At 45.8% G+C, this 108,212-nt stretch overlaps 6 protein-coding genes across 7 annotated transcripts; 4 read left to right on the top strand and 2 right to left on the bottom strand.

The window, feature by feature from the left end:
• The first annotated feature begins 8,208 nt into the window (after positions 1 to 8,208).
• Positions 8,209 to 22,963, top strand: CCDC9 (coiled-coil domain containing 9). Its single transcript, XM_031961652.1, is given in 13 exon segments — positions 8,209 to 8,270; positions 8,537 to 8,597; positions 9,024 to 9,128; positions 9,212 to 9,313; positions 9,404 to 9,682; positions 10,469 to 10,548; positions 10,654 to 10,811; positions 10,965 to 11,106; positions 21,908 to 21,954; positions 22,066 to 22,198; positions 22,368 to 22,455; positions 22,576 to 22,818; positions 22,820 to 22,963. Coding segments are annotated over 12 exon segments (1,524 nt in total). The 5' UTR covers positions 8,209 to 8,270; positions 8,537 to 8,594.
• A 523-nt stretch (positions 22,964 to 23,486) lies between these two features.
• LOC116422664 (basic proline-rich protein-like) lies at positions 23,487 to 24,792 on the bottom strand. The gene is made up of 2 exons (XM_031961650.1): positions 24,670 to 24,792; positions 23,487 to 24,158 (listed from the first exon to the last, which is right to left on the bottom strand). Exons 1-2 carry the CDS (start codon positions 24,790 to 24,792, stop codon positions 23,487 to 23,489), a joined length of 795 nt encoding a protein of 264 aa, XP_031817510.1.
• A 23,655-nt stretch (positions 24,793 to 48,447) lies between these two features.
• C5AR1 (complement C5a receptor 1) lies at positions 48,448 to 50,384 on the top strand. Its single transcript, XM_031963885.1, has one exon. It carries the CDS (start codon positions 48,584 to 48,586, stop codon positions 49,700 to 49,702), a length of 1,119 nt encoding a protein of 372 aa, XP_031819745.1. The 5' UTR covers positions 48,448 to 48,583; the 3' UTR covers positions 49,703 to 50,384.
• Positions 50,385 to 57,326: 6,942 nt separating this feature from the next.
• Positions 57,327 to 62,737, top strand: C5AR2 (complement component 5a receptor 2). Of its 2 annotated transcripts, none has more exons than XM_031963888.1 (2): positions 57,327 to 57,940; positions 60,629 to 62,737. In XM_031963888.1, exon 2 carries the CDS (start codon positions 60,650 to 60,652, stop codon positions 61,682 to 61,684), a length of 1,035 nt encoding a protein of 344 aa, XP_031819748.1. In that variant the 5' UTR covers positions 57,327 to 57,940; positions 60,629 to 60,649; the 3' UTR covers positions 61,685 to 62,737. The 2 variants fall into 2 exon arrangements, with proteins under 2 accessions (XP_031819748.1, XP_031819749.1); XM_031963889.1 differs by lacking the exon at positions 57,327 to 57,940 and adding an exon at positions 58,160 to 58,359.
• A 10,106-nt stretch (positions 62,738 to 72,843) lies between these two features.
• On the top strand, positions 72,844 to 88,853 carry DHX34 (DExH-box helicase 34). Its single transcript, XM_031961649.1, is given in 18 exon segments — positions 72,844 to 72,899; positions 74,622 to 75,354; positions 75,356 to 75,493; positions 77,082 to 77,393; positions 77,663 to 77,870; positions 78,335 to 78,421; positions 78,969 to 79,186; positions 80,672 to 80,846; positions 81,343 to 81,536; positions 81,727 to 81,828; positions 82,471 to 82,716; positions 82,863 to 83,036; positions 83,410 to 83,521; positions 83,762 to 83,868; positions 84,065 to 84,343; positions 84,580 to 84,756; positions 85,049 to 85,187; positions 85,351 to 88,853. Coding segments are annotated over 17 exon segments (3,324 nt in total). The 5' UTR covers positions 72,844 to 72,899; positions 74,622 to 74,832; the 3' UTR covers positions 85,485 to 88,853.
• A 7,837-nt stretch (positions 88,854 to 96,690) lies between these two features.
• SELENOW (selenoprotein W) lies at positions 96,691 to 98,581 on the bottom strand. Its single transcript, XM_031963905.1, has 6 exons — positions 98,464 to 98,581; positions 98,141 to 98,165; positions 97,972 to 98,025; positions 97,550 to 97,624; positions 97,275 to 97,367; positions 96,691 to 97,121 (listed from the first exon to the last, which is right to left on the bottom strand). Exons 1-5 carry the CDS (start codon positions 98,490 to 98,492, stop codon positions 97,293 to 97,295), a joined length of 258 nt encoding a protein of 85 aa, XP_031819765.1. The 5' UTR covers positions 98,493 to 98,581; the 3' UTR covers positions 96,691 to 97,121; positions 97,275 to 97,292.
• Positions 98,582 to 108,212: the final 9,631 nt, after the last annotated feature.

The following is a 108,212-nucleotide window of genomic DNA, read 5'->3' as shown; positions in this document are numbered from 1 at the left end:
ATGCTGAAAAATTACCCATGCATATATCTTGTAAATAAAAAGCTATTTAAAAAGAAAGAAATTATTTAGCCAAACCTGCTCACTTCACAGATAAGAAATCTGATTGTAGTGATTTATGCAAGAAGGAATAAGTTACAACTCAACACCTTGTTCCCAGTCCAAAACTCTTCTCTTTCATTATTCTTTCTATTTTAATATATCTATCACTATAATTAAGTGTTCAAAAATAGTCTAGATTAAAAAAACAAAAAAAATAAAATGAGTCAGTTTTTTTCTTTTTGATCTGATTTTTCTTGTGCAGTAACATAACTATGAATATGCATACATATATTGGATGTAACATATATTTTAACATATTTAACATGTATTGGACTACCTGCCATCTAGGGGAGAGGGAGTAGGGGGAAGGAGGGGAAAATTTGTAACACAAAAATTTTTCAAGGGTCAATGTCAACAAATTTTCCATGCATATGTTTTGTAAATAAAAAGCTTTAATAAAAAATAAAATAAAAGGGGAAAAAAAAGATGTCACTGTATACTGGCTCTGCTAACTGGTTGATAAAGCTGGGTCTAAAAGTCTCCGGGTTTCATTGACAAAGTCAAGGAGATGACTTCTTCCCTCAGGGTACCAGCTGAGGGGTTGGGATTGTGTGTTTTCTTTAATACAATTGATTTGAGTCAGAGATTTGCTGGCAAATGTTTAACAACCAGTTTTCAGAAGAAAAATATATACTTTTTTTTTTTTTGGCTTTTTATTTTCAAAGTATATGCATAAGCCCTCTTTGTAGTGGCCAGAAACTGGAAACTGAGTAGATGCCCATCAATTGGAGAATGGCTGAATAAATTGTGGTATATGAATATTATGGAATATTCAGTAAGAAATGACTAGCAGGATGATTTCAGAAAGGCCTGGAGAGACTGACAGGAACTGATGCTGAGTGAAATGAACAGGACCAGGAGATCATTATACTCTTCAACAACAATACTATATGATCAATTCTGATGGACGTGGCCATCCTCAGCAATGAGATGAACCAAATCAGTTCCAATAGAACAGTAATGAATTGAACCAGCTACACCCAGTGAAAGAACTCTGGGAGATGAGCATGAAACATTCCCAATCCCTCTATTTTTGTCCACCTGCATTTTTTATTTCCTTCTCAGGCTAATTGTATACTATTTCAAAGTCTGACTCATTTTATACAGCAAAATAACTGTTTTGACATGTATATATATAGTATTTAATTTATACTTTAACATATTTAACATGTATTGGTCAACCTGCCATCTGGGGGAGGGGGGAGGGAGAAGGAGAGAAAAAGTTGGAACAAAAGGATTTGCAACTGTCAATGCTGAAAAATTACCCTTGCATATATCTTGTAAATAAAAAGCTATAAAATAAAAATAAAATAAAAACCCCAAAATATATGCATAAATAATTTTCAACTTTGCAAATTGCAAAACCTTGTTCCAATTTTTTCTTGTGTTCCAAATTTTTACTCCCTCCCTTTCTCCTCCTCCCTCCCCTAGACAGTAAGTAATCCAATATCTTTTTTAAACATGAATAATTTTTTAAAATTATTGTTGTTTTTCATTTTATTTTTTAAACTTTTTATTTTCAAAACATACACATGGATAATTTTCAGCATTCACGCTTCCAAAACCTTGTATTCCAATTTTTTCCCCTCCCTTTCCCCTATCCCTTCCCCTAGATGGCAAGTAATTCAATATATGTTAAATATGTGCAATTCTTCTATGAGCATTCCCACATTTATCATGCTGTGCAAGAAAAATCAGATCAAAAAAAGGAAAACAATAAGAAAAAAACGAGCAAGCAAATAAAAAAACAACAAAAAAGGTACCATTGGAACTGGCCAGAACCACGGCATTGTTGAAAAGAACCGCATCCATCAGAATTCATGATCGTATAATCTTGTTGCTGTAATGATCTCCTGGTTCTGCTCATTTCATTCAGCATCAGTTCGTGTAAGTCTCTCCAGCCCTCTCCTAAATCATCAGGCTGATCATTTTTTATATAACTATAATATCCTATAACATTCATAAAACATAACTTAGCCATTCTCCAACTGATGGGCATCCATTCAGTTTTCAGTTCTTGCCACTACAAAAAGGGCTGCCACAAACATTTTTGCATGTGGGTCCTTTTCCCTAAAAAAGTCACATTTTAAAGTGTGATCCGCAGTAACATTTTCTCCATTATTTTCTTAAGTCTAGACAATCAGCAAAATGAAAAGTCAAATCCTGATTTACAGATTTCTGAGTCATACATGCTCGTCTGAAAATTTAATAATCGGTTCTCATCAGCTTGAGCCCACACCCAGTGCTGTTCCCCCAATTGTGAGGTCCTAGCTCCTTTTAGCTATTTCACATGAATTAATTTTTAGAAAGGGGATATTTATTTTTCAAGGACAAGCATATAAGCTCTTATCCTAATACCTTAGGAGCACACTTTCCCCTATACAAGATGGAAAATACCTTCCCCGGGAGGAAAAAGATCAAAGGCAAAGGCCAAGGCCTGAGGCCTGTTTCTTTCCCGGTCTCTAAGAGAGCAGTCTTTCAGACCAACAGTAGAAGGCTTTGCTAAGGGGAGAAGGAAACTAAAAGACTTGAGACTGCTTCAAGGAAAAAACACCCTCTTAATGATGTGGATTACTCACCCGAATCTTCCACCTAAAAAACCAAACCCAAACTCAAGGAACTTCCCATTCCAAGTCATCACTACTCCAGCCTCCAGTCTGCCCAAGTGGACAGAGGTCATTCCAAATGTTCTGTAGGTAGGATAGACTGTCCCTTATACAGATCTTCCCCCCCCCCCTTTTTTTTTTTAAACTTCCCATTTCTCATGGGAAATATTCCATGACAGCACTTTTTTTTTTAGTTCATAAGACAAAGAAAATAAGAGATAGTAGGAAAAATATTGCTATTTGAAAATAAAATTATAATAAAATTTTTGCAGTAACTAATGCCATTGGTCTTTCTAGGGCTAGCACTTTTGGAGTGCTAGACACTGTACTAAGCCCTGAGAATGATAACGTTCCATTGTTGTTGTTCAATTGTGTCCAATTATTCATGACCCAATTTGGAATTTTCTTGGCAAAGATAGTGAAGTGCTTTGTCATTTCCTTCTCAGTTCATTTACATATGAAGAAAATGAGGTAAACATGGGTGAGTGAGTTGTCTACAGAGAAAGTGTCCGAGGCCTGATTTGAACTTAAATGGTTCTGACTTCAGTCTCAGTGCTCTCTATTCACTTTACCCCTTAGATTTCCCATCATCCATTTTACTCCTATAAAATCCCTTTCCCCCATGAAGAAGGGAAGTTCTATCATGCCTTGGCCTGCGAGGCAGAGTGTGTGGACCCTGGAAGAAAAGAGATAAGGGCAAGAGAGAGGGGACACGCAAAATGGAAGCAAGACAAATCCATCTGATCAAGCCTCATTTTAATGGGTGCAATAGTATATATAGCAGTAGGAAAGAAGGCAGGGTTGTACAAACACAATACAGGGTGGGGGTCCTAGACAAAGGGTTGGTATCCCGCCCAAGGATGAGTTGCTCAGGTGTTTCTAGTGGTAGGAAGCTCTATGATATGATTAGGGGATGCCTAGATATCTGCCTGTTCAAAGTTAGGGCAGTGCTTGGATGTGATTAGGAGATTCCTATTCAAGGTTATGAATGTGGCCTTATGTGGCTGTAGATTAGTGCCGGCTCCCACACTATCATAGTACAGATATTACAGATCCCATAGGACACATTTAGCTAATTTTATGGACATGGACCATGTCCATTTTTTTGGAAATTGCTTTCTAGAATAGTCGGATTCCCATCTCCACAAACAGAACATTATTAAGCTTGTTTTACTAAAGCTCCTTCAATGTAGATCTTTCTTTTTATTAAAATCTTTTTTTTTTGTTCTTTTGATAAGTGTGAGGTAGAATCTCAAAGATGTTTTAATTTCCATTATTTCTCCAATCATGAATGATTTAGAATATTTTTCATATGGATGTTGATAGTTTTGGGAACCATCTATTTAGATTTTTTGACCCCTTATCTATTGAAAATGCCTCTTATTCAAATAAATCTGAATCAGATGACTAAATAGCTTGGATACCAGACTTCTATCAGAGAAATCTGTTGCAAAGATTTTAACGTAGTTCCCCATTTCCCTCCTAATTTTAATTGTATTGATTTTATTTGTATGAACACTTTTACATTTTATAGTCAAAATTGTCCCATTTTCTTTTCTGTGAACTCTCTGTCCTTTGCTTTTCCAAGACATCTTTGTATGTTCAGACACCTTGTCAGACAATTTCTTCCTTACTTCTCAAAAAAGCCACCTATTATGTCTAAGTCATTGCCAGTTTGGAGTTTATTTTGATATATAATACGAGATATTAGTTTATCCTTCATTTCTGCCAGACTATCCTGCTATTTTCCCAGCAGATTTTGTCATAATAATGATAGCCAACCATAGATAAAGCATTGATTAAACTCTTAGTATGTGCTAGCATTGTAGGATACCAACACAAGTACATAGGATCTCCATCCTCAAGGAGATCCCATTCTTTTTTTTTCCTTTTATATAATTTTTTAAGCACACATTGCTTTATGAATCATGTTGGAACAGAAAAATCAGAACAAAAAGGAAAGACCATAGAAGAGGAAAAAAAAAGAAGTAAATATAGCATGTGCTGATTTACATTCAATCTCCACAGTTCCTTCTCTGGATGCAGATGGTGTTTTCTATCCAAAGTTTACTGGGATTGCTTTGGAACACTGAACCACTCAGAACAATCAAGTCTTTCATAGTTGATCATCATACAATCTTGCTGTTACTGCGTACACTGTATTCCTGATTCTGCTTGTTTCACTCAGCATCAGTACATGTAAATTTTTCCAGGCCCTTCGAAAATAACTTTTGTCCATTTTTTTTTTTTATAGAACAATAATATTCCATTACATTCTTATACCACAACATGTTCAGCCATTCCCTAACTGATGGGCATCCACTCAGTTTCCAATTCTTTGCTGCTACAAACTTTTTTGCACATTTGAGGAGATTCCATTTTAATGGCAGAAGGCAGTTTAAACAGCGTGAGAAGGTAGGATAAGGCATCAGAGGAGACGGGGTAGAAACATCATTTAGAAAGTCAGAAGCTGAGCCAGACTTGAAGTAAGCCTGAATATTGGGGGCTGAGGGTGGGGGTGGAAGAGCCGTTGCTTCCTCAGATAAAAATTCTGGGAAGTAACTCATCAATTAGAGGAGGCAACCTTAGGGATGGAAACATGGCTAGTGTGAAAAGACTTCTAGGAAAGTGATGGGGAAGATGTCTAGAAAGACCGGGGGCTATTCAGAATTTAAATTCAGCCTCAGATACTTCCTAGCTGTGGCTAGCTACTTAACCGTGTTTGCCTGAGTTCCTCATCTGTAAATTGGGAGAAGGAAATGTCAAACCAAGAATCTTTGCAAAGAAAACCCCACATGGGTACATAATTGAAATGACTCAACAACTCTAAATCCTTTGGATGACTATTTCTGTGTGGTGTGGTTTCAGATTTGGTCTTGTCAGGGTCTTCTTCCTTCCCATTTTTTTTCCCCAGTAAATTTATTTATTTTTAATACACATTACTTTCTGAATCATGTTGGGAGAGAAAAATCAGAACAAAAGGGAAAAACCACAGAAGAGGAAAACAAACAAAAAAAAGAAGTGAACATAGCATGTGTTGATTGACATTGTCTTCTTAGTACTTTTTTTCTGGATGCAGATGGCAGTTTCTATCCAAATTCTATTGGGATTACTTTGGCTCACTGAGCCGCTGAGAGGAACCAAGTCTTTCCTAGTTTATCAATGCACATTCTTGCTGTTATTGTGTACAACCTATTCCTGGTTCTGTTTATTTCGCTCAGCTTCAGTTTGTGTAAATCCTTCCAGGCCTTTCTAAAATCTTATTTTTTTTTTTTTATATGATTCTCCTTGAGATTTTTTATTTCTTGTTTCTCTGGGTGAATTTTATTGTGATTATTTTACCTCTATAAAATATTCTTTTAGGGCAGCTGGGTGGTGCAGTGGATAGAATGCTAGACCTAGAATAAGGAAGATGAGTCTTCCTGAATTTAAATTTGTTTGAAATTAAATTTGTCCATTGGGGAGCAATCTGGAACTATGGCCAAAGAGCTATAAAGCTATGCATCCCCCTTGACCCAGCAGTGCCATAACTTGGGTCTGTACCCCAAGGAAATCATGAAGGAGGGAAAAGGACCCAATGTGCAAAAATGTTTGTAGTAGCTCTTATTGTGATAGCAAAGAATTGGAAAGTGAGTAGATACCCGTCAACTGGGAAATGGCTGAACAAGTTGTGGTACATGAAGGTAATTAAATATTATTGTTCCATAAAAAATGATGAACAAGCTGATTTTAGAAAGACCTGGAAAGATTTAATGAGCTTATTGGAGCGGAAAAAAGAGAACTAGGAATAATTGTAAAGTAACAGAAGAATGTTATGACCAACTATGAGAGACTTGTTTTTTCTCAGTGATTCAGTGATCTAAAACAATCCCAATAGATTTTGGACAGAAAATGCCATCTGCATCCAGAAAGAGAACTGTGGGTATTGAATATAAATCAACACATGTTATTTTTTTACACTTCTTTTTCTGTTTTTTTTTTCTTCTCCTTTGGGTTTTCCCTTTTGCTCTGATTTTTCTCTCCCAACATGATTCATAATGCAATGTGTATTAAGAATAAATAAAATTTTTAAAAAAGAAAAAAAGAAAACCCCAAATGGAGACATAGAAAGTGGTTCAGGACCGAATAATAAATATAAAATATTGTTTCGGAATATCTTTTATTGATATGGCACCAAAAATTTGTAGTATCATTTTTTTTTTTTTATTAAATTGGCTTAGCCTCTCCAAAAGCAATTAGTTTCTCTCCACTCTTTAAGGCTCTATTTGTATATGTCATGTTTTGATTGTTCAGTTAGATGTTCTTTGGTGAGTCTTGATAAATAGACTGGCAAATATTTAATAAATTCTGTTGTTATTTTGGATGAAATTTATTAAAAGTTTAACAAAAACTTAAAAAAATTCCACAAACCAATCAAAGATTCCCTAGATTAAAACAAAAAACCAAAATAAAACCAGAAGAAATTTTATCCAACCTTCAACTTTGTTCAACTGTCAATAAATGCTTATTGAAGTTAGAAAGGATTCCCAGAAAGAAAAAGAGAACCGAATTAAGGGATCCCGGGAACAGGACTTTGGAAGGGGCAAAAGGAAGAAAGGGATTTGGTAGACCTTGGGGGAACCGCAAACCAAAACCAACCGGAAAGAAACCCCTTAGAACCAAAATTCAAGGGCCAACCTTTGGAAAGGGAACCGGGACCGGGACAAACCACAACAGGGGGGCAACCTGGAACCCAGAAACAACAGGGGTAGGGCCGGAGGGGTCCAGGGGCCAGGGGCAACCTGTTCGTAACCAAACCGGGAACGACCCAGAAATTATTAGGATAAACCGAACCGGGGTGTAACCGATAACCCAGAAACCAGGGGGAACCCAGGCGGGAAAACCCAGAACCGGAAAAGCCCAGAACAGGGCAACCAGGGGTAACCCAGAACCAGGGGTTGGGACCGATCCCCCGAACAGGGACCGATAACCCCAGGGGAAATAGGGGCCCGGATACCCAGAACAAATTGGGCCGAACCCGAACCGGGGGCCCACCGAAACCCCAGAACCCAATTGTACTGGAGGGCCCCAGAACAGGGGGGTATTGGAGGGCCCCGAACGGGGGGGCCAGGGCCGGAGGGCCCAGAACAGGGGGGCCAGGGCCGGAGGGGCCCGAACGGGGGGCCAGGGGCCGGGAGGGCCCAGGAACAAATAGGGGCCGAAGGGCCCAGAACAGGGGGCATCAGAATGAGAATAAGACCCCGCCGGGCCCCCAGGACACCGGAGTGCCAGAGCGCGGAGGGCTTTCGTAGCCACGGGACAGGACCCATTAGAAGTAACTTTACACGCCGAGGTTCACAAAGTTGAAGGCACTTTTTAGGTTGCAGCAGCAACCCAAAGAGGGTGCGGCCCCTTTAAGATTACTTCCCTCCACCAGAAGGCAAGACCGGAAGTGCTCTTTTCCCCGCCCCTTTCTGGATCCACGTGGTTCTGGGAGGAAGTGACGCGAGGGGAATCCCGGCAGAGAGAAGGCGACAGGAGAGCCGCCGGAGGAGCCGCCGGAGGAGCCGCGAGCTTTCCCCGCCGGTGAGCGGGGAGCGGCGGGACCCCCGAGGCCGTACCGGGGGGCGTCGGGGGGGGCCGGAAGGGGACCGGGGGGGGGTACCCCAATGGTTAGGAGGGGGCGTGCCACGAGGGGCGGGCCTTCGGAAGCGGGCCCCGCGTGGGGCGGCCTTGCCGGGGGCGTGGTCCGCGGGGGCGTGGACGCGGGCCCCGGTGGACGCCGCAGTTTCTCTGTGGCCGGGGCTGGCGGGGCTGAGTCACCACCGACCCCGGCCTGCCTTTTCCCGCAGAGACCCTCGAGCCAGCGCAGCCGCGCAGGCGGCCCGATCCCTCCGCCGGGCCAGAGGCATGGGGGACCCCTGGAGAAGGGCGCCCCTGGGGGGGGCGGAAAGACCGGGGGGGGGCCCCGGAGGCAAGGGCCTGGGGAACCCCTGAGAGGGGGCCCCGAGAACAGGTGGGAGGGGGATGGGACATGGGGGGGGCATGAAAGAGACCTGGAGAGCAGGTGCCCAGGGGAGGGGGGAGACACTGAGAGGGGACCCCCGTGTACGGGTCTGGGGGGAAGGGAACCCCAGAGGGCTCCCCGAGTGTAGGCGCCGGTGGTGGGGTCTAACCTGGAATGCAGGCGTCAGGATTTGGGGGCCGCACTGAGGAGCGCTGGGGACCTTGGTGCACGGCGCCCCGACAGGTGCCCAGCTTTATGGGGAGCCCCTCCGGAGGGGGTTGGAGACCCGGAGTGCAGAACCCCCGTCCTCCAGCCCCCCGTCCTCCCCACAGGCCACCACACTGGACCTGAAGTCCAAGGAAGAGAAGGATGCCGAGCTGGACAAGCGGATCGAGGCCCTGCGCAAGAAGAACGCTGCCCTGATCCGGCGTTACCAGGTGGGCGCCGCTGGCCTTCCTCCGCCCCGCGGCTCCCAGGGCTGAGTCTCCGGGGCTAGCGCCTGTCTGTCTGTCTCTCCCAGGAGATCGAGGAGGACCGCAAGAAGGCGGAGTCGGAGGGCGTGGCCGTGACAGCGCCCAGGAAGGGGCGCCCCGCCGAGAAGGAGAATGTTGCTGTGGATACGGTGATGGGGCCCCCCATGGTGGGGGGGGGTGGGAAGTCCAGGAGCTCTCAGCGCCGGGCTCTGACCACTTCCCTTATGTGTCCCCCGCAGGAGAGGAGCGTGGGCTCCGGCCGCCGACCGGCTGCCCCCTCCCGGGCCCAGGGGAGCACTGGGAAGGGGGGCCGCAATGCCCCCCAGCGCGGAAGCAGGGCTGGATCGGGTAGAGGGTCCAGGTTCTGGGAAGAAGAAGTGGTGATCCACGTGGAGCCACCACCAACTCGAAGCGGAGGAGGCTGGGGCCGTCGAGGCCGGGGCCGAGGAGGGGGAGCCTACCCTGGAGGGAACGGCCTGGCGGCGGGGGACGCCCCGGTCCCCGACAGGAGATCCAAGGTAGTGAGTTGGGACAGGACCCCCCCCCCCTCCCAGGTCTGTCTCCCTGGCCAAGGAGACCCTTTTGCCTTTGCCACTGTCATCCGCAGCCCATTGCCCCTCGGCCACCCCCACACTTGCGCTCTGTTCCCACGTCCAGCCCCTGTCCGTCTGCTCCTCCTCGGGGCCCATGCCCCTTGTCCCGTGGCTCCCAGTCCCTCCACGAAGTGAATGGGACCCAGGTCATCCCTTTCTCCTTCACACGATTCCTTTGCCGAGGTTCCCACCATATTTCTCTGCCCATTTCTTGGGAGCAGATGCACAATCCCGCTTTGAAGGCCCTTCCTCCTTCCCTGGCCTCCATCCTTGCTTGTGTCCCTGCCCGCCGTTCTGGGCCCGCGATGGCTCCGGCCCCTGTGACCCATGGGCCCTGTCCCTCGTCCCAGCGGCAGGCACTTTCTCTGGGGGGGACGCCCCCTTCCCACCTCGTTTCCTCCTGCTGCCTATGCCAGCTTCCCTCAGGCCCCACCTTCTAGGAGCTGCCTTCCCAGTTCCCCTTGGTCTTTGTGCCTCCCCTCCGAGACCTCACTGCCCTGGAAAGTCTGTCCCTCCGGTGCTCCTGGTGTCTGTCCCTGTCAGATCGTGAGCTTCTTGGGGGCAGGGGTCGTGTTCTCAGGGCTTGGCGTCTGAGGGACGCCTAAGAAATGACCCCTTCACCGTCAATCTGCCCCCATTCTCCTCTCCTTGTCTTGGGCCTCCTGCCTCTTCCTCTGGGCTGCTTTTCTTCTCTGTCTCTGGACTTTCCAGGAGTGGGAGGAGCGACGTCGCCAGAATATAGAAAAGATGAACGAAGAGATGGAAAAGATAAAAGAATTGAGAAACAGCGGGTAAATTGCGGGGCCGGTGCGGTGGGGGGGGGCCCTGCCGGGCCTGCTGGGCCCCTGCCTCCCCCTGCTTCCCCACCCTTAGGACGGGGGCTGCCGGGAAAAAAGAATCCCCTTGTCCCGGAACTTCCTTGGAATGATCCTCGCCGAGGGGCCTCTGCAGGAGGCCGAGCGCCACCGGGCTTTAGGGCAGCCGGGCGCCTGGGCGGAAACCTGGGGGTGGTTCCGGGACTTTGAGCGGGCCCAGCGGGCTGGGCCAGCCGCAGGTGGGTGCGAAACCGAATGGGGAGCAGGGCCTGGGAGGGCCACAGGGAAGAGCGAGGCCCTGGGCCAAGGGTGCCAGGGACAAGGGGCCGGACAGGGGCCGGGCTGAAAAGGGACCGCCAGGCTGACTCCCTGGGTTTGGGGGAGACTGGCAGGGGACAGGGGTCTGGGAGGGTCCCGAATCCAGGGTGCTCAGCAGGAGGGCATGGCACCGGGACAGGGGGTGCTGGGCTCCTTAGACACGCGGCTCCAGCGATGCTGTTTGTTGGAGAGAGCAGGGTCGTCGGGCAGGACCAGGTGGGGACATGGCCCTGTCCGGGCGGGCGGGGGGCCCGGGTCCTGGATGGAAGCAGGGGCGGGGAGCATAACCAGGAGGGTTCGGGCACGGAAGCCCCACAGCCGGGTGGGCGGGGGTGGGTTAGAAGACAGGGGCATTGGGTTTGTCCCCAAGGGGCTTAGTCCCTTCTGCCCCCTGTCCTTTTCTTCCATTTTCATCTGGCTCTTTTCTCATTTCCTGGTCGCTTTTTTAGTTAACTTTTTTCAATCAATGAAAATCTTGCTTCTTTTTCCTCCTTATTCCCAACTCTTCCCATAGAGAAAGAAAGAAAAACAAAACCCTTGTTATGAGTATAATCGTTTAATACAAATTCCTGAATTGGGCATGGCCAAAAACCCCACCCCCGAGGCTGGCAGCTCTAGCAGGAGGCATCCTGGGGGTCCAGGCTGGCCTTCACACTGAGCCTGCTCCAAGGCTTTCTAAGTCACTCATCTTTATGGTGTTGTGACGATACAGACTGGCCTCTTGCTTCTCACTTTGCTCTGCTTCTTCATCCAAGTCTTCCCGGGCTGCTCCAGAGTCGTCCCCTTCATCATTTCTCACAGTACAGTAGCATCCAGGTACCACGGCTTGTTCAGCCGTTCCCAGGTGAGGGTCACCCCCCCAGTGTCCAGTTCTTTGACAGTATGAAAAGAACAGTTGTGAGTGTTTTTGTACAGAACGGTCCCTTTTTCTTCAGTCACTTTGGGATATAGACCTAGGATTGGGTGTATTACTGGGTCAAAAGACACACAGAAAATATACCTTTGGAGGCGTCATTCCAATGCTCTCCAGTACGGCTGAACCCATTCAGCTCCACCAACAATGTATCAATAGACCAGTTATCTCATAGCCTCTCTAGCATTTGCTACTTTTTCTTTCTTTTTTTTTTACTCTCAATTTTGGTATAAGGTAGAACCTCAAAGTTATCTTAATTTCACTTTAATTATTAATGATTTGGAGCATTTTTTCAGCTGGCTATTTGTAATGTTCTTAGTTCGGTTTTCTGGAGGTCTCTGAGGCAGCCTGCTTTCTCTTCAGTAGCTTAATCACTGCAAGAATAGCCAGAGGTTAAAGTCCAAATCCTTTATTATCTCTTTCAAAATCTCGTCTCCTTGCTTGGGGCCCCATTAGCTTTCTTAGAGGCCTTTCAGTGTCTTGGTTTCAGTGGAGAAGTGCAGGAAGCCAGACCAGCCACCATAAGGCTGATGAAGATGGAATTGAATCTCTCTCTTCTCCCCTCCACCCCCCTTGTTTCAGGGTTCTGGCCCATAACAGCTATTGATAGCTTGCATTTCTTCTTTTGAAAATTGTTGGTGCGTATTCTTTGACCTTTTGTCATTTTGGCAAAAAAACATTTTTTCCCCAGCTACCTGTTTGTTTTATCATTTTAGCAGTATTTGTGAAAATTTGTGAAAAACCTTCAGAATTGTATTTCATCAGAATTGTTCATCTTATTTTCTGTGATTCTCTCCTTGTTTTATCGTGAATTCTTCCTCTAACCATGTATCTAACTGCCAATTTCTTCCTTGCTCTTCCAATTTGTTTGTGGTGTCACCTTTTATGTCTAAATCATGTGTCCATTTGGAACTGGGTATATGCTATGAGATGCTGACCTGTGCTTCATTTCCGCTAGGAGGCTTTCCAGTTTTCCCAGCAATTTTTGACAATTAGTGAGTTCTTATCCTAATACTTAGGATCTGTCAAACACCAGACCTACTGTGGTTTTTTTTTTCTGTGAATTGTGTACCACATTTATACTTAATTGAGCTTTTTTGTTTCTTACCCCAGGACCAAATTGTTTTGGTGATTGTCGTATTGTGGTTTGCTTTGAGAGCTGGTATGTTTAGGCCTTCTTCCTTTTTTTCCTTCTGTCCCATGAGCTTCTTACCTTTTGTTCTTCCATATGTACTTTATTTTTATTACTTTCTTTCTCTACAAAGGAATCTTTTGGTAGTTTAATGAATTTATCACTGAACAAATAAGTCAGTTTAGATAGTGTTGTGATTTTTATTATATTTGCTTGTTTCATCTATGAACAATATTTTTCCAATCTCAAATTCTAAATCTAAGTCATCTAAGTAAGATGACTTCATTTGTGTAAAGATGTTTTATAATTCTATGTCTATGGTCCCTGGATGTGTCTTGTCATAGGTAGACTCCCAAGTATTTTTAACTATAGTTACTATAAATGAAATTTCTCTCTTACTATCTTTTGGAAGTAACATGCAGAAATGCAGATGTTTGATGTGGATTTATTTAGTTTTGGATTTATCTAATTTTGCAGATGTGGTTAATTTTTTATTAATTTTTTAATTGCCTCAATTCATCTAAGTAAATCTATAAAAAGGGTTAATTTTGTTTCTTCTTTGTGCTTAGTTTTTCACTTTTTTAATTTTACTGTTAGAATTTCTTGCTCTATAGCAAATAGTAATAGTGATAATTGATATTTTTAGTTTACCCTGATCTTGTTTAAAGAGTCTCTAGTTTTGTTATCTCCATTACATATAATGGCTCTTGGTTTTAGATAGACATTACTTGTATTAAGGAAAGATTCATTTGATTTTGTTGCCTGCTATTTTCAGATAGGAATGGGTGTCTAGTCAGAAGCTTTTGCTGAGTCTTTTAACGTAACCATGTTTTTTGTTGTTTTTGTTATTAATATGGTTACTTATATTTATAGTTTTCCCCATATTGAACCAAATCTGTCTTTATAGTATAAATCCAAACTGCTCATAGTGTTTAACCTTTGTGATGTGTTGTTGTGTTGTTCTTGTTCTAATACATTTTAAAAAAAATTTTTGTTATCAATATTCATTAGAGATATTAGTTTTTGTTTTGACTCTTCCTGGTTTAGTTATCAAGACCATTTTTTCTGTCATAGAAGGAATTTGGTAGAATCTCTTTTCCTACTTTTTCAATTAGCCTTTGTAATAATTGGAATTAATTGTTGTATAAAGGTGTGATTGAATTCATTTGTGAATCCATCTGTTTTGCAGAGATTTTTCATTAGGAACTCATTTTTTATAGCTTGATTTCTTTTTTCTGAAATGTGTTGGTAATCTGAACATTTTGACATTTTTGTAAAGATTCACCCATTCCATTAGATGGTGAGGGGTTTTTTTTGTTTTTGTTTTTGTTTTTTACTATATTATTGGGTTTCCAATTTCCTTTCTTTCTCATGAATTCACTATTTTCATTTTTGATAATGGTAATTTGTTTTTCTTTATTTTTTAAAATCAAATTGCTTCATGGTTTGTCTATTTTATTAGTTTTATCCCCCCCAAACAGCTTCTAGTTTTATTTAAAATAATAATTCATTGGAGGTTTTTTCTTTCAATTTTGTTAACCTCTCTCTTTTTTTCAGAATTTCCATTATGGTAGTTTTTTAGTTTGTCAGTTTAAAAATATTTTTTAATTATATGTCCAGTTTGTTGACTTCTTTCTTTTATTGATAAAAATATTGAGATATAAATCTATCTCTAAGGAGTGCTTTAGCTATATCCCCAAAATTTTGGTATGTAATTTCATTATCATTAACTTTAGTGAAATTATTGTTTTTGTGATATTATTCTTTGATCCATTCATTCTTTTTTTTTTTCCTTTGGCAAGGCATTCAGGACTAAGTGACTTGCCCAGGTCACACAACTAATAAGTGTCAAGTGTCTGAGACCTGATTTGAACTCGGGTCCTCTATGTTTTTTTTTTTTTCCCTTTTTTTTTTTTTTTTTTTTTTTTTTTTTTTTTTTAATTTAATAGCCTTTAATTTACAGGATATATACATGGGTAACTTTACAGCATTAACAATTGCCAAATCGGGTCCTCTATGTTACCTAACCTGTTCTTGACCCATTCATTCTTTAGGATAATTGTTTAATCTCTAATTAATTTTTAATAGTTTCTCCAGGGGCCCTTTCTTGAATAGAATTTTATTGCATTGAAGCTTTTTAACAATACAGGTTATTTTCCATTTGCTCTCAGTCTGTATTTTAAATCTGTGAGAACTTAAAAGTATATTTAGAAAGAAAGTGTATTTCTTGGTGGACTCAGCTTCTATCTTTTTGCATTTTATGGGTAAATTTATTATCCCATTTATCTTCACAGTTATGATCATTGTTTATTTCTCTGTATCCTGTTCTTTTATACTTTTCCTTCTCTTTGTCCTCCTCCCACCTTTATGAAGAGGAAGATGGTAAGAGAGATGTGGTCTAGGCTGGGTGAAATTGACCCTTCTTTCTGCTCTGTCTGGTCTACAACCCAGTCACAGATTCTTATCCTTTCTTTTCTTTTAAAAACCCCATTCTTTATAATTAGGGTTTGTTTTGCTTATGTTTATTTGTTTTTATTGTGTGTGTGTGTGTGTGTTCTCTTTTTTCTTCCTTTCCTTTCTTTTTTTTTAAGGTCATCAGAATATCACAAACACTCCTAGATCCTTTGAACCTTTTTATCAGAAGTCATGTAAGACAGAGTACTTCTTTTCCATATTAGAATGCAAACATTGTTTTCATTTAGTATATTATGGTTATCTTAATTCCTTTGTTTGTTATTCACTTGGAAGCCCTTTATTTCCTTAAAGGATAATTATGATTGTTCCTATTCATATTTTTATCTTTTTCTTTACTCCTCTGTTTTAACTTAAAAGGTTTTTGTTTTTTTTTTTTCATCAGACATGCTTTCCCTACTTTTTATAGTGATGGCTGTTAAATCTTGTGTGGTCCTGACTGGTTGCTTTGTACATGAATTCTGTCTGGCTGCTTGTAGTATATTTTTTAAATCTAATAGAAATTGTTCCATTTTACTGGATAAGTTACCCTTGGTTGTAAATCTATATTTTTGCCTTCTATAACATCTTAATTCAAATTTTCCATTTCTTTATAGTAGTATCTGCTAAATCTTATATAATCCTATCTCTGTGTCCTTAGTATTTGAATTCTTTCTTTTTGGCTGTTTGTAAAATTTTTACTTTCTCCAGAAAGATACAAATTTTGAATGCAGTTTTCCTTTTGGAAAACTTTTTTATTTTGGAGTCCCTCTCCTCCCATTAAAAAAAGATTTTTTTTTTCATTTGGCAGAATCTATTCTCTTCCCTTGAAATTGAGAAGAAAAACCTTCTGTTATAATCATGTATAGTTAAGCAAAACAAATTCCCAAGTTGACTATGTCAAAAAGAAAAAAATCTAATTATGTTTTGTGAGCCCTTTACCTCTCTGTCAGAAGGTGAGTAGCATTTTTCACCATGAATCTTCTGGATTATGACAATTAGAAATCTTTCCAAGTCTTTCGCTGTTCTTTGTCTTTTAAATGTTGTTGTGCCTGTAGAAATTGTTCTGTTTTCCTTACTTTAGTACTTTAGTACATTTATTCTAATTTTCTATTCAGGTTTCTCTGAAATTGTTCTCTTCAACATTTCTTCTAGCAGAATAGTATTCATCCAGATTTATATATCATATCTTGTTTAGCTTAGCCATTTCCAAGTTGATGGAAATTTCCATTTCTTTACCACTGGAGCTACTATTAATATTTTTTATATATCCTTTGAGTTTGATTTGCTTAGAATTAAGGATTAATCTTTTTCAGATCTTCCTCTTACTCTTCCTTTCTGCCCTTTTCTCCTGTTTCCCTGTTGAATGAAATGTATTTCTATTAATAGTTGTGCATATGTATGTATCTTCTTCTGTGTGATCATATGATCAGGTGTCACTCATTTACCCCCACTTCTTCCTCTTCATTTGTAGAGACTTCTACTTGTATACCCTAATTACATATTTTTCCTAATGTTCTTCTCCTTTCTCTCCCCATTTCCCCTATTTCTTTTTCTTTCTTTCGAGCTGTCCTCTTTTAAGATCATTCAGCTATAACAGAACCACTCCCAGGCTAATTAGACTCCTTCAGTGATCTCTGATGATAATAGGGTTCAGAGGGGACATTATCCTAATCTAGAATGTACATTCTAATTAGAGTTACATTAATTAGGATATAAGCGGTTTATCTTTATTGTTCCTATTTATATTTTTATCTTTTTCTTTACTCCTGTGTTTTAACTCAAAGTTTCTATATAGCTGTTGTTTTTTTTCATCAGACATGCCCTTTCTACTCTTTATAGTGATAGCTGTTAAATCTTATGTGATTCTATGTTTGCTTGGTACATTAATTATCTATACCTTATAGTACTGCTTGTATCTGACTGCTTGTAATATATTTTTAAATGTAGAAAGAAGCTCTTGGATTTTGGCTGTGATGTTTCTGAGAGGTTTCATTTTTTTTTTTTTTAATATAAAACTTTTTATTTTCAAAACACATGCATAGTTTTCAACATTCACCCTTGCAAAACCTTGTGTTCCAAATTCTTCTCCTTCTCTTTCCTCTATCCCCTTCTCTAGATGACAAATAATCCAATATATGTTAAATATACAATTCTTTTATTTGTATTTCCATGATTGTTATGCTACACAAGAAAAATCAGATCAAAAAGAAAAAGAGAATGAGAAAAAAACAAAATACAAGCAAATAACAAAAAAGTGAAAGTACTATGTTGTGATTCACATTCAGTCTCCACAGTCCTCTCTGGGTGCAGATGGCTCTCTTCATCTGATGTCTTTTAGGAAGTAACAGGTAGATTCTATTTTCTCTTTATCTTCTCATCCTAAGAGATCTTAGCAGTTTTCTTTTATGAGTTCCAGAATTTTGGAGGTTTTTTTTTTTTTTAATTTTTGGCAAGTCAGATAGTCCATTGATTCTTGTATCTTTCCTTGGCTGTTTTCCATATCAGATATTTTTGTTATGAAATAAGTTAGATTCCCTTTTTCATTCTTTTGACTTGAATATTTCTTGTGTTCTCATGGAGTAGTTGGCTTCTGTTTGGTTCATTCTTGTTTTGGGGAAGTTTGTTTTCTGGGCAAAGCTTTGTACCTTGTGTCAAGCTCTTAATTCCACTTCCAATTCATTCTTCCACAACTCCCTTATCTCTTTTGAATTTTTCCCCTCTGTAGTCCTTTCATTGACAAAAACATTTAAAATCTTTTTCTAAATTCTTGCTTACTATTGTCTAGTCAAATCTGTGCCCAACTTTATTTTTTTTTTTCTTTCCTTTTAGATATTTTAGAATCTTTGTCTTATGGTTTTATGTCTTGAACCTCCCAATCACCATAATAGCTCATTATGATGAGATTCCTTTCTGTCTGCTTCATTCTTCCAGCACACTTGCTTGATCTCAGACTGTATGTCGGGGCCAGGCTGTCTGGACTTCTGGAGGAAAAATCTGAGCTGGTCCTGCTGTTGGTCTCTTAGGAGTTTTGAGTGTTGTGTTATCCTAGGTTCTGAGAGAAGGTTCAAGCCCAGAACCTGTAAGCTTTCAAAGCCTACAAAGTGGTCTGAGGAGTCTCCTGGTCTCAGTTCTGCATGTTCCCGGATCTGGATCTGAGTTAGCGGTCTGTGGGCTTTCTGTACTCATCTTCTCTTAAGTCTTCAGGAATTCCCTGCTGGTTCTGAGTGACAGAACTGGTAGCTTCCCTTTGGTGTTTGATTCCTCAGCTGACTCCGAATGGGCTGGTGGCTGGAACTGAGGTCCTTCTCTTCCAGGATCTGAGCACACAGCTCCTGCTTGTTCAGTATCAGTCCAGGCCCTGCAGATGTTCCTTACCTTGGAATGCTACCCATGGGCACAGTTCCTCCCTGCAGTCTGCCCTGGATCTGTGACTGTAAGGTGAGAGGGCTTCCTGGTGGCATCTGCTCTAAGTTTAGACTCCTCTGAACCATATCTGGGATCTCTTCTTGCCTCAGTGCACAACCTCTGCAGCATCTTGCCTGGCCAGGCTCCATGCCCCGTGTCTGCGGATCTCTTAATTTCTCCATGCCTACAGGAACTGGAAAGATAACTGTCTGTGATTTTTTTCCCTTTGGATTTCTGGATCAGGATTTGTCCCACTACGTCTTCTAAACCTGTTTAAAGGTATTAGGACAGGGAGAAGTTTATGGTTTTCCTTTCTGCCACTTTGCCATCTGGGCTCCATCTCCCTCCTCCTTTTCCAGTAGTCTGCTGATTTTTTTAAAGTAAGTTTTTATTGACACATTTTGGTTTGTTTGTTTTTACAACAATCTGGTGCTCCCTAGTGTCGCTCCTCCTCTTCCACATAATAAATGGTAGACAAAGAAGAATAAAGAGAAAAGATAAAAGAGGAGAAAAGCAATCAGTCTCACTTGGGTACTTGGGAAAGTCTAAAGATGTTTCTAAGACACTTGTGGACTTCCTCACTTCTGAAAAAGGGTGGAATGGGGAAGCAATCTTCTTTCTCTTCTCTAGGGTCATGCTTTTTCTTGAAAGTTTTTTGGTAAATGGTTCTTTCTATTGACAGTTTTGTAATCATTGTGTAATTGTTTTCTTACTTCTTTTCTTTACATTGGTTCCTGGAGAACTTTCCATGTTTCTTTGCATTCCTCTCATTTATCATTTCTTCCAATATACTTATATTCCATTACATTCAAATACCACAGGTTTGTTGGTTTTTATTTTTTCCAAGCCATTCCCTCATCAATGGGGGCATCAACTTTGTTTCTAGTTCTTTGCTATTTCAAAAAGTAGTGTAATCAGTATTTTTGTATGGGGATTTTTTTTTTTTTTTTTAATTAATGGCCACTTTGGGGTAGTGGAACCTCTGGATCAGAGTACGGACATTTTTAGTCTAAAAGAAATTTAGACATTTCTTTTAAAAATGATTATCAATTCGCAGCTTCACCAACAATGTATTAATGTTCCTCTTTTCCCACATCCTCTCTGAAATTAACTATTTCCACCATTATTTGTCATTACTGACTTACAGGGCTTGATGTAAAACCTCAAGAATGTTTTCATTTGTAGTTTTTTTAATTACTTGGAATATCCTTTCATGTAATTTTTAATATTTTGTAACTCTTCTGAGAAATATTTCTTCTTATCTTTTGACCTATTATCCATTGGGAAATGGTTACTTGAGAAGATTGTAGGGGGGAAGTATGTGTGCATGTATACAAACCCTTATCAGGGAAAATATGTACAAAGATTTTTTTCTCCTTTCTACTACTTCCTTTCTTGTCCTAGATACAACAATTTGTTTGTGCTTTTCAGTTTCATGTAAAACAAAGTTTCTTTTGTAATTGCCTCTGTCCTTTGGTTATAAATACATTTCCTAATCTTACCTGTGGGAGAGATGTTATTTCTCTTCTAAATGTTTTTTATATTATGATCTTTTAATAGCACGGTCATGTATCCATTTAGAATGGAGTGTACAATATGGCATACTGTCCTTATCTAAGCCTAATTTCTACCAGACTGCTTTCTGGTTTTTCTAACAATTATTTTTTTAAATCAAATATAGAGTTATTACTTGAGTAATTTGTTTTCCTGTTTATCATAGTCCATTGATTTAAAAATTATTAATCTTTTCTGACTCAAGTTCATTGATTTTTAGTTCTCTTCTTAAACTATTTTTTAATTGTTTTTCATATGAAATACCTTAGTCTTTTTTTTTTTCCTTCAGTCTTTTAACTTTTTTAATATATCTTATGTCTCATGAAGTAAATTCTATTTGGACTTAGTTTTCAAGGATTTTGTTCTTTGGGTAAAGTTTTGAATCTCTTTTGCCCCTGTTATTTTTCCAATTGTTTCTTCCATAATTCTAATCTTCCCCCTCTCCCTTATCCCCCCCCTCCAGTGTTCTTAAATCTTTTCTAGTTCTTTTCTTTATGATTCTCATTTAATTTATAAAATAATTTCAGTCCTTTCTACACTCTTGATTACTATCTTGCAGAAATTCTTGTTGAGCTTGTGCCCAGTCTCTGTTTTTCTTGGAGACTTGTTTGTAGATGTTTTAGTCATTTTCTTCTGGGTTTGTGTCTTGAGCACCTTCATAACCACCATACCTCTTGATATTTCTTTCTTTTTTTTTTTTTTTTTGATTGCTTATTCTTCCAGTCTTTCTGGCTTAGGCTCCCTGTTAGGGCGAGGCACTGTGAATTTCTGGAAGTATCATCTTAGTTCTGCTTATTTTGTATTCTTCAGGGTCTTGTCTCAGGGTATTGCGTTTGGGGCAGCTCAGCCGGAGGACCTGCAGTCTGTCGGTGGGCTCACAGTGGTCTGTTCTAGGGCAAAGTTTGAGCTCTACTCCTTTTCTCGGCTCTGCAGATTCCTTACCTAGATTTGCTTCTGAACTTGCCCCTGCTTAGAGCTCCAGTAGACTGGTTCAGATCTAATCAGCCCTCTCCAGGTTCATAGTGGCAGAGTACAGGCTCCCCTTTGGTGTGGGCTCCCTCCCTCAGACTGGCCTGGGGACTGGGTCTGAGACCCCACTCCTGGCTCAGTGATTCTAGGCCTTGGTCCTCTTATCCTCATGCACATCCGTAGCTTTGGATTTCTGGCCCACCTGGTCGCCATCATCTTGGTCTGCCTTGATCTACTGCCCTGGGCTGGAAAAATGACCCATCTGGTGTTGGTCTGTCTTTTATCCAGACCTTTTGGGAGTAGTTGGGGGCAAACTGGGCTGTACTTGTGCTGTTCCACCATCTTGGTGGGTCTTTTGCTCTTCTCCTCTCACCTCCCTGCCTGCCCCTTGATTTTCTCACCTCCATCCCTTTTCTCCTCACTTTCCCTCTCATTGTCTCCTCCTCCTCCTCTCCCCTTTCTCTGCTTGCTTCCCTGCTCTGTCTTCACCACCTTACTCCTGGCGCGTTTTCTACCATCTCCCACGTTCTTTTCCTCCGTCCTACCTTACCCCCCAATCTTGTCTTATTGAGCGGGACCGTCTTCCACAGGTTCAAAGATGGCCCTGGCTCTGTCCCAGAAACACCCTCGCATCATGGTGAGACCTGGGATGGCGGCAGAGGGATGGCTGAGGGAGAGAAAGGAGGGGGAACATGCTAATGGGGAAGGCAAAGGTGAAGTCCTGTCTACCAGCACCTTCTTCCCACAGATGAAGGCAGTAGCCGACCCCCCAAACCCCCAACCTTTGGAGACTTTTTGTCCCAGCACAAGACTGTATCTGGCAACCGAAGGAGAAGGAAGACCAGCCGGCCCCGGGCCAAAGGCCCACCTCGGGATTACAGGTGGGAGTCTTCGTCCTGTTGGGGGTTTCTCCCCCCGGGAACTGGCTAGTCCTTGGGCTGTGGCAGTGCCCAGCCAGGCTGGGGGGAGGGGTAAGGCTGACACAGACCCCTTCCTTGGTGTGTGTTTCCATCTCCCTCTCCCCTCTCTCCATGACTCTCCCGATTCCAGCCACCATGATGACCGGTGGGAGCCCAAGGAACAGAAGGAGCAATTGCCTGCCACGGACCAGGAGAAGCCCCCAGACTCAGAGCCACAGGTAGGGAGGAGAGCACCCCGGGTTTCCAGATGCTGCCGGTCTGGGGGAGAGGCAGGGCCGGGCCAGGAGTCAGGAGCAGAGGAGGGAGACCCAGGCCTGTTGTGCTCTTCCACCTCCCAGACTCAGACCCCCAGTGCAGCCCCAGAGCCCCCGGCTCCAGAGGCAACCCCGTCCACTGCTGATGAGGATGAGGACCAGTGGGAGGATGTGAGTGGGGAGGAGGAGGAGGAGGAGGAAGAAGAGGAAGAGGATGGAGACTCTGGGGAGGAGGAGGAAGAGGAAGAGGAGGAGGAGGAGGAAGAGGATCAACCACAAGCAGGTGCTGGTGGCTCAGGGCAGACCCCAGGACCCCAGGGCAGCTCCGCCCCAGCCCAGGCACCCGGCATCTCAAACGCCCTTCCCCCCTCCAGGCCATCAGCCCCGGTCCGGCTGGGGGAGGAATGGGCAACTCCCCGGCTCGCTCCCGATGTGGTTCCCCCGGGCCCCCTCTTCCGGGGCTGGGAAGTGACTGGCCAGAAAGGATGCATGACCTCGACGGAGAGCTCCAGCTCCCCTTCATACTGACCTTGACCCATTCCCAGCTGCAGAGTTGGAGGCTGGAAGGTTTCTGTGGGCCGGTTAGGCCCTTGTCCAAGATAGGTGGGCGGGAGGGATTGCTCCTGCAGATCATTCCGTCCTGCTCCCTCCCCGCGGCCCCCCGGGGTCACTCAGCCCGGTCACCGGCGGGGAAGTCGGGGCAGAGTGGGGGAGGGGTGGGGGTGGTGAACTCATCCCTTCCCGGTGCCGGTCACTTTTCCTAATGCTTGGATCCCCCGCCCCTGTGGTTCGGGAGGGAGCGGTCTCATCCCTGTCCTTCTTCCTGTGTTCCTCCCCTTCGAACCTTAATAAAGGAGCCGATTGTAAATAAACTTGGGTCCTTCCTCCTTGCTTTGGGGGGCTTCGCGCCCCCGATTCTGTGCTAGGTAGTGGGAGGCTTGGGCCCTCTTTGCCTTCTCTGATCCTTCATTCACTGTGGCCGGTTTCCCCTCTTGTCAGACTGAGGGATGGAGCCCGAGGTTGGAGGCCGGGGGAAAGGTTGGGGGGCTCGGTTTCGGGGCCCCGGGGCTGGACTGGGGACCGAGGGGCCTGGAACCGAGGGGGCGGGGCTCCAGTAGGAGGGAGGGAGGGCGGTCGGGCTCGGGGTGAAGGCCGGGTTTGGGGGGGCGGGGGGGCTGGCGCCCGCTTCGTGGGGCAGGGGTTGGACCTGGGCTCGGGTGAAGGCCGGCGGAGGGGCGGGGAGGGGCGGGGCTGGAGGCGGTTTCGGCGGGGGGCGGGGTCAGGCGTTGGGCTCGGGCGGGGGCGGGGGCTCGGGGAGGGCTGCGGGCGCGGGGCCGCGGGATCGGGATCCGGATCGGGCCGGGGCGTGGGGCACGTTCGGCTCCCCGCAGGGATGCGGCGGCGGCCCGAGCGGCGGCGGCGGCGGCCTGCGGCGGCGGGGCCTCAGGCCCGAGCCGGGGTTCGGGCGGTGGGGGCAGGGCCCCGCTGGCGCTGGCTGCGCCTGGCCCGTGTGCCCTGCGGGCGGTTCTGGCCGCGGCCCTGCTGGCCGCCTCTGGGGCTCTGGGCCCCGCGGCGCCCACCCGCCTCGCCGCCGCCCTGCGCCCCGGCGCCTCCTCCCCCCGCGTAGGCCCTCCTGCAGCCCGCGCCCCCGCCCTCGCCCGCCCCAGCTGCGGGCCAGGCGTCAGGCCCCCCCCCCCGGCTGCCCCCGGGATCCCGCCCGGGCCGCCCGCCGCCGCCCTGGACCGCCGCGGTGCCCGGCCCGGTAGATGCAACGGCCGCCCGGGGGCCAACCCCGCCCCGCCTGTCCCGCCACCGCCGGGTCCTGGGCCTCGGAACCGCCGGACGTGCGCCCTGGACTTCCCCCGTGTCCCTCCCGCCCGGGCTTCGGACGGGATCCTACCCGGCGCTCGGGGCCTCCCTCCCGTCCCCAGCGGTCCCCGGACCCCCCAGATGCGCCCCACCCCGACACCCCTCCCAGATGCGCCCCACCCCTCCCAAACGTCTCCCTCCCCCCCGACCTCCCCCGGGAATGGGCCGCTCCAGCGGCTCCTTCCCTCCCCCCAGGCCTCCCTTGATGTGCCCTTCTCCCCCCCCCCTCCAGTGTCAGGCCCCGAAATGGGGATAGAAAGGAGGGGGGCCCCCCCCCAAGCCCTTGGGCCCTGGGTCTGCGTCCCCCACCTGGGGACTCTCCTCGGCTACCCAGGGCACCTGGAGCCTAGTCGCTGACCAGCCTCGACCTCCCTGAAGGGGGCCGCAAACCTCTGGAAGAGTACCTCCCCCGGTGACCCTGCCTCCCGCCATCCCGTCTCAGGGGGGTTCCGTGTGTGTTGTCGTGTCGTGTTTCCTTTGAAATTCATCCATTCCCAAGTCCTGTGGAGGCTGGCTCGTTCTGCGCCGCGGTGGGGCTCGCGGGGGGCTGGGAGGTCCCCCCCATCTCCAGTGGGCGCCCCTTTCCGGGAAGGGTGCCATTTCTGGCCTTTGCCTTTGGGGCCCTTGGGGCCCTTCCCCCTCAGCCCCTCCTCCCTCCCTTTGGGGAGGGGGCTGCCCAGGAAAGCGAGGTGCAGGGCCCGCCCAGATCCGGGAAGGGCGGACTGCACCAATGGCCACGGCGGGGGGTGCTGACGGCTCGCCGGCCAGGGGGCGGGCGACGGGCAAACTTCTGTTTTCCTGGGTGGGGAGATGGGCCAAACGGGGCCCCCAGGGCCTCGGGCTCCCGGGCGCTGCCTTCCCGCCTTCACCGCGGACCGTCGGGGGCCGTAGTGAGGATCTCCCCAGGGGGAAATCTCCCTGCTCACCCTGGGCCCCTTTCACCTTTGGGTTGGACGGCCAAAAGCGGCTCTCAGCTGGTGGGAAAAGGGCACTGGCCGGCTCCCGGGGAAGGTGCAAGGAAGGCTTCCTGGAGGAAGAGGAGGCTGGAAGCTCTCGGATGTCTGCCCTTCCCCTTCCCCCCATTCTCCCTTTTCTCTCTCTCTCTCTCTCTCTCTCTCTCTCTCTCTCTCTCTTCTTCTCTCTGTCTGTCTCTTCTCTCTCTCTCTCCCACACACAGAATCTAGACTTGTATCATCACAAGATCTTTCACAAGCTCAAGGTTCTTCCCCCCAGGAAAGGGCACATCAGTGGTTTTCAGGGGGAGGGGAGGGGGACAGGAGGTGACCTTTGGCCTGGCTGTTGGTTCCCCTCATCCGATGAAAAATCCCGATCCCGTTTTGGCTTGGGAACTTGCCCTTGCCCCTCTGGTCCCTCTGCCCCCCCCCCCCACTGTGTGCAGTCTCTGGAGGCTCCCTCCCAGCCCCAGATACCCGTCCCTAACGTTGGTGTAAGGGGTACATGCCAATGACTACCCGCTGGGCCCCAAAGGGAATTCCATTTTTTTATTTCTTTAAGATGAACATTTGTTGAAGATTCAATCATAAAGAAGTTGCCTTTTATCCCTCAAACTAAACAGAAACACTTTAATATCCTATTTTTTTGATTTAAACAATTTTTAACATTTGCCCGTTGATTCTCTCCTTCTTCCCATCCCCCTCCCCCTCCAAAAGCCATTAAAAAACGTTTTAAAAAGTATTTTAAATAAATTTATTTAAAACCAAACTTAAAATTTGCTCCCCTCAGGAAAGTATTAGGGTGACCTGGATTTTCTAAGTTTTGAGGAACGAAAGGTTTTCTCCAGGACAGATAAAGCTGTTTCCCCCACGCACTTTTTGTCAAATGGACACTGGTTTTGATCCCCGGTTAGGGCATCCCTTCAACCTCCCCTTCTGAAACCCTTTTTTGGTGCTCCCCTTTAAATCTGGAGCCAGATTCTTTTTCGAGTCCTGGATGGACTCTATCCCATGGGAAGGTAAAGATGGTTTGGTCCAATTCCGGGTCCCTCCCCTGCCTCGGGACGGGGGTCTCTCACCCTTTGCAGGGAGGGGAACTCCCGACTCCGGGTTGGGCGATTCAGGGGAACTGGGGGGAAGCCAGTGTTCCTCTTCCCCCTCCCCGGTCCTCCCTCACATAAGCCGGAACAGTTGATGCGGGGAAAAGGAAGGGGGTTTGGCCGGAGGATAGGATGGAATGGGTGGGGTTTTTCCCTCTTGCCCCTACTCCCTCCCTTTTCTCGGTTTTGTTGGTCTTGTCTCTCTTTTGGCCCTTTTGTTTTCTCCTCCCCCCCCCCTTTTTGGCTTTCTTCGTCTCCTCTTTCTTTGTTCCCATGAATTTTTTTTCCTTTTTTCCAATCTTTTCCCCTTTTTTTCTTTGTCCTTTCGACCCCCTTTTATTCCCACCTCCTTCCCCTCTGTATTTCCCCGTCTCTGTCTCCTTTTTCCCCCAATCTCCCCTTTTTTTGGGTTTTTCCATTTCTGGTCCCCCCCCCTTTCTCTGTTGCCCCTTTGTCTTTTCCCCAATTTTGATCTTTTTTGGTTTTTTCTTCCCCTCTATTTTCTTCTTTGTTTCCCCTTGCCTTGGCTTTTCCCCGATCTTCCGTCCCGGTTTCCCCCTCCCCTGTCCTGGCCTCTTTTTCCCCTTGCCTTCCCTCTTTCCTTCTTTTCTTATCCCCTTCCTTTTCCCTTTTGGCCTGGCTTTTCCATTTTAAGCCCTCCATCTCCATCCTCTTCTCCCTCATCGTTCCCCCTCCCCCCTTTCTCCATCCCTTTAAATCGGTCTGTCTTCCTCCTCCCACCTCCTGGTCTTCCTTTGCTCCTTCCTCAGACCCTTCTAATCCTGCTTGTTGGTCTCTGGCTCCCAGTCTCCCTCCCTCGGGGTGCCCCATGTTCTCTCCCCTCCTCATCACCCTTCCTTCTTTTCCCACTTTGGTGCTTCTTTCTCTCTGTCTCTCCCTTTTAAAAAAAATTTTTAATTTCTCTGGACAATTAGATTTTCAAATTTAAACAAAAAAAGTGGTCCCTTTATGGTTGAGGAAGTCCTAAACCCATTTTGGGTTCCTAAACTCCCGGTTCCCGGGTTACCAGGAGGGGACTAAACCCATGGGAAATTTTCCCCCAGCCCTGATTCCAAATTAACCTATTGAAAATTGGGTTTTTTAAATAAATAAGACAAAATAACCTTGGAGAAAACCAAGCAATAGATATGGTATGTGGTTGTGGAAAGGGAAAAAAGGGAGTATAGGGGGCTGGTGAGGAGGGGAAAGGGTAGGGGGAAGGAGAGAGTTATGCAAAAAACCATCATTTCATCAGCATCCTCTTCCCCCTTCCTGCAAAGGATCTGAGACTTTATGGAGAAGGCTCACCCCTTTTCCCTTCAAACAGAGGACCCATTAAAACCGTCTTCACTCCAACCCAAGCCAGCCCTTTCTCTAGGCTGGCAGGTTTTCCCTCATAACCTTTATTCAACCTTTGGCCACTTCCCCCAAAATTCATATTGAATTTCTTGGCCCCCATCACCTGCTTCGTCCTTTCTTTCCCATTTCATCGTTGGTGAAAAAAAATCTTATAAAAGAAAAAAATAGAATAGAATGGACTGAAAAAAAAGACTCAGGATGTCAAATGATCAGTAACGTTCAGGGTAATTTTCCTCTAAAAGTTTCTTTCCTCTTTATTGCGTAGCTTTATGCAGAAACTTTTTATGTAATCAAACTCAACTTTTGGCTCTGATGTTGTTTTGTTTTTTTTCCTAATTTTCATCAGTTAGGAACTTGTTTGGAAACTTCCTCCCCTTTTTTAGATCAGCCACTGATATTCAAATAATCTTAAAATTTCTTTATTACCTAACTTCCCTTTTGCACATGGCGTGTGTCTAGATGGAAACTGGTCGTGTGGATTCACCTTTGTAAGGTTTGTCCAGCCCCCTTCTCCTTCACCCCCAGTCCAGCTCTCCCCCTCAGCCTGGACCCTGCTGGCTGTGGGAGGGCTTTGGCCTCAGGCTCCCTCCTCTCCAGTCCTTCCTGAAGTCAAACTGACCTTTCTCAAGGGACAGGGCAGACACTCTCAGTAAGCTCCCTGACTTACTAACTCTAAATTAAACTCAAGTCAACTCCGATGATTTCCTATCGCCTCCAGCATCAACTGTCAAGTTCTCCATTTGGAGTTTCGAGACCTTCTTGACCACTAGCCTTACGCCCCACCCCCATTAGGAGGCCTCCCTCCTCCCGTCTTCCCCATGCCATCCCATGACACTACCCTCCTTGGGCTTCCTCAAGACATTCCATCTTGGGCATTCTCCCTGGAACACCCTCCCTCCTCGGGTGTGGTCCTGGCTTCCTTCCAGGCCCAGCCAAAATCTCTTCTACAGGAAGCTGCTTCTGATCCCCTTAGTGCCTTTTCTGTCCACGATTTCCAATTTATCTTGTAAATAGCTGTCTGCATGCGGCCTCTCTTATTACCCTCCCTTTAGCCTTTCTTGGAATCCCTCTGTGCTAACAGCACAGAGCCAGGCACTTAGTAGGTACTTAATAAAAACTTAGTGACCATCAGTGGAAGTCTTCCTGATGCAACAACAGCCTTGACACCACATGACGCTGCTTCTCTGTGTCCTATTTCTTTTGCTTTTAAATAGCTAAAAATTCAGCTTTTTTTTTCCTTGCCAAATCCTATAGATCTATGATTTCCTTCTTCTTCTTCTTCTTCTTCTTCTTCTTCTTCTTCTTCTTCTTCTTCTTCTTCTTCTTCTTCTTCTTCTTCTTCTTCTTCTTCTTCTTCTTCTTCTTCTTCTTCCTCTCCTTCTCCTTTTCCTCCTCCTCCTCCTTCTTTTCCTTCTTGTTCTTCTTTTCCCTTTTCTTCCTGTCCTCTTCTTTTCCTCCTTTTTCCTTCTTTTTTTCTTCTTCTCCTCTTCCTCCTCCTCCATCATCATCATCATCATCTCTCCCCTTTTCCCCATCCTCCCCTCCCTCATCCTCCTTGTTCTCCTTGTCTCCCTCATCATCATCATCTTCCTCCTCCTTCATTTTCTCCTCTTTCTTGTTCTTGTTCTTCTTCCTCTCCTCCTCCACTACCACCACCACCACCACCACCATCATCATCATCATCATCATCATCATCTCCTCCTTTTCTTCCTCCTCCTCTTCTTCCCCCTCCTTTTAAAAATCCAGATCCGCAATCTATTTGGAATTTATTGTGTTATGTAATGGGAGACCTTTGCTATTCCATTATCTGATTTTTTTGTTAGTTTTTTCTTAATATGTATCACCATTTATCAAGCACTTATTAGGTCCCAGGCAAAGTGCTGTGTGGGGGATACCAAGAAAGCCTCCTTGTGGTCCTTGGCTTCGAGAAACTTGTATTCTATTTATATAATTCTGACTCAGATGCTTAATTAAAGGCTTTTTGTTGTCCTTCAGCGAAGTGACAGGGAAGAGAGAACCTCCGTGGAATCCTTGAATCAGAAAGGGCCCTTCTATCATACATTATTATTATTGAATTTAAAGGACTTCTATATAGGTCAGGGAATTAAATGCAGTTCAAGGAAGTGAGTTTAGAGGCAGAGGACTTGAGTTTAAATGCATCCCTCCCACTTCCTCCCTTCTAAATTACCTGTGTCCCTATCTGTGAGCAAGAATCTCCTTTTACTCCCAAATCTAGGATTCTGGGATCTCTCTGCTGTTGTCCCTGTCCCGTTCCTGTTTGGCCCTTCCTAATCCCCATGTGATACTCTGGTCCAGTGGTTCTCAAAGTACAGTCTAGAGAATCCTGGGGATCTCTGAAACCCTTTTAGAGGGTTTACAAATTCAAAAATAGTTTTTATTTCCAATATGGTAAATGTCTATAAATATAACCCAGATAAACAAAAACGTTTGGAGAGATCCTCAATCATTTTTAATAGGATAAAGATACTGAAAACAAAAGTTTGGAACCACTGCTCTTGTCCCTTTCTTCTTCCAGTTATAATTCAGCCAAATTCAGCCAAAACCCTTGTCTCACACAGACCAAATTCAGCCTCGAGAGAATATTTCAATCATACTCTTTGCTGAGTGCCCCGAATTAGAAATTTCTCTGCTAACATTAGAGTCTGATGCTTTCCAAGGTCTCTTGGGAAAACGGTTGTTAGATCCTCTAGCAAGTATTCAGATGGACTAAAACATCAAGTTAAGGGTAAATGCTTGTGCCAGAGGCAGCAAACTGGCACAATGGATAGAGAAGTAGTGAAGACTTAAATTCAGCCTCAGATACCTCCTATCTGTGTGACCCTGAGCATGTCATTTAACTTCTGTCTGCCTCAGTTTCCTCATCAGTAAAATGGAGATAAATAATAACACCTATCTCTCAAGGATGTTGTGAGGATTAAATAAGATACTATCTGTAAAATAAAATTTAAAAAAAGTGCTTAGCCAGTACCTGGCACACAGTAAGTGCTTAATGAATGCTTATTTCTTTCCTCCTTCCCTCCCTTTCTTCCCTTGTCTTCCTTTCCCCTTTCTTCCTTCTTCTCTTCTTTCCTTCCTCCACCAAAGACTTATACCCACACACATTACAATTAAGAAAATTTCCTTTCTGTCTCCAGAGGGCCTTTGCTCCAAGGCATCCACACTATCTTCCAGACTTAGAATCTCACTGTGCATGACATCTTCCCAGGAAGGAAAAGTATTAAGGAAATCGGTTAAAAATAATATAGGTTTTTTTTTTTTTAAATCACATCAAACAACTGTTTGGTGGACAATTGACCTCTATGGAGATCCTCCACCAATAAGGATTTAGCATACCCTTGTGTAACTACTTCTGGGAAGTTCTAGAAATTATTTTCATAACCTTGGGTGTGCATTAAAGTTAAGAATCACCAAGAGAGATTATCAGTGAGCTAAATTGTTATCAAGTGGAAAGGGAAATGGTCCAGAAATAAAAATTGCGATATTGCCCTATAACAGGAAGAGATAAAGACAAACAATAGTTTGTTGTTATTAGTCGTTTTTCAATCATGTCCAACTCTCCATGACCCATTTGGGATTTCCTTGGCAAAGATACTGGAGTGATTGGCTATTTCCTCTCCAACTCATTTTACAGATGAGGAAATTGAGGTAAGCAGAGGGAAGTAATTTGCTCAGAGTCATGTGTCTGGACTGGATTTGAACTTCAGACTTTCTGACTCCAAGGACAGCATTCTATCCACTGTGTCATCTAGCTTCCCTGATCAACAATATAGAAACTTAGTAAATATTACCTAAGTCTTACACATGATTTAATTTCCAGTTTTCTCTTCATCTGAGACCCCAATATTTTGTTCCCACGTATGAGAACTTTCAGTCTTCAATCTCCTTGGGGTCTTTGATCACCAATTGATCTCTGGGTCAAAGGATATGGATGCTTTAGCTACATTTTCAAATTACTTTTCAGAATCGTCGATCAATCACAACTCCACCAATAATGTATTAGTGTACCTGTCTTCAGGTAGTTCTTCCAAAATACTCTTTGCCTCTTTTGTCACCTTTGCAATTTTCTTGGTAGGAGGTATGGTTCTAGAGTTGTTTTCATTTGCATTTCTCTTTTTATTCACAATTTGGAGCCATCTTCCTTACGGTCACCAATTGCATGTCTTCTGTTGAGAAGTTAGATTCGCATTCTCCGATCACTTAATCTTTGGAGAATAATTCTTGATCTTGTATATTTGTGTGAATTCTCTTTTTCTTTTGGAGACTAGAATATTATGGGTTATATTGATATCAATAATAATAGAGTGCTGGACTTGAGTCAGAAAGAACTGAGGTTTAAATCTAGCCTTTGATACTACTGTATAGAGGGCAAAAACTCTGAAAAGGTAGACTTCAGGTTCAGTGTGATTGATTTAATCCTACAAGATATTACCTCAGTGGAATTGATGAGATAATTGGTTCCCTAGTGATATGATTGGCTTATACTCAGTAGGATGAATTGATGTAATTGTGATAGAGTATTTAAGAGGTCAGAGTCAGACCGAAGTCAGAGCAGAGACTGAGATGTGCAGACTGCTGACTGGCTGACTGACTGAGACTGCTGGCGCAGACTGGGAGACTGAAGGAGACAGGACAACCACCACGAGAGTCTTTGGCTTTGAATCTGTTCTTGAGTCTCTATCTGAGTCTGAGAGCTTGAGCTCCAGCCTCCAGCCTCCAGCCTCCAGTCCTCTGTCTTCTCTATCTCCGAGTCTGTCTTCCCTCCCAGATCTCTTAGCTCTTATATACTCTATTATATAGACAGCATCGTAGCTGTCAATCTTGTAGAACTACACTAAGTACTAAGTACATATAAACCAGAGGATCACTATTTCAATTCTCCTGAGCTAACTAATACCTTGTTGTAGGATTACTTGTATCAAATACACTTGGTCCTCTACACTTCTGGATGACTTTGAGCAAGTCAATCTGTCAACCTCAGTTTCCTTATTTGTAAAATGGGGATAACAAGAGTATCTATCTCATGGGGTTGTTGTGAGGATGAAATGAGATAATATTTGAAAGCACTTAGCATGATGCTGTCACAAAGTAGGTGCTTAATAAATGCATAGTTCCTTCTCTTTCTTTTTCTGCTTGCCCTCAATGCACTGGTTTTGTTTGTGTGAACATTGTTCAGTTCTGTATAATTGAAATGAATCTGTTCTGTTTCTGCTCTAGGAATTCTCTCTCCTTCCCTACTTATTCCTCAGTCTTTCCCTTTGTAGTTTTTTTCTTCTATCTTTTATCCTTCCCCTCACTCTACTCTGACCCTCAACTCTTCTTCTGTCCAGCTCAGCCCTTCAACCTCTGCTTTCTTTATGTTCCTGTTGTCCCTGTTCCTCTGTCTCCTTTCTGTCTCTTAACTTCATTCATTCCTTTCTCTTTCCCCTTCATTTGTCCCTCATTCTTCTCTCTATCTTAGTCTCCCTATCTGTTCCCCATTGCCTCCTCTCCATCCCTCAGAATCTGCCTCTGTATCTCTATCCATCAGGCTCCTCTGTTGGGGCACTCTAGCTGTCTTCTCTTTGTCCCTCTCTATTTTATTCTAGTCTTCTCTGATTTCCCTTTCTGCCTCTTAATTTCAACCCTCTATCCCTGTCAGCAGCCTCGATTTTGCCCCTCAGTTTCTCCTTTCTACCTCCTTCTATCCCAGTTTACCCTCTTCTCTCTACCTTATTTTTCCCTTCTTCTGTCTATCAATCCCACCTCTTCTATGTCTTTTAGTCCCCAAACTGTGGCTCAGGTTTGCAGAAACAGACTCTCAGATTCAGAGAGAAATTACCTTTACAAGATCCCCCACAAAGGACTCCTCCAGCTTTGCTTGAATTCCTCCCACAGGGAACTAGAGATGGGGATGGGGAGGATAGCCCGCTACATTCTAAGTGTCCTGTTCCCTTTTGGTACCTTTCATCATCAAGAAGTTTTCCCTGTCTTCATTCCCCGCTGTGAGTCTGTGATCTTGTCCCTATGGATGTTTAGTCCTGAGGTACATTCGAACCATCCCTACCCGCTCACCATCCTGGTCACAGCATCTCAAAACTTTGGATTTGGAAGGAACCTATAGCTTACTTCCCCTCCGGAATCACTCTAATTAAAGCATTATAAATTAATTAAAATTTCAATTCAATTATAACTTATAATTAAGTTTGAAAGCATTAATTTAATTCATTTTTATTGGTGGTTTAAAGTATTTTAATTAGACAGCTAAGTGACTTAGTGGAGATAGAATGTTAGACAGAGTTGGGAAGTTCAAATTTGACCTCAGATACTAACCGTGTGACCGAGGCAAGTCACCTTTCTTCTGCTTGCCTCAGTTTCCTCATCTGAAAAATAGGGATAATGATAGCACCTACGTCCCAGGATTGCAGAGAGGATAAAAGGAGATAAACCTTATGTAAAAGGCAGGATACGTGACTGCCCCGGGTTAAGTATCCTGCCCTTTACAACCATATAAAATGTTTTGCAACTTTTGTAGAATTATAAAAATGCTAGCTATGGTTATGTTTAAAATCCTTTTAATTCCTCCCCACAATTATGTGCAAACAAAGATTTTAACATTATTATTATTTTTTAAATTTTCCATTTCAAACTTCCTCCCTTCCCTCCCTGCCATGCTCCTTGATAAGCAATTTGGTATAAATTATCTTGTCATGCGAAACATTTCCACATAAGCCATGATGCTAAAGAAAATGCAGATCCCAAATTCCAAGAATAATGAAGGAAGTTAAAAAAAATCTGCTTTGATCTATATTCAGATGCCGCCAGTTCCTTCTCTGGAGGTGGGTCATTAGTTATCATTGAAGCTATCCCTCTTCCCTTCCCTCTATTTTCTCTCTTGTTGAAGATGTGGTTAAGCAAAGCAAATTAACCCACTGACTGCCTGACTCACTATTTCATCATTGGAGGAAGAACGCATGAGAGGGGTGATGTTAGGACATGTTGTTCCTTTCACAGATCTTAGTTTTAGAGTTGAAAGGCGTCTCAGAGGTCATCTGTAGCCTACTTCCCTCATTTAACAGATGAGGAAACTGAGGCTTGTAGATAAAGTGACATGACCAAAATTTCATAGGTAATAATTGACTGATAGATCTAGGATCAAACTGGCTCTTGGTCCCTTCTTTGCTGCTGGCTCTTCTTTTATTGTCTTTTTTTTTTAATTTTTAATAGCTCTTTATTTACAAGATATATGCATGGGTAATTTTTCAGCATTGACAACTGCCAAAGCTTTTGTTCCAACTTTTCTCCTCCTTCCCCTCCCCCAGATGGCAGGTTGACTGATATATGTTAGATATGTTAAAGTATAAATTAAATACAATATATGTATACATGTCCAAACAGTTATTTTGCTCTAAAAAAAGAATTGGACTCTGAAATAGTGTACAATTAGCCTGTGAAGGAAATCCAAAATGCAGGTGGGTAAAAATAGAGGGATTGGGAATTCTATGTAGTGATTCTTAGTCATCTCCCAGAGTTCTTTCGCTGGGCGTAGCTGGTTCAGTTCATTACTACTCCATTGGAACTGATCTGGTCCATCTCATTGCTGAAGATGGCTACGTCCATCAGAATTGATCATCATATAGTATTGTTGTTGAAGTATATAGTGATCTCCTGGTCCTGCTCATTTCCCTCAGCATCAGTTCTTGTCAATCTCTCCAGGTCTTTCTGAAATCCTCCTGCTGGCCATTTCTTACAGAACAATAATATTCCATAAAATTCATATACCACAATTTATTCAGCCATTCTCCAATTGATGGGCATCCACTCAGTTTCCAGTTTCTGGCCACTACAAAGAGGGCTGCCGCAAACATTCTTGCACATACAGGTCCCTTTCCCTTCTTGATGATCTCTTTGGGGTATAAGCCCAGTAGTAACACTTTGGGGTCAAAGGGTATTCACAGTTTGATAACTTTTTGAGCATAGTTCCAAATTTCTGTCTTTATTGTCTAAACAGAACAAGTGGACAGCCAGCCTTGAAGACCACTATCATTCCCTCTCCATCCCCCATCTTCTCTCCACCAGATTAAACAATCTCAGGATTATTTTTCAAGCTCTCCTTATTGATCCTAGACTCAAGTGTCTTCACTGTCCTGATTCCTCTTCTCTGCGTGTCCTTAGCGTATTAATTTGAGGAACCCCAAAGTGAACCCAATAGTCCAAACACAGCTGGGGTGGGTAACTGTGGATTGGACTATCACTTTCCTTTTTCTGGATACCGCTTTTCTCTTGTTGACCGTGTCATAACTCTGACTCATAATGAGACCAAAAATCTGCTTAGTACCCCTCTCCCACTTTTAGCACAGAAACTGCAGTCTTGTCGTGTCTCTTTTCCCGAGTTGAACTGAGAAAGCCGAGTTCCTTGGACCTAAATATAGAACTTTTTATTCATCCCTTTTATATTTTAGGGTTTATTCCTATCTTTGCTCCAAGATCTGGCCTATAATTTTCACTTGATTCATCATTTATTTAATTTCACACACCCTCAATTTAGTACATCCTTTGAACTTGTCATTTTAGATACTTTAGATTACTTATAAAACATTATCGATCCTTCCAGGTCCTGATCACCTGCCAATCTGATAATTGCTGTCAAGGACAGATTCCTGGGCTTCCCTCCAAGCTGATATTAACCTATTATTAGTATTCTTTGGGTCCAGTCCCAAGCTGGCCAGTTTCAGATATTCATAAATATCCAGTCCACATTTCACATCATCCTTAATGAAAGGATGTGAAAGGAAATGAAAGAAATGTAGAAGGAAAAACCAAGGACGTTATTTTCCTGAAACCTCCACAAATTGTTTACTGCAGTCGTGTAATCACCCAATCTTATTAATGATAATTTGGAACACTTTAAAATTTAGAAGGAATATTTGAGATTATCAGAGATAGCAAGGTGGCTCAGGGGATAGAGTGCTGATTTTGGAGTCAGGAAGAGTTAAGTTGAAATCTGGCCTCAGGCACTTATAGCTGTGAACCTGGATAAATCACTTAACCTAATCTGTAAAATAGGAATAATATTGTTGTAAAAATCAGATGAGATCATATTTGTTTAAAAAAACAAACAAACAAACAAAAAAACCCCAAAGCACTCAGAACAATGCCTGGGGTATAGTAAGAGCTAAACAAATGTTTATTTTACTCCCTAATCCAACTCCTGTTTTTACAGATGAGGAAACTGAAGTCTAGAGAGGTCCAAGGTCACATAGGTAGTAAGTGCAAAGTCAGGACTGTACCTCTCCTTTTAACCATCATTCCACTTCATTACGTTTACTCAGACTTTGTTGTTAATGTTTTGGAACTCTTTTGAAAATCACTTGACCACTTATCTGTTCAGTGATAGCTGTTAGTCTTACATATTTGTGTCAATTACTTATATATCTTGGATATCAAAATTTTATCAAAGTTGATGCAAAGATCTTTTTCTACTCAGTTTTTCTTCTTATTTTAGCTGCATTGATTTTATTCACACAGAAATACTATAATTTTATGTAGCTAAAATTGTCTGCTTTATCTTTAAGACCCCTCCACTCCTCATTTAGCTAAGAATTCTTCCTCAGTCCCAATTATGAAAAGGATGCCCTTCCATTTCCCCCAAATTAAAAAAAAAATAACTTGGCTCTTTACATTTAATTCAAATATCTAAATGGATCTAACTATAGTATATGGTGTAAGATGCCAGCATAAGCCTAATTTCTGCCCAGTTGTTTTCTAGTTTTCGTGTAAGTTTTTGATGAATAGAGAATCTTTCCCTCATCATTTTGTGTTTCCAAATGTTTGAAAACTAAGATGCTGAGTTGGGATAATTCCTGAGATTTGCTTCTCTGGTGTTTTCTACTTATGACCCATTTCTGACGAAACCAAGCTTTGTCATCTCTGCTTCCTCTTCTGTTTGTTCACAAGCTATGCCTTTAATCTTTCCTATAATTTTGATAGAGAATAAAGTCAAGTTTACTGGCTTATAATTTAAAAACTCCATTCCTTCCTTCTTCTTCTTTTTTTTTTTTGAAATCAAAGCAAAAGTTAAACCTTTCTCCACTCCTGTGATATTTCTTCAATTCTCTGTAATCTTTCCAATATCAGTGATTTTCAAATATCAATTCATTGTGGCTCAGCAATCACAAGATGCTAATTCTTTCAGGACTCAAGGATGTAATTCATCTGAGTCAGAGATTTAAACTCATCAGGAGTTTCTGCTTCCTTTTTTTTATTTTTAAACAAGATTCCTCACTTACTGCACTAAGACTTTTGGTACCCTCAACAACTCATGTTTTTCTTCCTCTGTTGATGGAAAACCACTTCTTGTTCTTTCTGTTTATTCATCCAAAATTTTTCTGTTATGTTTCCCTCTTCTCATTCCTGGATTTCCCCGTCTTATTCCAAGAAAGGTTGTTATGACACCCAAATGAGGTAATTGTTAAGTAATGGGCTATACAAATTCCAGCTTTAAATTATTATTATTATTAATTAGTCTATAGTCTGAGGATGACTTCATTCCCTGAGCCTTCTCCTGCATTTCTATTGATAATGTTTATAAAACAATGTAAGAGTATACTGCTAAATGAAATGACCAGGCTCTTAGGAAGGGAAAAGGGGAATTCTGCACACACACACACACTTTTACGTTTAATCTGCATTATTTTCATACTTTCTTAAGTTTAGCTATCAAGAAAACAATAAATCAAGCTCTGGTTTATAAGGACTGATGATTTCTGAGGTGTAAATGTAATCAGCTCTGGTAAAGCTTCTTAAACTGATTCCAATACACCCCTAATTACAAGTATATCTATTCTTATAACTCAAAACTACCCATCACCACTTTTTCTTTCCTCTTTGTTTTGACTGAATGGCCCTTAGAACTATAGTACAATCTAGAATTATCTTTTTAGCATCTCACACAATTTTTTGGAACATATAATACCTTTTATAGAATGCTTTAAAGTTTACAAAGCACTTAAAACATTTCAATGGATCATCGCAACAACTGTGGCAGATAGGTGCTATTATTATCCTCATTTAACAGTTGAGGGAACTGAGGCAGCCTTAAGTGACTTGCCCAGTGTCACACAGCGAGAAGTGTCTGAACTTGGATTTGAACGCAAGTCTCCTGAGTCTTTCTATCCCTGTATATACCTAGGATCTTACTAAATGATTGTTGGTTGAATGATTAATTCCATTTCCTCAAGTCTTACAGATAGCTATGGAGCCAGCCATATTAGCCCTAATTCATTAATATCTCCTCTTCTTTCTTGTTATCTATACACGGTATATACATTCATGTAATTTCTTATATTTATTTATATTTAAAATTTTATATATTTAAATTTATATATTTTATTTATTTATATACATATTTAAATATTCATTTATATATATTTAAAACTCAGAGGCCATGAGTTTTATTGCGACCTTTCTTCTTGAATTTTATCTCTTGTGAAATTCTAAATGTTTTTACTGCTATTCTTTCTTTTTTAATTTAATTAGATATTTAAAAGTTTTCATTATATCATTTTCCTTTCAAAATATATACTTTTCCTTCCTTTCTCCTTCCCCTCAATATCCCTTGTAAGAAAGACTAAAAAAAGGAATATAAAGGCAGTCCAACCAATGCAACCACAGACTAATAGTGCCTGACAGTACATACAACAGTCCACCCTAGAGGTTACCCACCTCTTCCAAGATGGGAAGGAAGAACACTTTTTCAAGTCTTCTCTTGGGCCAAACTTGGTCATTATAATTCCACACTGTTCTTTGCTGTTTGTTATAATGGTTGTTGTTTCTTCTTCCATTGTGAGTTTGGGTAAACTATTGTCTGGGTTCTCCTCATTTCATTTTTGTATCAATTTAAATAAATCTAACCTGAAGAAACAGCTACTAGGCCCACAAGAGTATACCTTCATTCTATTCTGTACTCAGGTGTATGCTTTAGACTGGATTCAGTTCTGGGGAGTCTGTCTTTAATGAGAGAGGAGTTCTTTTTTTATCTTTTTTTTTTTTTTTGGTCTCACCAAACCCCAATTTGGTGCCCTAGATATAAATTTACTTATAGCTTAGGTTGTGACTCATGTCAAGGGTCTCCCCCCAAAAAAAGGAGTAAAAAGGGGTTCCATATGAATCAAGTATAGGATAGGTAATTTTTTCTACCCAGAAGAGAAATGCTAAAAACTATAAGAAATTCCAAATCTGCATTAATAGAATAACTCAAAACAAGATTCAGTAATTTATTAAGACCGTAACAATCCAGTATAATCACCGAACCTAACAGTGTTAGCAGAATAGCTAAATAGGCATTTTATATTTCACCAAGACTCTTCACTTGCCCAAATTAACTCCTGATACGGGGACCTCTTCTCTTGTCTGTGGCCATCTTCTCTAAGAACACAACAGTTCCTGCCATTTTGGAATTCACAAGATCATTTCCATCTTGGGATAAGTACTTGTTTGCCTAAGATCAAGAAAGAACAAACACAAAAGTAGAAAAGGAAGCGAAGGGTAAAAGTACGAGCTACCTCTTCCTCCCTCTTCTCTGCCCACTGATCTACTGAAATCCACAAAACCAAACCCTCCTTATGGGAGAAGGATGGGCAGACAGTTGCTTGTCTAAACAGAGATTTGGGGGTTTCTGTGGCTTGCATTTTGCTTGTGGTCAATATGATACTGGGGTGGAGAAAAGCCAGCACTTCCTTACTCTTTACTGGAAATCTCAGGGCTAAATGATACCCTTTGGAGAATTGGTAAGCCATAGAAAGATTCTCATCCCTTCTCCTAACTGAAGTCCCCAGTTATAGGGTAGGGGGAGACTAAGGGACCACTCAGGGTCTGCCAATTCATCAGAAAACACAAAGATCTTTCAGCATTGGGCCAACATCTGGCTGGAAGCTGGTCCCAAAGCTCCTTTGAAGTTGACCAGAAAAGGAAAGTCAGCTCTTAAGTGTATTCCATGGGATAGCAGGAACTGCTAGTGCTCTTCCATGATACCCCAACCGTACCCCAATCTCTGCCCTCTGTCTCTCAGTCTCCTCCCTTGTCCCACAATGTCTTTTGTTTTGTCCTTTAGTCTTCCCCTAACCTTGGTCCTTAGTCTTCTTCTCTTGGGCCTTTAGTCTCTCCATTTTCTTTATTTCTTAGTCTCTTTTCTTTCCTTAGGTGTTCTCTCTTCTCCATTTCTCAAGCTCCATTTTTTTTCTCTTCAGTCTTTTCTCTTTCTCTCTATACCTCAAAGTTATCCCCCTCCCCATTTTTGTTTCTTGGATTCTAATATCTCTGGGATTCTGTTTCTTCTTCTCTTTGTTCCTGTTATGGCTGTTCACCAATTTCTTTCTTCTTTATTTTTGCTGAGTCAATAAGTGACTTGCCCAGGGTCACACAGCCAGGAAGTGTTAAGTGTCTGAGGTCATATTTCAATTCAGGTCCTCCTGACTTTGGGGCTGCTACTCTAGCCCCTGGTCCCTGTTTATCTTCCAAGTCCCCCTTTCTCTGAACCCCAATATCTTCTTCTTGTAGAATGGTTCACACATTCTGAGTTGGGAGAGTTTGGGGTTCCATACAATTCAAACCCCGAATCACGGTAAGATTTGGATTCAGGAAGGGACCTTAGTAGGTGTCTAGTGAAACCCAAACCCGAAAGGAATTCCTGCTAGCATTCACCCAATAATTGGTTGTTCAACCTTAGCTTAGGGACCCCCCCTTCTAGAAGAATCCCATTCCCCTTGGGCCTCTAGCCACTGACATATAGACCAGTTTGCCCCTTTGCCATTTTAACCATTGTTCCCGATTCAGCTCCGGGGCCAAATAAACCAGGTCTAATCTCCCCCCCCCCCCCCCCATACAGCCCTTCAGATATTGGAAGGCAACGATCATATCCCCCCACCCTGAACTTTGTCTTCCCCAGCTCCATCAGCCAAGTCTTATGTGACATGGGCTTAAGACCCTTCGCCATGTTGAGTGCTCTCTTTGGGAGACTCTCCAGCTTACCAAACTCCTTCCCAAATGGAAAGTCCCAAACTGAATGCAATACTCTGATGACATCTGTCCAGTGCTGCTTACAAGGGGACCATCCCCTCCCTGTGCCTGGAAGCTCTTCCCCAGTTAGTGTCCCATCACATGGCTGTTTCATAGTGTGCTTCTGGGCCACTTTTGTTGGGGCTCAAGGGAGGCCCCAAAAAGATTGGGGTGCTGCGAGGTGTCTCAAAAGAATTTGTAGCTCGGACCCATCTCCAAGTCAAGGGGCAAAATTTATTATAATTATAATACCAATTGAAGTGGACTAAGTTCCAAAAGAAGTTAGCAAAGAACCAGGAGAAAGAAGATAAATTGATAGGACAAAATTAGAGAGATTAGGTGCTTTGTGGCACTCATAGGCTCATTTCATGGCTTAGAGGTGGAGTTGAGAAGGGTCCTATTCTGATTTTGTGCACAGGTGTAATACCCATAATTCTCTGGGTGGAGCTTAAGGAGAAAACCTTCTGGAAGTATGTTTTTAGACCTGAAATGTCGCTAGATCAAATGACAGACACCCAATTTTGTTCTGCGTCTGCGTCAACTTGAAGCACTTTATTATTGTTGCTCATTAGTCTCAAAAACTGTATTAGAACTGACCAACAGGCTGTTAACTGACAGTCAGCAAGATTTGTAGCCAGAGCATCCTGGTCTACAGAGTAAACAGAGACAAGATAACCTAGGGGAAGAGATATATCATCTCCAACATCAGTCCCAAGGTCAGATGACATTGTGGGTTATTGTTACATCTTTCCTAGAAAGTTCCCCACGTCACTCTGACCCTCAGATGTTTTCAGAACAACTATCATTTAGCGGTACCTTCCCCATTTTACACTGGTGAATCCGGTGCAAGACTACTTGTATCCCTCTTCTATTTCTTATTAGATTAGATCCAGCCCAAATCCATGGATTTGGCCATGGATTCTGACAACCAAACAGGGTGTTTCCCTGGCAGATATCATCTGCCAGTTTGAGTAACATGCTATCAATGCCTTTGTCCGAGTCATAGATAAATTAAGTAAAATAGCCCAAAATCAAGCAAAGCTCCATGGGGGATGGGACACTCTGTGGGAGATTTCTCGCCGCAGGGACTTTGAGACCTTAACAGCTACTTTTTGAGAGCGAAGACTCTCAACATTCTGGGTAAATCCTGAGTCCCCTTGAAGCCCTCCAAGGAGAGTAATCTAATACCTCCCAAGGCAGCCTAGATCTTAAGCCTTAATATGTTTCTTTGAAAACTTCCCTCAGTTTCCAATTCTGCCTTCTAAGATCTATTTAAGTGACTAAATTGGCTCAAAGATATAACTTCAATAGAGGCTAATTATTAACAGAGACAAATTCATAATTTTTTCATAAGTGATGGTCAGATAATCTTCACTGAAAGTCACACTTGACACAACCTTGTAAATTTCCCCACTTTGCCTTGGAGAGATTCTAATTTCTCAAAATCAAGTAATTTAGACGTCAGCAAGACTGATAAGACTACATGACCCTGACCCAGAAAAAAGTCACAAGGAACCTCATAGATAAAGATACTTCAAAAGAACTTTGCTACTTTTCTCCCAACAGTAAATTGTTATTATTGTCCACTTTAAAGCAAAAAAAAAAAAAACCTCAATAAATAAGTTTTCACACATTTTTATCATATTATTTTAACAGCTCAATTCATAATCCAAGAGTGTCCAGATGGAAAGGGGAATTACATTTAAAAAAATAATAATAGCTTTTTATTTTTCAAAATACATGCAAAGATAGTTTTCAGCATTTACCCTTGCAAAACCTTGTGTTCCAAATTTTTCTCCTTTCCTTCCTCCCCACCTTTCCCTTATGGATTGCAAGTAATCCATATATGTCAAATGTGCAATTCTTCTAAACATATTTCTACATTCATCACACTGCCCAGGAAAAATCAGATCAAAAAAGGAAAAACAAGGAGAAAGAAAACAAAATGCAAGCAAACTACAACAAAAAAGTGAAAATACTATATTTTGAGCCACATTCAGTTCCCACAATCTCTCTCTGGATGCAGATGGCTCTTTCCATCACAAATCTATTGGTACTGGCCTGAATCACTTCACTGTTGAAAAGAGCTGAGTCCTTCACAGTTGATCATCATATAATCTTGTTGTTGCAGTATATAATGTTCTCGTTCTACCTTCTTCTTAGAAGTTAGCATCAGTTCATATAAGTCTCTCCAGGCCTGAAAAATTACATTTTTAATAGTATTTCTGACACAACGATTTCTGAAATTTTACAATTATATGAAAAGAAATATTAGAGACACAATAATAACATACAACAATATCTGGAATTTAAAACATTAAACAAAACTCATTAATAGATGACATCAATTCAGTAGCATGTAATTCCAAATTTCTTATATAGAAAGTTTTTCATTGGAGCAGCTAGGTGGCGCACCAGATAGACTACCAGTTCTGAAATCAGGAGGATGTGAGTTCAAAATAGGTCTCAGACATTTAGCTGTGTGACTCTGGGCAAGTCACTTAATCCCAACTGCCTCAAATTTAAAAAAAAAAAGGGGGGGGGGAAGAAAAGAAAGTTATTCATTGATTACTTTTGGCATTCTATACTAATCACACCGAAACTCAGTATAGAATAATCAATATGGAGTAATGGCCTTTAATTAAAAAAGAATAATAATTAACATTTATATATTGCTTATTATATGCCAGGCACTGTGCCAAACCCTGTGCCATCAGCAGATCCTCACAAACAACTCTGGGAAGTAATAGTTATTTTATACCCTTCTCAGATTAGGATACTAAGGTAAACAGACACATAATTAATATTGGATTTTAATTTAGTCTTTCCTGATGCGTGCATTTTTCAGCAAATAGCTAAAAAGCAAATGTATTTTGCAGCAAGCTCTAATTTATTATAATTTTCCTAATAAGAGAAGACATTTCATTGTAAATGAGACCACATCATTTAGTTTCAGGACAGAATTTTCAACAACTCAAGTAACTCAAATTACAATCTTAAATGGTGATATTTAGAAACTTGACTTTCCCAAGGGCTATCTACTTTTATTCTTCACACTTTAGAATTCACTGTTTTTCAATTAGTTCATCTTTGTTTGACTTCATGGTGGCATTTAAAAATAAATCACCCAAATCAAATCAATTCCATTTATTTTCTTAATATACCTCCCCTCTTCCATACTTTCGGAGGGAGAATAAAGTGTATGTCTAAAATTTTCCCTGATTTATTCCCCGATTATTCTCTTCACTTTTAACCCTGGGAAACTTTCACCCTTACATTCCCATCCCCTGTTTCAGTTCTTGGGAGGCCCTAAAGTATAAGACTCATCCTTTCAAAGACAGGAGTGTCAGTTAGCTTATCCAAATAATTATATGCTGCAAATTTTTACTTCTAAGAGTTTCCATTTGGTAAATGTTATATCTTGACAAATTACTGTCTATCTGAAATTGTCAATGGGCATTTCTCTACAAAGTTTTTCAAATCCTTCTTATCTCAATAGGATCAACAACTTCTTTCCAAAAACTAATTGATTTACAATGTCACAAATTTCTGCAGACTGGAAACAAAGATTCCCTTCCTTCTTATCTGTGCCTCTTGTTGACCTCTCCAACTTAGCCAGAGTTAAAAAGACTCTAGATAGAGAGCTTCCTTTTTGAAGACTATGAAAGGTTTTTTTTTTCTGTTTTGAACTCTATTTTCTTTAATCAGATCAATAATTTGATTTAGTACTAAGACACGAAACATAAATAATTTGACAAAACATACGTAGAAACAAAGTTTTTCTTTTTATCTCCTACTGAAAGTTTAATCAAATAGTTCATGAGAATATGTTTCTGCTTGATATTATTGATAACTGGGAGAGCTATTTTGAAACTTTTCTGATTTTTCCATACAAAGTAGTTTCTTAAAATTGCCAGTCTTTTCTCTTTTCTCCACGCTCTGCCTCACTCTCTATCTCTGTCTCTCTTTCTCTGCCTTAGCCTCCCTTTTAAAATTATGCCTTATATATTGCATTCCCTAGAAGAATAGAAGCCCCTCCAGAAGGGGCTTTTTAATTAATTAACTGATTACTTTATTCTTTGTCTTTACATCCTCTACAATCTGCAGGCCTCTGAGCAATAGGTGCTTAAATGTAAGCAGATTGACTGTCATCCATTCTCCTTGTTTAACCTCTTCTGGTTGCCCTCCAGGGGGTCTCCATCTTTCCTAAAATATGGTAGCCAGAACTGAAAAAAATTCTCCAGATATCAACTGATCTGGACAATCTAGGGATTCAGTCATCGCCCTTATTCTAAATACCCATTTTCTCAGTTGTTCCTGCTCCTTGGTGGGGGGAATGTATTTAAAATATTAAAACATATGTACAATATTTAATATCAGCAATCATATTTAAAACATTGTTTTAGTTCTAGCTTATATAGAATATATATTCTATGTAATATATATTATATAGAATATGTAGAAATGATTATCGATGTTTAAACTTTATTTTAATATTTTCATTTCTAAACATATCACTCCCTCTTCCTCTGTGTGCTGAGCCATTCTTTGTATCAAAGAATGAAAAAGAAAGGAAAAAAAGCAGTTTAGTAAAACTAAACACCAGACTCATCCACCCCTGCCTTAGTTTAAGCCTTCATCATTCTGCAATCTGGGCTAGTGCAAAAGTCTCCCAATTCTCTCAGTCTCAAGTTTTTCTCCTCTCTGAGTCAGACTTCACTCTGCAGGCAAATTGATTCCCCCTCAAAAAACTTGTCATTCTACTCAGCAAACTCTCATCTTACTTAATAGTATTTTATTTTTTCCCAATCACATGTAAAGATGGTTTTTAACATTCATTTTTATAAGATCATGAATTCCAAATTTTTCTCCTTTCCTCTCTTCCCTCCCCGAGACAGCAAACAATCCATTTATACATGTACCATGATCTTAAACATATTTCCACATTGGACATGTGAAAGAAGAATCAAAACAAAAGGAAAACACCATGAGAAAGGGGAGAACGTGAAAATAGTCTGTTTCAACCTACATCCACAGTTCTTTCTCTGGATGTGGGTGGCATTTTCCTTCATGAGTCTTTTGGGATTGTCTTGAGTCATTGTATCGCTGAGAAGAGCCAAGCTCATCCAAGCTGATCATCACATAATCTTGCCGATAATATGTCCAGTATTCTGGTTCTGTTCACTTCACTCAGCATCAGTTCATGCAAGTCTTTCCAGGTTTTCTGAAATGCACTTGCTCATCACTTTTTATAGCACGATACTATTCCATTACATTCATATACCGCAACTTATTCAACCATTTCCCAATTGATGGGCATCCCTATAATTTCCCATTCTTTGCCACCACAAAAAACTGCTATAAATATTTTTGTATAATGCATCCTTTCCCAATGTTTTTAGTGAAAAAAAAAAAAATTGGCGTGAGGAGGGCGGGGCAACTGGGGCTAAGTAACTTGTCCAGGATCACAGGAGTAGGAAGTGCTGAGTGTCTGAGGTCGGATTTGAACTCAGGTCCTCCTGACTTCAGAGCTGGTGCCCACTGCATCATCTAGCTACCCCTCTTTCCAGTTTTTAAATCTTCTGTTTGGGATACAGACCCAATAGAGCTCTGTTAGATCAAAGGGTTCACCTGCAGTGGAGGATCCCTGATCCTTGGATTACTTCAACACTCAACTCAAGTGCCACCTTCTCAGAGAGGTCCTTTCCAGCTGCTGGTGTCCCCTCTTTAGCCCCACCCATCCCCCAATTTTGTGCGTGTGTTGTATGTACCTGTGAATGTCATCTCCTCCAGTAGAATATAAGCTTGAGGACAGGGACCACATCACTTTTGTTTTCATATTCCCAGGGACACATACTAGATGCTTTCATAGTAATAAGAGCTAGGATTTCTATGGCAATTTAAGATTTGCAAAATGTTTTTATACATATTTGATTCAGACGGTAACCTTATGAAGCATGTGTTATTATTATCTCTATTTTTTTACCTGCTACTCTAAAATAAAACACACGGTATTGCAAAGGAAACCAATTATATTGGAATATAAAATAATATAGAAATTATATTTATATATTTATTATTTAATAGTAGTATAAGTATTTATATATTTATTAGATAGAAATTATGTCTATTTATATATAATCATATATTTCTTTGTATAAATAAATATTATTTTACTTAATATAGAAATTATATTTATATAAAATAATATATACATTATATGAAATATTTAAAGATATTTAAAAAGAAGTTCACAGATCCCAGATTAAGAACCCTTGAAAGAACCTTCTGGAAAGAAGAGCTGAGTTTGAATTCTGTATCAGGCATTCACTAATTATATTAACATAAAGAAATGAATTCCTCCGAACCTCAGTTTTCCTATCTATAAAATGGCAACATTGATATCATCAACTTTAGAACACTTTTTATGAGACTCAAATGAGATAAAGCCTTTTTAAGGAGCTATATGGGGCAGCTGGGTGGCGCCAGAGTGCACAGAATGCCGGTCCTGGAGTCGGGAAGATTCAATTTCCTGAGTTCGAATCCAGCCTCAGACAATTCCTAGTTGTGTGACCCTGGTCAAGTCACTTCATCCCGTTTGCCTCAGTTTCCTCATGTGTAAAAAGAGACGGGGAAGGAAATGGCAAAGCAGTCTAGTGTGCTTGCCATTAAAACCCCAAGTGAGGTCAGGACGAGTTAGACGTGACTGGAAAATGACTTGGCAACAATAAAAAGCTGCTATTACTAATCGGCTAATTAATGCTGCTTATTACTAATGGTCCCGTGTTCACTGTTTGCTCCCTGCCAGGCACCGTGTTTCCCATAGATTATGGCTCTACAGAATACTCAGATTATGGAAACTGGACTTTCAATAACCGTGTAGATGGGGAGACTCCATATACTCCATATACAGTTACCCAAATCATCTCCCTCCTGGTTTTTGCCATAGTCTTCCTGGTGGGCGTACCGGGTAACGCTGTGGTGATCTGGGTGACGGCGATGGAGGCCCACAAGATGGTGAACAGTGTCTGGTTCCTGAACCTGTCCCTGGCTGACCTGCTCTGTTGCTTGGTCCTTCCCCTGTTGGCCATCCCCATCATTCGGCACGGGGACTGGCCGTTCTCCGAAGGCGCTTGCCGCTTCCTGCCCTCCGTCATCCTCCTCAACATGTACGCCAGCATCCTGCTGCTCACGGCCATTAGCATTGATCGGTGTATGTTGGTCATGAACCCCATCTGGTGCCAGAACCACCGGAGCTTGTACGGGACCTGGTTTGCCTGCTTCTTGGCCTGGGTCCTGGCCTTGGTCCTGACCATCCCTTCCATAAAGTACCGGTCTCTGGAAGAGGAGTTCTTTCCTCACAGCTGGTCTTGCGGGGTGCTCTACAAGAGCAAGGCGGTGGAGGTCAGTGTGGCTGTCTCCCGCTTCCTTTTCAGCTTCCTGGGCCCTCTTATCATCATCTCTCTGTGCTACATCCTCCTGCTCACCCGCTTATGGAGCCGCCACGCCACTCGCTCCCACAAGACCGTCAAGGTGGTGGTGGCCGTGATCGTGGGCTTCTTCCTCTGCTGGACCCCCTATCAGATCGTGGGCCTCATGCTGGCCTTGAACCGCAGAGGCACCAGACTCTACAGCTGGGCAGAGACCGTCGACAGCCTGAGCATCTCTTTAGCTTACATCAACAGCTGCATGAACCCAGTCATCTACGTGGTCGCGGGCCACGGCATCAAGGGCCGCATGATAAGCCACTCCATCTGCACCAAGCTCCGGAATGCACTGATCGAGGACTCGGTGGGGCGAGACAGCAGATCCTTCACCCGCTCCACCATGGGGTCTACAGCGGTCCCTGAGGAGAAGTCAAGCAGCTATGCAGTCTGAGGCACAGAGGGGCCCGCTGCCTCCTCTCCATGGAGGGATGGTCAGGCTAACCCCACGGACTGCATTTCTTCCCTATCTACTAAACCACTGATCTCCTCTAATCTCCAGTTAGTTTAGGAGCTTCCTGAGGGCAGAAACCAGTTTTTGCCTTTCTTTCTATTTATCACAGTGCTTGGCACATGGGATTAATAAATGGGACTCCCATCGCTCCCAGAGTTCTCCGTGGTTGCTTTGCCTGAATGCCTTCAGCGCCCGAGGAGATCCATTTCAGAGATTCTCTGGTGTCTTCTTTCCTTCATTCTCCAGAAAATTCTCCCGTTTTGCATCCCGCTCTGCTCCCCTCACCCCCGACTAGGAGCTCTTGAACCTTTCCCACTTTATTCAATAAATCTTTAAGATTCTGAATTGGTTGGAATTAAATGGGAGTACATATAGTAGACTCTGTCCAGCGTTCCATCAGGATGTCCAAGTATGGTTAAGGATGACTGCTTCCTGAACCAGGAGAACATTGTATATAGTAACAGCAACATTACGTGATGATCAACTACAATAGACTTAGCTTTTCTCAGCCGTACCATGATCCAAGGAGATTCCAATACACCTGTGGTGGAAAATGCCATCAAAATCCAGAAAGAGAACTATGAAGTCTGAATACAGACCGAAGCACTCACTATGTTCACTTTTTTAAAGAAAATTTCTTTCTTATGGTTTTTCCCATTTGTTCTGATTCTTCTTTCACACATAAATAATATGGGAGTATGTTTAAAATGATTGCACATATATAGCCTATATGATATCGCTTGCTTTCTTGGGGAGGGGGAAAGGAAGGGGAAGAAAGGAGAAAAATTTGGAACTTGAAATCTTACAAAAGTGATTGTTGTTTTTGTGTATAATTGGAAATAATAAATACTATTAAGAGAATTTAAAAGCTCAGAGAATGTGAGCCGGTGGGGTTGTGGGGCACGTCACCGGTCACCAAATTCATCTCCAGTTCGATCAAGGTTTCCCAAATTTCATTTCGTTGAATCAGTGTCTTAAGAAAATAGAAGAAGAAGAAAAAGAAAAGAAAATTGAAGTAACTGGGGTGGGGGTGAGAGAAGGGGGGAGTGGGAATGGGGAGAAGGTCGTGAGAGAAAGCAGGAGAGGAGAACAGAGGAGAGGGGCTTTTCAAGAAAGGGAAATTAGTTGTAGTTTCAGTTCCCAAACTTCTCTCCAACATCCCCATTTTTTGGCCCCTTTCTACTCCTTAGCTGCCTCCTCCAAAAAGCCCTTCTAGATTAACCTATTCTTTCATGTTCCCTCCTTACAACCTTACTCAGCTGTCCTTTCTCTCCTCTTCATTGACAATTAGAGAGACAAATTCATCTTATGGAAGAAGTATGATTAGGCAATAATATATTTGGAAAAAAAAAAAGAGGAGAGGGATGGACTTAGTGAAGTTGCAAGTTCAAAATGGGTCAATTGGATATTGGAACTGCTGGGATCCTTTTTACCACCCCTCACCATTTGAGGGTTTCCCCTAACAGACTGGAAGAATAGGGAACACAGGCCCTCTGTCTCTTGTTCTACACCTGGTTTTATTTGAGCTTGATCAAGTCTGCCTATGTGCCTGCCTCTTCTTACCTGCCTCTGGTTCTTGCCCCAGCTCCTGAGCCATGAGGATTATGGTCCTTTTAGGTCCTTACTGTTCATTTCTTCCCATTTCCAGTCTCCCATCTTGGTCCCAAAAGCCTCTGGGGATCAGGTAAAGAAAGCACATGTGGAATCCCAAGACTTTGAGGTTGGTCAGGGACCTTCAAAATAAGACATAGGCTTTTAGAGGAACCTAGAACATTTGATTCACAGGATCATAGATAAAGCTGGAGAGGATCTCAGGGATGAGCAACTTCAACTTTTTCATTTTAGAGGAAGCTGATTGCCCAAGGTCACATGGGTTGTATATGGCAGGTCTGGGTTTTGAACTTAAGTCTTCAATAGCCCGTCTCCCATACATTTTCCCCTGAATTCTTCCCCATCTGTAGCTTTCCCTGTAGCAAACAGCCTCTGGTCTAACGCAGACAACTGAGCACTTAAGGCTAATTACCGATTGGACAATACTCTATAAGAATATGCTGGGAAAATGGCCCTTCCCACTATTCTGTGCTGGCTCGATAACTGGTGTATACAGAGAATTGAAGGAGGGACTAGGGGGTGGAATAAGACTAGCCAGAGTCACTTCTGGGTGGGAGATGAAGAGGAGAGGTCGTGGAGATCCTGTGTCCATCCAATTCACTTCTACCGCTAAAGACCAAGAATAACGACCAAGGACTTTTGTTTTTCCTGATTCCGGATGATTCTAAGGTATCCAGGGTGCTAACTTGGCCTTCCTAGTTGGTGTCCAACATGTGGACCAAGGACCTGATGGGAGAAAGGGATTACAATTGGGGAGAATAGAGTTGTATGCAGCTGGGACAACTGAGATACCCCCTGCAGAGGTGAAATCTGTTCCTCTCCAGCCTATGGATCCCTTGTCTCTGGGCACAGTAGGCTTGAGTATTTCACCTCCTGAGTGTCCTGAGTGGACAAAACAATGTCCATCCATACACTGAGGTGGGAAACTGGGGAATGTGTAGATAATATTCCAGTCACTAATACAGGTAGACAATGTATATGATAAATCACACAGGTGGCACTAATACAGGTGACAATGGTTGATAAATCACCCAGGAGAAGTAGTAGCATCAGGTTTACTGATACAGACTCCGAATAAACAATCTGGTAATAGTCGCCCAGATTCTGACTCCAAGCAACAAAATCCAGGAATATATTGTATAGCAGCTATGACAGCTGACCGACTTATGCTCACCAGCTATATAAATGGCTTACCATTACAAAGATTGGTAGACACAGGTGCAGCTTGTACGGTCATTAGAGGTGCCAACTGGCCCAGTCACTGGCCAAAGATTAAGGCAGACACCTACATGTCTGGTGGAGGGGGATCAATAGCAGTTGAAGTTAGTGCTACCCCTTTGAGATGGATATTTGAAGGCAAAACAGGCGTTTTTACTCTGTTTATAGTTGAAAAAATCCCCATCCATCTGTGGATTGATTAACTACAACAATTAGTTAAATGAGTACTTTGATTTTTTAGGCAGGGCTGCTGTTGAAGGCCTGCCAACACTTTCACCTGTTCCTATCCAATGGAAAACTGATACACCAGTGTGGATAGAACAGTGGCCCTTAGGTAGCGAGAAAATTCAGGCCTTATTAGATATAGTAGAGGAGCAGCTTGACCAAGGACACTTACAACCTTCTCTAAGTCCTTGGAATTCCCCTGTATTTGTTGTAAGAAAGAAATCTGGAAAATGGAGGATGTTGACTGATTGAAGAAAGGTAAATGAACAGATGGAAACTATAGGAACTCTTCAGCCTGGACTTCCATCTCCTACTCAATTGCCTAGAGAATGGCCTCTTTGGTTTATAGACATTAAGGACTGTGTCTATTCTATCTCTCTAGATAAGGAGAATATGAAAAGATTTGCCTTTTCAGTGCCCAGTGTTAATTTAGCTGAGCCTTGTAAAAATATGAATGGACAGTTTCGCCACAGGGAATGAAAAACAGCCCTACTATGTGTCAAATGTATGTTGCTGCTGCTCTTACTCCAGTAAGAAAAGCATTTCCAAAAGTTATGTTAATACATTATATGGATGCTATATTGGGATGTGCACCTGAGGAACAAATGTTAGAAGCATGTCTACAAAAGACCATGGAAACACTAAGGAACTACAAATTGCACATAGAAAAAATTCAGACATGCTCCTTTTCAATATTTAGGATATGAAGTACACCCTAAGGTGCTTACAGTACAAAAACTTTCCTTAAGAACAGAGAGGCTAAACAACTTAAATGACTTTCAGAAATTGATAGGAGATATCCAATGGATGTGTCCAGTGTTAGGCTTGACTACCTATCAATTATAACCATTCTATGACATTTTAAGGGAAGACAGTGCTTTAAACTCACCACATCAGCTTACAAAAGAAGCTCAAAAGGCTTTGAGAGAAGTTCAACTAGCTTTATCCAATGTGCTTGAAAGAGTCACTCAAAAACTCTTGGAAATATTAGTTTTTGCCACACAAGAGGTACCCACAGCAGTCCTTCATCAAGGAGACAGTGTGATAGAGTGGGTGAATCTCCTGGCATAACCAAAACAAAGCCTTACTCCTTACCCAGTATGTGTGGCTAGAATTTTATTAAAGGCCATTAAGCGAGCAGTACAATTATCTGGGATAAGACCTGCTGTGAAACCTTCCCAGAATGGCAAATTTTATTGGCCACGGCTCCAAATTTTACACACAGGTCTCCATTAAAGATAACCAGACTATTACATAATTAGCAATAGATTCTTGAAGAAAAAATTTCTAAAGTTCCTCCTAAAGGACCATCTTTACAGATGTATCCAAACATAATATTTGCGCTGTATACTCTTGTGACTTAACTATAGAGTAGTCAGAACGCCTTTTCATCCACTCAGTAGAATGAATTGTATGCAATCATTCTAGTTCTTATTTATTATCCAGGAGACATAAATATAATAACTGACTTGGCCTATTCAGTAGGTGTGGTACAAAGAATTGCCACAGCCCAAATAAAATTTGCAGCCTCTAATATATATCAGCTCTTTAAGAAACTTCAAGAGCAAGTGAGAAAGCATCCAGGTAAGATTTATATCTTGCATGTCCACTCTTATAGTGGACTTCCAGGTCCTATTTTCGATGGTAATTCAAAGGCAGATAGCCTTCTAACCATGTTGGCCAGTACTCCTTTATTTCAGGAAGCCCAAGAATCTCATTTTAAATATCATCAGGCTGCTCGAGCTTTATGTTTACAATTTGGAATAACAAGAGAGGAAGCTAGGAGCATAGTAAAAGCCTATACAGCTTTCCTTCCTTTCCATGCTCCTACACTGCCTCCAGGGAAGAACCCTCGTGGTTTGAGAGCCAATGAAATTTGGCAAATGGATGTGACCCATTATAAATTTTTTGGTCATCTACCTTTTATCCACATTGTGGTAGATACCTTTTCAGGATTCACTTTTGCAATTCCAGTAGCAAAAGAGACAGCCCGAGTGGTCACTGAATCCCTTATCCAAGCATTTGCAATTATGGGTGTGCCACAAGCAATAAAAACAATAATGGACCTGCATATACTTCTAAACATTTTGCACACTTTTGTGCACAGTATAAGATTTTAAAATCCACCACTGGCATACCTTTAATCCTCAAGGACAGGCAATAGTAGAGAGGAGAAACAGAGACATTAAGACGCTCCTCCGAAAACAAAAGAAAGGGGGAGCCACAGGGAACCCTAGAGAACTTCTAAATCTAGACCTTTATACTATTAACTTCTTGATTTTTGACAAAGATGCACTGGCTCTGGCAGACAGGTTTTATAACCCACCAGAAGGGCAGTGTCCAGTGCGAGCAGCTCCACTATCTTTAGATAATTGCCAGGTGATGTGGAGAGACCCAGAAAGTGGTGAATGGAAGAGACCAGATGGGTTAACTGCTTGGGGGAGAGGGTTTGCTTGTATCTCTACAGGTGGAGAAGGAATCAGATGAATGCCAATGAGCCGTATTCACCTTGTCCATTGGAGACGGAGCAGACCCTTGAAACAAAGGAGAAGACCCAAGAAACATCAGGTGGTTCCATTGTTGATTGTGCCCATCACTGAAAGAGCATGGCAGCTATGGCATTTGAATCATGGATATCAAAAATTGTTGGACTTGAAAACTCTCAGGAATCATTGGATTCTCTGAGACATGATAAGATTGTTGTAGGACTTGAAAACCCTCAGGAATCATTGGATTTTCTGAGAAATGATAAGACTGTTGCAGGACTTCAAAAACTTCCAGGGATCATTGGATTCCCTGAAACATGAAGCAATGGACCATGGATTGATTTTGGACTATCTCTTGGCTGCTGAAGAAGGCATATGTGTGACTGTTGTTTACATACCCTTCTTCTAGGGCTACTGGAAATCTTTTACAACACCATGTTGATTTATATTGTTTGTTATATCATTACTTGCATGTACAATTCATGTCTGTTACAACACATTGAGCCTGCACTGACTGTGGGGAGAGTCACCACTTATAATAGACTGTGCGTTATTGCTACATGCTTGTGTAATACCTCCCATGCTGATGGGTTTGTGCATACCTGTTTCTAATAAGACCCTTCAGCCCAGAAACCTGCTAGCAATCCCCACTTCCCTTTGATGCTTTTTATCTACCTTCCTGAGATGTCATGGAAGGCATGATCATCTCCTTTTTGGGATTCTCACCTCCCTGAGAAGTTGGGGGAGGGGGCGGGATCACCTCCTTTTAGATGTTTTCACCTCCTTTCCTGAGAAGTCAGGGATGGCGTGACCACCTGTGTTCTAAAACAAAAGAAAGCGGGAGATGTAAAGGGCTGAAACTCTTGAGTTAATGCAATGAGGTCGGACAACTGAGCACTTAAGCCTAATTACTGATTGGACAATACTCTATAAGCATATGCTTGGAAAATGGCCCTTCCCACTATTCTGTGCTGGCTCGATAATTGGTGTATACAGAGGATTATAGGAGGGACTAGATGGTGGAGTAAGACTAGCCAGAGTCACTTTGGCGAATGACGAAGAAGGAAGGTCGTGGAGATCCTGTGTCCATCCAATTCACTTCTACCCCTAAAGACCAAGAATAAAGATCAAGGACTTTTCCTTATCCTGACTCCGGCTGATTCTAAGGTATCCAGGGTGCTAACTCGATCTTCATAACTGTTTTCAGCCTTGTGTCAGAGCTGGAAGAAACCTTAGAATAGAGGGGGGGGGGGGCTTAATACTTTCTTGCATCATACACCGCTTTGGAAGTCTGGTGAGGTCAGTGTATCTCTTTTCAGAAAATTTTTTAATACATTAATGATGAAAATTCTCAATTTCAGTTTGAGGTGAGTAAAAAGTCTGGGGAGGTCAATGGATCTCTCCTCAGAATCTTTTTTTTAATTCATTAATGATGAAAATGCTCAATTTCAGTTTGAGGTAAGTAAAAATAAATGTGATTTTTTTTCCCGTGTTGAAGTTCATGAACCCCCTGAAATCTACCCACAAGGTCCAAATTAAGAAACCCAACCTTACATATAACATATACTGTCAAAGCTGATCTCAGAACTAGCAGCAGAAAGTAAGTTTAAGCTTAGTGTTGAGAACACTAAAGGCCCAGATTTGTCCCCAGGTGGAATGAGCTGCCCCCAGAGACGGAGCAGAAAATCCATGGTATTTGGGGAAAATTCCTCTGTGGTGCCCTCCAGCTCTAAAATTCTGTAATTCCGTGAATGTGGAGATTCAAGAGCTGGGAGGACCTTTAGCTAGCATTCCACTCCTGCTTTTGTAGGGAGGTAACCTGAGGTTTAGAGGAGGGGACACATTTTCCTAAGCTAACTAGAGCCAAAGAGGCACACAGCCAATTGGCGATTCTTCATTTGAAAACATTCCACAAGCTAGAATTATGGGGAATATAGGGCTCGATAAACCTGGTCTCTGTCCTTGGGGAGATAAACCCTGAACAAAGTGTGCTCAATAAGGCTTCCATCAGGGCCCAGAAAGTCAGTTGGAAAGCTCTAAGGGGGAGAGAGAAGTGGGTGATGGGAGGGCTTCTGCTACTAGGAAAGGCAGAAGCAAGGAGCGAAAGAGAAAGGGAGAGGGCTCAAGATTTACTTCTAGGAGAGTCCCCCAGGCTTAGGGAGATCTTAGGTGCAAACACAGAAACCAGAGGATCAGCAGGGGAGGAATCCTTCCCCAAAGGTGACTCCCAGCCAAGCCTCAAAGCCTGGAAAGGCCAGGGGGAGCTAAGAGCCAAAGGAGAGAGACTCAGGGGGCCTGGACTGAGGGGTTGGAGCACGGACTGGGACTAGGGTGGGCAGCCTTAGGAGGGAAGGGCTCCGAATCTTCCTGGCGACTTTGTCTATTCTGGCTGCCTGCCAAGCCCTTATCCTGTTCCCCAGTGGTGAAAGGATGGGTGACTCATGGGGAAGAAAGGGGGCAACCACACCCTGACTGGCACTGGTCAGCAAGTTGTCATCTTGCAGCCCTTCCCATGGGGTGGAGAGTGTGTGAATGAGTGTGTGCAGACTCAGCACCGCGCAGAGTGGCCAGGAGGGGAGCAGCCAGTCACTCTAGACTTCCAAGGGCTTGGGGGACCATTCCACGCGCCTGAAAGGGGGTAAGGCTGATTTGGTACAGTGGGGGAAGGGGAGGGAGGGGAAATAGGGTGTTGAAATCTCCCCGGACTTCTTCTTTCTCCCCTTTTATGCCCCGCCTTTTGCCCAAATCTTTCCTGTTGTCTCACTCATGGGACAGCTCTCATTTGCATTTGGATCCCCTTAGCCTCCAAACAACCCCAGGCCCAGCCCCAAAGTGGTACCTCAAATAGAGAACTCCCTATTCAGCTGAGGCAGCAACTCCTTAGTTCTTCCTCAAGGCAGTCTGTCTTGATTATCAAGTTTATCTTATCTGAAAGTGGAGAAATTAAACTCCCTGTAACTTCTTCCCTGGGATGGCCCGTCACAGTGCCCAACAGACATTTGTTCTGGATAAGTATCCCTGATTCCTTCAATATAATTTCCTAGGGCAACGTGAAAGGTTAGAGCTGGGAGAGGGCATGTCAAAACTGGGGGGCGGGGAGGCTTTAGAACAGGGAATATCAGAGTTTGGAAGGGTCAGAACAGGGAATGTCAAGGCTGAGAGGGGTCTTGGGAAAGGGGGTGTCAAATGTCAGGGCTGGGAGGGCCTTAGAACAGGGGATGTCAGAGCTTGGAGGGTTCAGAACAGGGAATGTCAGGGCTGAGAGGGACCTTGGGACAGGGGATGTCAAATGTCAGGGCTGGGAAGGTCTCAACAGGGAATGTCAGGGCTGGGAGGGCCTTAGAACAGGAGTTGTCAGAGCTGGAAGGAGCATTGGGAGAAGAGATACTGAATTATAAAATGAGGTATTGGCCTAGATGGTCTGTGAGGTTCCTGCCAGTTTTTATTCTATGATCCTATGATTCTCCTTCTATGTTCTTTGATCTTCTATCCTGTGTTTATTCATCTGGGGGTACCCCATATTGTCCTTTATTTTTTGCTGAGGCAATTGGGATTAAGTGACTTGCCCAGGGTCACACAACTAGGAAGTGTTAAGAGTCTGAGACCTATTTTGAACTTGGGTCTTCCTGACTTCAGGGCTGGTGCTCTATCCACTGCACCACCTAGCTGCCCCTACCCCATATTGTCTTTCCTAACATGTGGTACCCAGAACTAAACACAATACTTCAGGCAGACTTGGATGGTCTCAGTAAAACTAACAGCTCCCTCTCTTTGAATACTTTATCACTTTTTTTTCAGAATTCTGTTTTCTTTTCTTTCCAAGTTCCCATTTTCTCCCTCCCCCTCCATCCAACTCCCCCTTGAGAAATCAAGAAAAACAAAACCCATTATCAAAATGTATGATTGTACAAGACAAATTCATATGCTGGTCATGACCCCAAATCTATATTTGGAGTCTTCATACCTGTCTTCATTTTGAATCCATCACTTCTCCATCAGAGATGGGTAGGATGTTTCATCATGAGTTCTTTTGAATTGAAACTTAATTTCTTTTTTTAAATTGTTTTTTAAAATAATTTTTATTTTTTATTATAACTTTTTATTTACAAGATATATGCATGGGTAATTTTTCAGCATTGACAGTTGCAAATCCTTTTGTTCCAATTTTTCCCCTCCTTCTCCCCACCCTCTCCCCCAGATGGCAGGTTGACCAATACATGTTAAATATGTTAAAATATAAGTTAAATACAAAATAAGTATTCATGTCCAAACAGTTATTTTGCTGTACAAAAAAAGTACTTTGAAATAGTGTACAATCAGCCTGTGAAGGAAATCAAAATACAGGCGGGCAAAAATAGAGGGATTGGGAAATCTATGTAGTGGTTCATAGTCATCTCCCAGAGTTCTTTTCCTGGGTGTAGCTGGTTCAGTTCATTACTGCTCCATTGGAACTGATCTGGTTCATCTCATTGCTGAAGAGGGCCACGTCCATCAGAATTGATCATCATGTAGTATTGTTGTTGAGGTATATAATGATCTCCTGGTTCTGCTCATTTCACTCAGCATCAGTTCCTGTCAGTCTCTCCAGGCCTTTCTGAAATCATCCTGCTGGTCATTTCTTACCAAACAATAACATTCCTTAACATTCATATACCACAATTTATTCATCCACTCAGTTTCCAGTGAAACTTAATTTCAATTAAGGCAACACAAGATTATGTTCCCCTTTTTGCCTATGACACCACACTGCTTATTTTGATCAAGGTTATGGTTCCACTAAAACTCCCTGGTCTTTTTCACACAGGGGCTGTCTAGATACATCTCGGCTATCCTACCTTGGGAACTCAAGTACAGGCTTTTACAATCAGGGACAGAATCAGGGCTCTAGCCCGTCTTCTGTGCTCCTTAGATGCGACTTCCATGGTTACGTTCCATCTTGGTCTCACTGGCTCAGATCTTTTGGGAGCTTAGTTCTATGCCTGAATGATCAGAGAAGTCCCTTTCTCTTCACCACTATTAAATGAAGACCTTACACTTAATAGTCTGAGAGAACCCTCTTAGTGGTTCCAATCAGTGACTCTTGTTTTCTTTTACCCAATCTTTGAACTCTTCCTCCCTGCATCATAAATTCATTCATCTTCTAAGTCTTCATCCAAGGACTTCCTAGAGATGATTCAGAAAGAATTATCTGTCACCGATATAATTAGATTAGGTGACTTTTTAGGTTCATCTAAATCCTACGATTCTAGTAGATTCCTAATGTAGTTCCATGTCTTATTTGCTAGACTCTAAAGTAACCTCCATACGGTTTTGTCTCCTTTCTCAGGTTCCCTTGGGTGCTGTGCACATGACTGAAATGGAGAATACCTCAATAACCTATGACTATGAGGATTACAGCCTGGGTCCTCACGTGCCTGTAGACTGTGATCCAGGTGGTTCTTGTGCCTCTCTGAATCCGCTCTGGCTCTCTCCTTTGTTTCTCTATGCTGTAGTTTTTCTAGTGGGTGTGCCAGGAAATGTGATTGTGGCCTGGGTGACGGGGGCCACAGCACGGCGGTCGGCCCCCTCCATCTGGTTCTTGCACTTGGCCATAGCCGACCTGGTCTGCTGCCTGTCCCTGCCACTGCTGGCCGTACCCATCATCCGTCAAGGAGAATGGCCCTTCGGCTCAGCTGCCTGCCGCCTTCTGCCCTCAGCCATTCTATTCAACATGTATGCCAGCGTCTTGCTCTTGGCCGGGGCCAGCATTGGCCGATGTCTGGCTGTGCTTCGGCCCGGCAGGACCCAGGACCGCCTGTGGCCAGCGTGGGCAGGCAGCGGGGTTGCCTGGGCGCTGGCGCTACTGCTCACTTTCCCCTCGGTGTTGATCCGACGACTTCACCAGGAATACTTCCCAGAACGGTTGGAGTGCGTGGTGGATTATGGTGGGTCCCGTGGGGTTGAGGGAGCTATAGCTGGCGTCCGTTTCATTGGTGGTTTTCTTGGGCCGTTGGCAGTTGTGGCCGGCTGCCACGGAGTCCTGCTGATTCACCTGCGAGGGCAGCCCAAGCCCCAGACCTTGCGTCTGTTGACCTTGGTTGTGATTGGCTTCTTCCTCTGTTGGGCACCTTACCACGTGGTAGGGCTGGTGATAGCAGCTGCAGCTCCTCACTCAGAGCTCCTGGCCAGTGTTCTCCAGGTTGAGCCCCTGGTTATAGGTTTAGCGTTGGCCAACAGCTGTCTCAATCCCACCATATTCCTGATCTTAGGCCGGGCTCGGCTCCAGAAGTCCCTGTGGGCTGCCTGCCACCTGGCTCTGGGCGAGGACACGCAGGAGGATGGTACAAACGGGCCCAGAAGTAGCAAGTCTTCTAGCGAAGCATTCGTCTCAGAGATGGTTTAGGTGGAAGACGTTTGAATCTTAGCTTGACTGCTTGCTAAGTGAGTGACCTTGGCCAAATTCCCAACACCTCCCAGTTTTCCACCTACAAAATGAAGAGTCTGTGAAAAAGTTACCAAATTGCACATGGCGGCCAGGTCGGGGACAGAGGGCGAGGAGCCACGTGTACAACAATATAAATATTCCCCTACGTTAGTCATTTCTGTCATGGCCAAGAACTGGTGACAAACTAGGCATATTTCAGTGGGGGAACAACGGACCTGTCCTGCTGTAGAACCATGAGAGGACTTTACTGTTTCATAAGAAATGAGGAATATGACAGAGAAATATGGAGTCATATATGAACACGGTGAAGTGAGCAATCAGGAGAACTAATTCCTTAATGGCCAGAATGGTTGTTTGAGGGGAGATAACTCTAAAGGATTTCAGAATTCTGGGGGACCATGAAATGAACCTTCTGGGAGGGTTTGGGGAGAAGGCAGATAGTATCAGAAATGGGGAAAAAAGAATCCAAAATGCAGCCGATGCTATGTATAGCTGCGGGCTCACTCTTGTAACTGCAACTGGACTAGCAGGGCAGGTCCCCAGAGAGAGGCTACTGCTTATCCTTTCCTGATTCCTTGGTAGTCTCAAAGAACTGGAACTTCTAATAAAGGCTGCTCATGAGCCCCCATCGGGTGTTCCCCTGAATATCATATAATCCGTTGTTATCTCCTAACATCAATTAGCTTTTAGGAAGGGATATTTACCAAGAAGCAAGGACCAAAGTACAACCATCCTTTTCCCTTCCCTCAATCTCAAAAGTCTTGTTTGCAGCTACATGGAGTAAGGAATAGAGTGCTGGAAGTCTTGAGTTCAAATTCCGCCTCAGATATTTACTAGCTGAATGATCCTGGGCAAGTTGCTTAACTTTTGTTTACCTCAGTTTTCTCAAGTGTAAAATGAGGATAACAAAAGTACTTACCTCCAGGGTTGTAGTGAGAATAAAATGAAGTGATATTTATAAAACCAAAGTCTCTAGCATATAGTGGGTGTTGTATATATATATATATATATATATATATATATATATGTATATATATATGTATACATATATAATATTTGTAAATTTTAATTCATTTTACATTTAAATAAAAAACAAGAAAAGAAAAAAAAATTCCAGGTATATGCCGAATCACTATAAAACAATGTTTCCATTTTAAAGAAACCTATATAATAAATACTATACATTGTTTTCAAAGCTACCCAGCTTTACTTTGTTTACTTTTAGGTTTTCTTTTATTCTCTACTATGAAATAAACTTCATTTTCTCGTTTCTTTTCCCACCTCTAAAGAAGGCTACAATTAAATGTATATACAGATATATAGATAAACACATTTATACAAAATATCTCACATACATACTCATACACATGCTCTTCATATTTCCATTTGTTATCTCTTTCTCTGGAGGTATTTATCATCTTTCTTCATAGGTCCAGATTTTTCTATGTTGTTTTTTTTTTTTTAAATCAGCCAACTTACCATTTCCTTTACCCAGCAGTATTCCAATACAATCACATCCTTTCTGAGAAACTGGCTATAAAATTTCCCTCCCAATTTTCTGCATTCCTTCCCCTCTTGGCTACATTGGTTTTATTTATGCGAGACATTTGAAATTTAAATTAATCAAAATTACTCATTTTATACTGCAACAATGCTCTTCCCTTATAATATAGTTTAAGGTCTGATACTGTTGATTCTCCTTCCCTGGTTTCTTTGAAATTCCTGACCTTTTGTTCTTCCAAATGAATTTTGTTATTATTTTTCTAATTCAGTAACATACATTTTTAATAGTTAAATTTTTAATAATAAAATAAAATTAAACATAATAATTAATTTTAATAATTAAATAATAACTAATAAATTAAATAGCATTGAACAAACAGATCAGTGAGGTAAAATTGTCATTTATTATATTGGCTTTATCTACTCACGAATAATAACTATTGCTCCAATTATTTAAATGACTTTATATGTATAAGAAGTATTTTATGTTTACGTTTGTATAGTTCCCATGTCTGTTATGGCAGGTATGCCCTTAGGTATTTTATATTGTCTATTTATTTTAAATGGTCTAAAACTATATTGAATAATATTGGCGGCGTATACTGTAGTTTTCCTATTTTTCTCTTTTGATTATATTTATCTTAGCTTCCACTGCTTTTTTTACATAATAAAGTCTATTCAAGCCTTTTATCCGGTCTTTGTGTGTCTCTCTCATTTTTATTATATTTCCTGATAACAAAATATTGTTGAATTCAAAATTTTAATCTGTTGTTTCCATTTTATGTGTAAATCCCACTCACATTCTAAGCTATAATTACTTGCTGTGTATTTTCCTCCTATTTTCCCTTACTACCTTTTTCATTCTTTTTACCCTATTCCTCCTCTAACTTGCTTTTACCAGTGACCTTGACTTCCTATTCCTTAAGCTACCCACCCCTGTAAGAGTCCCTCCCATCCTCTCTCCCAGCCCTATTACCTTGTCATCTTATTTCTTTCACACACACACACACACACACGCATGCACACACACACACACGTTCCTTCTTTAAACCATTCCTGCTGAGAGTAAGGTTCCAGCAGTACCCACCCTCTCTCCCCCACTTGCTTCTTCTGTATCAGTTCTTCCTTTCATGAGTAATTTGAATGAAATAATGACTTCTTTTTAATTTCTCTCTATACAGCTTTATTTATTTATTTATTAGAGTCATTCGGTTACTCCCTAAACCACAACTAGGGCTCCCAAATATGCTGTCCCACAAATGGCCTTGCTCCCTGTAAGTAGCTGCAAACTACTGCTGTCTTTTCCTTCGTGGAACTGAGCCTGCTCTCCAGCCACAGCCAGTAGGGTCCCAGCGTCTCTGCTCCTGCACTCCCCCCAGCCATAGCCTGGGACCTCTACCTCAGCTGTTCAGCTCTTCTCTTCTTGGTGTCCCTCCCCAGTGGGAGACCCTTCAGTCTTCTTCTGCTCCCACATTGTTGGTGAGGGGAAAGTTGGAGGCTGAGGCTGCCTCTGGGGGCTTGTTTGCAGATTCCTCAGTCAGTCAAACCTCCCCCCTTTGGAGACTGAATGTCAATCAAACATTCTATGTTCACTTTTTAAAAATATCTTTTTTCTCTCTTGTGGTTTTCCCCTTTGGTTCTGATTTTTCTTTCCCAACATGATTCATAAAGAAATGTGCATTAGGGGCAATGAAGTGGCCCAGTGGCTAGAGCACCAGCCCTGAAGTCAGGAGGTCCTGAGTTCAAATTTTGCCTTAATACTTCCTAGCTGTGTGAGGGGCAAGTCACTTAACCCCAGTTGCCTCAGGGAAAAAAAAAAAAGAAATGTGCATTAAAAAAATTAATATACATGGATGACAAAAAGAAAGAAAGAAAGAAAGAAAGAAAGAAAGAAAGAAAGAAAGAAAGAAAGAAAGAAAGAAAGAAAGAAAGAAAGAAAGAAAGAAAGAAAAAGAAAACAATAAAAAAGGGGGGGGAAGGGGGAACACCCTCTACCCTTGGTGTCTGGTCTTTCCTGATGTGTGGGATGGGTGCTATGTCCCCTGACCCAAAGTGACTGCTCAGAGGCATCTTCAGATACAAGGAGGAAGCATTTATTTGGTCCTTGCAAGGGGAGGCCCCAGCACGCCTGGCAGACCCAGAGCATCTCAGCTCCCATCTCCCATCATTGTACCCAGTCTAGTGAGTTGAAAATAGTGAATTTGGTTAAATAGCAAAAGACCCAAGTCTTTTCATTGGATGGGCCAAAAAGGAAGCAACCTTTATTGGCCAATGGTCAGCAATATTATCTACTTCCTGGGAGTCATGTCACTTCCTGGAGTTTAGACCTAGAGCCTGGCCTTTCCTACCCTCTACCCTACAGACCCCTGAGAATTACAGTATAGGCCTACAGGCCTAGGGTCTGGCCCCCTCCATCTCATAGACTTTTTGAGAAAACTTCACCCAGTCCCAGTCAGTTCCTCCTCTTTATTTCATACTTTTGAAGCTTTCTCACCCCAATCTTGATATATTTCTTCTACTAGGACATCCTTGTTATCTAGGCCTTCAGGCTGCTCCCTTCTTTTCAGTATTAATTGCTAACCCGCCCTCTCCCCTTGAGAACCCATAACCTACCATCAGTGGAAGCTTTTAGGAAACACTTTAGCTAAGAAATCTTGAACTATTTTAGTGATTTAGTGCATAAGCAAGCGGGTGCCAGGATAAAGCTGCTTAAAGCAATGAGCAGAAATCAGAGACCCCGCTTCCACCAGCTCCCACCGTCTGTCTTGGACACCCAGCCATCACAGAGCAGATTGTTGTCGGCAGCCAATGTTCCCTGTGGAGGCCCAGTGGCTCAGGCCTCAAGCAGTCCAGACCCAGACTCATTTGGGACAAAGAAACTGGAGCTGCTTCAGGTTGACAAGGGCAAAGAGCCGGCCCTGCCCAGTGGGGTCCAGACTGAGGAGAGGAGACAAGTGATTTGTGGGTGGCAGCGTCCGGTGCCAAATGTCAGAATCAGGTCTCAGGTGACTTCAGGTTGACCAAATGATTAGAATTTCCGGCTTGGAGTCTGGAAGAAGCAACTCTTACAAGTAGATTAGAAACACAAGGACTAAATATGAGCAAAAGTAAAAGAATAAACAAAAATGGAGTTCGTACGGAGGTTACTGGGGACAGTAACTAGAAACCCCACCCAGAGGAAGGGTGGGTGGGAGATGAGGCTATCATGAATACCTCTGATCCAAACAGCTTTTCCTAGGAAAGAATGTTTTCCCCAAACCCCTGCTTTTGTTTCCTCAAAGGAGTATGGGCAATGGGTGGAACATGGTGACCATCAGTGAGTGTGATCTCTACCGGCAAAAACCCTAGAGTCTTACAAGGGAAGGCTTTTACCAGTTAGGACAGGTGTTAACAAAACCTAAAGCAGTTTGAAGGCCCTGCGAGGGCACATGTGCAGGCCCTTTTAACAGTCCTTTCAGAATTTACTTGCCTGAGAGCTATATGGGGGAATGCAGGAGTTGGGGAATTAAAGGTGCCATGGTCAGGGGCAAATGGGCAGCTGATCTGTAAGCCTGCTTACCTTCACCTGAAGTGAATTCCCCTTCCTTTAGGAAACAATAGAGCCCTCTCTAGGTCCATGGACAGCTGGCAATAATTGTTTTCCCTACATATTTAATGGGGAATTGTTTGGCTGTCAAAAATCCCCTTTCTTTCCATATAGCCCCATGATTAGGCAAAACAAGAAAAACTATTTGAAGTCAGTTTAGATATTCATTCTCATTTCTTTCTCCAATTCTAAAGTTCTGAAGCACTTATTTTTTGGGGGGAGGGGCAAAATCTTCAAAGATTGGCCCAAGATAGGCTTAGGAGCTTCCTCAATTAGAAGGACTGTGGCAGCTAGTTCTAAGGCAGGAAAATCGCCCCCAAAACACCAAGTTTCTTTGAGAAGAAAGCAAGAGATGCTGTAAAGTTACCCATGCATATAACCTGTAAATAAAAGGCTATTAAAAAAAAAAAAAGAGAGAGAGAGAGAGAGAGAAGAAAGCAAGAGGTCTAGGATAGGGTTCCAGAGACCTCTAGGACCTAGCTCTGCCTTCCATCAATGTAGGTAGGGCAGGGTCCTAAAAACCTTGGCCTGATCAGGGCATGCTAAGATTATCTGCTTTCCCTCCCAAGGAACAAAAGGAAGGTGCCCAAATACTTAGGCAAAGTAGGCCTTGAGACAAAGAAGCTCTCCCTCCAGGAAGCAAGAGAGTTAAATGTTTTATAGTTTCAGTCCCAGAAGCCTTCAAGGCTGGACCGAAAACTTATACCTCATATCTTCCGCTGACCACTTGCTTTGGTTACAGAAATTTGCTATAAGAGAAAAAAGCAAGGACATGATTATAATATAATCAGTCAACACTGATTCTTCAGGGCCTTATTCTGAGAGCATGTACACAACAGGACAAAGCATCCTCAGCTCTGACAACCAATCATGCAGTTTCCACCTCATAGCCAGACTGGGAAATAATCAGGTGGGAAACAAAGACGTGGAAACTGAGTCAGAAGGGATCCCACCTTAAGCAGAGACTAAAGTTGTCCTCTCACCTCTCGCTCAGATAAAACATCCACCTGTGAAGCATCCCTCTGAGTAACTTACAGCATAATATGGTGGATCACTGACTTGATGATCTGTCAGGCAATCATATCCAAATTTGAAACTCAAAAAAATATTAGTTACAGCCCCAAGAGATTTCATCTCAATAGGAAATTTCACCAATCAGAGGCTTCAGATTTATATTAAAAAAAAATCTTACAAATCATTGTGCATAACCTATCATATGTGCCAGCAAAATAATCAAAACTAGTGCAGGGATATCAGGTTAAAATTCTGCTCTAGGTACTTAAAGAAAGCTATCGATCATATTTGTTATCATATTCATTAAACAAGGGCACCATTATGCACTTAAATAAATATTCAATAACTTGCTGGAGACAGATGAAGACTTTGGTAGAAATAAACATTTTCAGAGAACTTGCAGATCTAACAAACCTCTTCAAAGTTTCTTGCATTACTAAGCAGTGGGATCTATGATACTGCAGCAAAAAAGACCTTGCCTTAAAGCAGCCCTAGACTTGAAAAATAAAAACATACATTTAGTTATTAGCACCATGTAAATGTAAGCTATTCATTTAATAATAAAAACAATTAATGTTAAAGTAATTTCAGTTAAATGAGGGGGAGGGGAGAAGAGGGAGTTCTAGTGAGGGCCATTTGTTCTCACTTCTAAGAAGCACCCACATCCAGTAAGAGGGAGGGAGGGTGAGTTAAATCTTCCCCTTTTCAAGCCCACAGATCTTTCCCATTCACATACAAGTTTAGCTTCTGACACATCCAACTTTCAGAAGATCCGTATTTTGGCCAAATTGTTCCTCCTCCAATGTCTCCTAATGGCCTAGGATTCCGTTTGTTCATCTTTTGTAACTTTCTGCTTATGTCTGGCCATGCCTTTGTTACAAAATGCACCCTCAAAGTAGACTCATCCAGCTCTGAGGGATCCAGACCTGAGCATTTTCTCCTACTTTCTTTCAGTCTTTCTAAGAACTCAGAAGGGGATTCCTCCTTCCCTTGCATTTTGTCAAATTCCCTCTTTAGGTTCTATGGTTTGGGCACTGCACTCTTAATTCCTGTAATTATTAAATCCCTTAGATCTTGGATATAACCCTGATGAACCTCATTGTTATGATCTCATCAGGGTCCTGATTGGGGCATTTCTGATCAGCTGGTACTACCCCTGTTGCAGGAGGATGCTTCCTCTTCCATCTACCATGGCGACCCTTCTCACTAGAGTTCTCTCTTCTGGAGAGAGTAGAATATTTAATATAGATATTAACTCAACCCAGTATATATGTTAGGGCTCAGAAACTGATCTCATTGTTCTGATGGACCCATTCTGATTTACCCCTGGATTATGCTCGCTCAAGTTACCTGACTGGCCACTTGCCATCCGGCTTCAGAGACTTGTGCTCCCTTTGTATTTGGATCCCTTTCTTCAGGTCCATACTTCACAGAGAAGGAGGCTGAGGGTCTGATCTCAAGGACAGTCAGAGAGAACCCTCTCTCTGGAGTCAGGAGGACTGGGGCTTCAAATCCTACCACAGACACCTGGTGCCTGCCCTGCATCAGAACCGCAGCCCTCTCTCTGGGAAGTCACAGATCCTGGACAAGCCCCCATAAACTGTGTGGGATGGGTGCTAGGCCCCCTGATTAATCAGAGGTATCTTCAGATATAAAAAGGAAGTATTTATTTGGTCCTTGCAAGAAGAGTCTCAAGCACAGCTGAGCAGACCCAGAGCCTCTCAGCTCCCATCTCCCAGCATTGTTCCCAGCCTCTTGAGCTGGAAATAGTGAATCTGGTTAAATAGCAAAAGACCCAAGGCTTTTCAATGGATGGGCCAAAAAGGAAGTAAGCATTATTGACCAATGCTCAGCAATGTATCTGATTCCTGAGTCATGTAACTTCCTGGAGTTTAGATCTAGGGTCTGACCCTACAGAACACTGGGAATAGGTCTGACCTAATCCATCTCATAGACTTTTTGACAAATCTTCACCTGGTTCCATTCACTGAGGAGGACAATTGCTTTATCCCAAAGTCTGTTTATTTCTGCTGCTCTAGGCTCTCTCTGAGGAGATGCTCTATTTTTGTGGAGCAAATTTAGAAAGTTGAAAGTTTTTTTTTAACTTAGTCTGCCACTTTCCCAGAATCCCACTAGTAGGCACTAAATAAATGATCATTTTCTCCTTTTCTCTTTATTCTTTGATGTATGAGAAAGGACGCCTACCTTGGACACAACTGGAAGCAAGCCCACCATGCCTCCTTGTGAGTTTGTAATAGGCAGGAAATATTGTGCCTGCTCTAAGGACTGAACCCTCTTTAGTCAGTCCTCTTATTATTTTATTCATTGAATTTAAGTTAAATGTAAATGGTTACTAAACAAGTTTTATATCTGATGTTCAGTATTAAGTTCTCAATAAAATATCTAATTTTAAAATATTAAATCAAGGAGCTTGATGTAGTGATCCCTTATGTCACCAGTGTCTAGTCAGAATCCAAAACCTAAAATCCTTCAATTCTGATTAGGGCTAGACTCTCTGTTTCCTGGGAATCTAAGGAGGGAGAGAATTCCAAGGTTGGAGGAGAGCCAGTGAAAATACTAGAAGTTTGAAGATGAAGTGTTGAATCAGAGGAAGGGAAGTGAAAGAGTATAAGGTGTAAGAAGCCTGGAAAGAAGGGGACTATCTTGAAATTTCCCCGATATGGGACACTCTCAGATAAGGAGGTTCCTTCTACCAATATATGTTGCAATTTACAGTCTTAGAGAATTGCCTAAACTCAAGAGATACTTAATTCAATCAATAAGCATTATTAGATACCCACTTAATCACATTAACTAATTGACTAGTTAAAGATCTAGGTACTGTGGTTAGCACTGTAAAAAGGAAAACAAACCACATACAGTTTCTGTCCCCAATGACCTTATTTTCATTTTAATATCTCTTAATGGAGAGCCTTTGGCCTTCCAAAAAGTTGCTGCTAATAAAAGTTTGTTGAATGACTAACTGAATGTCTCCTGTCCCAAGTTTCCTGAGAGCTAGGCCTTTCTGTCATGGAGATGAGGACCCCATCGGTTTTCTTCTGCCCACACAGATGGATAAACAGTCAAAAATCTGTCAAAAAGCATTAAAGGCCTTTTATATGCCAGATGGCAGCTGGGTGGCGCTGCAGTGGATCAAGCACTGGGCCTGGAGCCAGGAAAAGGGAAAGACCTGAGTTCAAATCCAGACTCAGACACTTCCTAGCTGTGTGACTGTGCAAATCACTTCATGCTTCAGGCCCTTAATTATAGAATGAGCTGGAGAAGGAAATAGCAAATCTCAACAGAATCTCTTCTAAGAAAACCTCAAACGGGATTATGAAGAGTTAGATAAAACTGAACAAACAGGCCTTTTATGCCCCCTGGTGTTCCCTCTAAATTATATTGCATTTATTGTATATATATGAAGTGACTTGCACAAGGAAAGGCAAAAATACTTCCCCTGATCTCAAGGAGCTTACATTCTAATGAAGACAAGAAAGAAGGGAGGTGAAAGGAAAGATCTACTCCAAGGTGGAGCGGGTGTGTGTCTGTATAGGTCTCAGGGAAAATGGTCTGAAAGAGTTCTTGATAATTATGAATATTTATTCCATCCATCCATCCATCCATCCACATATACATACACAAATTCTATTCTTAAAAAACTTTAATGCATTTATATATATAGTTGTTAAGCATTTAAAATTAACTGTTGTCCCTACCTTAAAAAAAAATCAAACCAAAACTGCAAAGATCGTGTCTCTAAATTTTTGTATTCCTTTTACAAAATATATAGCAATATGACTATGAAAAATACAGACTACTAGATTGATCTGCTAACATACAAAGTCATAATCATAAATATGTATCTATAAAATCCTTCCTAATGTAGTGATGAGCAAAGATACTGTTTGAGGGCTTCTAAGATACAGCTTCTAATTCACAGAATTCATGCCAGGGTGAACATGCAAATTCTAGACTCTAACGGCCTTCAAGGATTCAAGGCTTCATGGTTTTGTTATAAAACTAAATTCATTGAGATGGTTACTTCCTAATTTTCTTTCTTCTTTCTTTCTTTCTTTCTTTCTTTCTTTCTTTCTCTTTCTTTCTTTCTTTCTTTTCTTTCTTTCTTTCTTTCTTTCTTTCTCTCTCTCTCTCTCTCTCTCTCTTTCTTTCTTTCTTTCTTCTTTCTTCCTGGCATTGGGTTAAATGACTTGCCCAGGGTCACACGGTGCTTCCTAATTTTCAAAACCACATGATCTAAAAACATTTTTGGCAGTAGATAGTTTTAAAAACAGCAGGTTTTACACCTGTCTCTTGTTTGGTTTTAAAATAAAGTCTTTCTTGAAGAAAGTGGACCTGGAATGGCCCCATCTTTTCCTTTTCAGCAGATTCCCCCCCAACTCAGGCACAGGGATATCAGACTGTCTGTCATTGTGTCAGTCAAAAAACTTATGAAAAGCGCCTCCTAAGCGCCACACAGGGTGCTAAGCAAAAGTCAGCCCCTGCCTCCGGAGCTACCAAACAACAAGCATTATTAAGCACCACACGAGACAGTGAGCTTTGGGAGGGCAGGCGCTGTCTCTTGCCTCTTGTTATATCCCCAGCGCTGGCGAAGTGGCTGGCACGTAGTAGGTGCTTAATAAATGTTGCTTTGGTTGAGTGGCTGTAAGTTTCTCCTCTCGGAAACAATGTAACCTGACAGGATGTGACTATATAGATAGAATGTAACTATTCGAATCGCTCTAAAGTTTGCAGAGACTTACAAATATTCTCTCATTCTCTCAGACCGAGGCGCAATAGGATTATCCCCATTTTCCAGAGAAGGAAACTGAGGACAGCAGATCAGTCACTGGCCCAGGGTCACAGTCCCGCGGGGCGGAGCATTTGAAATCCCGCTCTAGCTGACAGCCCCAGGGCGGGCCAGGCTTGACCCCGCCCCTCCGCTCCTCTGGCCCCGCCCCTAGACCCGCGGCTCCTCCCTCCTCCGCGGCGTTTGGCGACGTGCGCAGGCGCAGTAAGGCGCGCGGCGCGCGTAGCCCGGAAGTGGAAACGTGAGCGCTGGTTGGAGAGGTGAGGGCCGGAGCGGGGCTGGTTCGCGGTCCCTCGGAGCTCTGCCTTCCCCTGGGGTCCCAGTCCCCACCCGGAGCGGGGCCGCTTCCTGAGGGAGGGGGCGAGACGCGTTTCCGCCCTCCATGGTCCAGGAGGGGAAACTGAGGCTCGGGGCTTGCGTGGCGTGAGGGCCCCCCCTCCCCGAGCCTCCGGTCCTCCACCAGGACGCGGTGGGCCAGGGGTCCGCGCCAGGAAGCTTGTGCGGGGCAGCTGAGAGGCCCTCCGGGCCCTCTTACAGAGGGGGAGAGCGAGGCCCGCGAGGGGAGGCCACCTGCCCGGTCCCCCCCCCAGGTCCCCGCCCCCAGGTCTCCGCCCCAGGTCCCCGCCCCAGTCCCCCGCCCCCAGGTCCCCCGCCCCAGGTCCCGGCCCAGGGTCCCCCCCCAGGTCCCCCGGCCCAGGTCCCGGCCCCAGGTCCCCCCGCCCCAGGTCCCCGCCCCAGGTCCCCGGCCCCCAGGTCCCCGGCCCCAGGTCCCACCCAAGTCCCCGGCCCCAGTCCCCCGCCCCAGGTCCCCCCCCAGGTCCCCCCCCAGGTCCCCCGCCCCAGGTCCCATCGCCCAGGTCCCGCCCCCAGGTCCCCCCGGCCCTTCTCCCTGTGCTGGGCGGCCGCGCTCCCAGAGGGCGCACAGTAGGTGCTTAACCAGCGCTTAGTGATTGGAGAAGGGCCCTAGGGCTTAGCGTGGAACAGTAGCTGTCCAGCTTCCCAGCCCTGGAACTTATGGGTGCTGGGGGGCTGACTCCAGGCCTGGCTGGGACTGAGCCTCAAATCCACGCCTCTGACGTTTACTGGCCAGCGGTGTGATCCTGGGTTAACATAACCTCAGCTTCTTCCTCTGCGAAATGGGTCACCTGGCAGCTCCTGCCCCAGGGTTGTGTGAGCCTCAAATGGTGTTTCTGAAAAGCACATTTAATAGAACCCTTATGAAGGTCTTCAGTGCCGTTTCCTGAGGAAGCAGGCAGATGGGAAGGGTCCGCAGCCACATTTGAACCTAGATGACACCCCTAGTGGCCCCCATGGGGAACTTTAAGGGCCTCTGCTTTGCCCACCTAAGCCCCACCACATCGTTTATGCTTTGCACACAGTAGGCAGCTCTCTGTTCCTCCAACTTCCCCCACACTATCTGCTATACACACAGTAGGCAGCTCTCTGTTTCCCCATATTGTTTCTGCTTTGCACACAGTAGGCAGCTCTGTTTCCCCATATTGTTTCTGCTTTGCACACAGTATGCAGCTCTCTGTTCCCTCACACTGCCTCTCTGCTTTGCACACAGCAGGCAGCTCTTTGCTCTCCCATACTGCCCTTCTGTTTTGCACACAGTAGGTGGCTTCTGGATGTAGCTTTGCCGGGAAGCACTTTTTCTGGGGTCTGAAGGCAGAATTAGGGAAGAGGTACCTTTCACTCCTCCCCCACTTGCTATGGATGGGGCTTTCAGTGGAGAGTGACAGGCAAGTCCCACCACTGCCTGCCTCAGTTTCCTTATCAGGTTTTTGTGGGGATAGTCCTATCCCCTACCCCCAGAGTGGGTGCGAGGATTCAGGGAGGCCGCATTTTGCCAGCCTTAAAGCAAGATGGCGATGCCGACTGTGGCGGACCCGGGGGGAGGCTGTTGAGGGGATTCCTGGGAGGGGACGGCTGGGCTGAGAGAGCTCTCCTGTTTTCTGCAAAGTAACTTTCTGTCCCCGCAGGCCTTCACGAAGCTGGGCGACCCCAGCCAGACCCCAGCGCTTGCTCTCCCCGACAGCTACAGCTCTGCATTCTGAGGAGAGACGGGGCCCGGACCTGAGCCGCCACTGTGCAACAGAGAGGGGGTAGAGCCCTCTGGGCCTCCCAGGGAGTGGGGTCAGTGGGCTGCTGGCCTGCCCTTCCGTCCTGCGGAGACCCGGAGGGACCGGAGCCATGGCCTCGTCCAAAAGGCCCGAGGGCAGGGGCTCCCGGGAGCCCAGGGACTCCGAACACTGGGACTGGGGCTGCCCAGAGACCCGGAGCCAGTTGGAAGAGCTCTTCTTTGGGGACCAGGATGTCATCCGCCGGGGTTCGGACGAGTGCCACAAGTTCTGGGCCTTTTTTGACCGCCTACAGACTTTCCAGAAGCTCAAACCTGGTCCAGAGGGCGAGCGGCCAGCCAAGGCCCAGGCCCCCCAGGGACCCGAGTGCCCGGCCCTGGCTGACCTCCCTGCCACCTACGACCCTCGCTACCGCATCAACCTGGCCTTGCTGAGTGGGGAGGGCGAGCCCGGCCTGGGGCAGCGGGGGACCCGCAGCCGGCTGCCTCGCGACCGGCTGGCAGAGTTCCGCCGGGCGCTCCTCCACTACCTGGACTTTGGACAGAAGCAGTCTTTTGGGAAGCTGGCAAAGCTGCAGCGGGAGCGGGCAGCGCTGCCCATGGCCCGCTACAGGCAGCACCTCGGGGCGGGGACCAGGTGGTGATTGGCGGTGCACAGGCTGGGTCCAAGGTGCCCAGTACCCCTGGCTGCTGGCTTACCATGTGGCCTGTCCCAACCCAGGGGTCATCTCTCTGGCCAGCGGTGGGCGAGGCCTCAGCCAGTATGGCTCCCAGGTAAGCTGGCACAGGCAGCCAGTACCCGGTCACGTGGCTGGGAGGGTTTCGGCCAGTATGGCTCCCAGGTAAGCTGGCACGGACGTGCTGCTCCTGGCATGAAGGGTCCTGCATGTAGGACCTTTGGGAGGGGAGGCCCAGGTCACCGTGGTGCTGCTGTTGCAGGGATCAATTTTTTTTTTTTAAATTTAATAGCCTTTTATTTACAGGTTATATGCATGGGTAACTTTACAGCATTAACAATTGCCAAACCTCTTTTCCAATTTTTCACCTCTTACCCCCCCCTCCATAGATGGCAGGATGAAGTAGATGTTAAATCATTAAAATAAAATTAGATAACAATAATATACATGACCAAAACTTTTTTCAAACAAAAAGAATCAGACTCTGAAATATTGTACAATTGGCTTGTGAAGGAAATCAAAAATATGGGCATAAATAATTGGGAATTCAATGTAATGGTTTTAGTCATCTCCCAGGTTCTTTCTCTGGGGTGGCTATTCAGTTCATTACTCTCCATTGGAAATGTTTGGTTGATTTAGTTTGCTGAGGATGGCCTGGTCCATCAGAACTGGTCATCATATAGTATTGTTGTTAAGTATTGATGATCTCCTGGTCCTGCTCATTTCCTCAACAGTTCATGTCATCTCCAGGCCTTTCTGAAATCATCCTGTTGGTCATTTCTTACAGAACAGTAATATTCCATAATATTCATATACCACAATTTATTCAGCCCTTCTCCAACTGATGGACATCCATTCAGTTTCCAGTTTCTAGCCACTACAAAGAGGGCTGCCACAAACATTCGTGTTGCAGGGATCAATTAAAAGAGGGGCCCTGGGTTGCATGTCCTCGTTCTTGTCCAATGGGGGTGGGGTGGAGAGAGCCCACGTCTGTGGTTGGTCAGCCCGCCTCAGACACCTCCTAGCTGCCTGGGCCCTGTGAGTGGCTGCTTTCCTCCAGCTGGCTACCCCCTGCTGGGCCTCAACCCCTGGCTCCCTCCCAGAGGAAGCATCCTGGCCCCTGCATCCCAGTGCCTTCCACTGTATCTTGGCGTGGATTCTGCCATTTGACAATTGATCTTAACCCACCTTAACATAGTGCAGTGCCTGGCACACAGTAGGCACTTAATAAATGCTTTATCAATTGATTGATTCATTTGTAAGATGAGAAACCTCACAGAGGTTGTGAGGACCAGAGGCGTAGACAAATAAGTGCTTCCCAAAATGCCAGCCTGGGATAAGTTAGTGTTCCTGGTAGCGCGATGTCATGGAGCCGGGCCTCCTCACGCCAGCAGCCGTGCCCCCTCCCTGCTCACCGGGAAGGGGCACAAGAAGATGCCCAGGCCTGAGGCAGGGGGGGCAGCGGGTGCAGACTGGTGAGGGGCCCCTGGGGAATGAGGTCCCCTGCTGTGGGCCTGGATACCCAGGGGACCTTGAGATGAGACCCACACTATTTTGCCGCTGGACACAGGCCCTGCCCTGTCTGTGGGCACCGGGGGCGCAGGCTCAGCCAGGGGTGCCAGGGGGCACGGGCTGGGCTGGGGGTAGGGCCGGGTTCCCTTCCTCACCGCACCTCCTCTGCACAGGTGGGCTACCAGATCCGCTTTGAGAGCTCGCGCTCGCCGGCCACCAAAATCGTGTTCCTGACGGAGGGCCTCCTGCTGCGGCAGATCCAGCGGGAGCCGACCCTGCCCCAGTACCAGGTGCTCATTGTGGACGAGGTCCACGAGCGCCACCTCCACAGCGACTTCCTTTTGGGCGTCCTCCGCCAGCTGCTGCCCGTCCGCCCAGACCTCAAGCTCATCCTCATGTCGGCCACCATCAACATCAGCCTCTTCTCCAGCTACTTCAGCCACGCGCCGGTGCTGCAGGTGCCCGGGAGGCTGTTCCCCATCACGGTCAGTGCCCGCTCGCCAGGGACCCAGCTGTGGTGGACTCTCGGCAAGCCCTGCCCTGCTCTCTGCTTTAGTCTCCCCACCTGTAAAATGGGTGGGTCGCATGGTTTCTAAGCATCAAATTCTGATGCTTCAGAGGGAGGGCTGAGGAAGGACGACGTGCTTTAGTTTCCAAGTCTGTAAGATGGGGCCCTCTAAGGGCCTGCCTCCTGTGACCTCGGAGCTCCAGAGGCTGCCGCCCGCGGGTGACCAGGCCCGCTTTCTGCCGCCAGGTCATCTACCAGCCCATCCCAAAGGAGGAGGTGCCAGCCTCAGGGCGAAAGCTGGCCCCGGCGTTCCCCAGTGCTGCAGGCCATGACAAGTACCCCCTAGGGGCGACCTGGGTGTTCCTGGGCGGCGAGATGGGGGTGCTGGGGCCTTGCCCCGCCCCCGGCGGCTGGGTGGTTCTCCCCCCCGCCCTCCATCACCGACCAGGACAAGGTGCCAGCGGAGGGGCTGGGGCCCCCGCCAAACCCCCCGCCCCTTTTCCTCTGTCTCTCTGTCTCTTCATCTCTCTCTCTGTCTCTGTCTATCTCTGTCTCTCCCTCTCCCTCCCTTTCTGTTTCTCTGTCTCTCTCTTTGTCTCTGTCTCTCTGTCTCTCCCTCTATCTTTCTGTCTCTGTTTCCCTCTCTTTTTCTCTCTGTCTGTATCTCCTTCTCTGTCTCTATCTCTCTTTGTCTGTCTCTCTCTTGTCTTTCTCCCTTTTCTCTGCCCAGCTCCACATTTCTGCTGCATTTCAGTTAGGGGAAGTGATGGGTAAGGAGAGAGCCCTGGGGGGCCAAGGGGGGCAGTGCCAGTGCTGTCCTGGTGTTGGACGGCCGCCTTGTGGGGATCCCCTCCCTTTGCTTCCTCCTCTTCCTCCCTTCTCCCCTGGCCCTGTCTCCTTCTCCCCCCCCTCTCCCAGGGTGTTTGTTGGTCCTCCGAATGAAAATTTTGTCCCCAACCCAGACCTCAGTGACCATCGATGGTGTCCGATTCGTGCTAGATTCCGGTGAGCCCCTCCCCCGTGGCAGAGCCTGGCAGAGGGGAGCTGTCTGTGTCCTCCACGGCCCTCAGTGGCCCCCTCGCACCTCCTGGAGGCTGCCTTGAGGCCGGTCCCGGGGCTGGGCACTGCACGGCCCAGAGAGCCTGGGGGCATGTGGGATGGAGGTCCGGAGGGGCCTTTTCAGAAAAAAGGGTTTCTCAGAACTCTAGAGTCTGAGGGCGCGGCAGGGACAAGGGGAAGGGCAGGGACAGGGGGAGGGGCAGGAGCAGGGACAGGGAAGGGGGCAGTGGTAGTTTCAGGGTCTTGGCAAAGTCTACCTGTGAAGTAGGAGGTCACAGGTCCCTAGAGACCAGCCCCCCTGGCACTTCTGTGTTTGGGGGGCACGAGATGAGGCTTGGCTGAGTCACCTGGTGGGCAGTGGCAGAGCAGGCCTCGGAACCCCAAGCCCAGAGCTAGGCCCGGGCAGTGCCCCCTGGGGCTGGGGCTTTCCCAGGCAGTGCCCCCTGGGGCTGGGGCTTCCCCCGACATTGCCAGGTTCTCCTGTGCCCTCCAGGTAAAGTGAAGGAGATGAGCTTCGACCCCCAGGCCAAGCTTCAGCGGCTCCAGGAGTTCTGGATCAGCCGGGCCAGCGCTGAGCAGCGGAAGGGCCGTGCCGGGCGCACGGGGCCAGGGGTGTGCTACCGCCTCTACGCCGAGTCCGACTATGATGACTTTGCCCCCTACCCCGTCCCGGAGATCCAGAGGGTGGCCCTGGATGCTCTCGTCCTGCAGGTGAGGGGGGAGGGGCCCTCCCCGGATGGAGAGAGGAGGAAGAGCCTGTGCTTCTGAGCCCAGAGTCCCGGGCTCTAATCTCTGCTCTGCACGACCTTGCTGTGTGACCCGAGCTAGGCCATCTCTTCCCCTCACTCAGCCTCAGTTTTCTCATCAATAAAGTGGGAACAGGTGTGTTCCCTCTGAGGAGGAAAGCATTGGCAAAGCCCCTCAGAAGCAGCAGAAGTAGAGCACCACTTGGGGGCACTGAGAGGGGACGCTGCCAGCTCATGAGGAAAGGCTCTCACCCTGTGGAGGCTGGTGCGACTGGCAAGAGGACCTGAGTTCCCTGCCTCAGCACTTCCACCTGTAGGCCTGGCAAGTCATTTCTCTCTGCCTCAGTTTCCCGTGGCCTCAAAGATCCCTTCCTTCTCCACATCTATGATCCTGGGCCTTAAAAGGAAGGAAGGTCCTAGAGGAGATGGTGAGGATGGAGAGCCTGGAGGGTGGCCCATGCAAATGGTGGGGGATGGCAGGCTGTGTGTGTGTGTGTGTGTGTGTGTGTGTGGCCAGCAGCTAACCTGGCTGGGAGGTAGAGAGCCCCAGGGGGAGGGGAATGGTTGGCCCAGATGGAGGATGGGCTTCCTTCCTCCCCCCCGAGTCCCGCCCCAGGGGGGCAGCCTGTAGCTGTAGCCTGAATTTTAGTCGTTCTCCCCATTGCTGCTGTTAGCCCTGAAGCGTCGTTATTTGGGTGAAAGAAAACAAAGCTCTCCTGGCATAAATGCCCTTGGCTTCCTGCCCCGTTTGGGGTTTTCTGGGCAAAGATACTGGCACAGTCCGTCATTGACTGCTCCAGTCATTGTACACATGAGGAAACTGAGGCAGAGAAGGGACGGCCCAGGGCTAGGACTTGAACTTGGGAAGATAACTCCGGGCCTGGAGCTCTGTGCGCTCTGGCTCCCCCTAGTGGCCCACAAGCCCCTGTACACACATGGTGTCTCCTCTTAAGGGCAGGCTCAGCACCCAGACACAGGGGGCAGAGGAGCCAGGGCCCCACCTCCTCCAGGTGGCTGCCCTGACTGCGGGCTCCCCGGCCCTGCCAGGCCAGCTGTGGCCTCCCCCTCCCTGGTCCCAGGAGACCGGCTTCCTGGCCTCTGCCCAAAGGGGCCTTGCCAGCTCTCCGGGGAGGAGGCGGCTCCCAGGCAGAGGCAGACGGCAGTGGGTGTGACGCTGTTGCTCTCATGGCAGCAGGGAGGCTGGTCTCCTGGCCCAGACCCTCCGGGGGGGGGGGAAGCTGTTCCTGTCCCTGCCAGACCTTCACAGGCAGCTGCCAGGGCCGATCATGGGGTCCGTGGTTGGCAGTTCCCCTGGGGCCCCTCCCTTTCTCTTGGGGTGTCTCTGTTCTGGGATCTCCTGTCAGATTTCAGCTTGAGCCTCGTGCTGGGACTGGGCGGGGTCCTCGCCCTCTCTGAGCTGCGGCTGCTGAGAGTCTGTTGTGTGGTCTAGATGAAGAGCATGGGGCTGGGAGACCCCCGCCGCTTCCCCTTCATCGAGCCCCCGCCTGCCGCCAGCCTGGAGACGGCCATCACCTACCTGCGGGACCAGGGTGCTCTGGATGCCTCGGAGCACCTCACGCCCATAGGGACCCTGCTTTCTCAGCTTCCTGTGGACGTGGTGATAGGTGAGACACGCTCTGTGTGAAGACATGGGGGCTTCTACCTGTGTAGGAGGGGGCCCAAAGGGGGACCACGTGACCCCCAACCTCCGCCTTCAGCGGTTCTGAGGGAACAGAACCAGGTTTGGATTCAATGTTGGAATGGTGGGCCTGCCTTCCAGCTCTGACCCTCCCTTAACTGTGTGACCTCAGGCCCATCCGAGACTCAGTCCTCTGATTATAAAAGCGAGTGTAAAACTGCTGCTGGCACTGCAGGGTGCAGGGGGGAAAGGCTCTTGTTAAGCGCCTGCTGTGTGCAGGCTCTGGGGGCCCCAAAGGGTGGAAAGCACTGCTTTTCCTAAGGGGCTTACCGTCTAATGGGGGGGGGGTCACCACGCAGGTAAGCCTCGTACAGCAAGCTGGGCCCAGGGTAAATGAGCCGTAACTGATAGAGCAGGGGCGGGGAAGCTTCCTGGGGAAGGGGCACTTTCAATCAGGACTTGAAGGAAGCCGCTCTGTCCAGGGAAGATCCTGATCTTCGGCTGCCTCTTGGACCTGGTGGAGCCCGTGCTGACCATGGCAGCTGCCCTGAGTGTCCAGTCCCCCTTTGTGCGCAGCGCTCAAAGCAACCTGGACTGTGGGACCGCGCGGAAGCCCCTGGAGAGTGACCGCGGGGACCCTTTCACCCTGCTCAACACCTTCAACGCCTGGGTGCAGGTGAGATGTGGTCACACGGGTGACTCCCCCACGGCCGGGCAGCCCACCACCCCTCAGGCCAGCCCTCGGCGGGCTTCCTCTGGGTGTGGCTGGCTGGGCTGCGTCCCGGCCCCCGCATCAGCCGCTCTGAGAAGCCCCTTCCCTCCCAGGGCTGGCCCTGGGGCTCCCTGACTCCCTCCTTCTCACCCAGGTGAAATCAGACCGCAGTGCCAACTCCAGGAAGTGGTGCCGCCGCCGGGGCCTCGAGGAACACCGCATGTACGAGATCGCCAACCTGCGCCAGCAGTTCAAGGTCAGGGCCCAGTCTGCGTGCCCCGGCCGGGCCGGCCTGCTCCCCAGATAGTCAGAAGGTGCAGAGTGAGGGCCTGCCGTGCTGCAGGCCTGGGCTGGGCCAGGCTGGGGCCCTGCCTCGGCCTGGCCCAAGACCTCCTCCCAGAGGACCCTCCTTTCTGGGGTACACTTTAACCCCTCTAAAATCGCTCCCAGAAGGCCCTTCCAACTCTAGCCCAGGCCCAGAGTTCTGGGTTCAAAGGGTGCTTCCGTGTATATGTAGGGAGCCCGGACCAGAGAATTAACTCTCGAGAAGTGTGAGAGGAGGGGGAGCTCGAGAAGGGTGGGAGTTGGAGAGAGGGGCCCAGCTGGGTGCAGCTGATGGATGTGGAGGGAAGGTTGGGGGGAGGGCGGCCTCATGTTACGGCCTTGGACCGCAGGAGGGAGCATCCTGGGCCCTTTGTGCCCTGTGCAGACACGCCCCCGTCCCTGCCCTAAGTGCTTCCAATCGGGCCTGGCAGCCCTTGTCTGGAGCAGTCCCCGGGCAGGGGGAGAGGAGGGGTTCAGGCCCCTTCAGGGGGGAGAAAAGGCCCAGGGCTGGGGAGCCTGGGGGAGCTGGGCGTTCTGGCCCGGCGTTAGGAGCTTCTGGCCTTTCTCGGAGCAGGGGTTGTTGCAGGACCATGGGCTGCTGGCCGAGGCCAGGGTGACGCCAGGGGACAGCTACAGCCGCCAGCAGCAGCACCGGCAGCGCCGGGAGCTGTACCAGCTGAAGCGCCAGCATGAGGAGGGCGAGGGCAGGAAGCGGAAGGTGCTGCGGCTGGAGGCCCTGGAGGGCGGTGCCTCGAGCGACGAGGACACGGAGGCATCCAGCTCACGGGCAGGGGATGGCACCCACCACGTGGACATCCAGGTTGGCACTCGGGGCGCTGCCCCTGCCCCGCTTCTGCCGCCGGGGCTCAGGGAGCACCTGGCTCTGTCTCCAGACCCAGAGGGGCCCCTCAATGGGCCGGCCCAGGGCCATCTCCCCTTGTGACCTTCCTCCCACCTTCTTCTCAGGATGTCAAGTTCAAGCTTCGCCATGATATGGATCAGCTCCAGGCGGCCGCCAGCTCCGCCCAGGACCTGTCCCGGGACCAGCTGGTCCTGCTGAATCTCGTGCTGGGCCGAGGCCTCTACCCCCAGCTGGCCGCCCCCGACCAGTTCAACAGCTGCCGCAAGGACTCGGACCAGGTATGGCCAGCCTGGCCCAGCCAGAGCCCCGGGACCGCGGCCCCTCATCCTGCCAACTGTCTGGCACCAGGCCTGCTCTCTGTGCCCCAGCTGTTTCTCATGGGAAGTGGGGATTGTTCCCTGACTTTGCCAGTCCCTTACTTCCTTAAAATCTGGGCCGGGTTCTGGGGGTCTCCCTTCCCACACTTGTTCCTGTTTTCGTGGCCATCTAGCTCCTCCCATTCCTCCTGCTGCCCCTGGGATGTGGGGGGTATGGAATATTAGCCCCATTTTATAGAACTGAGATCAGTTTAGTGCAGGGCAACCAGATGTTCTGGGAGGGGGTCTCCCGGCTGCCCCCCTCCCGGGCTGAACCTCTCCCGTGGCCTTTCAGTTTTTCCACACCCAGAGCAAGCAGGGGGCCGTCCTTCACCCCACCTGTGTGTTTGCCAACAATCCGGAACTGCTGCAGGGGGGCCAAGCTGAGGCCCAGGACAAGAGCCGAGGTGAGGGGGGCGGGAGGCTGGACCTCGGGCACTGGCCCGTCCTCTCTGGGACGCTCTGGGGGGCATCTGCTGGGGAAGCTTCAGAGGGGGCCCCTCGCTAGGAGGTATCCACAGAGGGTTTGGACCCGGGACTTGCCGGTGCCAGGCCCAGAGCTCTGGCCCCGGCCCCAGGCTGCCCCGGTGGGGGTGTGGAGGCTTTGGGACCCACTTGTCCCTCATAAGCGCTCCGGCCCCTTTCAGATCGGAAGGACGGCATGAGCAGCGAGCACCAACTCCTGGCTTTCGTTTCTTTGCTGGAGACCAACAAGCCGTACCTGGTGAACTGTGTGCGTCTCCCTGCTCTGCAGGTGGGTGCATCTAGCTCCTAGTTCCAGCCTCGGTCCCACTCCTGGCTCTGGTCTCAGGCCCCGCTCCCAGCTCCGAGCCAGTCTGTGCTTGGGCTGCAGGCTTGGAGAGATAATGGGGGACCCCCTATGGGAAGGAGGACTGGGTGTCCCTGGGGTGAGCAGCTGCCTGCATCTTCCCTCCTCTGCCCCCCACCAGACGCTGCTGCTTTTCAGCCAGAGCCTGGACACGAATGGCGACTGCTCCCGCCTGGTGGCCGACGGCTGGCTGCAGCTGCAGCTGGAGGGCAGCGAGAGTGCCATGGGGCTCCTGTCGGCCGTTTTGCGCCTCCGTGCCCGCTGGGAAGAGGCCCTCGACCGGCAGCTGGCCCGCCAGGCCCAGCCACGAGGCGAGGAGAGGGCAGCCGCGGCCCTCAAGGCGGAGAGGAAGGCGGCAGCGGCGTTGGGCCGGGACCTGCTGGGCTTCGTGCGATCCAAGGTCTTCTCACACCAGCCCCCCTGAGCTGGGAGGGAACTCAGGGTCTGGAGAGAAATGGGGAGGCACACCTGTGGGTCCAAGACCAGACTGCCAGACTGGGGTGGGGGCCCAGGGGCTAGCCAATGGCCTAGCAGGGCTGAAGGGCCCAATCTGTTCGTTGGAGGACTGGGAGGTAGGGCCAGACCAGGGATGGGGTGTCCTGGCCAGAGAGAGTGACCCTCGCTTGTCTTCCCCAGGTGTCCTACAGCATCCACAAGCTGACTGCCTTGGAGGCTCAGAACCTCTACGTGGGACCCCAGACCATCGCAGCCGCCCCCCAGCTCTCGGGCCTGTTTGGGGAGGCAACCTTGTCCCCTCACGACACCAAGGGGGGCTACATCATCACAAGCTTCCTCACCTACAACTGCCTCATGGTGAGTGAGTGACCCCTACTCTGCTTCAGACAACTGCCACATGCATAGTACAGATGGGGAAACTGAGGCCGGGGCAGGCGAGGATGTGTTCTGAGCACCAGAGGTGGGCCCCAGGCATCCTGCCTTTGTGCTCAGGGCCTGCCGGGCCACTGGGCCCCGCAGTCGCTCTCTTTGCCCTGGCCCACTGGCGACCATGAAAGTGCCCTGGGCCAGTGTCAGGGAGTTGGGAGGGCACTCGCCCTGGTGGGCAGGGAGGGAGACAGGCTCTGAGGCAGGTGCTGGTGTCCCGCAGAGCGATACAGACTTGTACAGTGACTGCCTGCGCACCTTCTGGTCCTGCCCGCGCTGCGGCCTCTACATGCCCTTCACCCCCATGGAGCGGATGTGCCACGAGAGCGCCTGCCAAGCAGCCCCCGATGAGGGTACCCATGGTGAGCAGGGGCCCCACCCGGATGGGGGGTCCCCATCCTACAGAGGAGGCGCCCGCCTTCTAGGCCGGCCCTTCTTCCCCATCTCTGCCTCCTGGTCCCGCAGCTGCCCTGGCTTTGGGACCACTGGGACCCAGCTCTCAGCCTCCCTCCTCTCCCTTCCCAGGGCTCAGTGATGAGGAAGCCGACTCCAGCCGCCAGGCGTCTGCTCTGCGCAGGGCCTACCACTGTGAGCACTGCCAGAAGGATTTGCTGCTCACCCCCACGGAGATCCTCCGGCACCGCAGACTGCACGTGTGAGGGCCCCCCAGGGACCCCGAGCTGGGCCAGTGGCTCAGGGGGCCAGCCCTTGTACTCGGGGAATAAAGTTGGCCTCCCCCTGTGGCTGGGCCGGATTCCTGGAAAGGTCCTGGGGCCCCGTGCTCCAGGGGCCCTTGAGGTCTGCTTTGTTCCCCCGGCTGCCCCGTGGCCTCAGCTTCCTGGTCTCCTGACACGCCGGGGCCGGGAGATGCCGTGTCCTTTCAGCTCCTCGAGCTTCCCTCGGCCCCACGTCCAGGACTTTGGAGGCGTCGCATGGGGGGGGGGGCGGGGGAGAAACGTGGCCAGATGGCCTCTCTGCCAACACCCAATGGACTGTCCGAAAGGGGGAGCCCTAGAGGGAGGCCAAGAGTCAGGGAGGCTTCAATGGGGCAATCGCTCCCGGAGGTCCTGGGGGCCACTGCCTCTTTCACAGAAGTGCCTGGATCCCAGATCTTGAGCTGCAAAGGACTCTGCAGGAGGGAGCCGAGCCACCCGGGCTGTCAGAGGTAGGATCAGAATTCAGAGCTCGGCCTCTGTAGCCTCCCTGGGAAGCTGCCTCCCCAGCTTGTCCATCACACAGTTTTCTCTCCTCTCCTTCAGCTGGTGAATTGATCTGATGGTAGATGGGCCCAGGAAGGGCAGCCAGCCTGTCCCGGTTGTGGCCGTGCCCCCTTCCTGAGGAGGAGCCCACTGGGCAGTGCCACAGATGCATCACCTCCCAGGCCCAGAGACAGTGGCTTCATCAGCCCCCGCCTCCTCAGGTGTCAGGAGGCAGGGCTGTTCTGTCCGATGGCTGCAGAGCATTCAGGGCTGGCCCTTAGTGGTCCCAGGCTAGCCGGGGCTCCCCAGCTTCCTGGTAATCCTGTGTACTTTATGCATCTTTGTCGGCCTCCCCCCGACCCCAGTGTCTACAGAACCCAGAAGGTGGGTAACGACTCGAAGGCCTCGTTTACTGAAGGTTGGGAGAAGTTCCCTTGGGGCCACTCAGCTGGGCCGGCTTCCTGCCTCTGGGCTCCCATCCTGTCATTGGACCCCAGGGTTCTCTGCAAAGGTTCTTTCTTCCCAAATGAGCGGCAGCGAGCCTGGCCCTTGTGCCGATAGGTGGGGGCTGACTTCGAGCCAGACATTGAGTCCCCAGGCAAGAGGAGAGAAGGCAGTGGCTCTGGGAAAGCCCGGGAGAGGGGAACAGAAAGCCGCCCTGTTCTGCCTTATTCTCTCCCTTCGGATCTCAAGGACGGCTCATGAGCACTCAGAAGGGAGCCAGGGCCTCCAAGCTTCGGGTCGGCTGCGCCCAAAACGGGGCTGTGGGGGCTGAGCGCGGTTTGGGGGCTTATTGGGCAGGGTTCTAGGTTGGAAGGTGAAGGCAGGATTCTAGGTACGGGTCTCCACAAACCTGAGCAGAGCATTTGCCATCTTCGTGCTATTCTTGGGAAAAGGGGCCAAGACAAGGAGGAGTGAGACAGGATGGACACGTGGCTGGGGGGACTCACAGCTAGTGTAAGTGACTGAATCTCACGGAGAGAAGGTGCCAGGGGAAGGATCCAAGGATCCGTTTGGCCCCAGGATATTTTAGATTCCTCCATCGATTCCTGGGTGTGAAAAAGCACAAAAAACCTGGGAAAAGAAACTGATCACTTCCCAGCCACGAGCGGGGATGCATCCAAAACTAAACAGAGAGAGGCCAGAACAAAAGGTAAAGTATGAGGGATGGAAGAACTTTTACCTGGACAAAATCGATCAGAGTAAGAAGGGAAGAGGTCAACTACGGGGAAAAAAGTCTATTGACTCTCCAGTTAGGGTCTGATCCTTAGGCAGCTAATTTATTTTTAAGGTTTTTGTATTTTATTTTCTCATTATATAAAAACACTTTTTGCCATTTGTTTTGTGAATTTTGAGTTCCAAATGCTTTTCCTCCTCCCTCCTTGATAAGCAAGCCATTCGATTTAGATTATACGTGTTTGGTCGGACAGAACATTTCCACGTTAGCCATGGAGGCAGCTAACATTAACTCTAAGCCGTGCTATCCACTGATCAGACAGCCAACAGACACAGGACTGAACGTAAGCAAGCAGTCATGTCTGCTCTAAATAAGGGAAGCGTGGAGGCAGGCAGGGGGCGCCGGAGCAAACACACCGCAGGCCTGGAGGAGAAGGACTCGCCTTCCGGAGGTGAATCTGGCCTCGGACATTTGCTGCCTGTGTGACCCCGGGCAAGGCACTGCTCCCGGTCTGCCTCGGTTTCCTCATTTGTAAAATGGATGGAGAAGGAAATGGCCAGCCCCTGTAGTGTTTCTGCCGAGAAAAGCCCAAATGGGTCCACGAAGAGTCGGACACGACTGGAAAATAACTGGATGACAAAAAAGGGAAATGAAAATCAAAACATCCCTGAGGTTTTTCCCTAACAACTGGCAAAGGGGACAAAAGACAGGAAGGATCAGTGTTGGGGTGGTGAAAAGACTGGCACCCTAATGCCTTATGGGTGGAGCTGGGAATTGATTCAGCCATCCCAGAAGGCAGTTTGCAGTTATGGATGTTCTTCCCTTTTGACCTGCACTGCTAGGCCCCTACCCCAAGGTACCCTACACCCATCACTGACCACAAAAAAAGGTTCTATGTATGCCAAAAGATAACAATACTTTTTGTGGTGGCCAAAAAAAAAGGGGGGGGGGGAACAGTGAGGTGGTAAATGAGTATAATAGGTTTGAACCGTTCCATAGAAAATGATAATTAGGAGTACAGAAAAACATAGATTTAGATGAACAGATGCAAAGTGAAGTAAACAGATCCAGGACAACAAAACATACTATGATTAAAATAATGTAAACGGAAGAGCAAAATAATTGAGACAATGCTTGACATATTACAATGACCAAACTTGTCCCCTAAGAAGTCATGAGAAGGCAGCCATGGGCCCCCATAAAGGTGTAAGTTAACATCAGATTTATTGAGATGTTGGTTGGTTTTGCTGAAATCTTCTCCCTCCCCTTTAAAAAATTAGTATAAGAATGGCTCTCTAGGAGAGGTTGATAGAAGGAATACGGTGATAATTTCATTGATAATGTAAATGAAAATTCACTTGAAAATACAACAAAAATGCATTATTGGGGCTAAAGACTGACATCAGATTTGCAGATGATGCAAAGCCAGAATGCTAACTAATAGGTTGGGTAGCCAGGATTTGAAAAGGATGCCATTGGGGGGGGGGGGGGTGTTGAGCCATCGATAGGATTGAGGAACTAGATGTCACACTTAGTGAATGGAACAAGACTGGAATAAAGAGGACCTGAGTTCAAGTCCAGCCTCAGTCACTTAACTGGGTTACCCTGGGCAAGTAATTTAACCTCAGTTTCCTCATCTGTAAAATTAGCTAGAGAATAAAATGGCAAAACATTCTTGATATCTTTGCCAAGAAAACCCCAAATGGGGTCACAGAAAGTTGACCGCCACTAAAACAACAAAAAAAGGTTGACTTATCGGACTGAACTTTGTACGATGAATGTTAATAAGAGCAAATGCAAATTCTTATGCCGTGGTCACAATCAACCTACCAAGGACAGAAAGGGAGAGACATGACCTTTTGGTGTTTCATCTAGATGTCCCAGGGCCTTCAGTCAACAGCAGGACTTGACAGCCAAGAAAGCTAATGCCCATTTGAGCTGCATTAAGGCCGATGAGCCAGAAGGCTCTTCTCTGGCCTACTCAGACTTTCAGAAAATCCGAAATGTTGTAATTAGCCAGTCACAACATTGATCTGTTGCTATTCAGTTGTGTCCAGCTCTTTGGGAGCCCTTTTAGAGGGGTTTGCCATCTTTCTCCAGCTCACGTCACAAATGGGAAACCTGAAATGAACAGACTTAAGTGACTTCCCTACAGTCACAGTAACTGTCCGAGTACAAATTGGAATTCAGGAAGCTATCTCCTTGACCAGTGCTCTGACCACTGTGGCCCCACCTAGCCACCCATTAATTAATAGGTGCACTTAATCATTAATTTTTGGTGAAGACACTAATTACTAAGTAGAGTGTCCAGAGAAGACCGACCAGGCTAGGAAGAACCTAATTTAAGTACGGCCTGTCATACGGATTGCTTGCTGGAACTAGGAGTGTTTAGCCTGCAGGGGATAGGTCTTATGGGATGGGCAGGACAGCTCCTGAGCAGACTGGTTCTGTCTGGCCCAAAGCAGAACTGGAGTTGGTGAAAGCGGGAGATTCTAACTGGAAGTCAGGAAAAGTTTCCTGCAGGGAAATGCTGCCCTCCCACCCCAGCACTCCTCCCTGCCAAGGCTGAATAATTACTTGTTGGGTGTGTCTGTAGGGGAGGACTCCTGTTACTTGTGGGCTAGCCTCAGTGGTCCCAGGGGGCCTTTCCAGCTTGGACGCTCTGGGATTCTGGCTGTTGATGACACCTCCTTGTTAGAAACCAAGAAACCACAGATTCCAGCACTAATGATGCTCAAACCGCATGTGAGCCGGCTTTGTCGAGAGGGACCGGCCTATTTACACCCAGCCTGCATCTCTCCATTTTCCTTCCAGTCACACATCATCTGACTTTGATGACCGTCAGTGACTCACAGACAGATGTCACTGGAAGGATTTTGGACAGGGACAGGATATGTGTGGGCTGCTCCCAGTGGAGAACTTTTTTTTTTTTTTTTTTAAACAGGCTTTTGTTAAGTTCCAGTCATTGTTTTGCAGGGATCTCGTTTGATCCTTATAATAGTTCTATGCTATTGTGATCCCCAACTGAGGTACACAGTGATTAAGTGACTTGCCCAGAATCTCAGGAGCTAGAAAGTATCTAAGATTTAGATTCAGTCTTCCTGACTCCAGGCCCAGTGCTGCATCCACTGGGTTACCTTTAACATTTAAGAGCAGTAGCTTCTTTGCAATCCTTGGGGAAAATTGAAGAATATCACCGCTTATATGTTGAGTTTTTATTTGATTGATAGAATGCTAGAATTGGAGCCAAAATCAAACCCAGCTTCAGATACTAGTCATGTGACCCTCAATACAACCCATTTTTCATTCAGCTATCACAGCCTCACTCTGGACAATAAGCATTTTTCTTCCACTTGTTTCTTCATCGATGTGGATTGTTAGGCTAGACTTGAGCTGTTGACATAAGGAGACTACTGCGACCGTGTCGCCCTCAAAGGAAAGCATCTGAAGGACATCGGCCTTCCCAGGCCATCCCTTTTCCATTCAGACTCTAGTGGATCTAGAGATAGGAGGTGTTGAAGTAGAGTGCTGGGCTGGGAGGAAAACCTGAGCTCAAATCCTCCTCAGATTCTAGCTAGCTCAGTGGTCAAGGTACCTAGCTTCTCTCAGTCTCAGTTTCCTCATTTTACAAATGAAGATGATAGTTGCATCTAATGACAGAGTTGTTAGGAGGAGCAAATGAGATCCTGTAAGATGTTTTGCAAATCTTTAAGGGCTATAAACAATACCTAATATTTACATAAGGGGACAGCTCAGTCAGCTCAGAAGATAGATCTAACAGACTTGGATTAGGAAGAACTGAATTCAAATTTGACTATTAGCTGTGTGACTCTGGATAAGTCACTTAATCTGTGTCTCAGTTTACTCATCTATAAAAGGGCATAATGCTAAGAGCACCTCCCTTTAAGAGTGGTTGTGAGGATCAAATAAAATATTTGTAAAGAACTTAATCCGTAGTAGGCACTAGATAGAGGTTAGCCATTATTATTTTATGTGAATGTGAGCTGCTATTATGATTGTTGGCATCCTCCATCCTAACAGCAGACACCCTAGGAAGATGTGAATTCAGTTTTATGCCTTGATTAATATTTATTATGATTCCATTTAATACACATCAGATATTTATCATGTGCCAGCCACTGTCTTAGCTGCTAGGGGGAAAAAGACCCTTTCCCCCAAATCACGACCATCTCTAGCAACAAAACAGCTGGTTGTAGGAGAGTGGGGGCAGGAGTAGAAGAAGGTGAAATGAAGGAAAAACTGAAGGAATAATGAATGGGGTTTGGGGGGCTTTGTCGTTGTGAGGGAGGTCAAAGATTGAATTTGTCAAGAAGTAATTTGGGAAGACAAGGAAAAGCAGAAGGAGCATGACATGCTGGAAGGAAGATTCACTTAGAAGATGGAATTGGGAAGGAATGATTGATGAGGGGTAGAACAAATCATGAAGACCGGGATTCAAATCCTACCACAGCCACTTGGAGACTGGAGAAGGGAAGCATGTCTAACGGGGAGTAAGGAGCATTGAGGAAAGGGAACCTAGAGCTTTAGGAAGCTCTTCTTAAAAAGGAGGACTGCAGGAGGAAGGAGATCCTTTTGAGGCTGTTAGAGTGAACCCACAAATTTGGCAAAGTAAGAGACCCTCTGCTATGGGGCAGTCAATTGTCAATAAACCTAACAGCAATAGTACTAAGGCTTGTAAAGAAAGGCAGAAACACGATCCCTCAAGGAGTTTAGTCAAGTGAGGAAGGCCAGATGCAAGGAAACTAGACGGTGAATTGAAGATCTCGGAGGGAAGGGCTTTGGCAGAAGGTAGGTGGTGAGAAATGTGGCTACAATGATTCCGTGGAGAAAGCTTCGGCCTTCCCAAAGAGATTATAAAGAAGGGAAAGGGACCTGTATGTGCACGAATGTTTGTGGCAGCCCTTTTTGTAGTGGCTAAAACCTGGAAACTGAATGGATGTCCATCAGTTGGAGAATGGCTGAATAAATTGTGGTATATGAAAATTATGGAATATTACTGTTCTGTAAGAAATGACCAACAGGATGATTTCAGAAAGGCCTGGAGAGACTTACACGAACTGATGCTGAGTGAAATGAGCAGGACCAGGAGATCATTATATACTTCAACAACAATACTATATGATGACCAGTTCTGATGGACCAGGCCATCCTCAGCAACGAGATCAACCAAATCATTTCCAATGGAGCAGTAATGAACTGAACCAAATCATTTCCAATGGAGCAGTAATGAACTGAACCAACTATGCCCAGAGAAAGAACTCTGGGAGATGACTAAAAACCATTACATTGAATTTAATCCCTAATTTATGCCCACCTGCATTTTTATTTCCTTCACAAGCAATTGTACAATATTTGAGTCTGACTTTTTGTACAGCAAAAAACGGTTTGGTCATGTATACTATTGTTATCTAATTTTATTTTTAATGTACTTAACATCTACTGGTCATCCGCCATCTAGGGAGGGGGGGGGAAGAGGTGAAAATTGGAACAAGAGGTTTGGCAATTTTAATGCTGTAAAGTTACCCATGTAATATCTTGTAAATAAAAGGCTATTAAATTAAAAAAAAAAAAAAAAAAAGAAAGTTTCGCCTGAGAAGACTAAAAGAACTGTTTTTGTGGGATTTAAAACTTCCCAAACTTGTGGAGAACCCACTCCAGGATGTCAGAGTTTGGGAAGATTTTATACTGAAAAGACAAGGCTGGTGTATTCCCACCAAGCTAGATACCATTGGGCGTAACTATTACTATAAAAGTGTAGCAGTTGAGACATTCAGAAACAGGACGCAAAAACCAGTGACTTCAGATGTCTATAGACTAAGGTTCAATGTATGGTCCATAAAAGAACTAGAGGCCCTAAAATAAGGAGATAAATTTGATTTCATAGTTACCACTACTTTGGTGAGATAAAGCCTGTGGAGCAGACCAGGGTGAAGAGGACAGAATCTTGAGCTTAGCCACCAAGAGCTGAGTTCAAATCCAGCCTCAGACTCACTTTGTGAATCTTGGCCAAGTCATTGAACCTCTGATTCAGTTTCCTCAACTGTGAAATGGGCATAATAACTAGCACCTCCCAGTATTGTGAGGATCAAATGGGATATTGGTAAAGCACTTAGTGTACAGCAGGCGCTTAATAAATGCTTATTTCTTTCCTGTCATATCAGGAGCCCTAAAATATCAGCTGAGACTAAGGACAACATTAGAGTGTTTATAATCATAATAATGCTCCCCCTATTCTGGGGGAAAGAGCTTGTAATTTTTTAATCACCAAGCATTAAGTTCGATTTGACCTTTATCTCCCTCCATTCTCCCAACAAACAAACAAAAAATAAAACCTTTGTTTAAAATTGAAAAAAATTTTAAAATTTTGGCAGGTTGAGCCCTCCTCCCCTTTTGGCTTTCCCTAGAGGGTTTCAATGTTAGTCCCTCTCTTTCTTTGTTTCCAGTTTTCCTCTTGGTTCATACTTTCAATCACTTCCCCCTTTTCCCCAGGCCCCTTTCCCGAAATTAAATTCCCTCTTGTCCTGCCCCGGCCTAATTTCAAATCCACCCCTTCCCCGGCCCCCTCAACCCAAACCCTAAACCTCCCTCCCCCCCTCCTTTGCCTTCCTCTTCCCTCCCCCTTTCTTTTCCCTCCCTTCCCCGACTCCCTTCCCCTTTCTGTTCCCCTTTTTCCCTTTCCTTCCTCTCCCTTCCTTCCTCCCCTTTGTTCCCCTCTTCTTTTTAACCGAAGGGAAAGGCCCCATTTTGGGGTCCGGATCCCAACCCTCCTGCGCAGGCACTTAAATTTTTTGACCGGGAAGCTTCCAGGTTTCTGAAACTGGCCCCTTCCTCATTTCCCCACACAAACCCCCCTCACTCTCACTACCTCAGTCTGTTCCGCCTTTCCCCAGCTGATGGGCGTCCCCTCAGTTTCCAATTCTTGGCCACAGTAGAAATTGCCGAGAGGTGTATTGTACATATGGGTGTTTTGATCTCTTTGGGGCACGGGCCTAATAATAGTGTTTACAGGAGACACTAAGAAGTTCTGAGTGACTGGACCACTTAAGGGCCCACCCCACAAAGGGTCCATATGGCCTGTTGTCCCAAGTCTCCAACGCTGTTGTGCTGCTGTGAGCTAAATTCCCAGAATTGTTTTTTAATTTGTATCGCCTATTAACGGGCTTTGGGTTTTTTCAGAGGGTAATGGATAGCGTTTTCCCCCGCCCCCCCCATTTACCTTGGGGCCCAGGCGAGAAAGCCCTTTTACCAAGGTTAGGGCCGCTTTTGCTTGAAATGCCAATTTGTCCAATTGCTTCCAGTGGGAGAGGGGAGAAGAAACGTTTATTCGGGGAAAAAATGATTTTAAAGGTGGGAAGAGACAAGAAAGGAAGAATCGACGTCCGGTGGGGAACAAGGGGCTGAGACCCGAGAAACCAGAGCTGCTCAGACTTTAATTTGCTTCCTCTCTCCAAGGAGGAAGATCTCTGGATTGGAAGAACGACAAGAGAGGAGAGAGAAGGGGGAGGGAAGGAGAGAAAGGGAGGGAAGGAGAGGAGGAAAGAAGAGAGAAGGGGGAAAGAGAGAAAAGAGGAAGAAAAATGGAGGAGGAAAGAAGGGAGAAGATGGGGCAGAGGAAGGGGGAGGGGAGGAGAAAGAAGAGAAGGGGAGGAGAGGAGTATGGGAGAAGAGGGGGAAGGGAAGACAGGACAGGAAGAGAGGGGGGGAGGGAAGGACAAAAAGGGAGCAGACAGCCCAGATAAGAAAAAACTTGCTAAGAGAAACCGCGATGTCCCGCAGGGAATTGTCTCCCGACCCAGGTGAGCCACAAACAGGAAGCGGGCCCTGGCCCCAAGAAGACAAAGGGGGGAGAGAGAGAACAGACCTTTGATTTCGGCGGGTTCCCGAGATTAGAGGTGAACCCCCAGTTTCCCAAGGGCCAGACCGGGAATTTTCAAATTGGGGTTTGTGAAGAGATTTCAGGGGGTCCGTGAATGTGGATGGGGAAAAATACCGTGTCGATCCTCTCCTCGGAATCCAGCATTTTCTTCCATTGTAATTGTAAGAAACAAACGAAACATGAATCTGAGACTAGGTCTGCGGACTTTGGGGTCTTTTTCTTGAACCCCCAAAGGAGGGGTTTGTAGGCACATTGTCAGAGGGCGAGTTAGTTTGGGGAAGGACAGTCCTGGTGTGGAAACTCCCTCCGCCACCAAATTGTTCCCCTGTTCCTCATCAGACCCAACTCTCCATGATGCGGGAAAGATTCCACCATTCCAACCCCCCAGCAATAAACCCTTGACTCACAAATCCTGGTCCCTTTGAATTCCAAAGGGGTCCGACCGTCCCAGCCCCACCTGGGTTAGAACCTTTGCTAACCCCAAAGCCCTCGAGCTGTTCCCACTTAAAAGGACCACACTGGGAACCCCTTTTGAGAGATTCCCAAACATGGTCGCCATGGGGATTCCTCTGCCACTGGACCCTGCCATGTTCCTTATCTCACCCCAATTCTCCTACTTTAAATAAAAACCTCTTTTTATTAATCTACCTTGGGCAATAAATGCTTTTATTAATTCCGCTTTCAGACTCAATACCGACCTTTCCTAATCAAGGGGTTGAGGGGAACCTGTTTATCCCCTGTACCCAAACCTGCCACTGACCTTAACAAAACCCCCAATTTCATTTAGGGTACCCCAAATTGGGACTCCTAACATGTGGTCAAATTTCAACATTCGTCCTAACCTCAAATCCCGGGACATTGGGGTTTTCTTGGCAAAGACACGGGGCCAGTCTGCCATTTTCTTCTCCAGCTCATTTTCTAGTGAGGAAACGGGATGAAGTGTCTTGCCCAGGGCCACATGACTAGTGAGTACCTGATGCCACATTTGAATCCGGATTTTGCTGGCTGCAGCCACTGACCCCCTCCCCTGCAAACTAGCCCTTTGCCTGTGATTAGGAGCCATTCTAAACCGACAGAACTTGGAGATCCAGTCCAATCCCCTACCCCCACGTTGGATTCCCAAAGCCGGCTCTCCAGTCTCCCTCCCAGAGCTGCTAGGATGGCCCTCCAGGCAGTTCTAACCAGGTCACTCACTCACTTCCGGATTGTCATGGCTCCCTAGTTCTTCCAGGATATTGGACGCTGCCTCCTCCATCAGGCCCTCCGTTCTGGCTCCAGCCAGCCTTCCCAGAGCTTTCCTTACTCCCCCTTTCCTACCTGCCCCGATCCAGCTCTTCTAACCTCAAGATTCCCTCGCCTTGCCTTTGTCCTGTCTGATCCGGATGCCCCTTGTTTCTGTAATCCTTCCCCCAGGACAGCCCATGGTAACTTGTTCACAGGATCTGTCCTCTCAGGAAGCCCAGTTCCCTTTTTTTAACTTAATTCCCGATCCAAATTGGCGCTGCCTCCCCTCTCCCAGCACGAGACCAGAGTCGAGACCAAAATTTAAGTTTTCAAAATTAGCCCAGGTTGGTGTTTCCCATTTCCCCACAGACCTTCTGAGCCCCCGGGCCCCAGGTGGGAGCCTCCCTCCATCCTCAGTCGGGGAAAGGCCGCTCTCCAAGGTACAGGGCAACTCTGGGCCCTCTCACTTTCCAGCAGAGCTGGTGGGGACCCAGTGGGCCGGCCAGCTGAGCAGCCCCTGGGCAGGGAAGAGGCAAGCCCCTGCCTAGGAGAGGCTAATGGAGGGAGACAGCATTCGGGGTGCAGGAGGAGGCCGCAATCCCAGAACTGGTAGGAGAAACGAGAGTCTGGGCAAGGGGACAGGCAGGAGGATGCACGCAGGGCAGGATCCAGGGGCGTCGGCCTCAGCCCCGGCCCAACAGGTGCAAGGATTTCAAGGAAGAACCAGGCATCCAGGGGACATTTCAGTCCTTCCCGTCATGAAGCATCGCTGGGCAGGGATGGGGACAAGGCCCCTGAGCTAGAGGCAGGAAGAAAGGGGGGGGGGGGTTAGGGTCGCCAGATGACAAGACCCATGAAAGGGATCCCCTGCTCCCCACTCTGATAGAACTCAGGGCCGGGGAGAAGCAGAAATGGCAGTCCTGGGTCTGGCCTCCAACCCCGGGCCCCTTACCTCTGCCTTCAGGCCCGGCTAACCCAGGACCGCCTTGATCTCTGCTACAATCTGCAGGTATTTCTCTGAGGAGTCCACAAAGCCATGTCCAGCCTGGGGGGGGGAAGAGGGCCATGAGCCAGAGCCCGGCTGCCCCACCCCCACCCAGGCTCAAAGCCTCCATTGTGCAGAGGGCCCCCCCCCCCCCCCCCACCCAGCCGGAGGCAGCTGGCCCCAGGTCAACAAGGCAGTGACCGGGAGCAAGGGACGGAGGGCACCCAACGGGTTCCACTGACCTTCTTGGAATGGACAAGTTTCCCAGCAACTGTTACTTCAAAGAAGCCGGTGACTCCCCGGGTGCCTTCGCCATTCTGGAGGCAAGGAGGAAAGAGAGAGGCTGAGGCTCTCACCGGCCTCCCCGCACCTTCCTCTGGGCTGAGTGGGTTGGGACTGGCGGGCGCCATAACTAGGACATGGCCCCAGGAGCCGCGGCCCAGGACACTGAGTTTGCAGGGGACCCCACCCCCGGGCAGAAGCTCAGAACTGGGCGCTGATTTCCCAGGAGTAATGCAAAGCTGGCGGCCGGGAGCTGGGGTGGGGATTTCCCCGCCCCACCCTCCTCACTCAGCAGGCACCCCAACCGCAGGCCCAGGATTTTTAGCTATTTCTCTCCCAGCAAACACAGCCACCCAGGGGGTCACCCGCGGGGGTCACTCACGATGCTCAGGAGGCCCGGGAACTCATCCTCTAGCTTCTTCTTCAGCAACAGAAACTGAAAGAGGAGGAGGAGGGCACGGGGAGATGCGGGGCTGCTCCGGCAGAGCGCCCCCACCGTCCTCCCCAATCCTCCCCATCCCCCACCCTGCGCCCACCTCCAGACCACTGACCTTGGGCTTGTAGCCTCAGGCACCACTAGCAGGAGGCGCATCCCACGAAGAAGGGGGAGAGAGAACCTCGGTTAGGACGAAAGCGATCGATGCAGCAAGAAGCGCAGGGGGGGAGAATTCCCGTCCGCCCAAGGGAGCCCCTCCCCAGGGGGCAGCCCTCCGCCTCCCGGGACCGCCCGCCTGAGCCCCCTGAACGTCCCAGAGTGGGAGCCCCCGACCGGTTTGAGCACGGCGGCGGGGCGGGTGGGGAGGGTGGGGAGGGGATCCCGGGTCCCCACCATGCACCCCTCCGCCCCCCGCCCGGGGACCTGCAAGCCGCTCACCAGTAAACCACATGGACTTGCACCGCCATGGCTGAGCCCGGCCTGGTCTGGGGGAGCGGGACGCGAGCTGCGGCAGAAGGAACGTCGGCGTCGCCCGCGCTCCGAATTAGAACGTTGCGGTCAGCAGCAGTTACATAGGTTCCGTGGGCCCCTCCACTGCGGCCGGGCGGGGGGAGCCGCGGAGGAGAGCCGGGGCGCAGCCTCCCGAGAGCCGGCCCCGGGCCCCCTCAGACGCCCAAAGCGTAATGGGAGTTAGGCCTCGGGGGGACAAATGGGGGGCGCGCACGCCGGGGGGCCCGGACCGGAGCCAGGGGCGCCGCTCCCTCCTCGCCCCCCCCCCTCGTGGGCCAAAGATGGTAAACCCCGAGTTCTGGGCTGGCTTCTGAAGCCTGGCCCCTCCCCTTGCCCCTCCCCCAGGTCCTAACCGGGGTGGACGGGGCCCCCATCCCAGCGGCGCCTTAAGGATCCGCGCCCCCCCCCGCGCCCCAGCCAGTAACCGTGGACGGCCTGGGCCCCGGCCGCCTGTATCGCCCGGCTGAGCCTGGCAGGCCTCGCCCCGGCGGGGTGGCCTCGTGCGGGGCTGGGACCGTGCGCCGAGGTGGGGGAAATGCCCGGCCCCCAAGGAGCTTCCCTCCTCGGGGTAGCAGGAAGGGGCTGGGCTGGGGGGGTTTCCGAGCTGGGCTGGGAGTTTTATTTGAGTTCATCAGGAAGGGGGGGAGGGAGGAACATTTAAGGAAATCACTGAGCACAGCGTCAGGGATGGGGGGGATCTGGCAGACCAGGGAGGGGGCGCTGCTTAGGGCTTGCAGCCTCTCAGGGACTTCCTGGGGGCGGCTTTGTACAGAAATCCAGGCCTGCGACCCTTGTCAGTGAGACAATGAGACAACGGTCTCGGGCCTTGCAGGCCGCTTCCAGATTAGACCCACTTGGAACGCCCCACTCTGGCCTCCTGCGGAGGCTGGTCCTGTAACCCAGACTAATCCTCAGCCTCTCGAGAGGACATCTCCTGATCGCTGATAATCTGCAGGAACTCGTTCCTCAGCGATCCGCTCCTCCCGCCTCTTCCCATCTCAGTGATTCTGAATCCCCAACATCAGGTGGACAACCCGTTCTCAGCCTCCGTGGCCGCTCCCTTTCTCCCGTCCCGCCACAAATCCCCCTCCTACCCTCACCCTCACCCCAACACCGGCCCTCTTTAAACTGCCGAGACTTTAGGAGATGCCCTATTTTCCAGAGCTGGGGCCCAGCCATGCCTTGGGCTCCAGTAACAACTCGGTCTGCCACAGTCCTGCGGTGATTCCAACCTGTCACATTGTTGCAGGCCCCCCTCATTGCCAGGGCTACGCCCAGCTCACTGCACGGTCCCTGGTGTAAGTGCTGAGATTCGCTCACGTTAAAAAGGGCTCCCTAGCAGGGCCCGGGCTCCAGCCCGTCTCCTTGCTTGCAAACCCTTTCCCTCACCTTGAAACTAAGCTCTTTTTGATCCCTCACGCTCCTGTCTCTAGCTTTGTTGGGCTCCAGCCACTCTGGGACTGATTCTGTCTGGTTAACATTAATTAGTGTCAGGAGTGGGATTAGACATGGAGCTGGGCCACTGGACTGAGCACCAGGAGAAATGACTGAGCACCGGGAGAGACTTATTTCTGCAGACTCCAACTTGTCTGGGACTCCTCCACCCTTGTCCCTGCCCCAGTCTCCCAGCTCTCCATTCTTTGAGGAAAACAACAGTGACTGGGTCTCAGTCTCTCTGCTAGAGCTGCCCCCTAACCAACTCTTCCTGTCTGCTCTGTTTGTTTCCAGTCTCCGAAGGCCAGGAGGTTCCTACCTGCTCTGTTCTGGCTTGGGGCCAGAAGCAAGAGAGTATTTGGCTAGTTCTGAGCCTCTGTTCCCAGGTATGGCCTGTGACCATGAGCTTTGTTAAAACTGTGTCTGTTTGTGTCTGACTGTTTTATCTAAATCTTTGTCTTTATAAAATGTAAAATTGTAAAAAGAATAAATAATAATAATAATAATAAAATGTAAAATGTCTGTGTCGTGTTGGCGAGGTGAGCTAGATCCTGTTACCTTGAGAGAGTTAAATTTCAGCCGGCCAGAAAAACTCCTTAAGGCTGTCACCAGAGAGTTTAGAATTCGGGGGAAGTGAAGGAACTTTCCTAATTGAAGCAGTTGTCCCAGTAAGCAGGACTAACTCCCACTTAGACTTTTCTAAGGTTAGAAGAGGAAAGAAAAACAACAACAACAACAACAAAATCTGCCACATACTTCCCCCTTGTCATTTCAGCTTTGATTATAGTGGAACTCCAGGGAAAATCTCAGGTAGAACTGCTAAAGCATCTTAGCATATTTAGGAAGTTTGAGGATGTATCATTTTTTAAGATTACAAGGGAGAACTCCTGAGACTTTTGGCAATTCCAGGAACTCGCTCCCTTCTGGAATATCTTAGTAAGTCTTGGGGTACCACTGTAGAATTTGTTTTAAGGAAAAATGAGAATTAAAATTTAAAAGTTAAAATAAATGGCCAGTAATAATACACTATTTCAAAGTCTGATTCTTTTTGTACAGCAAAATAACTGTTAGGACATGTATACATATATTGTATTTAATTTATACTTTAACATATTTAACATGTATTGATCTACCTTCCATTTGGGGGAAGGAGTGAGGGGAAGGAGGGGAAAAGTTGGAACAGAAGGTTTGGCAAACGTCAATGCTGTAAAATTACCCATGCATATCACTTGTAAATAAAAAGCTATTTTAAAAAATTAAAATAAAATAAATGGCCAGATTAATAGCTTCATTAGAGCAATGAAGGAAGGCAACTATTCTGGAAGTAATCCCAGAATGAAGAAAAAAAAAAGGTAAATGATTTATACCTTATATCAGTCTCTTGTTAACCCTTCCTTGACATTTCTGACCATGAAAAGAGAAAAGATTGTTTAAACCAAAGAGATTCCCAAATCCAGATGCTTTTAAAAAAAATGTTTGAAAAATGTAGGGAGGGGTGGCTACTTAGTGCAGTGGATAGAGTACCAGCCCTGAAGTCAGGAGGACCTGAGTTCAAATCTGGCTTCAGACACTTAACACTTCCTGGTGGTGTGACCCTGGGCAAGTCACTTAACCCCACTTGCCCAAGCAGAAAAAGAAAAATGTAGGGAAACTTGAATTATGTGCAATTGCAGAAACTTATTAGCTGTGCAATCTTGAGCAAATTATATTATCTCTGTTCCTGATCTATAAGAAGGAAAGTAATAATGGTACCCATTTCCCAGGGTTGTTTTGAAGGCCAAAATAATAGAATGATTTTAAAGTATTTAACACAGTGAGTGGCGTTTGCTAAGCAGTGGATTATTATTTCTTTAACTGAATGTAATTGTTCCATACCTGATAACTCTAAAGTGATTTTAAAATGCCAAAGGGAATAAGAATAATGATTTTAATATGTGATATTTTGGAAACGCAACAAATGTCATCTGAAGTTTTGTTTCATGTTTTAAATACATGATATTATTCGTGCTGTCGTCGTATTTCTGAATTCTCTTATATTATGAAATTTGAGAGACCGTTGTAACAGTAATGATGTTAGGAAAAACGAGTTTTTAATCCAGAGGTTGTTGTACATGAATTGGGCTTTTAAAAGGGTGCGATAAAAATAGATATTTGAAAACTTCAGTATTTAAGGAATATTTAATAAAATCTTTTAATTTAATAAATCTTTTAATAATAAATAATTTAATGAATATTTAATAAAATCTTTTAATTTAATTAATCTTTTAATAATAAATAATTTAATGAATATTTAATAAAATCTTTTTAATTTAATAAATATTCTAATAATAAATAATTTAATAAAATATTTTGTTCTAAAATAGATAATAACATATTATCCCAAACTCTCACTTGCGATTCCTGGCTATTATGAAAGTGTATAGGGAGGTTTAAAGATGTCGCTTGAACGTATTGCTGAGTCAACTCTTAGGTATTTGCTATATGTCTGAAGGCCCAGAATATGGGTAGTTTTTCATTTCTAAGTAAAGGATAAATGAAATGTTAACTGTTGGGGAAACATCAAGAAAGATATGTAAACGCTGAGTTGGGGTGAGTGAAATTTTCTTATTTAAAGTAAAAATTCCCGAAACTGTAATTTCTTATTGTTTTGAACTTTGATTATGGAACAATCATCCGAATTTTCATGAAACCAATAGTAGAAAATGGCACGTACTACACTCCAGGAACTGCTTAGGAGATCTAAGGGAAAAGTGGCACTTGACACGGCTTAGGTGAGATCCTCCTGATTCGAGTTCCCCATTGTGTTATATCCTTTCTGAAAAGAAAAATCCCTACCTGGTTAATCTTAAACCTCGCTTTTGAAACACTGTGATTATACAGGATTGGCCGTCAAATAGGACTAATGCGTGGAGTCGGAGCGAAGGGAGTTTTTCCCTTGTTAATGATAGATGACATTGTTATAACTATGTCCTTTTTTCTCCTTTTATAGCAAATGTCTGTAATCAAGAAGTTTTCTAAGTACAATACTAAATCTATTAAGTTATAGATCGATACCGGAACGTCTCTGAGCTACTATAGTATGAACGTTTTACGATTTTAATCTCTATCTGCGGTCAAATTAAGGGGGAAATGATTCAACAAAGTAATAAGACAAAGATGTAATGTGAAAGTTTTCTAATTAAATGGAATAACAGGGAAACAAAGAAAAGATGGACAATTAGAAATTTAGTGTCTTGTAATATTATATGTGCTTTCTCGAAACAGAAATTTATTGTTATATATTTTGAATGCTCCCTCATGGTCTGCAGTGACAATGGTTTTTTTTTTCTCTCTTTTTCTCTTTTGTTTTTTCTCATTTTGCATTTAAATTTTAAATTATTAAATATATTCTTAAAAAGGAAAAAAAGAAAGCAGCTGAATTAGATGGTTTTCTCTAAGAACTATACATATAATATTATATATATGTATACATATATAATGTGATTGGCTTCCAAATTTATCTATCATGGAAATTTAGTCATTGAGTATGTTTTAGTATTTAATTTTTAAAATCGAATGAAGGGAGCAGCTAGGTAGTGCAATAGATTGAGCACCAGCCTTGAAGTTAGGAGGACTTGAGTTCAAATCTGGTCTCAGACACGTAATACTTTCTAGCTGTGTGACCCTGGACAAGTCCCCAATCACCCCATCACCTCAGCAGAAATAAATTAAATTAAATTAAGGATTTATTAATGAAGTTAATATAAATTAAATTAAGGATTTATTAAGGATTAAGAAAGTTACACACAAGTTGTATTGATAATAGTAAAAAAAAGTGAAATCATTTTTCCATTTTTAAGGTATCTGATCATTTTAAAAGGCCGAGGACTTCATTTTGCAGTTGGACTCTCAAAAATTTTTTAGTATGCTAATTTTTAAAAATAATAGCTTTTTATTTTCACAATACACACAAAGATAGTTTTCAACATCTGTCCTTGCAAAACCCTGTGTTCCAAGTTTTTCTCCCTCCCTTTCCCCCATCTCCCTCCCCTCGACAGAAGAAATCCAATACATGTTAAACACCTCATAATTTTTTAAATTAATCAATTATTTTCTTTTTTAACTCCCCCCTTTCTTCTGTTTTTTATTGAAGCTTTTTATTTTCAAAACACATGCAAGAATAATTTTTCACCACCGACCCTTGCAAAACCTTGTGTTCTAATTTCCCCCCTTTTCTCCTTTCCCCCTCCCCTAGAACCTCATAAATTTTTTCAAGGATTCTTATACCAGGTATAGGATTTAGGTAAGGAGAGAACGGTTTATGAAGTGAGATTTTCTGGAGTTCAGAATTGGAGATCCAGATTTAAATGCAGAATTATCTCCAAAGCTCTAGATTTGGAACCAGAGAAGCAGGGCCCCTTTGAAAACTATTCTGAGAATGAGCAGCTTGAAAGGCTATCTGGGGACCGACGATATCAGATATCTGGGACTCAGAATGTGCTGCTTAAATGTACATGGAGAATGGGTTACTAGGATACAAGGAGACTCGGTGTGAATTAATATCGGGGATATCTCTTTCCGGGCTCTGGTCTTTTGTGTTAAGGTGTTGCTTTAAATTTTCTTGGTTACTTTGGTGACACGTAAATCTTCCTCCTCAAAATGAGTCCATTGTGACTCCTCGGAGTAGTTCGCTGGGTCCGTGACCTGATTAATTATGCCATTAAGGGAGCTTTATTGTTTGAACCTAGCCCTGCATGTCTGGGTAACTGGCCCATCTCTTTGTGCTGCTTAGAGATCCTCAAACAAGGACCTGTGTCGTGCTGACCAGAAACTCCCATTCAGATTGCTGGGAGGAGCTTCCCCTAAGGGTCCCTAACTGCTCCCAGAGCTGCTAAATTTTGGGGGTGTCCACCTGGACCATCTGAAGAAAGCCCCTGCTCCTGAGAGGGCGGCTCTAGAAGCAGCCCACAAGTGTCCCAGGGTCATTCTGGGAATCAGAAGTGTCCACTGGAGGTGCTAGCCCTCATGGGCAGGGCTCAGGCCCACCGCCCAGACACTGCTACAGGTGCCAAAATCTGGCTACTTTGGGGCTCTTTAAGGAGGACATGATGCCTGGGATTGCCGGGTAATCCACCGAATGACAAAAACTGAGATTAAAAATCTGGCTTTCCTGGAACTCTAGAACGGGCCTAAAATGATGACTTCTGATAGCGGATAGCTTCATACCCGGTATCTGACATCTGACTTCCCCCATCTTCCCACTCGGGCGGAAGTCCTGCGCCCGAGTCTTTGCTTGCAACCCATTTTCCTCCCTTTGAAATTAGATTTTTATTTGTTGTCTCTAGTCTGCTCCAGCAGCCATGGGTTAGAGCGGGCTCCATCGGGTCCACAAGACCAACCAGCCCTTTGTGCTCTCTGGAATGTCTGTTCCATACTTAACAAAACTGCTTTTATCCTAAACCTTTCTCCTTGGCCGCTTTCTCCATCTGTTTGCTTTCCCTGAAACCAAGGTTCATTTCAGTGACTCAGTTTCCCCGGACACTTCTTTGTGCCCCTTCCTGGCTCTCCCTCCACCTCCTTCGCTAAGAACCTCAGTCCTTTGGATATCGCTCAATCCATCCTTTTCGCCCATTCCAGATTCTGGGGGCCTTTGTGACTTCCGAGGTCAGTGAGCCCAGGCCAAGGCTCACGAGAATTCTCTCCTCCCTAATTTCTCTCAGATGAAAGGCTTGTGCACATACTGAGGCTCCCTTGGCCTCCCAGTCCCTCAGCTCACTCATTTTTCCTCTTCCTCTTCAGCCACTAAGAGAGCCACAGCCAACTCTCCACATATCCCACAAGGCTTCGGCTTCCACATTCAGGAGCTCTTGTTCCCTATCATAATCCACCATGATTCCACCTCTCCTGTTGTCTTGCAGCCTGGAACCTCCCCCCTCCCCCTGACCTCTGGTGCTCTCCCAGGTATCCTTCCAGGACGGGGTCCGCTCACTTCCCTTCCCCATCTTGAGCCCTCGGTGGTCCAGCTCAACGGTAGCCTGGACTTTTCTCTGGGGTCTCTGCCCCTTTATCACAGCGCTGATCAATCCCTGCCCGGCCTCAGCTTCCAAGGATGCTCATTGGCCTCCGGGCCTTCCCTTCTATTGCGGGACAGGGGGATCCACAAACCTAGTAAGTGCTCAGACCACTGGACTCTCTGGCTGCCTCATAAATAAGTAAATATGGGGAAACCCCTTGGCCAACATTGGGATTCTTTCTGGCAACAGTCTAGTCTGGGGGAGTCGCCTGGATTAGTTTAAATGACTTTCCCAGGTGTATTGGGGGTGGGATTTAAACCTGGGACAGCTCTATGTCATGCTGCCATTTTTCTGTGCAAAATACATAGATAATAAATGCAATATCATTTGGAGGGAACACCAGAGAGCATAAAAGACCCATAATTCAGTCACATCTGACTCTCCATAACCCCCAGGCTGGAGAGTTGGGGTTCTCTTGGCTAAGATCCCGGAGTGATTGGCCGTTTCCTCCTCCAGCTCATTTTACAGATGAGGAAACTGAGGCAGACAGGGTGAAGGGACTTATCCAGGGAAGCAGCCGAGGCTGGATTTGGAAGATGAGTTCTCCTGGCTCCAGGCCTGGGGTTCTGTGCACTATGGTACTCCCTGCAGCCCTGTAAAAGGCCTGAGTTTTCAAGTAAACTAAGGAGAAAAAGAAACTAACTTGGGAGAGGCAGAGGTTAGAGAGGAGGGAAGGCAAATCAGGTATGGGGGACAGCCTGGGCAAAGGTATAGAGAGTGGAGATGGGGGAGTCATAGGAAGACCAGACCAGTTTGGCTATCATATAGAATGTACAAAGGAACTAGAGCCAGGAAGACTTTAAAAGCCCAGAGAAAATATTGGGAAAATAGTTTGTTAAACATACGATTACTTTCTCTCTGTGTGTCTTTGTTGCCTTTTGTCTCTGTCTCTCTATCTCTCTGTGTCTCTTTCTCTCCCCCCCTCTTCCCCCCTTTCTTTCTCTCTCTCTCTCTCTCTCTCTATCTCTCTGTGTGTCTCTCTGTGTCTCTCTCTCTCTCTTTATCCTTCTCTCTCTCTCTCTCTCTCTCTCTCTCTCTCTCTATATATATATATATATATATACACACACACATACATACATACACACATACACATATATATATAACTATAAATTATATATGTAAATATCTACTTATATAGTTACTTTAGAATCATAGGTTTTTTTACACACATAGAATTTTTACTATATTTAAGGACAATCAATGAAGCAATCAGATTTTTTCAAGTGTCTCCTTTGGATGACAAGAATGTATCCCCTGTACTCTCAAAAGAGTCCGTGGGGTAATATTATACAAACAAATATACTGTCAGGTGCAGCTCCAGTGAGTACGGAGACTGAGTCTGAAATGAATCTCTGAGACCAGGCGGAAAGTAGGCTTTGTGATCTCCCTTTATTAATCTGGGGGCCAGACTTTCTAACTCTTTAAGCCAGTGTCCCATTAACAGCAGCTACCTCCAGGTGATGCCAGATGAATTCTAGGGTTAATGGGTAGTCCGGACTTTGACATTTCAGTTCCACCTTAACTAGCAATAACAAGATAGTCATTGTATCGGGACTGTGAGCAACAGAAATGGGCAACCCTCAGGTATTTGTCGAAACAGAGTTGTAAATAGCTTAGTTGTGCTGCCTGGTCCCTGTCACATGCATTCTCCCTCAAGATTATCCTAAATTTATCTCCAGTATTCATTGTTAGGGAGATGGAGAGCCAAGGCTTCGAATTGTTCACTTTACAGAGAGCAGGAATTAAGTAATACCTGAACTAGACTTTTTCTGTATATGGACTTATTTAATCCTGGCCCTCTACAATATATATAACTATAAAGAATTGTAAAATAATATATATGCATAATTATAAAGAAATATAAAAGAATATCTGCATAATTATAAAGAAACAAAATATATACATAATTATAAAGAAATATAAAAGAATATATACATAATTATAAAGAAATAAATATAAAAGTATACATACATAATTATAAACATAAAATATATACATAATTATAAAGAAATAAATATAAAAGAAAATATATATAATTATAAAGAAACAAAATATATACATAATTATAAAGAACTATAAAAGAATATATACATAATTACAAAGAAATAAATATAAAAGAATATAAAGGTTCCTCAAGGGAACCCAACTGTCCTGGTCTCTCAGAGTTGCTTTGTCCTTCCCACATCC

This window comes from Sarcophilus harrisii, chromosome 3, assembly GCF_902635505.1.
Source record: "Sarcophilus harrisii chromosome 3, mSarHar1.11, whole genome shotgun sequence".
Classification (NCBI taxonomy): domain Eukaryota; kingdom Metazoa; phylum Chordata; class Mammalia; order Dasyuromorphia; family Dasyuridae; genus Sarcophilus; species Sarcophilus harrisii.
This window is presented reverse-complemented; position numbering and strand designations above follow the sequence as displayed.

Coding starts and splice junctions, on each gene's coding strand:
- LOC116422664 (XM_031961650.1), bottom strand. CDS start 24,792: ATGGCGGGAGGCAGGGTCACCGGGGGAGGTACTCTTCCAGAGGTTTGC. Junction 24,159..24,669: donor TAGCCGAGGAGAGTCCCCAG/GTGGGGGACGCA, acceptor CCTGGCCCGCAG/CTGGGGCGGGCGAGGGCGGG.
- C5AR1 (XM_031963885.1), top strand. CDS start 48,584: ATGCTGCTTATTACTAATGGTCCCGTGTTCACTGTTTGCTCCCTGCCA.
- C5AR2 (XM_031963888.1), top strand. CDS start 60,650: ATGACTGAAATGGAGAATACCTCAATAACCTATGACTATGAGGATTAC.